Here is a 144,179-nt window from a genome sequence, read left to right as displayed (position 1 = left end):
GTTGCTTGAAAATTGAGCAAGGCAACCAACAAGGAAGAGATGAAGCACAGTGTAAAAATCGCAGGAAACAGATCAAGAAGCTACAGGAAGATAATAGACTCTTGGATTAGACCACCCAGGACTGACCAATAGAGAAAGTTCCAGAGAACAGTGTAAATCATTGGGTCAATGATCAGTAAATTATGTATAGTTTAAAAATATGTGCATGAGTTCTGAGGAGGGACCTCCTGGAATATTTTCAATGAAGATCCTTTGATTGAAAGGCCAGTTAATGGCAGGACTTCCAACTGTCACCAATGGGGCCTTGCAGAGATAACTGAGAAGGCTGTGGAATATTTGGAACTCTAGACCTGCTCCTGTTTGCAGTGTTATCCTATTGCTTATAAAGCTATGGTTTTCATTTGCGTAAAAACATGGAATAAAGTTACTCCGACTTTGTAGAGAAATATCCTAAAACTAATATTTCACATAGAGTGTAAGGATAATACACTTGCAATTTGTTCCATCGAAGCTTTTGGGCTGCAGGATCAATCTCTGATAATATTGCAGTTGGCCTGATGCATATGTTAGTTCCATTCATTAAACAAATTGACAATGGCAGGGATGTTTCATGAATAGATTTGAAATCTCACCTCACTGTTTCATTTTTATTTCTCTCCTGTAACAGGATGTCATTGGCTTCAATATGGCTGGACTTCAATTTTTACAAAGGGAAATAGAAGCTAAAGAAGATGTAACCTTTTTTGCTGATGCAACTGAGAGATTCAAAGAGAAGAAAAGGAAAAGAAAGATACGAGAGAGGGCTGTTCTGATGGTTGTCTAGGGTTCATGCAAGGGTCTCCAAATTTAATTTGATATTGCACCATATAATGTCACAATACACTAAGGAAAGCTGGCACAACAGAATTGAGAAAAATGTACATCTGATCCAGAAACATCAAAAAATTGTATTTTCCATTTCACACTATTCATCCAAATTTATACCATGTACAATATAACTGAGCTTTTATGCATTTATTTGGATTCTTCTGTAATACAAACACCAGCTTAGCAGCTCACATGTAAATGTGGTTTAATAAATGCTTAGTTTTTTAAGTATTCTTTCTGTGAAATATAACAAGCTTCCATAAGTTACCCACTTTAAATTTTCTATATGAGGCAGTTACCAGGAATTACTGCAATAATTTCGTTCCTCTTAGCTGCCTTAGTGTTTAAAAATTTAGGGGTCATGAGTTCTTATTTCACCACGTCAACTTAAAAATTTGAGTTTAGTTTTTTAAAATAACAATCTGAAATCAGTAAACTCAACCACACAACTATAAGATACTAAAAAAATCCAGCTAGTTCACTGATATCCATTAAGGAAGGAAACCTGTTTATCGACGTGATCTGATTTATATGACTCCAATTCCACACCTTTGTGGTTGACTCTTAACTGTACTATGAAGTCCTAAATGCCAACTTTATCAGTGACACCCACATTTTAAGAGCTTTCCAACAATTCCTAACCTTATATAAACTACCGTTTTGAGCAGAATGCAGAAGCTGACCACTGGGATGGGGAGTTGGCCCCTTGCTGCCTGAGAGAAGGCTGCCGGCAACACAAAGTCCAGGACAAAGGATGTTGCAAGATTCTTGTGGGTGAAAAGGCAATGGATCATAGATCCACAGAAGCTCAGATTTTCCTTGTGTGGCCTTGAGGAGCACTCCTGCACCTTCTGGTCCCATAAGTATTCTGAATTTACTGATGAAGGCTTTGCTGGATTCATGACTGCATCACCTGGCTTTGATTTTGCATTTATAACTGAGGCTCCTGTCAGAGTCCCAGCAGGACCCTCATCTGCTAGCAGAGGCAGTGACAGTGAAAGGAAGAAATCGGGCTGCTCCATTTTACTGCCTTTACCCACCAATCAGGAAGAGAGAAGTTGTCCTTTGAGTATCAGTGCGCTATTGTATCAGAATGGCCATGATTCCCAAGCCTGGTCCTTTCCTGCAGGGGTCACAGGATGGCGATCAAGAATGGGAAAATGTTGCCTTTTTATAAGATAACGAATGATTGAGGCTATTTATAAACGCTCAGTCTTTGTTTTATTTGATTTCAGGACAAAATAGACCTGCACTTCCTCAAATGAGTGTTGTGCTTGTATTTTTAAATATTCAGTAGATACATTTTACATTTTCTTTTTAAAATGTACAGCGCACAAAGGGCCAATTAAGTTGTCATCCAAGGGGAAAGCTGCTCAGGATAATAGCACCAAATACCTTTGACTGTACTGCAGTTTGACTGCAATGGGCTGACACTAGAGGGGGATCTTGCTCTTATAATGATTATTGATGTATAGCAGAGGCACCTTTACTCTGCTTCTGACAGTGCAGTTCATAAGTGGGAAAGTTAATGATGACAGGAAAGGCTGTTTCCATCCAAATATCATTGCAGTCTGGGCAGGATCAACTAAAATAGTGCAAAAGATCACAGAAAGGAGTTCTGCCCATAACCATTTGCACTTGAATTACCACGACCTTTTATGCTGGTTCAAAAGTCAATTTTCCCCAAGACAATCCCTGTCTACAAAATTGACCATGCTCCCAGGTTGGCATGGCAAGTTTTCACCAATTGTGTCTGTTCGGAGATGTTCAAAATGTTGCACTTAGAATTTTGAGTTCACAAGTATCCAGGGTCGTAATAACCCAATGTTAATGACCTGAAACTGCTGTGACCAACAGCTAAGTGAAATACAGAACTTGAGTACTGCTGAAAAAAATAGACATGCCTAAGCCTTTCATCTTGCACTCATCAGGACACTTGCAAGAATAACAATATAAGGGGGGAAACAACAATTTATATTGTATGCGAAGAGAGTGCTGATTGGTTGGCAAGTGGCGTTGCCATGGAGAATGCACCACTGATGGTGACTGACAATTAACTGCTAAGCATTGTTCGAAATTTAAACCAGGCAGCTTGACCCTGATTGGTCAAGGCATTGCCCTAAGGATTGAGCCAGTGAAAGGCTATCACTTATTTTGTTTAGCTCAAACAGGTGCAACGTATGCACGTGTTCTTTCTGTCCATAAAGAACAGGGCCCTGTGTATTAATATATGTAGCTTCTAGTGCATGCAAATGTGTCACATTGTGAGCCTGACTGACGAGATTGTCAGTCGCAATGTGCTGCAATTGCATGTACTGGAAGCTACATATATTAATACACAGGGCCCTGTACTTTGTAGACAGAAAGAACAAGTGCATACATTGTACCTGTTTCAGCTAAACAAAATAAGTGATAGCCTTTCACTGACTCATTCCTCAGGGCAATGCCTTGACCAATCAGGGTCAAATTGCCTGGTTTAAATTTCAAACAATGCTTGGCAGTTAACTGTCAATTGTCATCAGTGGTGCATTCTCCATGCAATGCCACTTGCCAACCAATCAGCACTCTTCACACAGTATAATTGTTGTTTTCCCCCTTATATTGTTAGTCTTGCAAGTGTCCTGATGAATGCAAGATGAAAAGCTTAGGCATGTCTCTTTTTCAACAATAGTTAAGTGAAGACTCACGCATGTCTGTTTCTGATACTAATTGTACAATTACTTCAAATTCAGCTTAAATGAGTTTAAATTCAGTTAATTGATCTGTCCTTGATATATTAGACACATTACCAGCAATCAAGTGAAACCATTGATTGGCCTGTTTTTTAAGCTGCAGAAATTATTTGAACAAATTTTTAGTTTAAATTAGTTTAATTCAATAATCTTGAAACCCACGTTCCAGTCAATAATTAATTATGCTCGCTAACATTGCTTGATTATGCTGATTCATGGGAGATTTTACATTTGAACATATGGACGTAAGTTTGAGTTGAAACTTGTGTTACACCCTCATCAAAACAGACAATTTCCAGCACAATTTGAATGCATTTCCTGATTATGTCATTAGTGAAAACTCTAGGCCAGTGTGTTTAACCCGCAGATATGACCAGTTCTGTTTTGGTGCCATCTGATATCCTTGGTGCCCCTTCTTTGTTCTTCATACAGAATAAGGGATTGGCCATTTAGGACTGAGACAAGAGATCTCTTCATTCAAGGATTATGAATCTTTGGAAATCTCTACCGCAGAAGGCTGTGGGTGCTGCTGTTGAGCATATTCAAGGCTAAGATCGATAGATTTTTCGATACTAAGGAAATCAAGGGATATAGGGAAAGTGTGGCAAGATGTAGCCGAAGTACAAAATCAGCCATGAGCTTATTAAATGGTGTAATAAACTTGGGTCAAATAACTCATGCTTCTAGTTCTTATGTTCATCCTCCTCCATTAAATACAGGGGAATAGAGAACTGAAACCATTGCTTGCAGCAATGTTGTAGGAAAAGGAAGTGATAGTGTAGTTTTAAGATGCTTAATACTTAATGGTCCTTTAATACCTATTTGAAATGGGAGTAACACATTCATGGTATGAAAAATCACAATTCCCTATGAATGGTTATTTTCACTGGATTTAAGAGTATAAATACAAATGTTTTACATTCTATGACACACGTTCCCTTTATCATCCTACATGTACAGAACTGTTTTTCTGTTACGGCCTGCCCAAGTGGGTGAAAAATTAAGCTGCATCATACATTAAGATATGGGCTTCTGGTTGCCTGTCTCACTTGTAAAGATATCATGTGGCATTGTTCATACTTAAGCTCCCATTTCTATTCTTAAGACAATGAGTTCAGAGACATGCAGATTGGTGCCAGTTATGATTAAGTTTGTGAAAATCATTAATCTGTCCATGGAAAATAATTGAAATATACCAACTGGCACCACTGCTAGTGTTCAGTGAAGACATCAGGCAGATGCATTACTGTAAACTCATATCAAACAAAGCAACACAAAAGCATCTTATCATGGAATCACAGCACAGAAGCAGTACTGAGGGAGTATTGCACTGTCAGAGGTGCTGTCTTTCAGATGAGACATTAGATCAAGACCCCATCTACTCCACTTCTCGATTGATCATAACAGCATTGTATTGTAATTTATAAGAAATTCAGTGTCCATACTTAACCATTTACATGCTGATTGCAAAGAACTCACCTCAACAAGCTTTCTTGAGTTTAAACACAAAGGGGTTAGTTTTATTGAGCTAAAAACCCATGCAGATAAAGATATAAAGCAATTTAAAAAGGTAAACCCACGTGCCAAACTTCACAACACAGACAAGCATGTAAAATTACAAGTTAAACAGTAGGTTATTTTCTGGCCAAATTTAAAATTGAATGATAAAAAGTGAAAAAAAGTGTTCACTGTATGAGTCTTTTGCTGGTTATCGTAACTGAGGCAGATTTTTTCCATGGGTGGTCTTGAATTTCTAGTGGGGCTGAGGCCAATGTAAACTGAAATTTTGAGAGAGAGTCTTTTTTTAAATGCAATCATCTTTTTCAAAAGTCAAAAGTGTGATGGATTCCAAACTGTAATAAAGATAAGACTCCGAACTTGCAAACAGGGGGGAGAGAGAGAGGGATGATATTGCTGCTCCATTGGCAGGTTTCTTCTAGACTGGTTATAGCAGCTTGGGTGTGTAGTAATAGACATTTCAAAATGGTTATTCTGGTCACATGACCTCTCCCTGTAGTGAGTATTCCACAGAAGATTAGTTCATGTTTGGACAGACCCTTTCAAGTATTTCTCCAATTCACTTTTGAAAGTTATTGAACCTATTTCCACACTCTTTTAACCAATGCATTCCAGATCATAACAATTCATTGTGTACATTCTTGTTAATCTTCACTTCTGGTTCTTTTGCCAATTATCTTAAATATATGTCCTCCAGTTACTGCCCCTTCTGCCACGGAAACAGTTTCTCCTTATTTACTCTATCAAAACCCTTAATACTTTTGGACATCTTTATAAAATCTTGCCTTACTCTTCTCTGCCCAAAAGAAAACAAGCTTGGTTTCTCTCGTCTTTTTACATTCTGAAGTCTTTGATATCCTTGGCAAAGTGTGCACAGAATTGAAACACACTGATTTATAAATGTTCAGAATAATTCCTTGCTTTTGTACACTGTGCTTCTGTTTATAAAGCCAGGGGTCCTGTTTGCCTTTTTTAACAGCCTTCTCAACCTGCCACCTTCAAAGAATTGTGCAAGTGCATGCCCAGGTCTCTCTGTTAACACACCACATTGAAAACTCTGCCATTTTGTTTATATGACCACTTTCAATCAGAATTGATCACTTCTCTTCATTAAATTTCACCTGCCATGTGTTTTCCCATTTCAACAGTCTTGTCTATGGCTTCCTGAAATCTGTAACTGTCCCCATCACAGCTGCATTTCTGAGTTTTGTATCATCTGTAAACTTTGAAATTATGCCCAGCATTCCCAATTCCAAGCCATTAATAAATAACAAAAATAACGGTGTTCCCATACCAATCACTAGTGGACACCATTGCAGAATTCCCTCCAATCTGAAACACATCCATTTTCCACTACTGTGTGCTTTCTGTTCTTAAGTCAATTTACTATCCACAGAGCCATGGGTTTCAATTTTGGTATCAGGTTGTAGATATGGTACTTCATCAAACATTTTTTGAAAGTCCATATTCACAAAATCTACCCTTATCTCCTCTCTTCATCAAAACACGCAATCAAATTAGTCAAACATGATTTACCTTTAACAAATTAGTGCTGGTTGTCATTTATTGACCATACTTTTCCAAATGATATTTAATTTTGTCTTATTATCTCTAAAAGATCTTAAAATTAATTTGTTCATGACAAATTGCTGATTGAAGAATGCATTGAGTGCTCAGTACATAAGAACAAAATAAATAGGAGCAGGAGTAGACCATTTGGTCCCTTGAGCCGTCCCCACTATTCAATAAGACCATGGCTGATCTACCTCAACTGCTCTTTCCTGCCCCATTTCCATATCCTTTGATTTCCTTAGTGTTCAAAAATCTATTGATCCCAGCCTTGAATATACTCAATGACTAGAATATCCATAACTCTCTGAGGTAGAAAATCCCAAAGACTCACAACCCTGAGTGAAGAAATTTCTACAAATTTAAGTCCTAAATGGCTTACTTCTTATGCTGAGACTATGAACTCTCCAGACAGGGGAAGCAGACTCTCAGCAACTAGCCTGTCAAGCCCTCCAAGAGTTTTATGCTTTCTTCCACCACATAAGGAAGCTGAAAATGTCACCCCACGAGACCAGCCTATGCAGATTTGCTTGCATAGAAATAGATTTACTTGCAGATAAAATAATACACAGAAGCAGAAACATAAACAAAATGCTTAACAGCATAATGCTTGTGCTGAGGTCTGGAGTAAGCTAAAAAAGCTTAATATACTCTTCTAAAGTTGTCTTTTGTGGACTCTTAGGGCATAACTTATTTAAACAAAGCAGACGAGCTTCATACTCCAATCAAGTATTCAATTAGTCAACTTTAAGGAGGCAATGCCGTACATGGCATATGTGAGTCACACATTCAAAGAACCTAAATTCTTTTATTTTAAAGAGAATTGAAAACTATGTGGGGGTCATTTTGATGTGAAGCATACAACAAAGAGTTGGTGGACACAGTATTCCCAGTGCATACTAAAAGCAGCTTGCAAGAGACTTGAACCATTTTCATAGTCCGGTCTCATTTAAAAAATGCAGCAAGCTGCCAGTGCAAACAAACATTGATAGCTCACTGATTGGGAAGGGCCAGGAAATTCAACAGGCCTTCTATGGAGGCAAGTGAAATCATTAAAAGGGAGAGCTAGAGCAATTGAGGGAAGAGCTAAGGAAGACAATGCAATAATTATGAGGATATTTGTGGGAGCTTAGGAAGTGTAATCATGCTCCTCTTGCTCCAAAAGGCAGCCTACAAAGCGTTTGCTCCCCTTTTCTGAGCCTCTAGTGATCCCTTTAAGTGGCTGCTTGTTATTATTGGTCAGTGAGAGGGGGATGCACGGAGCAACCATCACAGTTTCATACAAAAATCATTGAATTCCTATGTCATTGGACCTGATCAGCAAATATTAATAAAATTTCCTGCCTGTTTCCAATTTTCTTCCATCTGAAGGCCCACTTAAAAATGACAATGTGTGTACTTTTTGGGCAGGACAATGGCAGAGGATCATGATTCGGAGTCTTGTTATTGCTTTTATTCTGCTATAAGGAGATGAAAAACATTCCTTTATAGTTTATGCTTGTTTTCTTTTTGAAACTCAAGTAAATTCATTGACTTAGTTTGATTACATTACTCATTTACCCAGTAATGGTGACTTTACATGTGACAATGATTCCAATCCTAAACCACAATTATAATTGCTTTATAACTATGTGATCGAAGGGCTGTTTGCATCTAGCAGTTAATTTGCAGGCATTAGAGCATCCAAACCTTGCTAACACCATTGGCACATTGGTGAAAAACAGCGATCTAATTGAAAAGCCAATCCTTAACTCTGGGTCAAAATTTATGGATGTCAGAAGCAGTCAAATTGTCTCCAAGCAGCCATTGTAGCTTCTCAGTAGAGTGCTTGGGATACATCCTAGTTTAAAATGATACACAAGGAGACGAACACATCTCGCAGCACAAAATGCTATTTTTGTCACATATCAAGGAATTATTATTTGAATAAAGTGCGTGTAATTCTCTTTGACATTTTGTTATCTAATTGGAATAGAGACAGCAAGCTGTAGAATTATATATGGCAAATACACCAAATACAGATGATGTCCATTCACTCAAACGTTTCTTCAGACATTAACTACAACAGTACCAACTGCTGTCAGAAATAGCTTGAAAGCAAACAAATTACATGCACATGAATTGCAATCAGCAATTTGGATTATGGTAAATACATTTTTAACAATTGCACCTTGGATTGATTGGCCAACATGATATCGAACTGGAAGTTTGCTTCATGTTAAGGTAATGAGTTTACAAGTCAGCTCTGCATTAAAACATTTCACTGATTCAGGTTGTATTTTTCACTTGCTCTTGCAATTTTTTCTTCCTTTTCTCATAACGATACTAATTGCCTTGTTGGTTTATGATTCCACAGACACCTGTCATCTTTCCAAATATAGTCTTGTTGCACTTGTTGATTTCTCCCCCACATGCATACAAATTCCCTCATTGTCAAAGGCTTCTTTTATTTTTTCCATAAGACAGAAATCTACAATTACCCTGCCATTATCCAACTTCCAAAATCTCCATTCCTCTGATTCTGGCCTCCTCTGCATCCATGCTCCCAATGTCCCGCCAGTGTTGACTATGCCGTCAGCTGCCTCGACCCCACACTCTTGAAGTCTCTCTTTAAAACCCCTGCCACTCCGTCTCCCTCCTCTGACCCTCCTTAAAGCCACCTTTTTGACAAAACTTTTGGTCACCCCTATAATATCTCCATGTTTGGCCAGTGTGCATTTTTCCTTATGATTATGTGAAGAAGCAATTTGGAACCTTACTCATGTTAAATGTGCTTTATAAGTAAAAGTTGTGATTCCTACCAGATATATTTATTTTAACAAATCTGTTACTAAGAGTGCTCAGAAAATTAACACTGCAGAACAGTGTCTTCCTAACTGCCTCCTCCTTTTCTTTCCCCAGTATTCTTCTTGCCCATTCAGTATTAACAATCAATGTTAGTGTCAAACTGTCAAATTCATCCACATTGGGTTAGACAGCAATAAGTCTGCAGCTAATCATTTTGACATGGTGACAGTTTACCTTGTACGTAAATCGCTGTCTCTATTTGTTTGTGTTAGATGTATTGTCAGTCATTAATTTGTCCATTTCCAAAACTGAAACAGCCTATTGTTAGTTAGCATTTTCTTTTTCAGGTCCAAATTGTAGAATATCAGTAAAATAACTTAGTTCTTTTGGCCAAATCTACACTTTCTCATTATTTGATTGAAATACACATATATAATATATAGCGTGCTTCAATAACTGTATACAGCTCTGTATATTTAAATGCATTTAGATACGCTTTGCTGTAGTTTAGTTTTCATTCTGTCCTCATTGGAATTCTTGCTATTTCATCTTATTTGATTCTTGGTCCTTTGTAAATCAGCAACGACAGCCCAAAATAATTTTAGTTTGTCCCGTCTCAACCTCATTTCTAGCAAACACAGAAATTGAAGGGTGGGATCCCGGTGGCGGATTGTCAGTTGACATCCATTATCCCTGAGCACACCATTGTTTAGTGGGGGGCTCAGAATCACAGAATCTTTACTGTGTAGAAGGAGGCCATTTGGCCCATCATTTCTGCATGGGCCCTCTGAACATTTTAACTTAGTGCCAATCTCCTGCCTTTTCCCTATAACCTTGCACATTGTTTCTATTTACATAACCATCCAATGCCCTCTGGAATAAATCAATTGAACCTACCTCCACCGCACTTCCAGGCAATGCATTCCAAACTCGATCTACTCTCTGTGTGAAGTTTCTGCTCACCTCGCATTTTTGCAAAACACTTGAAAACTGTGCCCTCTGGTTTTCAATCCATTTATGAGCAGGAACAATTTCTATCTACTCTGTCCAGATCCCTCATGATTTTGAAAACTTCTCTCAAGTCTCCTCTTAGCTTTCTCCTCTTCACGGAACAGTCCTAATTTCTCCAATCTTTCCTGATAACTGAAGTAACTCATCCATGGAACCATTCTCGTAAACCTCTTCTGTACTCTCTCCAGTGCGTTAAACATCCTTCCTATAGGATGGCGCTCAGAACTGTACACAATACTCCAGCTGAGATCTAACCAGTGTCTTATATATGTTCATCATAACCTCCCTGCTCTTGTACTCTATGCCCCTATTAATGAAGCCCAGAACACTGTACCATTTAGAAACAGCTCTCTCTACCTATTCTGCCACCTTTAATGATTTATGTACAAATAAACCTAGGCCTCTGTGCTCCTTTAGAATAGTATCCTTTATTTTATACTGTCTCTCCATGTTCTTTGTAGCAAAGTGTATCACCTCATACTTCTCCGCATTGAACTTCATCTGCCCACTCCATCAATGTGCCAATGTCCTTTTGAAGTTCTACACTGTCCCCCTCACAGTTTATAATTCTCCCACATTTTGTCTCATCCGCAAACTTTGAAATTGTCCCCTGCACACCAAGATCTAGATCATTTACATACATCAGGAAGAGAAAGGTTCCCAATACCAACCCCTGGGGAACTCCACTACAAACCTTCTTCCAGCATGAAAAATACCCATTAACCATTACTTTCTGTTTCCTATCCCTCAGCCAGTTTTGTATCCACATTGCTACTGTCCCTTTTACTCCATGGCCTATAATTTTCCTCACAAGTCTGTTGTGTGCCACTGTATCGAATGTCTTTTGGAAGGCCATATACACCACACCAATGGCCTTGCCCTCATCAACTATCTCTGTTACCTCTTCAAAACACTCCAGCAAATTAGTTAGACATGATTTTCCTTTAACATCCATGCTGACTCTTCTGAATCAATCCACATTTTTCCATGTGACTATTAATTCTATCCCAAATAATTGTTTCTCGAAGTTTCCCCACCACTGAAGTTAAACTGACTGATCTGCAATTGCAGGGCAGATCTTTACAACGTATTTTGAACAAAGACGTAATGTTTGCAATTCTCCAGTCCTCCAGTATCTCCGCCAAATCCAGGGAACATTGAAAGATTATTGCAAGAGCCTCTGCAATTTCCATTCTCACTTCCTTCAATATTCTTGGATGCATCTCATCTGGTCCCGGTGCCTTATCAACTTTTAAGTACTGACAACTTATCTAATGCCTCCTCCTGATCAATTTTAAACCCTTCTAGTGACTGAGTTTCCTCCTCTGTCACCATGGCCTGGGCAGCATCTGCCTCATAGGTAAAGGCAGATGTAAAGTATTCATCTAACACCTCAGTCATGCCTCTTGCCTCCACGTGTAAATCCCCTTTTTGTCCCTAATCGGCCCTACTCCTCCTTTTACCACCTTTTTACTATTGTTGTGCTTCAGTGGTGGGATTTTCTTTTATGTTAGTTGTCATTCTTTTTCATAATTCCTCTTTGCTTTTTGTATTTGCTTTTTGAGTACCCTTCTGAACCTTCTGTATTCAGCTTGTATTTGCTACCTGACACCTGTCATAAGCATACTTTTTCTTCTTTAACTTAATTTCTATCTCGTTTGCTATCCGGGAGCTCTGTTTGTCCTATCCTCCCCTTTTGAGGGAACATACCTTGACTGTGCCCAAGACATCGCCTCTTTGAAGGTAACCTATTGTTCAGCTACTGTTTTTCCCACCAACCTTTGGTTCCATTCTATCTGGTCCAGCTCCATTCTTGCCCCACTGAAGTCCCCTCTCTGCCAGTTGATTATTTTTACTCTGAATTGATCAATCTCATTTTTCACCATCATCCTAAACCTTATAATACAATGATCACTGTTCCCTAAATGTTCTCCCACTGTCACTTGATCTACTTGGCCCATCTTATTCCCAAGAACCAGCTCTAACAGTGTCTCCTTTCTTGTTTGACTGGACACATACTTTTGTAGGAAATTCTCCTGAACACAACCTAGGAATGCTTGTCCCTCACTGCCTCTTACACTAACACTATCTCAGTCTATATACTGGTAATTAAAGTCCCCCATTATAACTAATTTTTGATGTTTACACCTCTCTGTAATTTCCTTGCAGATTTATTCCTCTATATCCTTCCTACTAGCTGGTGGTCTTAATATTACACCGATCAATGTAATTGCACCCTTCTTATTCCTTAGCTCTAGCCAAATCGATCCTGTCCTTGAATCCTCTGACACATCCTCTTTCTCCAGTACTGCAATACCGTCCTTGACCAAACACACCACCCTTCCCCCTTTATTCCCTTTCCCATCTTTTCTGAACACCTTGTAACCAGGAATAGTTAACACCCAGATCTGCCCTTCCTTAAGTCAGGTCTCCATTATCAGGGACTAAATGGAAGCCACACAGCTTCTTTGCACCCTCAGTAGGCCACAAAGCAAACTCCTGCTGGGTTTGTCATTACCTGCGGTTGGGCAGTTGGTCTCTCACTATCAGACACACTGTGCCTGATCGAGGGACTCGGCATCATGCAGAAGGATAGCCTTAACTCGGACCTCAGACCCCCCCTTCCCACGATCCCTACCCCATAATCACCATCCCACCATTGCTTGCTTTTGGTCTGGGATCCTACGATGACCCTAGGCCTCGGGTGGGTGCATTGCTGCCAGCTACCACACTCCCATTGGTGCTGGCAGTACATGAAGCTGCTGGCCCCTGATTGAGCAGCTAGTTTCAATGGGTGGGACTTCTGCCACCAGGGACCTCAATCACAGGAAAGGCCCAACAGTGCCTGAAAGGCACTTGATTCCATTAGGCCTTCCCCATGAGATCCCTGCAGTTCTCGACTGGTGGGTGAGGCCTACTTGGGCCCAACAGAATCCCAGCCTGGGACTTCAGTCCAAAATTCAAGGCTGATCGCCCAGGGCAGTACTGATCGGTTGCACCACAGTCAGAGGATGCTATGTTAAAACAAGACTCCATTTTCCCTCTAAACTGAATGTAAAAGATCCCATGACAGTATTTCCAGGAAGAGCAGGGGAATTATCCTCAGTCCTGTCTAATATTTATTCATTCCTCAATCAACATCACAAATACAGGTGATCTAGTCATTCCCACATTGTTGTTTGAGGGGGCTTGCTATGCACAAATTGTCTGCTGTGTTACTTGTGTTACCACAGTGACTATGCTTTAAAAGTACTTCACTGGCTTTTGTGTGGTCATGAACGACACTGTAGAAATGCAAAGCTTTATTTTAACTGAAATGGCCCATTGATAAATTACCTCTATCAGTTTGATTTTTTAAAGGTAGGAAACATGAGTAGTGTATTGTTACAAAAATGAAAATTCAAGTTTTACCATTACGAAGTGCTCCACAAATCTTCCAATGATAGGCTATAATAGGCTAACACAAAACTCCTGAAAAGGCTGTGTAATAATACTCGGACCTATTTTTATCAGACCTTAATGATAAGAAATAAAGCTCATTTTACTGGCAAACAGCTCATCAATATCAAACTCCTTTCTCACATCTTGTTTGGGTTCTTATGGATTCCAACCACTCCCCTACAAAATGATGAAATTATTTCGGACAGAAGAGTGCTGAGGGGCAACAAGAGCTGCGACATGTGGAAATGAGTAACTCCTGGTGTTATCCAGCGCATCAGTACAGATTAACCCAGGGCAGTATTCTTTGATCTATTTCATTAATGGTCTGAATTCTTACAAACAGTAGCCCAAGGCCATACTTAGAAGGGGCTTGTTTTAATGTCAGCATTAAAACAATTGTTTTGTTCCAGTTTACACATTCAGGATTTATCACAGTGTCCTTGAAATTTTGCATTTTTCTGCAATCCTTCACTACTATTTTAGCTGAGGCATTAGGTTATTTACTTAAAATGTGTTAATGTCTCTAGATAATAGCAGAAAGGGGAATTTCAGACAAACATGTGAAAAATATATTCTTCAGTATCCACAGTGTAATTTCAGATCCTGTGTTTTTTCAACTCTGCGATCTTGGTTTAAAATTGACCTGGACTCTCTTGGTTGAAAAGCAGGATCCAAATTGGAAGCACAGTAATGGCTTCCTACATTACTCCAGTGACCACCCTGCAACAGTCCTTTATTGGATGTAAAGTGCTTTGGGATGTCCTGAAGACATGAAAGGTTGTGAAAGCCACTATATTATTGCAAACACAAACTCAAAAATTATGCAGTTGAAGTGTACAATATATAGTAATTTGGGTTATTTAGATGTTTCAATGATGAGATCTTGAGACTTGTATATTTAAACATGAACCATTTATTTTTAACCTTTAACTATTTCCAGATTCAAGGTATATATGGAGCTGTTACCGCCGTGCAGGCAGGTTCCAGAGTGTTACCTCTAGACTGTTCTCTCAGTCTATTACCATGTGACTCAATACATCATTCCATGGATGGTACTATTCTCCAGTCCCATAGTAACTATTGTTCTGCCAAGCACCTTTACATTACAGTGGCATGCAGGCACATACAATATCATACAACATCGCCCTTTCTTCGCCAAAGAAAATTTTCCCTTCTAACGGATTATAACTATTTGTAATACAATCTTTACTTGCTATCCTTGCTCCCCATCTCAAGTCTCTGACTTTATAAATTAAGACAATCTTGAGGCTTGACAGTTGTTCCATATCTCAGTCTGTCACGTTTGGAGGAATGGTAGTACTCTGTGTTTCAGGTATTTGGCTACTGCATTTGATTCGCTTTTTGCATTCTTTCGAGTTGTGTTTCACTTATCTGTTTTTTTCCGACACTGTGAGTTTGTGCCATTCCTTCCGCGGGGAATGTGCATTCCATTCATTCCTAGAGTGGACTCAAATTTTCTTTTTCCATGGTGTCCACCATGTTATTGCTGGACCTTGACATTTCGCTAATTGAATCTTCATTTCCGGTTGTTTCACAATTTCTGTTAAACATCTTGTTTGCTGTTTTATTTGCAAATTGTTTTGCAAGTTTATGAATCTTTTCATTCAGTTCAGCTTTTCCTTCTTCTGGTGCCTTGTGCTTCAGTGTCAGAGTTACATTTTCCAATCTTAATTCTGTCTTATCTTTCTTTGTCTGCAGTATAACCTTGTCCTGTCCTTCATTTTGGTTTCACTGTTGGCCAGGTCTGTCTCCAGCAAAGTCTTAACTTGTTTCAGTTCTGTAATTGTGCAATTTATGGTTTCATTATTCGCTTTTCCTTTCAATGTTTCCTCTTTTCCATTCAACAGCTTCTTCAGCTCTTCAGTCTGTTTCTTGCAGCTTTTGGCATTCTCCTGGAACATGGAACATTGCTGAGTCTTCTCTTCCAAATGGTTCTTCAGTTTGTTCGGAGTGATATTACCTTAATTTTCCTTCGTAATTTTCCAGAGGAATAAACTTCATCCTAAGGACTTATTGTAGCATATGGAGGTCTGTCAACAGGTTTTCCTTTACTTTGTGAAGCTCACTTGTTTCATCTTGATCTTTCCTATAATACAATCATGTTTCTTTGTGTTTCTTCTGCTGTGTTTCCATTCTGCTATTGAAGACAGTCTTCATTTTTTCATATTGTTGAATGGTTATACATTCCTTTTGCATTTGATCTTGAAGGACAATCGGATGTTCTTTCAACTGTTTATTTTCTTTTTAGCCTCTTGTTAACTCATTCTGGGCTTCAGTGCATTGTTTTGTTGTTACTGATAATTCCAACGCAGCTTTTTCTGAAGTAATATTCAATATTCTCTTTAGCTCCTCATGACTGTCCATGGTTACATGTTGATTCTGCAAGGAGTCTTTCACAGTTGCAACTTCTTTGCATGCCTTTTCTTCCCACTATTTTGTCTAGTTGTGCATCTAGTTGAGTTTTCCCAACTCCTGCTTTGATTTGCCAACTGTGGAGTTGAGTTATTATTTCCTCCCGGTACCTTTGTGTCATCACTGAAATTTGTTTGTTCAGACCTCAAACTGCTTGGTTCATTGAAGACTTCAGTTTATCGTATGTTTTCAAAAGTATATACTCAGCCTGAATCTTATGCTTTAAATCTTCCAGTTCAGCTCTGATGTGAACATTTTCCTGCAGAAACAGCTTCATTTACCTTTTGCACATTTTGCTTCTTTTGTGTACATCAAATAGCTTTCCTTCATTTGTAGCCATCTGTTCACTCTGCACTGCTATCTGTCACCCTCACTCTGGAGTCTCTTGTTGCCCTCACTCTGGAGTCTCTTGTTGTTGCCCTTGCTCTGGGGCATTTTGCTGCCCTTAGCACTTTATTGGTGGTTGTCCTCTCTCAGGGGTCTCCTGTTGCCCATGGCAGAGCTGCCCTCTCTCTTTGGGGTCTCTTGTTGCATTCAGGGGAGTTTCGCCCTTGGTGGAGTTTCCCCCTCTCTCTGGGGTCTTTTGTTTCCCTCAATGCAGTTACCCTCTCTTTGGGGTCTCTTCCAATTTTCTGTCCATGGCTGTTTTCTTTTCTTGTAGGTACAACTTTAAATGTTGCTATCTCTTTAAGATCTGTCAGTGCAGTAACCATTTTTACCCAGACAGTGTCTGCTGCTTGTTCACTTTCTTTGTTGTGAGCTTCCCATGCTTTTATGTTTTTGACAAGCTTTCTTGAGATCATGGACCTTCTTTGCCTTAAACATATTAAACTTTCAAGATAGGAGAATTTCTTTTCTGGATGGTTCTTTCATTTTTTCTCCTACCTCTGCAGGTCATGTTTTATGATTTCTGCACTTTGGGAGACTGCTCAGTTGGTCAGTGATCAGCTTTTTTTAAGAAACTTAAAGCTACTGCATTTTTCTCCACTGCACTGCCTGCCCTTTGAGTTCTTTTTGGTAAATTTTTTTTTTTTAGCAGCTTCTTCTTTACTAGATAGTTTCTCTTCTGAAACTTCTGACTCTGCCAAACAATGTATGCAGGTTTCTTTTTCTTCCAAACCTTTGTTTTTTACTGGCAGCTTGCGTTCAACTGTCCGCAGGATGTTGAGCCCTTGGAATGGCCGCCAATTTGAAAATGTAAGTACAGCTACTTTTTTTGTATTTATGCTCCCCACCTTATGGACTGTGTAACTCAGGGCCTTGCAATTGTCTGTAATGGATTTCCACTCACTCTGGTGGGTTCCTCACTTCCAAGTCTTGAGTGAAAGCATCTTCAACTTTTCCTTCAAGTTTTCTTCTTAGGTGCACATCTCTCTAGTTTTGCTTCAGCAGCTTCTAGTTTTTAATACGTAGGGATGCTGTTCTGGGTTCATGCATTTAGCTGCCATCTTTCATATAGCCACAGGTCAACATGTTAGATTATGGTACAATCTCTGATATGATGTCTTTTAGGTGCTCCTATCACTGCCAACCACGTTATACTATGCTGATAGCACTGATATCCCATCGCTGCCACCGTGTTGTAATATGGCTTCCTTAGATGTCTCAATGGTGAGATCTTGAGACTTGTAAACTTAAACATGAACTGTTTATTGTTAATTCTTAACTATTTACAGATCCAAGGTATGGTCATGCATGAAGCTTTTACCTCCATGCAGGCTGGTTCCAGAGTGTTCTCTCTAGGCTGTTCTCTCAGTCTATTACCATGTGACCCTATAAATCATACCGTGGGCAGTGTTATTCTCCAGTCCTACATTAACCCTTGCTCTGCCGAGCACCTTTACATTACAGTGGCATGCAGGCACATACAATGTGATACAATAAAATATGCTACAAAATAGTAATGAAAACCTAACAATCCCTTACACACATTATCCCAAGGGATAATGCTGGCAGGATTATGGCTAATCAAGAAGATCAGCCCTTCTTGCACTCTAATCCTATGGCAAAATTAACAAACTGATTCATGGAAATAAAGAGGGATTTCTAGTTTTTGGGATAATAATTTATGTTCTGCTTTGTAGCTACAAGCAGAAATGTGATAATGGCCAGATCATCTGTATTTGTGATGTTCATTGAAGAATAAATATTGGCCGAGACAACAAGGGATAACTCCCCTGCTGTTCTTCAAAATCCCCTCTAAGACATGCAATTACATATCCACTAGGTGATGCACAACTTCTTTCAGCACTGTGGAATGAGCCTGTTGGCTAGGACCAGCATGTTCAGTATTAGTTGGCCATTATATTTAGGAATCCTTTCAAACTGGTGGAAACTGGCCTGCTGTTCACCTCTCTCTCTTAACCAACAACCACCAAAACAGATTAACTGGGGATTCAACTCACTTCTGTTGGCAGGATTTTGCATTACACAAATTGTCGACTGCACTCGCCCAGTGAACAGTAATGATTACACTGCACTACATTCATTGGTTATAAAATGTTTTGACTCATCCTGAAGATTTTAAAAATGCCTTAGTAATGCAAGTTCTTTCTTTGTTTTTGTTTCTTCATGATGGAAATGAGAAAAACTGGCCGAGTTATCATTATTAACGGCTATTTATTTGGAACAAATTGGAAAAGTCACTGCAAATTAAATTAATTCACCAAGGAGGTTGTGGGCTGAGACATTTCAGAATATTCTGAACTGTCAGAAGCCATCCCCGTTCTGCTGCATTTTCAGAGTGTCAACTGAGAAGTTCAGTGCAATTGTTTTCTACAGTTAATTGACAATATCGGGTTGATAACATGGACTCTGGCCTTCTGTTGGATTTGGTAATAATTACATAATATAATATAATGAAGCAATAATTTAAGGGATTGCATGGAAGTTAACTAATGTGAATTATATCTGTGTATTATACAGATCCACCTAGTCGTTCAAGTCAAGAGCAAGCACCAAAATGTTCTTTTAGAATTTTAAAATTTCAACAAATGCTCTTGGCCACAATGACGTAAGGCTAGAGTTCCATCTGAGAAATTACCTGTTCCTCTGGCACCTTTGGCTCCTCTGGCTTCTTTCCACTTTGTTAAGTTCACACAAATAACTGAGTGGGTAAGTGCACTACATGATGCAATAATAGGCCATGCAGATCAGGAAAATCCTTTATCGGACCTGAGATACTGATCTCAGCAGTGAAGGTAGTGGGGTGCTATAATTTGAGACCTGTAAAATCCATGTAAAAGCAAAGAGTTAGTCAGGATTATTTTTACATTTCCCCATGCCCATCAGATGAGTAGACGGTTGGAGCGGCTGTGATCCCTATATCTGGCCAACATTCAGTCATGTTGCCTTCACCCCTTAGATGAAGTTCCAGAGAGCTGCCAGAGTTTTAGGAGCAGAAAATGGGAAAGGAAAAGAAAAACATTTGAGTTCTTCCATTTGTTGGACAGCTGCAAACATTGAGCCTGCCCACAAGAAGGAATCAAAGTCAGATCCCAGTAACAAGAGAACAGTTTCCCTGCATTCATTAACATAATGAATGAGAGGTAGCTGTAACGTTTCAGTCACAGACTATTGCTGTCTGGTGATCAACTTGGCTTCAGACAAAACCTGTAACATGGTTAACAACACAACAGAAAGACAAAAAACAACCAGAACATTTCAGGCATATATAAACAGAATTCCAAAAATGGGACTGAGTTAACTTCAGGAGCTAAAAGTTAATAGCTCTGTCAAGAAAGATTAACCATGAATATTCATCTACCTCAGTCTGCTCTTTAAGGGTTGCAAGCTCATTCCAGTTACAAAATATTAACTGCTTGGCTTGGCAGTCACATATTACACAAATAGGTGTTGAAGGTAACTGGCAAACTTGGTAGAAAAGTGACAATTCGAAGGAAGCATGGGCATATTTGCTATTAATGGTTATTTCAAAATTATGCTGATGGAATATGCTGCACCTGTTTTGTCGACTGCAGAGAAAACACCTGCTTCTTCACTCAGCACAGTCAAAGCAGGAAACAAATTTGATGAGTGGTTGTTTGCACTCTAGGTCCGCCATCTATAACATTGAAGAGATATAGCTAGATCATCACTGCACCATAACGTTGTGACTGGAACAGCCCCAGGACAGCTGTTAACATTGGAGCCAAAGCTCTATGTTCATGTTACTTTGCAATATATTATATCAATCCATAAGAGCAACAGAGAATACTCATGGCACCACCAAAAATATTAATCCACCACTTTCGTTATTGGCCTTAATGGAGACAACGTTTCGATGTTTTAGGAAACTGGATGATAATCAAGAGTTCTAAAATGTTGACCTTAACAGTTGTTCCTTGCTATGCCACATGCTCTGAAACTAGGTCAGTGGCAGGTAGGCAATTAGACCAATTAAAGAGCCAATTGGGGGTACTTTTCTCACACTGTCTGGATTTCCCAGGTGACAGACAGACATATGTGGCCGGACCCTATAGATTGAATAGTGTTGCCTCCGGATGACAGACCAGGGGAGCTTAAGGCCAGAGACAGATCCTGCAAAGCAGCCCAGCCTGGGTCTGCTGGGCTGTGAGGAGCACAGGTGCGATTGAATGCCAACCTGTGGACATGTTTCCCTCTCCATTATAATGGCCACTGGATACTTGGTATCATTTACAAATCTTCAGAAGGTGTCTCTGTCATGAGGGGCTGCAGGCCATCATGCACCTTTGTTCACCCAGCTGCAGAGCCTGCTCATCATTCCTAATTGGACAGATTCCCAGAAATGGCCCCTTAGTTACAAAATTTCTCCTAGGTCCTCACCATGGCTACTTTCAGGTTCCCAATCCAGAATTCAGCCTGGCGCCAGGATCCGGATCGAGGAACTAAAATATAGCCCGATGTCTCTCACAAGACTGTTTCCTGAAAAATCCTGCCTTATAATTGGAATGTCCAAGAATGGAAATTATGTGGATAATGGATGGTGATAGTGCATATATGAGACTATGCTAGGAAATTTCCCCATTGTAATCATCATCTCTCCCTGTGGATGCAGCAACTGCCAAGAATAATGTATGAAAGAAAGTACTTGTAATTATATAACACTTTTAACTTCTTCAGGATGTGTGAAAGTGCTTCACACCTAATGAATTGCTTTTAACGGGCAGTCACACTTGTAGGAAGAGCCTCGGTTTAACATTCTATCTGAAAGATTGCACTTCTGAAAGGGCAGCAGTCCTTCAGCGTCAGCCTGAATTTTATGCTCATGTTGGAATTGTCCTATATTTGCACTAAGCATGATAGTGAGCGGGGAAAAGGACATTTTACCGGCTTGTTGCAATGACGGGTTTTAGCACCATATCATCCCAATCCCACGTCATTAATCATGTATTCCTGGGAAACACACTGTTTCACTGATGGGCAGCCTCCGATTTGCCTGCCATGCCGTCACCTCGCTGCTTCCTCACGCCAGGTGCCATATTTAAAATGTAACCTCGTGCACTCCTCTCAGTGTTTCCAACCAGGGACTCATGCACAGAAGACATGGTCCCGAAAGGCAAGAAGGCTGCAGCCCCCCAATTCAGTGACACATCCCTGGGACATCTTCTGGACAAAGTTGGAGCCCACTGCGATGTCCTCTACCCCCACTCTGGCTCCAGTCCAGCTTGGGAGGCGGTGACAGAAGTTGTCAATGCCAATGCTGCACAGAAGAGGTTAGCCACCCAGTGCAGAAAGAGAATGAATGACCTCATCCATGCCGTCAGGGTGAGGCAACCATCTCATCACTTTAAACACACATGCTCAAGCCCATCACACATTCACTGGCATCTCACTATCAGCTCAAGGGACATCACCACTCACTCTCACACACACCTTCACACCTCCATCTGCCCTCACCTCCTCTGGAGGCTGCCTCCTCTGCCTTCACCCTCTAGGGGCCACTTGCACAGATCAACATGTGTACCTACACAAACCCTGGGATACCCCCCTTCCACATTAATGACCTAGCCTGCAGCTTCTCCCCTTGCCTGAGGCTACTTCTGCCCCTTCCCCAAGCAAGCCCTAGCCCTACAGCCATTTAAATCCTTTCAGCTGGTCTCATAAATAGAGACTTGTCCATGAGCTCCCCCTAAAAGTGATGTGCTGTTGCCAGCGAAGCCTGGCGCTGAGGACACGAGTGCTGCCTGAAGCAAGGTCGACAAACAAGCCTCAAAGTCCCGAGTGATGTGGGACCTAGCAAACTGCCAGGTGAACATCGCGCGTGAAACATATCGGCATGATCCCGAATTATCCACCCTGGCGGGGTGGTCCCAGTGAGCTGGACTTAAAATGATATGCAGATGAAGATGTGGAAATGAAGTTCCCGATATCCGGTGGCAGGAAAGGCCATTGAGGGGTGTTGTGGACGATCACAAACTGGTTCCACAACATCATGGAATCGAATTTTGCCCTCCCGCCATATTGTCCGCTTATGCTCACAATGACGCCCGACGCCAACAGGCAAGGAAAATTCCGCCCTTTGAAGTTGGGCTCTAATCCACAACCTTCTGACTCATAGACAAGCATCATCAAGCCCTGGCATTATTATGCTTTTCTAATTTGTCACTTATCCAGGGCACTCCTTACAGCTCCTTATGAGCAATGCTCGTGCATTTAGTAGGACATAGAGAAATGAAATGCGAATATTTCAAATTAAGTTTTTGACAAGAACTCAAAGCCTAGCAACTAAATGGCAATATTTGAAAAGTTATAACATTCAAGATAGCTTTTTGATTTCAAATGGTTATTGTCTTTCTGCAGAGCTGATGGCACTTGGCAAGTCTGATACAACATTTTGAGATCTCATATTAAATGCGTTATGAAAGTATAACAATTTTCATAATATTATTCTGGTTTATTGTAAAGTAGGCTTATGGGTGTGAGTGTGGATTGTTCGGTCTGTGTGATTTAATTACCTTGGAGTCAGGTAGACTGCAAGCTTGAAATTATCAGAAAAAGTTAGGTGTGGAAAGGTACTTGAAATGTTAATGAGTAAACATGGATGGGGTCTTAGCATGTAAGATGTGAAGGAAATTTGCATTTTTAGCTAAGGGAAGGAGTTGGTTGGATTTCAAAGGGATGTTAGGATATTTACAACTAACCAGGCAACCAAGCCCAAGCAATGTGTTTATTTTTTCCCAACTGTTACTGACAATATTGGCAACATGAAAGTTTTTATGTTATGGAAAAGGTATATTTCCAAAGACATATGGAACAATGGAATTTACAGATTAAATAGAGAGAAACATATATAAAGGAGAATTAAAGGCTATGTTAGGGGGATCATGTAAGATCTAACAGGAGTGTGTGAAACAATCTTCGGGAAGCCTCCAACCACTTGTGCATAAGTCTGCTGTGTCCAGTAACTAAAGTTGGAGACATGCTTTTGGAATTCCACTGTCAAGTAGGTACTGTGGCTTGCTTTTTACATTTAAAATCTATTTTGGACTGTTGCCTGTAATTGGGAGTCAGGTTAATTAGGAATTTTAGGATTTGTTATAGTATTAAGTAATCGTAGACTTATGTATGTGCTTGAAATCTTTCCTTTTGTTAATAAATATTTTAATTTAATTTTCAAAATCTGGAAAGGTCTTAGTAGACTCATTGCTTCTGAATTCAGTGCACATATCTTCTTATAATAAATACAAATTGCAAAACTGTTGTGATAGTGTGGCAACTTTCCCTTGTGGATTTGGTCCATCTGGCACACATCATCTGCCATGTCATAACAAATTATGATAAACCCACTGTGCCATAGTCTAGCTTAACCACTATGTTAAAATCTGTGGCTTGCAAAGCTCCCAATATATATTCATTTGCTGGATGATGATGTAGAGTTCATTTTTCTTTATGATATTCTAGATTCATGATTCCTTGTTATCACAATTTCTGCACCAACAGTCTTGTCAGGAAGAAGTACTTTGGAATATTTCAGGGTTTAAAAAATATATATCACTTTTACTAGGATAATTGTTGAATTCTCATTTAGATCTTTTCTTCCATACAAAGGGATTTGGGGATGCCAGCACAATGTGATATTAGTGAGATTAGGATATAAATTTGAAAAGGAGAAAGAGCCAGGATTCTTTACTAGGGGTAAGGGAGACAGAATTGTTCAGGTTTGAAGCCATGATAGCTTCGAATTACAATTTGGAATTCATCAGTCAAAGGAATCAATTTTTAGTGTTGTTCAAATATTTTTAAATGGCAGTACATGGCCAAATAATTCTCTATATGGTGAGGCTGCAGAAAAAAAAAATCACAAGTGAACATATTGTGGTAATTTCAGATATTATAGGTGTAATAACATTTGCATGGTTTACAGCAATGATTGGGGCACCTTGGGGAATCAATGCATTTAGAACACAATTTCATTAGCATTGTAAAGGAAGGGAAGATGATGCATGACAAATCGTCACTGGAGCAATCTGAGCTGTCTCAAAACACTGGTTTAAAACAACCAGACATTTTCTTATGACATCAGTTCTAATTTGACCTGCTTGGTGATTTGTTTGTGTTTGTTAATTGTATGTTTCAATGTCCCCCATGAACTATGAAGACTGTAAATGCCACCATTGCTTAGTATGTCAGTGTCTCACCCAAAGTCCAAATTCCTAGTATTTAAGTCATCATGTAATATGAATGCGAAAAAGTTAATTTAAAAGTTTTTTTATTGTTTAGAAATTGCTTTTCTATTCAGTATGCTTGGAGAATGAGTGATGCCAGTTAATCAGAAACACCGGTTCCACATTTTCAACCAATCAGAAAGCTCTTGGTTGATCTTGTGGTGTTGCGGCTGTTGAGGTCTCGTGACAGGGAGTGGAGGGCAGAAATCTAGTGAATGGCATCGAAAGAGTGTGGTGCTACAGAACAGTAGGAGGCTGAGACCAGAACAAGGGCAAGCCACGGATGTCAACTACCTTGGGGCACCGGTGAGTAATTCATTTTCGAAAGTTAATTGTGTGTGCGTATGTATGTGTGTGTGTGTCTGTGTGTGTGTGTGTCTGTGTGTAGTGGGGGCAGGGGTTGGGTGCAGCAGGCTGAAAGTTTGCCTGGAGCAGCAAATATCCCTGCGCTACCCTGGTCAGGCCTGGTCGAGAGGGTAGTTGGGTGATCGGTAAGGTAGTCGGGTCAAGTTCAGTCAGGTCGGGGTGTTGAAGTTGCTTGGTCTGGGAGGGTAGTCGGGTCAGGTCGAGTCAGGAGGGCAATCAGGTCAAGTCGGTGGGGGTGGGGGGGGGGGTAGCTGAGATGTCATAGGGGTAGTTGGGTCGGTTTGAGAGTTAATCGAGTCGGGTCGGGGAGAATAGTCAGTTGGTTGGTATGTAGTCAAGTTAGATCAGAGGTTAGTTGGGTGGTCATGGGGTAGTCAGGCAAGGGATAGGTTGTCAGGTGACGATAGTCAAGCGGGGAGTGGTTGGGGGTTTATTGGGCAGGGCTAGTTGGTTCGGTGCTAAAACAGAAAACGCCGGAAAAACTTATCTGTGGAGAGAAAAACAGAGTTAATGTTTCGAGTCCGTATGACTCTTCTTCAGAAATGCTGTTAGACCTGCTGAGTTTTTCCAGCGTTTTCTGTTTTTGTTTCAGATTTCCAGCATCCACAGTATTTTGCTTTTAGCTAGTTGATTTGGGTCGGGTCAGAGGTTAATCGGGTGGTCTGGGGCTTTTTGGGTGTTTGAGGGGTAGTCTGTCAGGGAGTAGATGCGTCAGGCCAGAGGTTATTCAGGTGGTATTCAGGTGGAGAGGGTTGACTGTGGAGTCAGTTGTGTAGTTACCCAGGTGTTTGACTCGGTTTTAATCTGTCTAACATTTCCTCACCCAGGAAATGTGATAACTACCCAGGTAAGTACCATGGAACTGGCTAAAGTCTTCTGCTCTAGCTCAGAGTTGGAAACATTTACACAGGGTCCCAGGGAGCAGGGAATTGCCCATCGGGAGTTTCATCCTCCTGAGCAATTACCACGTATGTCAGGTCTTCCACAGGGTCCTGACGTGCATCTTCAGCTATATGTCCAATCTCAGACAATCCAGAGTCCAGAAGATCTAAAAATAAAAACAAAAAAACTGCGGATGCTGGAAATCCAAAACAAAAACAGAATTACCTGGAAAAACTCAGCAGGTCTGGCAGCATCGGCGGAGAAGTAAAGAGTTGACGTTTCGAGTCCTCATGACCCTTTGACAGAACTTGAGTTCGAGTCCAGGAAAGAGCTGAAATATAAGCTGGTTTAAGGTGTGTGTGTGGGGGGCGGAGAGATAGAGAGACAGAGAGGTGGGGGGGGTGGTGTGGTTGTAGGGACAAACAAGCAGTGATAGAAGCAGATCATCAAAAGATGTCAACGACAATAGTACAATAGAACACATAGGTGTTAAAGTTAAAGTTGGTGATATCACCAACTTTAACTTTAACACCTATGTGTTCTATTGTACTATTGTCGTTGACATCTTTTGATGATCTGCTTCTATCACTGCTTGTTTGTCCCTACAACCACACCACCCCCCCCACCTCTCTGTCTCTCTATCTCTCCGCCCCCCCCACACACACACCTTAAACCAGCTTATATTTCAGCTCTTTCCTGGACTCGAACTCAAGTTCTGTCGAAGGGTCATGAGGACTCAAAACGTCAACTCTTTTCTTCTCCGCCGATGCTGCCAGACCTGCTGAGTTTTTCCAGGTAATTCCAGAAGATCTAATCCAATCATTCAGAATATCATGCAAAACTTCATGCATCAGCTTCTAATTTTGTTTTGCATTTAATTAGTATCAGTGTAATAAGAATTATCCTTGAAGTATATATGCAATGTAATCAGATTATAATGAATGATGAACATATAATCTGCTACTAGTTATATAACACAAATAGTTAATAAATGATAATGAACTACCATGTCAGAGAGTATAGTATTTGTATAAGTGATCAGAAATGGAAGAACGCACCATTATTTATCTGCATTAACTATGTGCAGATAAGTTGTTTATTAAATAATTAATATGAAGAGAAAATTTAAATGAAGAGAAACTAAAAGAAATGGATGTACTAGCTTTTTATTTTATTAGTAACAATATAAACTCATTTTTACTTCTGAATTATTGATTGTGCAACAAGGGAAGGATTGACTGGCCGGGTCTATTATCTCATGAGAAAAGCACTCTGAGGGGCGAGGTCATTAAAATGATAAAAGGTTTTGATAGAGTGGATGTAGAGAGAATATTTACTCTTGTGAGGAACAGCATAACTCAAGGCCATCAATATAAGATAGTCCCCAAGAAATTCAATTGGGAATTCAGAAGAAATATCTTTAGCTAGAGTGGTAAGAAGGTGGAACCCACTACTACAGGGGATGGTTGAAGTGATTTGTATAGATGCATTTAAGGGGAAGATAGACAAGCATTTGAAGTAGAAGGGAATGGTTGGCTACGATGGTAGATTAAGATGAGAAAAGATGGGAAAAGGCTCGAGTGGAACATATACACCAGCATGGACTGGTTGAGCTGAACAGCTTGTTTTTGTGCTGTATATACTTATCTTTTGGGTACAGCTGTGTAATTGTCATTGTACTAGACTAGCAACCAGAGATTGCAAGTTTAAATCCTGTTCCCCCAAAAATACAACACTACCATTTTCTACCAAAAGCATTATGAAATATAACTATCAGAAAGTTCTGCACTTCATCATTTATCTTTGAAAATAAAACTTATCACATAACATGTAAAAAAACTCACATCAAACTGTTAAATGGGCCTCCACTAATTCCAACTTTTCCTAGAAACTGTAGAACACACCCTTCAAGATGCTTGACACCCTGGATTTTAGGGACACCTTTCACTCCCATACTTCAAAATCCCAATGTGACCAGCTGATTCTCACATTCAAAGGCCTAATGCAATACTCCCATTGTATGGAGATAAAGAGCTGAATATTTTTGGAGGAGCTGGAAGACCTGCCACTGGTACGGAGGCAGGAGGTGACTCTACTCCAGCAGGAAGGGGAACCCTGGGGCTGCCATCCAATTGAGGGTGGTGACCCACACCTCTCCCCCCACCAGGAGCTGCCAGCCCAGTCAGAGGGTCAAAAGGGCCAACATCTCAGCTGTCTTGGAAGCACCACCTCAATACAGAAGAGAGGTGAGATTTTCTGGGGAAGCTGGAGCCAGGTAGGCAGGCTTCAGCAATCAGTGGTGGCTGTTTCAACAACACCACCTTCAGCACTGCTCAGCCATTGCTTCCAGAGGTCACTCCATGGGCCATGGAGCTCCCATCAATGAAGCACCTCCCCTTAGGGAACCTACTAGGAGGCCTGCGGGCATGGGGGGTGGCCCTTAAATGGGTAATTAATTACCTCAATTGGCTACCTGGTGGGTGGCCTTGCTGCTAAGGTTCCTGCCATTGGTAATATGCCATGTTGGCAAGAAGATGCAGGCTTCCCTCCTAACTCCTTCCCTTGCCATATTGCCAGCCCTTAAGTTTCCCAGGCCATCTCCAAAAGGCAGGGAAAACTCAGTCCAAAATATCCATTCTTCATTAAGTAAACAGCCGGTTTAAAAGGTAAAAATTACCTGTTGAGAGAGATGCTAAGTTATGGTTGAAATTAATAAACCCAATATATGAAAACAGTTACACTTATGCTTCCCTATTTATGATGCCCTGCTTACCTTCATAAGAATCATATTTTGCAAACACTAATAGCAGAACCAAGGTTTACTTATGTTTAAAGCAAAAGCCTGGCATTAATAGCACACTAATGACAGATTGCTAATCCAGCATTGTTATGTTCTGTAACCCTTTCACAGTTACACACCGTCACCTGATTTTAATTGGGGACAAATGCAGCTGGCTTGGACCAGCATGAGGGCAGAGCTATTTTAACTCAGGCGCATCAATGAAATAAATTAAGCTCAAATCCCACCTGAACCCGACATTAATGATGTGATGTTAAACAGCATGAGCAAGGAGCAGAGGAGAGAAAGAGAATTTTCTAAACCAGTTTGTTTCCAGTCCAATGATGCACAGCTGGACCTTGTCCTTGGGAATGATGTGGGCTAAGTAGACCAAGTGTCAGTAGAGGACCTTTTAGAGGACAGGGATCATTGTATCATTGTTGGCTATGGAAAAGGACAAGGAGCAATCCAGAGTAAGAATAATTAACTAGGGGAAAATCAAATTCGATTGGGTTAGAATGAACCTGGCTCAGATAAATTGGAATCAACGATTAACAGGAAAAACTAACGGAACAATGTGTTGCCTTTGAAAAATAGGTAGCTCAAGTACAGTCAAGCTATATTCCCACAAAGGAGAAAGGTAGGGTAAACAAATCCAGAGCTCCTGGATGACGAAAGATATAGAGATTAAGATGGAGCAGAAAGAGTTGGTTATGAAAGATGTCAAGTGGATAATACAATGAAGCACCAGGCTGAATATAGAAGGTTCAGAGGGAAACTGATCAAGCAAATAAGAGAAGCAAAGGTAGAGTATGAGAAGACACTGGCAGCTAACAAAAAGGAATCCAAAAGTTTTCTATCTGCATATAAATAGTAAAAGGGTGGTAAAAGGAGGGGTGGGGCAGATTAGGGATCAAAATGAGCATTTACTCATGGAGGCAGGAGGCATTGCTGAGATATTAAATGAATACTTTGCATCTGTTTTTACTAAGGAAGAAGATGTTGCCCAGGTCATGGTGAAAAAAGGGGCAGTTCATACACTTAAAAGGTTTAAAATTGATAAAGGCGAGATATCGGATAGGCTGTCTGGAAAGTGTAGAATTTCAAAAGCATATAGATAGGTTGGTGAAATGAGCAGATAAGTAGCAGGCGCAATTTAATACATATACATGTGAACTGATTCATTTAGGTATGAAGTTGGCAGAAAGCAATATAATATAAAGGGTACAATTCTAAAGGAGGTGCAGGAGCAGAGGGGCCTGGGTGTATATGTGCATATATCATTGAAGGTGACAGGACAGGTTGAGCGAGTGCTTAATAAAGCATATGGCTTCCTGGGCTTTATCAATAGGGGCATAGTGTACAAAAGCAAGAAAGTTATGGTATAAATTTATAAAACACTGGTTCGGCCTGAACTGGAGTATTACATCCAGTTTTGGGAACCACATTTTAGGAAGGATGTGAAGGCATTAGAGTGGGTGCAGAAAGGCTTAATGAGAATGGCTCCAGGCATGAGGAACTTCAGTTAAGCAGCAAGATTGGAGAAGTTGGGACTGCTCTCCTTGGAGAAAAGAAGGCTGAGAGGAGACTTGGTAGAGATATTCAAAATCATGAGGGATCTGGTCAGAATGGGCAGGAATAAATTGTTCCCATTGGTGGAAGGATTGAGAACCAGAGGGCACAGTTTTAAGGTAATTGGCAAAAGAACTGGTAGTGTTCGACGGTTTGTTTCATCTGTGTTTGATCATGCTAGCCTGGTAACTGATCCTTATATACTTGCTTGATTGCTTAAGCCTGTGGAGCTAGAGAGTTAAGAAATCTGAGAAAGCTCCAGAAAGGGTCTGGGGCTTCTTACAGAGACTGTGGCCAGGATTTTACCGTCATTGGGCAGGCTTGGTGGGGGTGGGTGGGAAGCCGACCGCTGCCCGGTATCAAGGCCAGACCGCGATTTCACACTGGCAGGTCAATTAAGGTGGGGAACTTCACACATGTGCACAAGTGCACGCAGGAATAGCTCCCTGATGCACAGAGCTGCCTTAGGGGCTGATGATATAAAAAAATCAAAAATAAAGATTTTAAAAATGTTACAAAACATGTTCCCTCATGTGACTCTGTCACATGAGCTGGGACATGTTATTAATGAAAAGTTAAAATTTTTATTTAATTTTTAATTGCTGTTGGAAACCTCATCCCACCTGTGAATGAGGTTTCCTAAAAAATGCAAAGGCCGCTTGGCCATTTCACCTGCCCGCCAAGCATAAGGTTGGATGAGCAGTGAAAAATTACATTTAATTGGTACTTTAATGGCCTTAATAGGCCTGTTAATTATCAGTGGGCACGCTACTGACTCCCGTCCACCCCCGATGACCGAAATATGGCACAAGTGCGTGATGATGTCGGGGTGCTCACCTGACATCATCGCGAGTCATTTTATGCACTTTTAGGTTGGGCATGTGCCCGCCCTATGAGGTTAAAATTCTGGCCCATGTGTCTTGAAAATACCTGTAACCTCCGAGATGTTTTGCAGTTCTGTAAATAAACTGTTTGGATTTAGAACTAGAGTCATCTCTCCATTGCTCTGAGATAAATAAGATAAATAGCAAATTGGCAAATACAGAATGCATGCAGCAAATGATTAGGATCTGGAATACACTGCCTGTGAGTGTGGTGAAGGCAGGGTCAGTTGAGGCTATCTAAAGGGAATTGGATTAGATGCTCAGTAGATTTATATATCTTACAGTTGCTTGGAATGGTTTGTAAATATTAAAACCGATCTTCCTATTAGGACAAATTAGAATGACAGGAATCCAATGCTACAGGCATATGAGGGTTCTGGAAACTTGGCACATGTGAGGTCCCACAAATCATGATGATGAAAGGTGAAGGTGCCTTGTCTATTTGAAGGAAATGTCTTGGAGACTAGTAGTAGCCTTTGTGGTCAGTATGATGAGTTGAGGGAGTGGTTTTGAGTAAAGAATGTGCTTAGGTGTTTACTCTTTGCAGGTGAGTTTCCCTGACTCCCAAAACTGCCAGAGAAAGAGTACAATAGTTAAGGAGATGTTTACAAAATCTTGAGAGATCTGGACAGAGCAGATAGGGAGAAACTGTACCTATTAATGGAAGGATCGAGAACCAGAGGGTAGAGACTTGTGGTAATTGGCAAACGAAGCAATGGCAACATGAGGAAAAACATTTTCACGCGGTGCAGGGTTAGGCTCTGGAATGCGCTACCTGAGAGTGTGGTGGAGGCAGGTTCACTTGAGGCATTCAAGAGGGAATTGGATTATTATCTGGGGAAAGAGAACATGCAGGGCTGCAAGGAGTGTCACAAGATGAACTCCTCCTTCAGAAAGCTAACACAGACATGATGGACCTAATGGCCTCTTTCTATGCTGTAACCATTGTGTGTGTCTGTGAGGTGAATAAAGCTGTAAGAGTGGTAAAGGATATGCGATGTCAATCAAGACTTCACTTAACTGGACTATCCTTGTGAGGTCATTGAACCTCTTTCTGTACTGTTTGCCACTTCTAAGGCTGGTGTAGGGTGTTTCTGTCATTCCTTTACAGTCAGCCTGCACTACCTTCATAAGAACCTTCAGTGTCTCTCAACCAGTCTCTTCTGGTTTCATTTCTGCCAACAGCACTTGCACTAATGTATTATGTTCCTTCCAGGGGCTTACATCCCCAAGGCTGCTGTTTCTTCTGCTATTATGTAGGGAGATGATGCTGCCCTTTACTGCAGCCTGGAACAAATTTAAACAGCAATTTGTCAATAGTCTATGCCAGCTCCACCTTACCTACGCCAATTTTATCCCACCACAGGACCTCTAGCTTTAACTCTGGACTCCCTCCTCTTGTCTCCTCTCTATTCATTGTTTGCTAACTAATAATTGCTTTGTAATCAAGCTATGTAACTTGAGCTTGCCTGTGTCCATTCATGTTTGGCTACTGTTCCAGACCCATGCCCATCACCTCTACTTCCACATTTTTGTCTACCTCTTTTTTACTTCTTTTCTCTTTACCCTTCCTAGACCCCCCATTCAACCCCCTTTCGATTCTCCCCTCTTGGGTACTCTGCCCTCCCAAATCACTTCCTGAACCCTACAGCACTATTCAACATTCCTACTCTCCTGCTGCTTTTACAGGCTTGATTCCTTCTTGACTAAGCTTACAGGTGCCCTCTGTGCCTCTCTTGGTATCCTCCAACCAGCAATCAAGATGCTCATCACTGTCACCGTACAAGCAGCAACCCCAACTTCTCCATCCTAATCTCTTGCCAACCTATCCATCCAGCAAGCCTGCTGGGGCTAATCTTGCCAATCTCCTCAGCCATATTCACAGCCACACCCTTGACCTTGCTATCTCATGTTGTTTTGCTATTCTCATTGCCTGAATCATAGAAAAGGCTATCTCTGATCACTACCTGTTCACAATCCCAGGATCATCCTGAAATGGAAAAATATGGGCTTCTTTTGTCAGTGGCAAACATTGCTTTAAACCTCTTTCCCTTGTCTTTACCAGCCACCTCTTCAACGGCAAGTGCGAGGAGCTCATAGATTTCTTTACACTAAGATTGAGACCATTGAATCAGCTGTCTCTGCCTTCCCTCCCTTGCCCTAAATCCATTGGGCCAACATTTACTTAGGTTCCCCACACCCTAGTCCTGAACTCATATCTTTCTTTAGTTTTACTCCTATCACCCTTCATGTCTCTCCAAACTTATCTTACCGATGAGACCCTATTCTCACCACACTGCTGACCACCTAACTTCCTTTTCTAGCTAACATGTTAGTTGATATTGTTATCAGTTTTTCTCTCCTCAGATGCTCTCCCCCATTCCTTCAAATCTGCCTTCATCACCCGTTTCCTCAAAAGGCAACCCTTGGCACTGCCATCCCTATGCTCCATCTCTAACCTCTCTTTCCTCTCTAAATTCCTTGAATGTGTTGTCACCTCCCAAATCCATGCCCATCTTTCTCAGAACTCAATGTTTGAATCTCTCCAGTTAGGTTTCTCATCCTGCCACAGTACTGATATGGCTCTTATCAAAGTCACCCATGTGGCTGTGACAAAGATAAAATATCCCTCTTTATTCATCTTGACCTGTCTGCAGCCTTTGACATGGTTGATCATACCATCCTTTTCCAATGAGTCTTAACAGCCATGGGTAGGACTTTCCTCTCCTGATTCCATTCTTATCTATTTAATCAGAACCAGAGAGTCATATGCAATGGTTGATCTCCTTGCTTCCGGACCTTTACCTCCACAGAGCTTTCCTTGACTCCCTCCAATTTCTCATCTACAGCTTTCTCTTGCAACATCGTGCGAAAACGGAGCATCAAGTTTCCACATGTACACTGGCAACACTCAGCTCTATGCCGCAACCACCTCTCTCTACCCCACTATTGTCTCTAAGTTTTCAGACTGTTTGTCTGACATCCAGTACTGAATGAGCAGAAATTTCTTCCAACTAAACATTGGGAAGATCAAAGCCATTGTCTTTGGTTCCTGCCACAAATTCCATTCCTTAGCCATTGACTCTATCCCTCTCCCTGGCAACTGTCTGAGGTTGAAGTAATCAATTGCATCTCTACATCTTCAATTAGCTCTCTCGTACTGGTGGGCTTCAACTCAACACTTTCATCTGTATCATAAGTTTGCAGATGAAACTAAGCAGTTTAAAGTTTTTTTTTGGTAAAATATACAGGTTTGACTAATAAATAAATTACTTTTATAACATATTATCTTGGTATTGATGGCTTGTAGTAATATATCTGAGGCCTCTTATTTTGTACTTAATAACTACCATTCAAAACTATCTAAAGTCATAAAATTCTGGAACAAGTTAAGCACAAAATGAATTACAATCATTCTCACAAAAGATCTACATCCAAAGCATTAATTTGTCTTTTCTCTTTATGGACACTGGTGCATTTTCTGTGTATTCTGCCATTTCATGTTTTTATTTCATAGATTGGGCATGGCATATGCATCAACAGATATCACAAATGTGTGAGAAATAAAGGTTTTCACATGCAATTGTAGTTGAAACATTATCCATACCTTAAGGTGTCCCAGTGATTTCTCATAATGTGTTCTTATGCAGGAACCATGTTGTGTGGGTGGTTCAGAGACAGAGAAGCATCTCTTTATTTAATGAAAATGAATGCAGATTATTTTTAAAATCAGCAATGTGAACCATCAAATCATCAGCATGGTAGGAGGCTAGCAGATGCTTGTCTTTACAGTTTAATCCCTTATTAATGGTGAACGAACATTAAGATAACACAAGAACATTGATAATCCTTATGGCAAATAAGCTTAAAATCAGATTTGATTTTAATATTTTTGAACATTTTTAATACTTTTAAACTGGAGGGAAATGCAATTTTATAAAGTCTGTATGTAATCATTACTTCTTCTATATTTTCAGTAAAATATATAATTACATCATGCGTACTAGATTGTGAGGCAAAAAGAACCCTTTCATTTGATAAAACTTTACATATTAGTGTTGTCAATGTCATGTGCATTTGCCAGCTACATTTTAAACCTAACAAGTGCAGTTTAACAGAAATGACATAATATCATTACAATTTTGCAAGCACCAGAATGGATATTTGCTCTGGTACAACAATGTAGTCAATGTCACCAGGGTAAATAGACCCTGTTGGCCAGTTTGTGGTGTAATTTCCATGTAGAAATGCATCACACCAAGTTTGGATATGTTCAACACTGTGCACATGCACAAATGAAATTCTGATAAATCAGGTTCATTTTACAAGTTCAGAAATCTGCCTCATTTTCAAATAAACTTGGCTTTAACCCTCAGCTCAGGCAGGGTATCAGGCAAAAAGAGACAGTTGATAAATCCACTACCCAATTAGTCAATGTATAAAAGAGGCATATGGACCAGAAGGATTCCATGTTAGATCCCCAGTCCCAGCTGAGTTAACTGAATGCCACCAGGGATTAATAATCCTACAGTCTCACCTCAGTATTTCTGGATCAGGGAAAGGGAAAAAAAGCATAATCTTTTTCCTGATGGCTATCAGCTATATCAGCTAAAAGGACCATGTGAATGTACATCTAGATAGGACACTATTTGATTGGCCCTGATGTCCTCCATGGTTGAATAAGATGCTTAAATAGATTGTCTAAGATCACAGACGAAATAGGGGTCTGTTCCCCAATGGCAGGGATCTCTCTATGAGGGGGATCTGATGTAAGAGAGCTTTCAGGGTGGGGGGTCGGGGGGGAGGTGGCAGCAGGGGAAAGCACACTGGCCCACAAGGAGTGCTGCAAAGGTGCTTACCTTCATCCCAAATTTGTCCTTGCCTTGTTTGAGCTTCCAGGTCTTCTGATGCCAGGGATACCCGGGAGACCACAAAAGAACCAGCAAAACAGGTAAATCAGAAGCTGCCAGCCTCATTAAAGTACAGTACTTAAATTGTCAGCCCATTTCCTGGGTTGTCCACCCCATATCCCACCTTCGTTAAACCTGGAAGTTAGCAGTTTTAACCTCTGACCTGACCCTAATTCACCCATTTTTAGCTGTTAAAATTCAACCCAACATTTCATAATTGGAAACAAAAACACATAATGAAAGTGGCCAACTAGAAATAATGAATTTTTCCCCTCACTGGGCCCAACATCATGGGAACCATTGTATCTTGTGGCATATCATCTCACTTCATTTATCTCATAACTTCCAACTAAATATTTATCCAGTTTCTTCTTGAAGGAATTAATCAATTCAGCCCCAACTATATTGACTGATAAATTATCCCTTGTGTTACTACAATTCGCCTTCACTGTTTTAGGGCTGTTTCTTTTATAAAAAAAACGCACTTTGGTTCCTAACTCATGTATTTATAATTCTTACTGCACTGAAAGCTAGGAAATATGTTTTCATAATCTGCCAACTATTTGGTTCCCGAGCAGACTGCATTATGATATATTTACTCTAGTCAAGCTTTTGGAGGACTTTACCAATTAACTCTTTCAGTACGCTGCAGGCTAATAATTAAGAGATGCATTGAGAGTGGGGATGGGGGTCCAATATCATGCACGAAGCCAGGTATTGATTTGTGATGCAGCCGTTTGCTGCTCCCCCTCTCTTTCCAGCTTCCTTTGCTCCAATATTTGTGGTTTCTTTCAGCCTTCCTCTGAAGGTCTGTTTTCCACAGCACCATCTTGGCATCACCCTACTGTTTTCAAAAGATTCCTAAAGGTCCTTACCCACCTTTACCAACCTCCACTTTCCCCATTCCAACTCCCCATTGTTTCTTCTTGACATCAGCCTGGCATCCATGGTCTTACTCTCTGAGTGATCACTTTGTTATAACAATGCAAGCTAGTAAGATAGTTAAGGAATTAATAAAAAGGCCAAGGTCTACTCTTACTACCTTTTCACAGAAGTAGGCTTCTGCCTAACTGGTGAGCTGCCTCTGGAACCGCAAATAGTGCTCAGAGCTCACTGTCCTATGAGATTTTCCGTGCCAGCCTTATAGCCCATGTGTGCAGAAGCATTTCATTGTGAATGATATCCCTTTTTCCCCCTCCACCCACCATCTATCTCAATGTTCACGCTCATAACTCAGGAGGTGCTCTATTTGGGGACAATAGATCAGTTGTTTGAAAACGACTTGCTGATGTAAAATAGCATATTTCAAAAATACATATGATTCCACACAACATTCTGAAACATAAACATTGGAACCAAATATTTTATTTATAATAAGGTCCACACAGTGCTGAAGTCCTGGAGAAAAAATTCCTAAGGAATTCTGAAGGCTCAAATGAAATACAAAAGAATTGGAGAGCACATCACTAACTAACATTTGTTCAGATTTAATGTGACAGCATACTCTGATGTGGGGGCAGAGCTGTGTTGCCTTGCTTTAACAATAAATAATTCAAGCCTCTCATAAAATAGGTATCAATTTCTCATTCACGAGATGGAGGTCAACAGAGAAATTACCATTCTCATCAATTACAGACACTGTTTTCTCTGATAATCAAGACCAGATCAATATCCGTAGATAAATGAAAGTAAGGCTGTGTCTCTAATGAATATAGTCAGCAGAAGGGCAATAGCTTTATTGAATGCACCCCTGGTCTGGCATTCCACTTATATTGCACTGGATCATCCAATTCTTCAAAAATCCACCAAATGTTTTAGTATCTGAGATAAAACTTTTATGTTCCTTTTTTTGCTTCTAAAGAGCATGTTGAAGAATGGTCTACCTGTTATGGAGAACAGGTTAGTCACAAGGGACACAATCAAGTTTTAGGGGTGGTACAGACAAGAGGTTAATCCTAGTGCCAGGGTTTTGAATTATGAGAAATGACCAGAGAAATTCATGGTTTGAAAGAAGTTGACTCAGAGATATGTAAGATATCATCATTACTTCACATCTCCACACTCTTCTCTTTGGAAAATAATTTGAAACCGTGGAAGGATTCACTGGCTGATTAACAATCTGAGAGGACATTCCATGGATGTAATCATCTTTATACCAGCCGATTGATTAGTCCAATACAACATGAAGGATTTATGAACTCACGTGGGCTTTATGATGATGGGGGTGGGGCACCCACATCCACTAGTGAATATCTCACTTGGAGCTGAATTTTCATTCCTGGATCGAGAGTGCAGAATCTGATCAATTCCTGGCTCCACAAACCTGAGCCAGGAGAAAGTACCCCAGAAGTTTGGATTTCCATTCCGAGGGTGGGGTAGGGGTCGACTACAAGCAGTCCCACCAGTCTAATTGATGGAGCCAGAATGGACCTAAGTCTGGGGGAGGGTCTCACTACAAAGATGAAAAGGAGGCCAGGGCGTTGGGGTGGCGGGTCTTGATGGAAAGGCCTGGTGTTGTGGGTGTTGTGGGGGGGGGGGGGGTGGGTGGCGGTGGAAGGTCTTGAGATGGTGTGCCTGATGTGGAAAGGGGGCCAGTGAGGGAGGAGCCTACCCCTTCCTGCCCAATGGCTGAGCAGGGTAACTGCCAAGTGACTACTTAAATGCCTCATTTGGGACAAGGGTGCGCAAGTGCTTTAGGCGTCACCCACACAACCCATCCCCATCCTCTTACCCCCACCTCCACCCGTCTCACCTACTAAAGCTAAGGAATGGATGGGCAGAAAGATCACCTGGAAAGGTGGGAGGGCTTAAATTTGTGGACCACTCTTGGGCAGGGAAACAGATGGGTGAACCTGTAAATTAGGGTATCATGCTCTAAGTGGCCTGCCCACTTGCACCTCATATCCTGCCATGATTTGTGGGCAGAGGGGAAAGCATGGGTGGGCCGCCCGCCTGCCCGTGGCCCAATCAAGGCCCTTAAGTGGGCAATTAATGCCCAATTAAAGGCCTCATCTTGCCGCCACTCCGATGTAAAGTGCAGAGTGAGAGGCCTGTGCCCGATGGGTAATCTGGCAATTTTAACCCTGCAGGCCACCAGTCAGCTGGTCAGTGAAGAGGTGGGGGGGTTTCCTCCTTTCTGGATTCCCTGTGCTAATCGGAGGACCTTCCCCCACAGTTTTGTCTCCCGCATCCACTCTCCCTGTCCTGCCCAACATGCAGAGCCTGACAACCTGGCCCCAGCAATATCCTGATTTACCCAGGTGTGGGGGCATCCATGGTTCCTCTTCCTCCTGGGCCTCCTGCAACACTGGCAGTGGCCACCAATCCTGGTGTGGCACAGAGCTGCAGGCCTCCGATTGACTGGCAACTCTATGAGGCAGGACTTCCTCCTGGAGATGAATGAAAGTTCTGCCTAATACTAATTAAAGGGCCATCACTCAAAAAAATTGAAGGGCCAATGCCTGAAAAATTAAAGCAGCGCAAGCAACCAAGCAGAGGCAGACTTTCCTCTGAAATTTATGTTGGGAGCCTACCCTCAGTGTAGAATCCAGCCCAGGGAATTTTCCAACCACCTCCCACCCCTGCCCCCCTCCCACCCACCCCCACCCCCACCTACCTGCAAACCCACCAGCATGGGCCTGTAAATTCTGTCCAATATGTTTGGAACCGCATGAGAGCTATTAACATTTGTCCAAAAAACTGATCCTGTTTGTTCCAGTGATTGAGTATGACTGACCAGTATGTTTTCAGCACACACCATTTTCGTTCAGATTTCCAGCATATGCAGTTTTGTAATGTTATTTTTACACAGAATTTAAACACATTAATGCTAGAGACTTCAAGCTGGATTTTGCTTGGTGCTCTGATACACTAACATTGCAACCAAATGGGAATTCTGAGCCCGTACTTGCCACAGCAAGACTGGCTCAGGAATCTAGAGGCATCCTCCTAACTGGTCACCTCTGTGTTTGTCATCTTATTAAGGACAGCAGATGGGTGGGCTCCTGATACTGCTGCCCCACTGGGAGAGGTGGGCCCTGCCCCTCTGGGAGAAATGGGTGCTGCTCCATCAGGAGAGTTGGGTGCTGTTGAGCCAGGTCAGTGACAGTGTAGGTGCCTCAACAGGAAGCCACCTTTGGAAACATGGGGAGCTAAAATAAAATCAATGAAGGGTCTTGCCTTTAAGCCTTTTGGAGAGGAGGGGGACCTTCTTCAGATGTATCATTTGGGCTGCAGGTACACCCTCTCCTACCCTCAGCCCCCTCTCTGGGACATGGAACTTCTAGCTCTGATGACCCTCCAGCCTTCTGCATGGAGGCTGCTTTAGTTGAACAGATGGCCTCTGCAGTGGATGGGTGTGTTTGCTCAGCTGACAGCAAAATGCCAGCAAGCTTGCAAAACCATTACCCCTGCTTGGGGCCTTAAACAATTGCCCTCCCAGCCCACTCCTCGGCAAATTCCCCAAAGGTGGAATTGCGTCAGGGAACTGTCCTGACTTGTCTCCCCTCTATTTTCATGGACCCCACCTCCAAGGCTGCCACCACTGGGTTAGGAAAATTCAGCCTTTCCTTTCACAGACAGTCACATGTGTCAATGAGACAGTGAATAATTGGTTGAAAACCTGTTGAGAAAAGAAAATCTTCTGAAGAAGCGTAAGAGATCAATAACTCATTGTTTAACTACTTTATATTTACTTACTCTTTAAAATGTGATGTTTTGAAAATATCATCATCAAATAAACTATACTGGAATGAAATAAAGTCCTTGGGCTACATTGAAAAAAAATCTATGTACAATGACCAGTTCTCATTGGTGCCCCATTTGTGTTTTTGTAGAAAGCTAGGCAGTCTTGATAGTTCCTAGGCATCCAAATGAAGGAAGAGATCAAAGAAGTTGGCAAGTCGGAAAGATGTTTGAGAGTAGCAAATGTTAGCAAAGGGACAATAATTACGTCTGTAATTTAAATTACTAGGTAGTACAAATATGACATGCAGAGACTAAGAAATGTTTACATTTTTCATTTCACCATGAAGTGAATGATAGAGATTATATTAAAGTTTGAACAATTTTCATGAATTTACAGTATATGGTTATCTGTGAATCAGTTAGCCCTAGATTTCACATATGGCATCAATGCCTTTTACAAACAAAGGTGTTGTAGACTATTTGACTTGATTAAGTTAAGTAGAGCTTGTTGAAAGAATACAATGAATAGATGGCACAGTAAGGAGGAATCCACAGTAGTCATTGGTTAAGATTCAAATCACTAAGTATCATGTGGTGCCACAAGTGGCGATTCTCGAGGTGGTGATTCCAATTCATCCTCTGGCATATGAACTGTCAGGGTACATGCCCGAATACCACCTAGTGGTTCAGGCACATCAAAAACTTTCTGCCACTCATTCTTTTCTGGGTCGTACTTCTGGACAATTTCTACCATGCAACGATTGTTCCACGAATAGCCCCCAATGACATATATGTTGTTGTTAAACACTGCTACACCAACGTCACTCTGTCCACGTAGCATTGGAGCAATGTGACTCCACTGATCTGCATTCGGGCAATAGTACTCGCAACACAGTACGTCATCATAGTCATTTGTGCCCCGGAAATGGTTCCCTCCAATAACATAAAGCCGATCTCCAACCGAGCACATACAATGTAACCCACGAACTGTAGACATGTCTGATTTTCGGGACCAACTGTTAGTTTCTGGATTATAGCACTGCAGTTCTTTCTGAAATGTATCATGAGTAATTCCACCTATAAATATATATAAGTAATTATAATTAGAAAGACAAAGTGTTAGTGTGACAACATCAGATATTATATTTGCAGACCCATTAATTTTGCTGTTCTTCCTGAAAATCTGATTCTTCCAGTTGACTAACCTATGCTTTAGTCTTAGGTGATTTGCTTACTGGTTGAGCTATTTGGATTACCGTTGTCATATAACAATAGAGAATAGTTACCATAGGGTTTATCCTGTGGCTATTTTAGATTCATTTATCTTGGATGTCAGAACCATACTTTACAAAGAGAAATGCACAAACAGAAAATGAGCAATTTATTTAATGAAAAAGGTCTGACACCTTATGAGAATCGTACTAAGAAAGAAAGACTTGCATTTATAAAATGCCTTTCATGACCACAGAATGTCCCAAATCATTACAGCCAATTAAGTACTTTTGTGTAGTCACTCTTGGAGGAAATGCAGCAGCTAATTTGCACACAGTAACCTCCCACAAACAGCAGTGTCATAATGATCAGATAAACTGTTTGTTTTGTGATGTTGATTGAGGGGATAAATATTGGCCAGGTCACCAGGCATATCTCCCCTGTTCTTTTTTCAAAATAGTGCCATGGGATCTTTTACATTCACCCAAACAGGCAGATGGGGTCTCAATTTAAAGTCTCATCCAAACAGATGGCACTTCCAACAGCACAGCACTCCCTCAGTACAGCATTGGAGTGTTAACTTTGATTTTTATGCTCAAACCCTGAAATGGGACTTAAACTTGGATTGTTGCAGCTCAGAGGTGAGAATGCTACCAACTGAGCCATGGTTAACTTTCAAGTCCTTCCAATTCTGTGTAAGCAGTGATATACAATTATTCACTTTGATGTTATAACATAAGAGAACAATTATATCCTCATAAGTAAAATAATGTTGCTGCAATTAAGTTGTAATGCTGCCAAACATTACCCAGTCCTCTTAGTTTTTATCTACCTGATATGTACATGTATCCCCCATGAACTGTTCCAGCATGTCCATAGTGAGGCTCATTCATTCGAGTGGCAAAAGTCCATTCGTTGGTTGTCGGATTGTAGCGTTCAACCGTGGCTGTTAAAGTACCAGAACAATACAGCAGATGTGCTTTAAAATTTCTTTTCATCAAGATTAGTATCTTAATTGGTGAACATAAATAAATAGTCTCACTCTTTGTTAAGTAGTAATTATTCATAACAAAACATTGCATTGGCAACAGTTTCACAGTTGGGTAGTCAGCATCTCCATCTGCCTACTGGTGGCTTCATGTGCTATGGCAGCGTCAATAATCTGTGATATTGTGAGCTTGACCTTTTCAATCAGAACGTTTTCTACATCAGGGTGAGCCCCAAGTGAGCTAATCGACCAGCCTTTCATCATTTCTTTGAATTTACCGTTGCTGACTACCTTTCTCAATCATTAAGAAATCGACATATTCACAGTCCTTCAGACTCATCTCCAATAGAATAGCTGGGACTAAGCAAATAGCAACTGTGATTTCAGAATTAACCATATAACCACCCCTGAACTAATTAAACTGGCTGCCACTATGGTTGAAGCTAAGAATTGCATTATTGTTTTGGGTAGGATTTTCCGTTCATTGGCGAGCGCAGTGGACGGGCCCAGGAGCGGCCAAGAAACGGCCCGCTGTCCACGATCGGTCCCCGTCTGCAATTTCACGCTGGCTGGCCAATTAACGGCCAGCCAACGTGAGAGACGTGCTGAGGAGCTCAGTGCTGCCGGGATGGGGGCGGGAGGAGTGCGAGCGCAAAAGCCTGCGCATGCGCGGGGAGCGCATACTGAAAGCTTCCTGAAGACAGAGCTGCCTCTGTGCTCTGTGCCTCTGCCAGAGCTGAAGAATTGTGGATTCAAAAATAAACATTTTAAAAATGAGAGAAACATGTCCCCACATGTGACTCAGTTATATGAACAGGACATATTAAAAATGATGTTTAAAAATTTTAATTTTTTTTAAAGTTACTGTTGGAAACCTCATCCCACCCGTGGATGAGGTTTCCTAAAAAATGCAAAGGCCGTCTGGCCATTTTGCCTACCCGCCAACTGAACGCTTGAACGGGCAGTGGAAAATAGGTTTACCTTAATTGATTAAGGGCCTTAATAGGCCTTTTAATTGTTGGCAGGCGCGCTGCCGACTCTTGTACACACCCGCCAACCGAAGTATTGTTAGAGTGCAGGATGGCGTCAGGACGCTCGCCCGATGTCATCGCGCGTGATGTTACACCCGATTGGGTAGGGCGTGTGCCCACCTCCGGGATATAAAATCCTGCCCATAGTGCCCACACTTGTTTACTAACCTTCAAAACCTGTTATATTGTTATATTATTTGATGTACAGGTATATCTAGTATGCCACATCACTCACTACTGCACTACAATCCGTGTACCAAAACAACAAAATATCGGTCCGCAGTACAGGGTGAGATTGGAGAAATACATTCGATGTCAGCTCCTGTATTGGTGTAAAATGGTGTGATTATTTTGAACTTCTGAGAACCACAAAGTATATCATGCTGGTAGTAGGTGCCTGTGAGTGGAACCCAAACATTTTAAACACATCTAATGGTGATATAGATTGAGAAAAATCAATCTGAATTAGTGTCAGAGAGAGGAAAAAAATGAGTGAATTGTGTGAATACAAAATGGCCACCACCACAGCGATGAATGTGCAGCTTCAGCCCGTAATAAATTGGGAGGCCGATGATGTCATGAAAGCATTTGAGAAGTTTAAACAAAAGTGCAGATTGGCATTGGCAAAGAGGAAAGGGTCAACTATTTCCTTACATGTGCAGGCAATAAATGTTTAGATCTTTTTCAAATCTGGGAGATAAGTGAGGGCAATAGTAAAAATTCAGACACCATTTTTGAGAAATTCAGCACGCATCTCCAGCCAACATCAAACCATTGGATCCACCAACATGAATTTCAGAGCTTGAGGCAGGAACCAAGTGAGCCTGTTGACAATTTCTTAGTGATTAAGAAACATATGGAGAACTGATATTTGACAGCTAGGAACGGCCCAAATCAGAGGGACAAACAAAGGAAAAGATGTTAACTACTGGCCCTGCTATCCTGGGGTTGAGCAGTTGTGAAGAGCTGTAGCTGATCTCAGTAAACCATGAGGTGAAGGAGGTATCACTGAGGATTGAAGATAGTACACCCATTAAAAAGTGCCCTCCGATCAGAAGCAAGGAAGATCTGGTCCAAATACATCTTAAGGGTGGAATCATCCCAGATTTGCAATAAATGCCGTAGTGGGCAGGAGAAAGGATGTTTTAACTGCTGGCTGCAATGGCAGCTTTACATGCTGTATTGTCCCAATCCCACCTCATAATTATGCATTCCCAGGAAAAATGCCATATTGATGGTGGCAGGCCTGCCACGCCATCATCTCGCTGCTTCATCATGCCAGGTGTCATATTTAAAGTGCAGCCACACCTCTCAGTGCTTCCAGCCCAGGACTGCTGCAAAGAAGACATGGCCTCGAAAGGCAAGAAGACTGCAGCACTCTGGTTTAATGACACATCCCTTGAGCCCTTTTTGGATGCAGTGGAGGCCTGCTGTTATGTCGTCTACCCCCGCTCTATCTGCAGGATGGGCGGCAACATCACTAATCCAACATGGGAGGTGATGGCAGTGGTGGTCATTGCTAATGCCCTATAAAAGAGGACAGCCGCCCAGTGCCGAGTGTGAGTCACTCTTCTCATCATTCACAACTCACACACTCACAAACCCATCACACATTCACAAGGATCTCACACCTCAAGGGACAACACCACTAACTCTCACATATACCCTCACATCTCTATCAGGCTCATATCCCCTTGAGCTTGCGTCCTCATCCAGTCCATGGCTCCACTCACCGCTCAAACATTCCACGCAGTGCCATGTGTCCTGCTCACACTCTCTCCATCTGTTTTCATGCAGGAGAAGCATGCTGATAACAGCAGGGAGAGGTCCCAGACCAGGGTGGGGCCAGGGGAGGGGGGTGGGGGGGTGGTGGAGTGGCCAAAATTAGGCCCCTCACTCACTTTGAGGAGTGTGCCATTGCACTGACCGGTGAGGACGTGGACCGTGCCTGTGGTGACGGTGAGATCGGTGGTGAACACCCATGTGAGGATCCTGCACCACATCATCTGTCTCTCAACACAACTGTGACTGCTCTCTCTCCTGCTTTTGACTCTGCTGCTATGCACTAATATCTCTAATTTGGTTCACAGGGAGCTCTGCGAAGCAACCGACACCCTCAGCTAGCCAGTCCCTCACCTTCATCCACGTCCTCACCTCCAACCAAGAGGATTCCTCCTCAATTGAAAAGCTGGAAATAAGCAGCCTGGAAGACCCGTCACAGCGCTTACCCACACCCTCCACCAGCACGGAGATACACATCTCAGAGGGACCTAGATCTAAAGAAGGCTTGGGTTCACAATTTGGTGTCACCACATGGACACGCATCTGCAGCAGGAAGAGGCAGGTTCAGTCGAACTCCTGGCACTCAGAGGACTGTTGGAGAAGAGGCAGCTGTGAGGTCCGAGTCAGATGATGAGCCTCTGGATTTGTTCTTCCAGCTCATCCAGGAGAATCAGCAGAAGGCGTGGGAAGCCCTCAACAGAGTGACATGCGAGTCAGACGAGTGCGCCTGCCTGTTCTCTGATGAAGTGGTGCCCACATGTGCGCTCATGGAGATCTCCATGGGAAGGATGGCAGACGCTATGGAGACCCTGGCCCAGCAGAATGCAGAGATGTGTACAGACTTGCACTCCATCGCAGTAGCCATGGGTGAATTCCTGAAGTGGCAATGCGAGAGGGAAACGGAGCACCTCAATATCTCCCCCGATGCTTCTTCCCCTCAAGGAGTCAGGTCAGGGCCCTTGGGCACCCGAAGGGGGGGGAGTGGCAGTTGGACACTTCTGGGTCATCTACTCAGGAATCTCAAAGGCTGTCCTCTTGCTCCGAGTCCCCTTTGCCTGTGACCCCCTCAATCTCATCCTCTTAACCACAGAGGAAGTAGTTGGCCCACAGGAAGACAGCCAAAGCAAGTTGGGGCCCCCACGCCTTGGCTCTCCAGAAGACTCCTTCCCGCCCCGGACTCCCTTTCCCTTGTTACTCCTTCTCCCAATCCGGATTCCCCCCACCTTAGTCCTTCCCCTCTCCAGACTCCTTCCTCTAGCCTTACTCCTAACCCTTCCTGACTCCTCCCTCCCCCTGGGTACCTTCCTCCCCCCCAGACTCCTTCCCCTTTCTGGAGTCCTTGCCCTCTCCGGATTCCTTCACATCTCCAAACCCCTTCTCTTACACGTTCCTCTCCCACTTACACCTACTTCCCCAATTGCCATCCTCTCCCCACTTACCCTCTCCTCCCATGTACTCCCTCCCCGGCCCAACCTTACCCTCCAACACCTTTGTTCGCTCCCTCCCAACCTCAGCCCCACTGACTCACCTTCCTCTCCCAGTCGATTCTAGACCTTCCTCTCCCCCTCCCCGGTACATCTTCCTCTCCCAAACAGAGCTGGACCTTCCTCTCCACCCCCTCCACCATCATCCATTGTGAACAGACTCTCAATGGTGACTTTCCATTTTCGGCGAGCTGCTTTTCAGCAGAGCCATATCCATGAGAATCTGCCCAGCATGCCATGGAAGTTCCTCTAGGGTCCTATTGCTGTCAGGCTCCTGGATCTTCTGCGCCTCGGATGTCCACGATGTGATCAAGGTCCTGGCATTAAGTCCCGACTTCTGCGCATCACACATGTCAAGGTGTGTGCTGCACCGACGTGGGGGGCTGATTTCGGTGGGCTGGTCTTATAATGATATGCAGACGTATTACAACGAGGTTCCTGACATCTGATAGCGAGAAACACAGCCCGCCATCGACGGGCTGAATGGATGTTCGCAAACTGGTTCCATTGCATCATTAAACCGATTTTTGGCCTTCTCGCCATATTGTCCACCACGCCGCCAAAAACGCCCCGACACCAGCAGGCACAGAAAATTCTGTCCTAAGTGTTTTGATAAGATTGTTGGATGCTTTGAAGATTTTGAGTATCACACCATCATTGATCCAAGGAAGAAACTAGTGATCCATCTACAATGCAAACTACCAATCCTCCTGTTCATCCTTTGAGACAAAGGTGACCATGTTCATCATCTGGGGTATTTGGTAGTGTTCTAGTGGGTACACGTGACTGCACCAGGAAGGTTCCGCCGTAAATCAGACAGGATACCGCTGACGATTGAGTTTTTGATGAGTTGCTAACATGGGATTTGCTCTCCTTGTGTTTTTTCTTTGGTTGTGCCAGGTACAGTGAGCTTCCCCCATGACTCAAAGTAAATATCAAAGCTCCTAAGTGAAATCTTCAGCCTGTCCTTGTAGTGCTTCCTTTGAATGCCATGAGAGCGCACTCTACATTCAAGTTTTCCACAGAAGATCTGATTTGCTAAGCCAGTGTCAGGCATTTTGGCTTCATGACCAGCCCAGTTCATGGTGAGGATATTTGGCTTGCCAGTTCAGGTGAGCACCTCAGTATCTGGCATTTTGTCCTGCTATCTGATTGTCAGAAGCTTCCAAAGGTAGCTCAAAAGAAAGTGGTTGAACTTCTTGGCATGACAATGGTACACAGCCCAGGTCTCGCATGTGTAGAATAGAGTGGACAGGACAATTGCTCAATAGGCTTTCAGTTTGGTAGGCAGACATACACTCCTTTGTTCCCAGGCTGATGTTCAAAACCTGCTGAAGGCCACACTTGCTTTGGTAATTCTTGCACATGTCTTGTCAATATAGACAGCTTGAGAGAGCGTGCTGTTGAATTAAGTAAACTTATCCACTGCTGACAGGATCTGGTCATAGATTAAAACATTGGGCCTGAGATAGGGCTTTCCTGGAACAGGTTGGTATATTATTTGAGTTTCTTTTGTGCTGATTGTAAGGTTGAAGTTGTCACATGCATTAAAGAACAAATCCATACTACATTACATGTCCAACTTTGAACAGGCAGCTAGTGCACAGTCATCAGCAAACAGGAAATCACAAAGTATGTTCTTGGAGATCTTAGTCTTTATCTGGAGTTGTCTCAGATTGAGCAGCTTGCCATCCATGCGATATCTGATTTTGATGCCAGCATCACTATCATGGAAAGCATCAGAGAGCATTGTGGAGAAAACAGGCTGGAGAGGGTTGGCGCTACCACACAGCCCTAGTTAACTCCATTAATGACCAGGAATCAGTCAGAAGACTCACCATCAACCAGGACATGGGTGAGCATAGCGTCATGGAACTGTTGAGCCATTGTGATGAATTTCTCAGGGCAGCTATACTTCCCCCTTACCTTCTAAAAGCTCTCATGATCGAAGGCCTTCGAGGTTAATAAACCTGGAGTAGGAGTCTATGTTCTGTTCTTGGCATTTCCCCTGGGGCTGTCTAACTGCAAACACCATATTAGTGGTTCCTGAACCTTTTCTGAAACTTCACTGACTCTCTGACAGCAGATTCTGGTCGAGATGTTGCACTAAGTGGTTCAGAAGGATTCTGGCAAAGATTTTGCTGGCGATGGAGAGGAGTAAGATTCCTCTTTGATTGCCACAAGATTGGCGGGTTCCTTTACACTTGTAGAGGTGAACAATGCGGGCATCCATGTCTTCTTGTGGTATGGTTTCTTGCTCCCACATAGACTGAAAGAGTTCAGTGAGCTTTTTGACCTGCCATTGTGACATTGTGGACCTCAGGTAGCTTAGCATCAGCTTCTGGAGCTTTGCTGTTGAACAGGAATTTGATTGTGTTTGTTGCTCGTAACATGGTGGGAAGGTCATCAAGAGAGCAGGCTGGCAATCTTTGGCAGCCTGTTGATTCATTGATGGATGAAGGCTGATAGGGGATGTGATTAATGTCCCATTTTTTTGAATTTGGGCATTTTCTGTGAGCAGTGTTGACCCATCGGCATTGAGATCTGTGATGAACCAGTAGACTGGGGCTCGTAGACAAATTTCAGAGCATTTTAGTATCTCTTCCTGTGTTTGTGGTCTGCATTGACTGAAGTTCCCCAGTTTTCTGATTCATCCAAGTGTCCCACATCTCTTTGATCTTGCATTGGACAGTCCTGTGGATGTTTCAGTAGGCATCATGCTTAGGTAGTGATGGCTTATCATTGAGATAAGCCCTGTAGATGTGATGTTTCCCCTCCAGTAGTTTCTGGATCACCAAAATACCAAAGAACTAAAAGAAAAGTTTGAAAGAGCTCCAAGAAACGGAAGAAAAGAAAACGATTGCTAGAGTCACAGTTTACAAATCGGATAAATTCGATCATTGTGAGAAATAACATGCAAAGTCAAATGAATGTGTTGCAGTCGGATTTGGAAATTCTCAAGGCCAATATCAAAAGGCATGGAGAGCTCTTGACAGAAAAAGAAAGACAGCCAAAGAACAAAGAAAAGTACAGCACAGGAACAGGCCCTTTGGCCCTCCAAGCCTGCGTCAATCATATTCCCTGTCAACTCTTTTTTTTAGGCAAAACAGGGCGTTCTGGCAGCTAAACAGGAAGATATCCATGACAAAAAGTTAGAACTAGAGAATAAACCTGGGAAAACTGAAGGCTGAGCAGGACATAACATGGAAAGCTGAGAAGGAGCATATAGAAGAGAAACTGCATGTGCAGTTAGCAGAGGAAGCATCAAATATGGAGATCCTAAGCCTCAGGTCAAAACTTCATCAGCACGGATTTCAAATAGAAGAACTTGAAAAAGAAGAGAATGACAGTGCTGAGCTCAGACAGTAAATTAGTGAACCTCAGCTGCAGTTTAACTATCACAGTCAGTGAATAATTTACTGGAGGCCAATAACAAGCCGTGAGAAATGCTGGAGCATTTAAAAGAGGAAATACAAACTGCAAGAAGCCCAGCAGAAGAGGCACAGCAGGAAATTGAAAAAATTGATGGAAGACAGGAGGGTTGAGTGGTTGGAAGAGAAGGAGAAGCTGCAGAATCGTAACGCAGATGTTGAAAACTAAGTACTGCCATATTATTATCCAGGGTACCCAATGAAATGTCACAATGCATTTACGTTGGTATTCAAAAAGTGATTCTACTTTGGGCACAATCAGCAAAATAGGTGAAATTTACATGTAAAATTGTGCTGCTTTTGAGAAGTGTTTTTCCTTGAATTTCCACCTTATCATCAAACGCACAATCTGCCAATGCCCCAGGCCAATTGGGCAGCTTTTTAAGACATAATTTCACTCCTAAAATATATTTTGGTTCAACAAATATTCCTTGATAAATTTGATGGGTAACTGGGTACACTTTGGTTAACACAGCTAAAAATTTATCACAGGAAAACATGTTTAATAACTATGTCAAACCACCACCATTTTTAATTCTTTCATAGGATGTGAACATTGCTGGAAATGCCAGAATTTCTTGCCCATCCCTAATTGCCCTTGAGAAGGCAGTGGTGAGCCAGTGAGTAAACCAACTTAAAAAAAATATACAGAGCTTTTTCTTAGTTGTATTGAGGTAGATTGAGGGTTTCTTAGGAAATTGTGAAAAACTTATATTCAAAAGCTTTTGACTTGTCCTTGTGCCCAAAATAACCAGCTTAATTTTAGAACTCCTCAAAGGTCTGCAAATGAGCACAATTAGCAGAAACTCCCGATGGTGTTTAACCATTCTGGGAGTGGGCCAGTTTTAAGAAGGAGCCTGGCTTCTAGTGTGATGTTTTTCATACCAGTGCAAAAGAACGCAGAAGCTTCACTGAACACAATTTGTATGTAAAATTCTGTGGTTTGATTTGCATCAAAATGCTAGTGTAATCAAGCGGAAATTCCAAACCAGGGTATTGGGTGAGTTTTCTGGGCTCATGTCTGTTAGGAAAGTAAAGATTAATCTTTGAGCATTGTGATTGCTGCTCAACTGTAAAGAAAGGTCTTTTGTTTATTTTTAACACCAGATTGAACGCAAGGGCTGGAGTTACCTGTAATTTTCAATTTCTGCTGGGAAGCTCCATTGCACTTGTAACAATACCCCGTGCTTTGTAAAGGGGAAGTGTTTGCTATTTTCTCAGTTTTAAGCAAACAGGATTTCTCAAAGTATTTAAGTTATTACTGGGATTTATTATTGAATACAGTCAACATAAATTAAAAACATTTTTTCAAATTCATTTATGGGATGTGGGCATCACTGGTTGGGCCAGCATTTACTGCTCATCCCTAACTGCCCTTGAGAGTGCGGTGGTGAGCTGCCTTCTTGAACAACCACAGTCCATGTGGTGTAGATACACCCACAGTGCTGTTAGGGAGAGAGTTCCAGGATTTTGACCCAGCGACAGTGAAGAAACGGTGATTTATTTCCAAGTCAGGATGGTGAGTGACATGGAGGGGAACTTCCAGGTGGTGGTGTTCCCATGTATCTGCTGCCCTTGTCCTCCTAGATAATAATGGTTGTGGTTTTGGAAGGTGCTGCCTAAGGAGACTTGGAGTGTCTCTGCAGTGCATCTTGTAGATGGTACGCACAGCTGATACTCTGATGGAAGGAGTGAATGTTTGTAGATGGGGTGCCAATCAAGCGGGCTGCTTTGTCCTGGATGGTGTCAAATTTCTTGAGTGTTGTTGGAGCTGCACTCATCCAGGCAAGAAGAGAGTATTCCATCACACTCCTGATTTGTGACTTGTAGATGGTAGACAGGCTTTGGGGAATCAGGAGGTGAGTTACCCGTCGCACGATACCTAGCGTCTGACCTGCTATTGTAGCCACAATATTTATATGGCTATTCCAGTTCACTTTCTGGGCAATTGTAATCCCCAGGATGTTGATATTGGGGGATTCAGCGATGGGAATGCCATTGAATGTCAAGGGGTGATGGTTAGATTCTCTCTTGTTGGAGATGGTCACTGCCTGGCACTTGTGTGGCACAAATGTTAGTTGCCACTTGTCAGCCCAAGCCTGGATATTGTCCAGGTCTTGCTGCATTTGGACATGGACTGCTTCTGTATCTGAGGAGTCGCGAATGATGCTGAACATTGTGCAATCATCAGCGAACATCCCCACTTCTGACCTTATGTTAGAAGGAAGGTCATTGATGAAGCAGCTGAAGATGAAGGCACAACCCCGAGAAACTCCTGCAGTGATGTCCTGGAGCTGAGATGATTGATCTCCAACAACCACAACCATTTAGAAGGTGAGTGAATGAAGATATGACTGCTGCATTGGAAAGAAACTGATCTAATAAATTGTTATAATTATTCTTTAAAAGAGAATAGAATTGTTGGCTTTTCCCCTGTGAGGTGTGGCAATATTGAGATAAAGAAGAAACAATAACTTTAAAAGTAAATTTTTGGAGAAGTATCCCAAGATCAGTCTCACCCAAGGGAAGGTATATTCTTGATATTGCACAGTTCCAATTTACAACCTACAGTATAAAGATTAGCTATACATTGCAGTTCTGAGATGGGATTTATATTCATAATCTGTACTAAAAGTCAAAATTCGACTAACCGGTTTGCCTGAACAATAAGAGGATGTAGATAAATCACAGTTTACCTAATTCTCCAGCAACATTCCGGCCTCCTACTGCATACAGATTTCCTTTAAGAGCACTTAAATGGAAGAAAGTTCTCTTTTCATTTAGGGAGCCCATCTGTTTCCACTTGTTGTAGCGGGGGTCATATCTATATGTTGTATCAACAGCTGTTTTCCCTTTTGTGTCATAGTTGCTCTGCCCACCAACTACAAAGAGGAAATTTCCAATCACAGCTACACCATGCTGGTAACGTGGCACATCCATGGCAGCCAACGACTTCCACATTTGAGTGTTCTCATCAAACAAACGCAACTCCTTGCTCACCAGAAGCTGCTGGCGGAGAACACCCCCCAGGGTGACCAGGTGTGTCGAATTGGAACGGATCCTAGTCCTTTCTGACTGCATGATTGGTTGCATGTAAGGCAACATCTGGTAGTTGCTAGCTTCAAGTAGAAGGTTAACACAAGTGGTATCAGTTCGCATGAACTCAACTTTCTGAACATGTTCAAGAAGCTCCTGTGGTGACATCAGTGGGAAACGAATGTGCTTCATCAGTTTTGCAGCAAACTGCATTCGACATTCCTCGTGCTGCAGCCACTGACAGGCAGCTTTAAATAACTGAAGCTCAGAGCAGTTTTTCAGGCTATCATTGCCAAGTGCAAAGGCAAGTTGGTCGTATGACAACTTAATAAATTCCCCATTGTTTAATAGTGTTAACAAGTTCTTCAGAATACAGTCTTTGATGTAATCATCTACTTTGGTCAAGTGGTATGCATTAGCAATACGACCAATTTCGACACAGTTTTCGAGAGAAACCTGCAAAATGAATTCAAGGAAGGTTATTTAATAAGCACAAACTACCATCAGTAGTTCAGGTTTGGCATAACTCTACACTAGCTCAATGCCATGAGCCATGCAGGATCTTATTTCAATGTGAGATCTTATGAGGATGGGAAGTTCCTACATCAAAGTACTGAAGATCAGTTGATGATCCCATACTTCTACCAATTCATTATTACCCCTTAATACCTTGTCTATTAGTATAGCAATTAATCAGTCTGTTGATTTATAAAGCAAATAGCTAATATATTTTGGTTGCTCACACAATTATTGGGAAGGGGGCAGGGTGAACAGAGAGCTACTTAAGAGTTCTGTGCATTAATACTCCAGCATACAAAGTAATTCCTAAAGTGGCAAATTTACCATCTGCATAGAAGACAGTGACAATAATTTCATTTTCGCCTCAACTTCAAAAGTGCATAAAACATGCTGTAGAGTTTTGTTTTGTTTCGCTGTGTTAATACATGTGAGAGAATCTTCTATTTGAAATGCTAATGTACTAAGGGTTACATTTACCCTTTGATAGTGCACTGGAACCTTAGATATGTCATTCAGGGCCCTTAGGCAGAACTGCACTTATTTTATTCAAAATGCAAAGTGCCATTTCACACAGGTAAATTCATGAGGCAATTTAAATTAATCACCTGTATCAAATTTGTTGGGGCAGAAGTAATCTCATACTGAACAGCATTTTCTCAAACCTCATGTTACTTTCTCCCTGGCATAAACAACAATTTTGTTTAGGACTGAGCAATGCTGAACAAGTGAACAGATGAAAAAGATTTCTAAGTTTTGCAATGGAACAAATCAGAAACAATTGACTGAAACAGAGATATCAGGATCCCACACATTCTATCCAACATGTCTAAAAATTGGAAACATTTACAACTTGACATTCTGCTAGTTAGCTGTATGGGTCTACTTGCCTGATTAACTGAGGAACAATTCCAGGGTGCAAAGATGCATAGGTACATTTTGCAAATGCATCTTTGGTGGAATAATATTTGTATTCCAAAACTTTTAGAGCAATGATATTTTGTGCATTTAATAAACAGTTCAACAGTGGGTTAATACACACGGAAGAATTTTTCTCTTTCGAGGACTGTGGTCTACATCCTAGCCTCCAATGGCGAGGTTCACCGATTCCTGATTTAATTAACAAAATACCTTGGAGCGATCAAGCTCCCTAAGGAGGAGATTGGCAAAAACAAATGTAAGCAATCTGAAATTGAGTAGCATCCCAAATCCTGACCCAGATTGTAGTGGATCATGGAAAATAATAGCATGAAGCCAAAGCAAAGCAAAGCAAAGCTGAAGGTGAAACATAGAAACATATTTCCAACACATATCCTAATATGACAAATAAAAATGAAGCAAATATTTTATTTGGGCTTCAAAGGGATACTGAGACAAACCTGAGAAATTAGAAGCTCTTTGCAGAACTCAAGGATAGGCATTATCTGAAGGAAGCTGGCTGCCTCTAGTATGTCCTGGAGGTTGTCCATATTGAGAGACAGTTTGGATGTATAGATGAACTCTATAATATTTTTCAGTCCTGTTTTGCTTATTCCATGTAGTTTGATAGACATCAGTTCCTGTTCTTTCATACCACCTAAGAGTAATTGAACTCAAGATTAGATATACGATGGTTCCAAATGCTAGAGCATACATTTACTACATTTTCTAAAGTTCCATAAATTCTACCTGTAAGCACTCATTAGGAACAGCTTTGAAAAATAAAGAAATTCCAGTTATTTGATTCCTTAAAGAGGAAGCAGAAAAATTTATAATGGCTGATAAAACAAAAAAACGTTGGAAATGCACTGGTTATTATTTTAGGATAATTGACCTTTCCTTAGAACTCAAGAAGGAAAATGGATGAGCATCTTTATAAAATGGAAATAAACAAAGAGATGAAAAGAAAACAGAGAGATAAAGGTCACAATCTTGATATTCTTTAGCAGTAGCAATTGGAATCAAAGATTATTTGAAATAGACAAGTTGCAAGAAAATGTTTTGGATTGGGGGAGAGTGGATTTTAGTAAAATAAGGCAGGGTCTGGCCAAGGTAGACTGGGAACAGCTACTTGTGGGGAAATCTACAGAGGAGCAGTGGAGAGCATTCAAAAAGGAAATGGGGAGGGTACAGGCTCAACATGTTCCCTTTAGGATGATAGGAAGGAGTAACAAGCCTAGAGAACCATGGATGACCAGAGATTTTCAGGTTACAATGAGAAGGAAAAGAGAGGCTTTTAGCAGGTACAAGGGGAGCAAATCAGCAGAGGCATTAGTGGAGTACAGAAAGTGCAGGGTGGAGCTTAAGAAAGCAGTTATGAGAGCAAAGAGGGAATATGAGAAAGCTCTGGCTGGTAAAAGTAAGGAAAATCCCAAGATATTCTATAAGTATATCAATGGGAAGAGGATAACTAGGGAAAGAGTAAGGCCCATAAGGGACCAAGGAGACGATCAATGGGTGGAGCCAGAGACATCGCTAGAGGGCTGAATAAATACTTCACATCTGACTTCACCCAAGAGAATGAGGATGAAGGTATCGAACTCAGGGAGAGAGACTGCAAGGTTCTTAAGCAAATTGACATAGGGAGTGACAAGATATTGGAGGTGTTGGCAGGCTTAAAAGTGGACAAATCTCCAGGTCCAGATTATTTGTGTCCCAGACTGCTGAGGGAGGCAAGGGAGGAGATCGCAGGGGCTCTGACCCAAATTTTTAATTCCTCTGGCCACGGGGGAGGTGCCAGTAGACTGGTTCCACTATTTAAGAAGGGTTGTAGAGATAAGCCAGGGAACTACAGGCCAGTGAGTCTCACTTCTGTGGGGTGGAGGGGGGGGGGGGGTGGAACTACTGGAGAAAATTCTGATGGAGAGAATCTATCTCCACTTGGGCAAGGTTTGATCAGGGGTGGCCGGCATGGCTTTGTCAGAGGGAGGTCAAGCCTAACAAATTTGATTGAATTTTTTGAGGAGGTGACCAGGTGTGTAGATGAGGGTAGTGCAGTTGATGTAATATATAGGGGTTTCAGCAAAGCCTTTGACAAGGTCCCAAATGGGAGACTTATAAAGAAGGCAAATGCATATGGGATACAGGGTAATTTGATAAGGTGGATTCAAATTTGGCTTAGTTGTAGGAGACAGAGGGTGATGGCAGAAGGATGCTTTAGTGATTGGAAGCCAGTGTCCAGTGGCGTACCACAGGGATCTGTGCTGTGTCCCCTATTATTCGTCATTTATATTAACGACATAGATGACTATGCGGGGGGTAGGATTAGTAAGTTTGCGGATGACACAAAGATTGCCCGGGTGGTTAACAGTGAGGCTGAGTGTCTTGGGTTACAGGAAGATATAGATGGGATGGTCAAGTAGGCAGATAAGTGGCAGATGGAATTTAACCTTGAAAAGTGTGAGGTGATGCACTTTGGAAGGAGTAATTTGACAAGGAAGTATTCAATGTATGGCGTGACACTAGGAAGTTCTGAGGAACAAAGGGACCTTGGCATGTGTGTCCATAGATCTCTGAAGGCAGAGGGTCATGTTAGTGGGTTGGTAAAAAAGGCATATGGGACACTTGCCTTTATCAATTGAGGCATAGATTATAAAAGTAGGGAGGTCATGTTGGAGTTGTATAGAACCTTGGTGAGGCCACAGCTGGAATACTGTGTGCAGTTCTGGTTGCCTCATTATAGGAAGGATGTGATTGCACTGGAGGGAGAGCAGAGAGATTCACCAGGATGTTGCCTGGGATGAAACATTTAAGTTATGAAGAGAGGTTGGATAGACTTGGGTTGTTTTCGTTGGAGCAGAGAAGACTGAGGGGTGACCTGATTGAGGTATACAAGATTATGAGGGGCATGGACAGGGTGGATAGGGAGCAGCTGTTTCCCTTAGTTGAAGGGTCAGTCACGAGGGGACATAAGTTCAAGGTGAGGGGCAGGAGGGTTAGGGGGGATGTGAAGAAAAGCTTTTTTACCCAGAGGGTGGTGACAGTCTGGAATGCGCTGCCTGGGAGGGTGGTGGAGGCGGGTTGCCTCACATCCTTTTAAAAGTACCTGGATGAGCACTTGGCACATCATAACATTCAAGGCTATGGGCCAAGTGCTGGTAAATGGGATAAGGTGAGTAGGTCAGGTGTTTCTCACGCGTTGGTGCAGACTCGATGGGCTGAAGGGCCTCTTCTGCACTGTGATTTTCTGTGATTCTATGATTACAGTGTCCTCCAGTGCTGCGGTTTTCAGGGTGACGGGTGAGCATATAATTTACAAGGAAGAGCTGGACAAGGACACCACTGTGAGCATGTATACCACTACCAATCCATCTTCGCATGTCTCCTGGAAACTCTGGTGCCTATCTGGGGAGGAGTGGGCAGTCAGCACCACCAGGGAATGACCATTAATCCTTGAGGAGGTAGATCTGCAAAAATAATTCTGGATGTCCCCAGAGGGATTTGGATGATCTCCTGTCAGAATTACAGCATGACACTGCTGTAACCCCGAAAGTGATGTCAGGCATTTTTCATTAAATAAAGGCTAGAATTTTCTGGCCCTGTTGCCAATGGGACAATCATGGAAGCTGGGAAGGAGGGGGCTGGGTGGAGGGGTGGGGGGACGACAACAATGTAGTGAGAAGGCCAAAAATTGGTTTTATGCCATCGTGAAACCAGTTTCTGATTGTCCGTTCCATCCATCAATGGCAGGCCGCGTTTCCTGCTGCCGCACATCTGGAACCTAATTTCAATACTTTAGCATCTCATTATCAGCCCTGTTCGCCGGAATCATCTCCCCACGTCATTTTTCTGCCCAGTTCACTGTGACTTCAGAACAGCGTGCTTCATGACTGCCTTTAAAAGACGTGCACCTGGTGACCTGAATTTCGAGGGGAACTCGGAGGTGAGCACACACAACCTTGCAGAGTGCTCACGAACATCACCTGTAGGACACCACATTTGCGGAAGGCACAGGCAAGTCGCTTTTCCCCAACTGGCTTTCAGTGTGGTGCCGGGGCACAGGCTCCAGTGTGGGTCAGGCCAGAGGTTGGGGGTTGGGGGGCAAACACATGCCGAGGAGGGTGGGGGAAGTGAGCATTCAGCTGCAGCTCCATTGACATGCTTGGAGTTGGGCCTCTGAAGATGCAAAAGCATAAAAGTGCCACCAAATGCTCCAGAATTTCTCACCCCTCAGGGGCAGACAGCAAATTAATGCGCATTTTAGGGGGCAGCAAAACAATTGGCCGACTGGGCAAGTTGTAGAATCCACTTGCGAAATGTGGCCATGGCGTAATCACTGGTGGAGGTGCTCACAACCCCTTGCAATGTCTTTACTAAAGTTTGGACCAGTATCCATTATGGTTCAAGCTAATAGCACAGCCTTACAGTGCAGGTTAGGAGAATGCCTGCGCTTGATCTGATAGCACAGCGTGCAGTCCAGTGGCTGAAGCTGCTGCCAATCGGTCAAGTTGAGTGGAGAGGAAGTAGGTGGGGTTTCAGACAGCCAATGAGTGCACTGCACACTGGCCATCCAAGTGGTGGCCAACACTCTCCTGCATGTGTGAAGAGGCTTTCAGACTTAACCAAGAGAGGCTGTTAGTACACCTGTGCTAACCCATGCATCTCTCTTGTTGATCCTCTAGGAGAAGAACATCAGGACATCAGGATCATGGAGCCTGGTGATTGCAGTATGCCTCAAGGCAAACTGGGAGCAGAGATGAAGGAGAAGAGAGCAGCAGAGGTGCCTGGTTTGGCAAAGGGTGGAGCACTTCCCTCAAGGTGAAGGAGCGGGAGGGCCTACTGTGCACGCACCTCAAGATCTACAGCGAGCCATCACTTTAGGTGCCTCACCAGACCCTGGATCTATGGACGTTGCCTGTCACTCCTGCAGATGACTGAGAATCAGTGTCGCTGAAGACAGCACATGTCTAGGAACTGGTCGGTCTCGTATGCCACCTGCTGCAGGATTTGGCACCACAGGAACATGGAGGGCATCCACCGCCTATCATGTTTCTTGGGAATGCATTATTAATGAGGCGAGGCATGGCAGGAATGGGACAATATAGTGCAAAAACCCGTCATTCCGACCGGCAGGTAAAATGACTTTTTTCATGCCCGCTACTGCATTTAGTTCAAATCTGGGACGATTCTGCCATAGTAATTATTAGTACAAAGTGGCATCCAATGGGAGTTTATTAGATTGTGAACTGATTTTTCTTCCAAGATAAGGAAGGAGATGAAAAGTGTATGGATGATATGCGTTGTCCAGCTTAGCCTGTGCAGTTATTGGAAGCACAAAAGTGAGTAAAGTAGCTGAAAAATGAAACTGAGGTTGAAGGAGAAACAGGTAAGGTGTGCGCCTGTATCTGGCATTCCAGAATGGAAGACTGTAGAATGCGTACGAGGAAGGTGTGATAATGTTCTTGAAGAGTGGCATATCCGCCCGGCACCTTCACTATTGCAAGGTCAGTTGTTTGCTTGGCAACGATGGTAACCGGATACACCATGGGCTCATCTAGAAAATTCCCATCGAAAATTTGTCTGACAGGCACTATCTATAGACGCAGGGTCTAGCGAGGCATGTACAAGCGACAGCTCGCTGTAGATCCTCAGCTGCGTTCGCAGCAGGCCCTGCTGCCCCTTTATCTTGAATGAGGCCTTCCTCATATTGCTTTCTTATAACTCAGGCGTAATTTTTTCGCAAGGGTTCTCTTGATATCTTGAGGCGGATCATTCCGTCAATTCATTGTTTATGTTCTTGCTAATCTTGTTTTACGGCAAAATAATGAAACCAGGTTGTAGATTACCTAATTGATAATTGACAAAAATCCTAATTACCTGTGAACATGGCCTTAAAATAGTCACTCGCTGATGCCATAATGGCTCTATGCACAGGAAATCTTTCATCTCCATCTTCTGGCACTAAAGTAACATCGCAGAGTAAACCATTATTTCTCAGGTTGTTAAACCCCTGAAAAAGGGACAAAATAAGAGCACAGATATTAGAATTTAATGAATGGAAAACATCATGACAAGGGTGAACCACGGTAGAGGTAAACACAAAAGAGCCAAAGGTATCTAAAGATTAACGAACTATTATATAAAGATCAACAAGTCACAAATTTTAACTCTCAAAGATTGTTAACATGATAACATCAACGAGTGCTTCATGTTAGTACTGAAAAGAAACAAAACAAAACATGCAAAAAAAATTGATATTATAATACTCTCTCAATATAAAACAAGTGCACAAAGAGAGAATATAGAGCAGTTTAACAACAAAAACTTGATCGCTAGCATCTCTCTGCTCAGTAGTAAAGAAAGCTTGATGAGCAAGAGCAAATTAACTCCCAAACTCCACTGGTATTACTTTACCTGAAAAATGATTTATTTTACTCACAGATGCAAGGCAACTGCATGTAGGGCATTAATAAAAAGGTTTTGGATTTACCTGCAGCACAGCTGAGCTATGTGTCTCACTGTTGAAGGCTTGAGAGCTTGTAAGAGAAGCAGAAGGCTGGCAATTTTTTGACACTCCCATCCTACTGCAGGCCAAAGACACTTTCAGAGGAAAAGTGTCCTCTTCTAGCAGCGAACTGAAACATAAGGCAATATAGACAGATATTTAGTTAGGTAATAAAGTATAGTCATCATTCTGCAATAGGTGAAACCTATTTTTCCAAGAAACCCTTGGAAAAAATATTACGTCTGATGGGCTTTTAATTAGAACATGTAATTGCAAATGTGTCACTAAACATTGTACTAATACATTATACAAATACACTATACATTACACTAAACATTATATCCCAGTAATCAGTAATTAGGATTACTGAAGTTCTGAAGAAGTCATATTAGACTCGAAACATTAACACTGTTTTTCTCTCCACAGGTGTTGCCAGGCCTGCTGAGTATTTCCAGCACTTTCCGTTTTTATTTCAGATTTCCAGCATCTGCAATATTTTGCTTTTATTACATATAGAAAAAAATAGATCATTACAAATCCACATTCACCTCTCGTCCTGCTTGCCTCTCCACCCTTCCAAGGCATCATAGAATTATAGAAATTTACTTGTATAAGGCACCTCAAGTACTTTGCAAATGCTCTGAAGGTTTATGAATTCAAGACCCCCACCGCCACTGGTGAAAAACTTCCTCCTCAACTTCAGTTTAATCCTTCCATCAATTACTTTAAATTTATAACCTCTGGTTATTGACTCCTCTGTTAAGGGAAATTGCCTCCTATCCATTCCAGAACCCTCATAATTTTATGCACCCCAATTAAGTCTCCCCTCAGTTTCTCCTGTTCCAAAGAAAATAGCTCCACTATATCCATTTTTTCCTCATAGCTAAAATTCTCCACTCCTGGCAACATCTTTGTAAGGCTACAGAGCGGGTGCTGGAAGGTGGGATTAGAACGGGAAGCTAGTTTTTTATTTTTTCTGTTTCAGCTGGCACAGGCATGATGGACTGAATGGCCTCTTTCTGTGCTGTAACTTTTCTACAGTTCTATGGTTCTATCTTCTCTGTATGTTCTCTATTGTGAGCACATCCTTCCTGTAATGCGATGACCAGAACTGTACACAGTACTCTAGCTGGAGTCTAACTAGTGTTTTATACAGTTCTAACCTAATTGTCCTGCTCCATGTTCTTTGCTATACATATGCCTACTTCACCATGTTATCTTCCTGTCCTGCTACCTTTGGGGATCTGTCAACATGCACTCAAGGTCCTCTGTTTCTCTATGACTCCTCAGTTTCCTACCAATAAATTGCATATTTTCTTGTCTTGTTTGTCCTTCTCAAGTACATTACCTCACACTTCTCCATCTGCTATTATTTTGCTCACCTGACCAATCCATTGATATCTTCAGTTTTCTTCCCCGCTATCAACCACATGGTTAATTGCTACGTCACCTGCAAACTTCTTACTTGTGTCCTTGATATTTACATCTAAATCATTGATATCTCTCTGATTGTCCTTTGGAGTGGGGAGGATGCTTGTCATAGAGTACATCCCGTGGCAAGAACCTGTGCGTGGAGTCTTTTAATGCAGGGGTACTGTTGCGTTGCAGCTACCACATGGCTATGGCTTATAGAATCTCCCACTCTTACCTCCTACCATAGGCAAACTGGATAGATTTAGAGGTTGATAATCAACCTGTTTGGAAACGTAATGAATGCACCTTCCATGGCCATCAAGTTCTAGAATGGGGCTGGAACAAAATCATTGATATGTACCATGAAAATCAAGGGATCTAATACTGAGCCTTGTGGAATCCACTGGAAACAGCTTTCCAGACATGAAAATACCTGTCAACCATTCCCTTTATTCCCTACTACTTTCTTTTGGATCCCTTGAACTTTTAATTTTCTGACCAATCAGCCATGTGAGACCAATTGTCAAAAGCCTTGTTAAAACCCCTGTTGACCATATTAAACATGCTACCCTCATTGACCCTCATTATTTCCTCAAAATAATCAGGATTAAATGACAATTGACACTACCTCAGAAATTTTTCTGTAATTTGCCACTACTGGGGTCAGGCCTGTAATTATTCAGTCTATCACTTTCTCTCTTTTAAAACAACAGTGCAACATTAGCAGTGTTCCAGTCCTTTATTACACCTGTAGCCAGAGAATTTTGGAAAATTATGGTCAGAGCCTCCACTATTTCCTTTTAACAGCCTGGGATACATTTCATCTGGGCCTGGGGATTTATCTACTTTCAAAGTTGCTAATATTTTCTCTGTCTCCTAGCTGGTGCAAGAACAGGATGATTTTCTTTCTGGGTCAGTTTGTCTACTTAGTGCCGGCAGTTTGCAGTGTTTTATTAATGACGTCTGAGAACCAAGATTGGATGCACTTGAACCTGCCACTTCTTGCACAAGGATCGTTGCGACTATTTCACCCTTATTTGGGTGCCAATAAATTTAGGCCCCTTAAACTAGTGTCTAAAAGTTTGACTCATGGAAAATCGCAAACATTTCTTTATTATCCCATGTTTCTCTTCTTTTCTCCCCTCTACCTCCAGACCAGATTGGTCTTCCAGGGTACACTCAGGATCAGGGTAGTGCATTTCACCAGCCATTATTCATGAGCAGAATTTTGCCCTTGGCAGTGGGCTCGGTGGGGATGGGCGGGGGCAGTCAGGAAGCTGACCGCTGCCCGCGATTGGGACCAGACCATGATTTAATGCTGGTGGGCCAATTAAGGCGAGCGGCAGTGCTGAGCGCTGCCTGTGCAGAGGGGGGAGGAGAGCGAGCGCATGCACGTGAGTGAGCGCTTCATAATCTCCCTGAGACACAGAGCTGCCTCAGGGAGATGAAGCGGTGTTAAAAAAAGAAAATGAAGAAACAAAAAATGTAATAAATCAAGTTCCCTCGTGTGACTCTGTCACTTTAATTCAATTTTAAAGCTTGGCCTTTTCACCTGCCAGCCAACCGTTAGGTTGGACGGACAGCGAGAGATTTAAGTTAATTGATTACTTAATGGCCTTAACAGGCTCCAGCGCATTGACGTCAGCATGCTCAGCCGACGTCAACGCGCATCATTTCAGCCTTGAGCGGGTCAGGCACGTGCCCGCCTGCTGAGTGCAAATTTCTGCCCCATGTGTAAGCCCATATGTGGCATGTTAGCAGCTATTCATTTGAAGGGAGTGCTGCAGCCGAGTCTCATTGTGTCCTTATCTAAAGTCCACATAACATTTTGCAACAGAGAGAATAGTAATTAGAAGCTGGAGCCTTGACTGATTTCCCCATTACCAGCCCAATTGTAACAATGCAACCATTGCCCTGCCTGACATAAGCAGACTCTGCATCTCTACTAATTTAATCTTGGATCTTCCTGATTTGTATGACTTAGCATACTTAGACTTATCATGACTCAGTTCAACTGCTGCCTAATGCTCACTGAGATGTTGGTGTAGCTACAGTAAATCATTTTTTGTCAAAATAACCATGATCAGATGACAAATATGGACACTGGGCCCAAAGTTTCAGGTACAATTGGAGCAAATCTCTGGTCAAGGAACCAGAAGATTGGATAGAAACAGGTTGTGCTTGGATTCTGCCATTTTTTACCTCCAGACCTTTTCCGTATGAGTAGCCATGAACAGTTCTGCTGCCCTCTATCCTGGAGACCTGTTCAGAGAGTTTCCTGATTTCTTAGGAGTTCTATCCTTTATATCTTTGAAAGGCCTCATCAAAACTCACTCCTGTTCAGCGGTAGTGTGAGTCCTTTAGAGTCTTTGCGAAAGACACTAAACCTAGACTATGGCAATTGATCCCATTTTGAGCCAAAGGGGGAAATCATCCCAGATTTGTGCTAAGTGTGGTAGCGGGTGGGTAAAAGGATGTTTTACCGCCGGCTACAATAGCAGCTTTTCATGTTATATCATCCCAATCATCTATTGCAGACAGGGGATGAATGATCTCATCCGTGCCGGCAACCATCTAATCACTCTAAATCACACACTCACAAGCCCACTACACATTCACTGGCATCTCACTCACTGCCAGCTCAAGAGACATCACCACTCACTCTCTCACACACACCCTCACACCTCCATCTGGCCTGATCTCCTCTGGAGACTGCCTCCTCAGCCCTCAGCATCTTGAGGCCACTTGCACAGATCAATTTGTGCCCCCACACATACCCTGGGATACCCCACTTCCTAGTGCAGCCCTCACCCTGTAGCCTTTGCTGGAGGCAAAGACTGGTGAAATCTATACTTATCTTCACCCAAGAAAGAGTTAGGGACACATCAGGTGGATTAGCTTTTAGGCAACCCTGAGATGTCCCTGCAGGTTTCGGCATTAGGACCTGAGTTAGTGGCCAATCATTAGGACCATGGGGATTCTGTTCCATCACTTTTCCATTTGTGCATCACAGCCCATGGATTTTTAATCCCATTTCAAAGTGAGTGCAATCTTTACTAAAATCTCAAATAGTAAATTTACTTTAGAAATAATTTGCTTCATTTCCAGCTCCAGCTGGATCAGTCCTATTGAAACATTAATTAACTGACAAACAGTTATTGTATAATTTATATTTATAGAACTGAAGAACAGAACAAGACTAATGATTGAAATGCAATATCAAAAATTCCAAGGAAGAGACATATTGGACTCAAAACTTTAGCTCTATTTCTCCCTCCTGTTTTGGCACAGCCAATGGTAAATGCTGAGCTGCTCAAATTCCAAAGGGAAACTTGAAACAACTGTCACAACTGTTTTGCAATTTATATAAATTTTGAGAAGCTGCCTTGAATTCAGAATAAGACCACCACCTTGAATAAGACCACCAAAACTTACAGGTTTCTTACAAAACTAAATTAAATCTTTATTAATAGAAGAAATTATTTTAAGTACACACATAGATTTACAATTTACTACTACAATAATTTCTAAATCCCCTAGCTAATCTAACTCCCAGTTACACTTTCGTTAAGGCAACAGTAAGACACAGCTTTTAAAAGACCCAGGCAAAGCAACACACTATACCATGAAAAATTCAAAGTGAGTTTTCTTAACTTCAGTTCTTTGTAGACAGCAGCTTGAGGATTTGATGCTGAAGGCTTTTCATGCTTGTTACACCTTAGAGTGCCTTCAGCTGCCCACAGCCTTCTCTTCGTTATCCATATATTCCCCTTTGAATGCAAATTTCCATTGCTTCTCAAAGTCTTTGGACTTTACCTCTCTAATACTAAAAATCTCCCATAGTACTAATTTGGCAGGTCCTTTAATTGTTTAAATGGTCCTGTCAATGGCCTCAATTGGCTATTGACAGGTCGGCGGGCCCGCAGCTGATTTTGCTGGGTCCCTGCCTTCCTGAAAATTTAAATGGGGCTTGGTGACATCGACGGTCCCGCCCGACATCATTCCGCATCATTTTAGGCATCAGCGAGCCGGCCCCGCCCCCAGCTCGCCGACGGCAAAATCCTGTCCATAGACATAGACCCCACTATTACTCTACTTTACAATAAATTCCAAAAACATTATAGAAATTATTGTATCTTCCTGACATTCCACAATTGCTGCCAGACCTGTTGAGTTTTTCCAGCACTTTCTGTTTTTATTATGCAATATCAAATGTTGTTTGAAATTCTGGTTTGAAAAGTTAATTAAAATATTTACAAAACAAACATCAGTTATCAATGACTCAGTTGTGTTTTCAATTAACGTTATGTGATAGCTCCATTTATTTTTATCATGTGGTAGATTACCATTGTCTTAGCCCTGTCTTTATATACTAATGAACCTCACCTACCAACAGCATGGACCAGGAAATTACAGGAGTGCTATTCACAATTTTCCTCCTGTAATGGACTGAAACTCATGGGTCTGTGACTGATCCATATGTGCGGCTGTTAGTCGAGCCGTTCTGCTAGAAACTTCACTCTGAAAATTACCCCACATTTCTACACTTCCTGCACTTCATCCTCTCCAATTTTATACACAATGCACATTGTAAATTCTTCCCCCAAACCTGCAAGCACAGCACATTGTATTTTGTCCCCAAATTTATACACACAGCACATCCCTCCCCCAAACCTACACACACAGCACAATATAATCTCTCCTCTAAACTACACACACACAACACATTGTAATCTCTCCTCAAACCTATACACACACACAGCTCATTGTAATCCCATATTGCAGCAGTGACCACACTTCAAATGTATTTCACTGCCTGTTAAGTGCTATGGGACATCCTGAGGTTCTGAAAACCTTAAAAAGATGCGAGTTTTTCTGATGTATTTAATAAATGCTATTTTTGGTCATTTGTTGATAATGAGATTGGTGTTCTGGGTCCTTGAAGGATTTTATTGGTTATTCATGCACATAACATTGTGTTAATTATGCCAGTCATTAAATCCTGCTCTTGCAAGATGTTAAAGAGTGCAATAGAATTGAAAGATTGCACTGTTAACTCAGAGAGACATCGCTTTAACAAACGTTATAAAATCTCACTTTTATGTACAAATGAAGAAGAAAATCATCAAAATTAGTTCTCTATGTGATACATTAATCTGCCATTGTCAGCTGTCAGGTTTGCTGCATTGACCATCTTTAAAATAATGAACTGGTGAATACAGGAAAGACGCTGAGGTGCAGCATCTAAAGCTTTGTTAGACTCATTTAAAGATTACTGTTGGTCGCTCCAGCCTGACTACCAACCAGCTCACTTGAGCAACAAAAGGTAAATTGTGTTATTTAATTCTGCTGGCATGGAAACAATGAGATAGATTTTAACTCCACTGGGTGGAAAACTGGCAGTTGTAGATCAACCACCATTACATGTCTGGATCAGTGCCCATTACAAAACTGGATCAGATCAATTACATACCCAGATCAGTTGCCCATTATATACCTGGATAGATAGCTCTGTTACATATGCAGATCAGTGCCAGCTACATACCTGGATCAGTGCCCATAACATACCTGGATCAGCTTTGTTACGTACCCAGATCAGTGTCCACTACATACACGGATTTGTGCCTGTTACATACCCAGATCAGAACCCATTGCATACTCGGATCAGTGCCTGTTACATACCTGGATCAGCTCCATTATATATGTGGATCAGTGCCAACTATACACCCAAAGTAGCAACCCATTGTTGTGTACAGCTTAGCTGCTGTGATTCCTAAATTACAGCAGTGTGTACAATTCAGAAGTACTTCACTAGCTGTGAATCATTTTGGGACCTCCTGAGGTTGCAAAAAGTGCTCTATAAATGCGAGTCCTTTCTTTCTCCTTCTAATCTGAGCTTTATAGCTATGCTTTCCAGGAAGGAGTGATCTTATTAGGCTGGTCTACAACGCTTATAAAAGCTGGATCAAATGGTGTTGGTGGAGGTCTCTCAACCACCTGCCCTATTGGTCACTGTGCATACTTGGAGATTATTGTGGTAGAGGAGGATGTAAAAAAACAATTCAAAACAAAGCGGTTTGTGCCCTCATAACAATAAAAGGACCAAGCCTAATAGTTGTGTGGAATTAGCTCCAATTAAAAAGTGTATTGTTATCAAGATATTAATCTCTGGAGAGGGAGATTGTGGTGCGCACATGTTAAAACCATTTCACTAGCAGTTATGCCTAAGACATAATAGCAGTTATTTCTGCATCTCTGAATTATACCTAAGCCACTTAATCCAAATAAGTTTATTTATTGATTTAACCGGCTGAAGAAAGAGCAAGTGAGACCCTTTTTCCCTAAAAATTCCCATGATGTAATATCAACAACAAATGTGTGTGAGAGACACTGGACAGGATTTTCAGGTTATTGGGTGGGCGCAGTGGGCAGGCCTGGGAGCGCCAGGAAACGGGCCACCGCCTACAATCGGCCTCCACTGCAATTTAACACTGGCTGGCCAATTAACGGCCAGCCTGCGTGAAACACGCTGAAATGCCTAGCGCTGCCGCGGTGAGGGCGGGAGGAGAGCAAGCGCGGAAGTCAGCGCGGGCACAGTGGAGCATGTAATGAAAGCTCCCTGAAGGCAGCAAGCTGCCTTAGGGAGCTGAAGAATTTTAAAGCCAAAAATAAACGTTATGAAATTCTGAAAAAAATTTCCACCCATAAGAATCACTCACCTAAACATATTGATGATAAAAAGTCTGCCCAAACATTTTTAAAAAATTAATATCGGAAGCCTCATCCTGCCCTTGAATGAGCCTTCCTCAAAAATCCAAATCCACCTGGCCGATTCGCCCACCTACCAACCATAAGGTCAGACATGCAGCAAAAATTCCAGGACAGTTGCTACATTAATGGCCTTAATAGGCCTTTTAATTGTTGGCAGATGTGCTGACGACTCTCGCGCGCACCTACCAACCGACATCACCTGACATCATCGCGCGCTATTTTATGCCTAATCAGGTCGGGCGCATGCTCGCCCGTTGGATGTAAAATTCTGTCCGCTGGCTTCAACTAAAATTGAAGACAAGGTATACCTGTTACTGTGACCATTATTTTAGCTGTTGTTTTACAATTTGCTGATCATCTAGCTCTTGCTAAATTAAGATATGCATTGCTTTCAATAGTAGAATTCCTTTAATAGATACATATGTAATAGATACATTGTGCCACAGAAGTGCCCAGAAATCACCATCTCCATAAAGAGAGAATCCAACCTTGTCCCCTGACATTCCATGGCATTACCATCACTGAATTCCCCAAACATCCTGGGATTTACCAATGATCAGAAACTGAATTGGACCAGCCACATAAATACTGTGGCGACAAAAGCAGCTTAGAGGCTTGGAATTCTGCAGCAAGTAACTCACCACTTGACTGCCCAAAACCTGTCCACCATCCACAAGGCACAGATCAGGAGCATGATGGAATACTCTCCACCTGCCTGGATGAATGCAGTTCCAACAACACTCAAGAAGCATGACACCATCCAGGACAAAGCAGTCCGCTTGATTGACAACCCACCCACCACCTTAAACATTTAGTCCCTCCACCACTGATGCATGGTGGCAGCAGTATGTGTCATCTCTACAAGATGCACTGTAGCAACTCACCAAGGCTCCTTTGATAGCACCTTCCAAATCTGCAACCTCTAACACCTATAAGGCAAGGGCAGCAGAATTACTGGGAACACCACCACCTGCAAGTTCTCCTCCAAGCCACACAATATCCTGACTTGGAACTGTATCACTGTTCCTTTCCTGCTGCTGGGTCAAAATCCTGGAAATCCCTATTAGCTCTATGGGTGTACCTATACCACATGGATATATCCCATGAATGAATTTTTAAAAAGCAGATTTACAATCTTGTTATGTCAGCTGCACAAAGGAAAGCTCTCTCCCAATAATATATTTTCTAGTTACATTTTTTTTTATTATTTATTCTTTCATGGCATGTGGACATCACTGGCTAGCCCGCCATTTATTGCCCATCCCTAATTGCCCTTGAGAATGTGGTGGTGAGCCACCTTCTTCAGCTACACTCCCTGTGGTGTAGGTACACTCACAGTGCTGTTAGAAGGGGAGCTCCAGATTTTGACCCAATAACAGTGAAGGAACCGTGATATAAATCTACACCATCAGTAATTTGTAATTATAAATTTTTACTCTACACAGTGCAAAATTGTTTTTTAGTTTATTCGTTGGCAGGATGTGGGCTTCGCTAGCTGGCCCAGCATTTATTGCCCATCCCCAATTACCCTTGAGAAGGTAATGGTGAGCTACCTTCTTGAACTGATGCAGTCCATGTGGTGATGTGGTATAAGTAAACACACAGTGCTGTTAGGAAGGGAGTTCCAGGATTTTGACCCACTGACAGTGAAGGAACGATGATATATTTCCAAGTCAGGATGGGGAATGACTTGGAGGGGAACTTCCAGGTGGTGGTGAACATTGTGCAATCATCAGTGAACATCCCCACTTCTAACCTTATGATGGAAGGAAGGTCATTGATCAAGCAGCTGAAGATGATTGGGCCGAGGACACTGCCCTGAGGAACTCTTGCAGTCATGTCCTGGAGCTGAGACAACTGACCTCCAACAACCACAACCATCTTCCTTTGTGCTAGGTATGACTCCAGCCAGCGGAGAGTTTTCCCCCTGATTCCCATTGAGTTTTGCTATGGCTCCTTGATGCCACACTCCATCAAATGCTGCCTTGATGTCAAGGGCAGTCACTCTCACCTCACCTCGGGAGTTCAGCTCTTTTGTCCATGTTTGAACCAAGACTGTAATGAAGTCGGGTGCTGAGTGGCCCTGGCAGAACTCAAACTGGGTGTCAGTGAGCAGGTTATTGCTAAGCAAGTGCTACTTGATAGCTCTGTTGATGACCCTTTCCATTACTTTACAGATGGTGGAGAGCAGTCTCATGGGGCAGTAATTGGCTGGGTTGGATTTGTCCCACTTTTTGTGTACAGGACATATCTGGGCAATTTTCCACACTGTTGGGTAGATGCCAGTGTTGCAGCTGTACTGGAACAGCTTGGCTAGGGGCACGGCATGTTCTGGAGCACAAGTCTTCAGTACTATTGCCAGAATGTTGTCAGCATCCATAGTCTTTGCAGTATCCAATGCCTTCAGCTGTTTCTTGATATCACATGGAGTGAATTGAATTAGCTGAAGACTAACATCTGTGGTGCTGAAAACCTCTGGAGGAGGCTGAGATGGATCATCCACTTGGCACTTCTGGGTGAAGATTGTAGCAAATGCTTCAGCCTTAACTTTTGCCTTGATGTGCTGGGCTCCTCCATCATTGAGGATGGGGATATTTGTGGAGCCTCCTCCTCCAGTGAGTTGTTTAATTGCCAACCACCATTCACGGCTGGATATGGCAGGACTGCAGAGCTTAGATCTGATCCATTGGTATTGGGATCACTTAGCTCTGTTGCTTATGCTGTTTGGCATAAGTAGTCCTGTGTTAGAGCTTCACCAGGTTGACACCTCATTTTTAAGAATCCATGGTGCTGCTACTGGCATGCCCTCCTGCACTCTTTATTTTATTAGTGGGTTTACAATTTTAGTCGTGCACAGAGGCAACCTATCTCTTTATGCAGTGAACCAGTCACTTTTAAGCTGTTGTTTAAAAGGGGAGCAAACATCAGGTTTTCTTTCAGCTAATTTTACCTTGACCTTGGGTCTCAACATGCCACCCACCAAACCTGGCTGAAAGGGCGAGGAAAAAAAAAACAGCATCCAAACCCCAATCAAAACAGTCTTGAAATGATCAATTTCAGAACTATGCAAAGAGCAGCTTAGAGAATTGTCCTTCTAACTCTTCCTGCCTCTGCTTCGTAAGGCATCTGGCCTCAACCTGTCACACAACACACAGCTGAGATTGCTGATTTCTGGTATAAATGTGCACCATGAAGCTCCATACAGTGTGTTCTGAGGCTCTGATCTACTAAGGCATCACACACCTCTTTCAACCCAACTGGAATCTTAGATTATGGAATGCCAGAACATGCCTGATCAGCAGTTTTGAGTTCAAATTGGGCTGTATGAGATTAATAACAGACTCGCTAATAATTCTCATAAAATTCCTATTACAAATTAACCCATTTCAAACAAGGAAGCACAATCCTTTCATTAAAGTAGTTTTTTATAAATACACTTTGTACAAATCTGTAAGGTATTTATTACCAATACCGCACAGGACAATGTTAACTCTTTAGAAATATCAGTAACAACCCTGTGGTCTGGAATTTCTCAGAGATTTAGAATTGCTTTTTGAAATGTAAAGAGTGACACAGGGTTAATATTTCAAACCTCCAGTAATTTGGTAGATAAGTGAAATAGCCAAAGTAATGATATATGTTACACAGAATGTGACTAGCATGACTTGCAGACTGAATAAAATGTGCAATCTGAGCTAATATACATTTATTTATATTGGAATTAATATATCGGGTGCAGATAGAAAAGAATCTATTAATTTTAGTTATCTGACTGTCACTAACATAGAATGCAATTACAGGTATTTCCATACCAGCAATTTATATTAGAATGTGAATGCTATGGACTCCAGTGGGTGATCGTATCTGCTATGCAAGAATTCAAATTAAGACATCAGAACCCAAGATATGTCGAACGGTCACTGCCAATATTTAAACCTGTCATGAATCACAGGCAGTTTTCTGGGGTGGCAGATCATGCTGCAAGCAGATCTATACACTCGGGAACATCATAGACCAGAGCCTAGAATATCAGAAGCCACTTGTTACCAACTGCATTGATTTCAGGGAGGCTTCCCATTACATCCATTGACCATCAGTCTGGGGGTACATCACAAGACAGTGCAGCACCCAGTCATGGTATAGTAACATCTTCAATGTCTTATACCACAAATCCAACTGCTGTGTCAAGATCAGCATGGGCACCACGGCCTCCTTCAACATCATCACAGGAATATGGCAAGGTTGCATATTCTCCCTATTTGTTTTCTTCTTGGTTATTGATTTCATCATGAGGAAGGTGCAGACTTCGTCAACACCACCAGTTAACGGAGCTGGATTTTGCAGATGATATCGCCTTGTTAGCTGAAGAATTGAATACACGCAAAGACATGACCAGCATTCTTGAGAGTAGCAATGCCAAGGTTGGTCTCCACATCAGCTGTGAAAAGACCAAGACATTGATGACTGGATGGTAATAAGGTCCTACCATCATCTTCGGGCAACATAACATCGAGGGCATTGACCACTTCCCCTACCTAGGAAGCAACACCTCCAGGGAGGGCAATGTAGAGATCAGTGTCCACAAAAGAATCGGCAAAGCAGCATCAATCTTCCAGTGCTCCACATAGTCTGGGCATTCAACACCATCAGTATGGCATGAAGCTGCGACTCATGTCTATATTAGTACCAACCTATGCCAGTGAGACATGGAGGAGAACAGCAAAGGTATCATATAAGTTGAATGTCTTTCCCCCGCATTGCCTACCTAAGATCCTGAGCATCACATGAAGGGACAACGTCACTAATAAAGAAATGCTACAGAGAAATGGTCAGATGCCACTGCAGAACAACTTGACGGAGAGTCAACCGATACTGGCAGGACATGTATTTCACCTTCCAGAGTGGTCGTAAAATGGACACCACCAGATGAAAAAAGGAGACGGGGCCAGCCAAAGAAGACCCGGCAAAATACGTTTAAAGAGTGAGACACCACCTGGACTGGAGTGAAAGACTCCAGCCTAGGGTCGGTGGCAGTGTGTTGCTGCCCATTGTCCTGCAAGGGACCGGAGGAACTAAGTCTAAACCTAAGACTCAGCTTGATGCTGAACCAGCCACATATTTCCGTTATTTAACTTTTTTTATGTAACACATTTCAACATGTTGTCTAGGGAATAAAGTGTTTGCTAAAATATTTTAATCACCTAGCATATTAAATTCATTATTGTTATTAATTCCTGTCCAGCTGGTCATCTTTAAAACTATTTATTTAAAACTCGCCACTGCCCTCCAAGTGTATAATTGTACAAACAGTTCTTACATTCACTGAAAAAGCAACCTCCACACATTCCTGTCCAACTAATTAGTTAAAAAGCTTGGCTTGGTGCCAAACTGTAGCCGGCATGTTTGTGGTTGCAAAAATGCATTTTATTGTTGCTAAAAATATTCTCCTACCTATGCTGTTCCATGGTGTTGATCAAACATGGCCCAATTACATCCTAGTACTGAACTGCTTTATGATCTGGAATGACGACAGATTCTACTCATTTTTGGTACAGAACATTTATTTAACAATAACTTCCCAAAAAAATGCTTGGTGCTGGGGCCAGAAATTATACCTGGATATTGTGAATGGGGAACATTAGATAATTTAGAATGAATTGGCAGTAATAAGCTAATTTATTCATTTTTTAAAAAATTGTAGTAGAGTTTTGAAATATTATAGGCAAACCTTGCTGCATTTGATCCTTTTCCTAAGACCCAGCTTCTGTCACGAAATATAACTAACTTTGCATTTATACAGTCATTCAGCTTTATTTTACAGTGCACAGTGGGGACAGAAAAATATTTTTTTAAATTGTACTGGAGAACTCTTTCTGCAGCTGTAAATACCAGCTGTGAAACTATCATTCTCTATTAATAAACTGATATACTTGTAATAGCGTCTTGGTTTAATTTTGATTTGATTGCTTTAATTGCATTGTAGCTAATGCATATTCAATGCAGACATAAAAGTTTTGTAGCACTATCTGTGCCAACTCTATATACATTCTTTTCATTAGCCTTAAGCTGTATTTTTGTGTCTAGATATTATATAGCAGAGCACAAGAAAAACTGTTGTGTCAGAACACAGCTCTCTTACTCACTATGCACAAAATCAGCCAGCTCATCTTTTCGTTAGCTATCTTTAGATTTGATATTAACCATTCCTGCGCAGTGGGAATTCAATGAAAATGGAAAATTAAGTGGGAAGTAAAACAAGGGGATCTTGCCACTGCCACCTGCTACTCTGACGTGATGAAACTGTAATTGTCCTGTGTTGGTCTGAGCCACAGTGGTCGGTATTTATAAATACCATTCTTAAAATATAATTGTTTTAAACTGTGAGCGAATTGTATCATTTTGAAGCAGGGTCCTTAAATCATGCACTGACTCTTTTTGTATATGCAGAACTACAGAACTGCAGGAGTAGAGGAATGGTTAAAATCAAACGCATAAATAGATGAATTATCAACAGTTAAGAAGAAGCTAAATAAACACGATGAAAAAAAAAGATTATGTTGATAGGGTTAGAAAACAGGTGTGTGAAGCTTAAGCATAGCGTGAACCAGTTGAGCCACATGCCTTGTTCCTGTGCTGTAAATTTTATATAGAATAGCTAAATACATAATTATATACAGAAAATGCTGGAGAAACTCAGCAGGTTTGACAGCATCTGTGGAGAGAGAAAAAAACAAAGTTAACACTTTGAGTCTGTATGGCCCTTCTTCAGAGCTGAAGAGAAGTGGAAATGTGATGAAATTTATACTGTTAAAGGGGGGTGGGACAGGTGGAGCTGGATAAAAGGATAGGTGGGAGCAAAGGAGGGATTGACAAAGATGTCATGAACAAGAGGACAGAGGGATTGTTAATGCTAGTGGTTAGTGCTAAAAAAGGCTAATAGTGGTGTAAAGGTAAGAAAGCAAAATGTGATAACAGGAGAACAAGGGTAGCATTGAGTGAAAGAACAACATGGAACAAGAGACAGATGGCCCTGTAGGGGATGGGGTGGGTGGAGAGGCAGTGGTGGGGGGAAAAGGATAGAAAATGGGATAATAGGGGATAAAACTACAGATAACTAATAAAAATAAAAATAAAACAAACATTCGACATTCAGGTCTCAGGGAGATCGGCTCCGTTTTGAAACTTTAAGTAAAGGAGTTTAAAAATTTTCCCTGCCTTGTCCCCTGATATGACACTGTCACATGAGTTGGGACATATCCATAACTTTCACTGCAACCTTTCATTAAAATTTTAAAACCCTCATGAAGCCTCATCCCACCAGTGGATGAGATTTCATATTTTTTCACAAGCCCGCCTGGCCTCCCAGCCTGCCCGTCAATGGATGGGCAAGTCCATTAAGGAACTGAATTGGTTTCTTAATGGCCTTAATAGGCCATTGAGAGGTCGGCAGGGGCCTGAAAATGTAAACGATGCAGGGTGACATCGGGAGTTGTCCCGCACACTGACGGAAAAATTCTGCCCACTTGCATTAACAATCCCTTTGTCCTCTTGATCATGACATCTTTGTCAATCCCTCCTTTGTCCCCACCTATTGCTGCCCTTCTATCCAGCTTCACCTGCCCCACCCCCTTAAACAGTATACATTTCGTCATATTTCCACTTCTCTTCAGATCTGAAGAAGGATCATACAGACTCAAAGTTAACTTTGTTTTTCTCTCTACAAATGCTGTCAAACTGGCTGTTTTTCCAGCATTTTTGTTTTTGTTTCAGATTTCCAGCATCCGTAATATTTTGCTTTTATATAATTATACACTTAATGTAACTTAATGCAAAACAAATCACATGACTGAGTGGTGGAAAATGTAATTTTCCCCCTCCTCTTCTCAATTTACTGTCTAATGCTGGGGTATTATTCCATGGCCTCCATGGTACTTTGTCCAAGTAGCTTGGATAATGAATGTTTACAGGCTGCATAACTGCGAGGCGTATCAGAAGTAAACCAAATCTTATTTTCACCTCACATCCTTAGATGTGCAATTGCAGCAGGATTAAATGGACAGTGATCAGGAGTTGAAATCCTGGCTGATTTCTTCCTCTTTTGAACTTATGGTATTGTGGCTAATTGGTGCACCTCCCTTACCACCTGTAGCTGTGATCAGCAAACTCTGTAAAGTCTACGATAATCAATCTCGGTCTGTGAAGCTCAGCTCCACTTGGAGTAGTGCATTTATTTGCTGAGCCATTTGATAAAGTCAAGCACCAGCACTCTGGGTGGGGTCTTCAATGTCCATCACCAAGAGTGGCTTGGTATCACCGCTAATAACCGAGCTGGCTGAGTCCTGAATGGGTCTGCAGCAGGTGGTGAGGGAATCAACAAGAGGGAAAAACATACTTGACCTCATCCTCACGAACCTGCCTGCTGCAGCCCCATTCATCCATGACAGTATTGATAAAAGTGACCACCACACAATCATTGTGGAGACGAAGTCCCACCTTCACACTGAGGATACCTTCCATAATGTTGTGTGGCACTACTACCCTGCTAAATGGGATGGATTTCAAACAGAAATAGCAACTCAAGATTGGGCGTCCATGAGGCGCTGTGGACCAACAGCAGCAGCAGAATTGTACTTGAACACGATCTGTAACCTCATGGCCCAGCATATCCCCCACTCCACCATTGCCATCAAGCCAGGGGTTCAATCCTGGTTTGATGAAGAGTGCAGGAGGGCATACCAGGAGCAGCACCAGGCATTCATAAAAATTAGGTGTCAACCTGATGAAGCTACAACACAGGACTACTTGATAGAAAGAGCTAAGCGATCCCACAACCAATGGATCAAATCCAAGCTTTGCTGTTCTGCCACATCCAATCGCGAATGGTGGACAATTTAACAACTCACTGGAGGAGGAGGCTCCACAGATATCCCCATCTTCAGTAATGGAGGAGCCCAGCACATCAATGCAAAAGATAAAGCTGAAGCATTTGGCTACAATCTTCATCCAGAAGTGCCGAGTGGATGATCCATCTCAGCCTCCTACAGAGGTCGCCAGCATCACAGATCTATTCGATTAACTCCATGTGATATCAAAAAATGGCTGGAGGCACTGGATACTGAAAATCTATGGGCCCTGCAATATTTTAGAAATAATACTGAAGATCCATGCTCCAGAACTTGCCACATCCCAGCCAAGCTGTTCCAGCACAGCTACAACACTGGCATCTACCCAGCTATGTGGAAAATTGCCCAGGTATGTTCTGTACACAAAAAGCAGGACTAATCCAACCAGGCCAATTACTGCCCAATCAGTCTACTCTCAATCATCAGTAAAATAATGGAAGGGGTCATCAACATTGCTATCAAGTGGCACTTGCTTAACAATAACCTGCCCATTGATGCCCAGTTAGACCCCGCCAGGGCCACTCAGCTCCTGAACTCATTACAGCCTTGGTTCAAACATGGACAAAAGAGCTGAACTCCCGAGGTGAGGTGAGAGTGACTGCCCTTGACATCAAGGCAGCATTTGACTGTGTGGGGCACCAAGAACCCTAGCAAAAACTGGAGTCAATGGGAATCATGCGGAAAACTGTCCACTGGTTGGAGTCATACCTAGCACAAAGGAAGATGGTTGTGGTTGTTGGAGGTCAGTCATCTCAGCTCCAGGACATCTCTGCAGGAGTTCCTCAGGGTAGTGTCCTTAGCCCAACCATCTTCAGCTGCTTCATCAATGACCTTCCTTCCATCGTAAGGTCAGAAGTGGGGATGTTCGCTGATGATTGCACAATGTTCAGCACCAATCGCAACTCCTCAGATACAGAAGCAGCCCATGTCCAAATGCAGCAAGACTTGGGTGATATCCAGGCTTGAGCTGACAAGTGGCAAGTAACTTTCATGCCACACAAGTGCCAGGCAATGACCATCTCCAACAAAAGAGAATCCAACCTTGATGTTCAATGGCACTGCCATCAATGAATCCCCCACTATCAACATTATGGGAGTTACCATTGACCAGAAATTGAACTCTTGTAGCCATATAAATATTGTGGCTACAAGAACAGGTCAGACGCTAGGAATCATGCGACGAGTAACTCGGCTTCTGATACCCTAAAGCCTGTCCATCATCTACAAGGCACGTCATGAGTGTGATGAAATACTCTCCACTTGCCTGGATGAGTGCAGCTCCCACAACACTCAAGAGGCTTGATAACATCCAGGACAAGCACCCCGCTTGATTGGCACCACATTCACAAACATTCACTCACTCCACCACAGGCGCACAGCAGCAGCAGTGTGTACCAGCTACAAGATGCACTGTAGGAATTCACCAAGGCTCCTTCAACAGCTCCTTTCAAACCCATGACCACTACCATCTAGAAGGGCAAGAGCAGCAGATAGATGGAACACCACCACGTGGTACTTCCTCCCAAGTCAATCTCCATCCTGACTTGGAAATATATCACTGTTCCCTCACTGTCACTGGATAAAAATCCTGGAACTCCCTTCCTAACAGCACTGTGGGCATACCTACACCACATGGACTGCAGCAGTTCAAGAAGGCAGTTCACCACCATCCTCTCAAGGGCAACTAGGGATGTGTAATAAATGCCAGCCCAGCCAGTGAAGCCCACATCCCATGAATTAATTTAAAAAAACAGCTCTTATCTGGCACATTGAGGGAAACATAGAAGCCAAAGGAGAGAGAGAAAAATATCCAGTGATTCCAGAAATTTTGACAAAGTTCTTTGTCTCCAATTATGTAGCACCATCTGGGATACCATTGATATCGCCGTTCCTTGGGTCAAAATCCTGGAGCACTTCCTAGCAGCACTGTGGGTGTTCCTGCAATACATGGACTGCAGCGGTTCAAGAAAGCAGCTCACCACCTTATCTTGGGCAGTTAGGGATAGCAATAAATGCCCCATGAACAAATAAAAAAAAAATTGTACACAAAGTGTAGGAGAGCAGGATAACAAAGCTAAAAGGGAGTATAATTTGATACTGCCACTCTATATATATATATATATAAAAAGCCAAACATACCTTTTGCAACTATTAATGGATATCCTGTGAGTGGGTATGTGTGTTAAAAAGAGATTTAGCTAAATAAAAACCACTGGATAAACACAAATGGTTTACTCATTATTGTAATGCTGCCATTAAAAGACCTCCACAATATTTTCCCCAAAATATAAATCCTGTAGTTCTGCACATAAAAGAGTCAGCGCTCGATTTAAGGAGCCTGCTTCAAAATGATACAATTCACTCACAGTTTAAAATAATTACATCTTAAGAACTGTATTTATAAATACCGACCACAGTGGCTCAGACCAACACAGGACAATTACAGTCTCATCACGTCAAAGTAGCAGGGTGATAGCTTCTGATCAACGTTAATCAGAATCATGTCAGCTTTTTAGAATGACAACTCTCATTTGTACCACAATTTCATTAGAAGTCAGTAAGAGTCTTGCTATCAAAATAATTCCATACTATTTTTGCTTGCTCAAATACTCCTCATTACGTTCTTACTTACACCTTTTCTGAGATAGTTTATGCAGCTTTCTGATCAGTAACTTATTCTGTAACTATTCTGATAATCTTATCACAAAAGCATGCTGATGAAGACAAATAAAATTCCACTTACATGTATGCTGGAGAGGCTGTAGTTGTCCTGGATGCCTTGAGAACAGAAACCAAGAATCTTCTGTCACTGGGGCTATTACAGAGTTTCCATTTCAATGGCATGGTGAGTTAGGTAAGACAGCAAACAATGCCATGCATTTTTATTTACAGCAGAATCTTTCCTCTCACTCCCTCAGATTAGTCCTTCTCCCCTCTAGGTAACTTAATTCTGGAGGCATATTCTAAAAATAGCAGGACATGATCTAGTTAACGCCATCAGCTTCTAAACCTGGCAGATTGGGGAACATAAGCTTGCTATAGTCAGAAGCTTTTCTCACTGGCTCCCTCTCTCTTCCCTATTCTGGGCTATTGACTAACTGTTTACTGTGGATTCTATCTAAGTGGACATATGATAGCTGTTTCAATAAAACCACAGGCAGCAGCATTTCCTAACTTTCCCCAGCTTTCACACTTTTTCAGGACAGAGATGGGGGCCTTGAAGAAGGTTAGCATTAGTAAGCAGCATACATATGAAATCCAGAGAATATTTGACAAAACCTATAGGAATTTGTCTTTTAAACAATCATGGGAAAGAAAACCTGGAACCATTTCCAGCAACATCCACTGTGTTCATTCTCACTAAATGGACAGTTTCAACAGACTGGGTACTTTGTACAAAATATCTCTCACAGGTGAAAAGATTCAAACAAGAAAATTTAAAAAAAAATATGACTTGCTATGTGGTAATAAACCAATATCCTTAAGTGAAAAAAAAAGCACAATTGAAATGTCAATACGGTATTTCCGAGATGATAGATATTAAAACACTTACCCGCTTGGCCAGGTTTTTCTTTAAATGCCCCATATGTTGCAAAAGGAGAACTCAGTTAAACAAAAAGGTTCAGAGTTTCTGCTAAACTTTGGGGCCAACCTTTGACTTTCAGTCTGCTAAAAAAATACTTGTGCTTGTGAGTGTATGCCTGCTACCTTGTACAGCACACCACCAAAAATATATATTCTGATTGCAAATTTCCACATCCTCCAGCAGCCTGTAACCTCAGCTGTCATTGCTGGTTATGAAAATATTAAGAGGTTCTAGAATCATCTGTCTAGCATTTTATTATGAACATGGTGATAATTGACAACTTGGACACTAGTCCCATTGTTTTCACTGGAGATTTCAGCATTTGTGAAAAAATCAACTTGGATGGCACGGGGCTGTGATTAGATTAACAAATCTGCATTACACAGAATATATTACAAGTAATGTAATTAGGGGCAAAGAAAATGGATTTAATTAGTTGCAAAGGCAGAAGTGATCCAGAATATGTTTTAAGTGTCAATTTGATTCAATTAGAAGCGCTCTCAGTTTTGAGTCAGAAGGATATGTGTTTAAGTTTCACTCCAGGACTTTAGTGTATTATCAAGGAGATGCTGCATTATGGAAGGTCTATGCTGAATGAGGCCTATCGTCCTGTTCTGAGGGTTCCGACTGATATCAATCTGAACTATTTGAAGAAGAGCAGAGCGTTCTCCCAATCTCTTGGCCAGTATTTTTCCTCAGCCAAAACCATCAAAAATTAAACAAAGCTGGTCATGCAGAGAGAAACAGAATAAACTGTAACGCAGTCATTCAGGTCAATGATCCTTCATCAGATGTTCTGATAGAGGATCATCGACATGAAACATTAACTCTGTTTCTCTCCACAGATGCTGCCTGGCCTGCTGAGTATTTTCAGCGTTTACTGTTTTTAGTTCAGATTTCCAGCACCTTCGGTATTTCGCTTTTGAAAAAATAAACAAGTCTATCATTAAATGATTGTTGAATTTTGATGTGTTTGACTGCTACATTTGTCTCAACAACAATAGTGACTGCATTTCAAAATGATTTATTGTGTGTGAAATAATTTGGGATTTTTCTTATAGACATGATGAAGCACAGTTAAAATTTAAGTTCTTTCTTAAAATTGCAACACCTTTCCCTCCCCTTCCTCACACACAAATATTCAACCAATGGAGCAGCCAGAATTGGTTTACATTTACGATACTGATCTGAAACAAATTTCTTTAGAGCAGTTGATGAATAGAGATTTTTTTTAAGTGCAAATGTGGAAAGTCTGAAGTAAAAATGATGGAGAGGCACAACAATCTGAAAGACAACAAAAGGTTATATTGTAGGTCTGGCTTTTTATGAGAACTGCACCTTTATATATCACCTGTCATTGCATTCCAAGTGGAATTCATTGTGTGAAGCACGTTCAGACTTTACAACCTGACATGATGGCATAAAAAAACAAACATTATGAAAGCCTATAGTCAAGACATTAACCTTTCCTTTTCTATATCCTGTAGCACATTTCTAGCATTTTTTTGTACTTATTTCAATTTATATTGTATTTATGGTTTGAATTGAAAGAATCAGAAAGCTCAGCACAGCAGCTGTTAATGTTGCTTTCATTTAAACAGCCGATGGGTTTCAGTCCCAGAGCTGAGTGCTACTCAGACATGACTTCCTTGGAGAAGCCTTTGTCCAAGATGATTTCATCCTCCTGATTGGGACACAGCTTCGCAGCCTGTGGCACTGTTGAGAAGCTGAGAGGGAGAGGGGAAGAATCGACATGATAATAAGTCAGCAGAGATTCAATTCTGGACCAAGATGTCCTGTAAAATTTCTGCTTTTGCTCATTGGATTAAACAGGTGCTGACCAGTCAATATATTTCTAATACATTAAGGCTGTGTGTTGATTAAGTAGCCACCTACTGTGGTGGTATTCGTTACAGATTCACCATGAACATGGTTGCCAATGAAAGGAGGTTCTGCAAGGATAATTAGCTCCTTTAAATCACCATTTGGATTTAAAATAACCATCAAAAATACACATCCCAGAATCTAATTGTCACCTGTGGTGAGGCTTATGGTTTAGATCTGGAAACAACCTGATTGTGAGTTTAAAAAATTATCAATCCAATTTTCAGAGGAGTCTATCTGTTAAATTTCAACAATTGTCACCACTCATTTCACAAAATTAAATGCTGTAATTGCAGTTTTCCTGATCTTATAACAAAATAATGAAGGAGGAAGCAGAAATCTTGCTTTCAGTCATCAGATTCCTGTTCAGATCAAGATCAGATCAGAAATGGAAATGTAAAGGGTAATGTAGTCATTCATAAAATCTAGTAAACATTTACATTTGTTTGCAAAAAGATGATATAACGGCACAAACTGCATTTAAGCACCTCCCCGGCCTCTTTTCCGACTGAATAAAATCGATAGTGCTCCTTAAAGCCAAGTGCTGCTGCTCTTTGATATAATAAAGATGATTTTGGACAGCTTCAAATGTGCACATTTGATATCAAATCTTCTATCTGTGGATCGCTTCAAAAATACAATGTCTTATGGAAGGGAAAGATTTCTTCTGTTTTCTATTTGCAATGAAAATATGAACATTTCTATAAATGTCTAGTTTACAAATTTCCCACAAGTAGTGAACAGGGGGATCTTGATCATAAAACTTTTAATGCAAAAACTATGGCAATTCCTTGGAATAAACACTAATTAGGATTATGGACTGTTCCAAGCTTTTATCAACATTGACTCACCCCCTACCCTCTCTGCTGTACCAATTATGCCTTTAATTGTTGTCAGTTCTGAATCTGCACTAATTGAGCCCCTGCTGCCATTAGTGATGCACTATGAGGCCAGTGTACTTCTGCCATTTATTATTTGGTCACTAAGTATAGCTGTCAGAACAAGTTTGATCATATTTCTTTTTCTCAGGGTCAGTGTCACAGTTTTCTTAGAGATTCCCAATGGCCATAGCTGATTTATAATCTTGGACTGTCATGTTAGAAAATGCATTGTTGCATGCCACAGCTTTATAGAGAAATCAAACACAAGCGTTTCTACTTACTAACACATCACTTTCAGTCATGCTCCAAGCAAAAGCAACATTAAGTGTAAAATTGCTGAATTTATATAAACTGGATTTAATTTTTTGTGGCATAGACCAAAAAATACACATCCCATAGAAAGCTTAAACTCTGTGTAGATCACTTATTGCTCTTCTAGCTTAGTTACTCGACCAGAGATTTGGAAGTACCGTTTCTAGTCAGCCTCTAAACAGTCCCATCAATTTATTGTGATTGGGCCTCATTTAATTTGGAGTGGCGAGCTAGTGCTAATCTTGCCACTGGGGAAGGCAGGCAATCCAGCAGGCCTGCTACTCCCTAAAGCCAGTCTGCACTTCATGTGGAAGTGGTTTTTGTTGCTGGTGTGTGGAAAGCACGTTTCTGGAGTAACAGACATAACATTACTCGTCAGGGCACAGCAATTTTCAGACATTGTGCTGCTTTGAGGAAGAGGGTGTGCTTTGGACATGGGGGCGTGGTGTGGAATTACATCAGTGGTCACCCTAGTTGTTTTAGTGAAGCCTGAGGGAGCACTGTTGCTCTTCCCAGTCACAGAAAAATGATGAAAATTTACCATCCAAGCCAGATTGCCAGCGGAAGTTGCACAGAGAATGCTTGACACATTTTTCACCCAGTTGTATCATAAAATGGCAATTAGGGTCCTAATTTATTAGACATTAATTTGCATGTTAAAAAGGCCTATTGCCTAATTCAGGCAGGCACACTGATTACCCAGAGACAGAATCTTAAGACTGAGAATATAGCATTGACCACACTGTTGGTGAGAATAGTGTTGTTATTTTACACCTTGTTTTTACTAGGTGAAAAACATCAAAATCTTCACAATGTGAGGAAAACATTTATAACAAAAAATAACCTGCAGAGAAAACAAGTTGGTGGGCAAGAATTATGTGATTTTTCAGAGTTCAGAATTTCGTACATTGGGTACAAAGTTAGCCAGTTCCCAGAATGAACATGGCATAAGAATTTATAATTGGGAATAAGCTGACACAAACAAGTGACAAAAAGCTGACAACGGGAGGTTAAATGATGCAGATTAAAAGTGCACGAAGCTGCAAAATTTTTAATAAGCTAGCTAGAAATAGATATAAGTAATGTATCACCCAGGTCTGCTCTTTAAAATTGAACCAAATGACTATTTTATGTTCAACCAGCCTTAGCCTATTTAGTCTTCAGGTCATATACAGATGGTGTCCACTTATGTACTAGAGATGATGGAAAGTGGTTTAGCCTTGCTCACCTGAGATCCAAAGACAAAGGTGCACCAAGTCCTAATCAGAGAGCTACTCTATGCTGACGATGCCGCACTAGCTTTCCAGACTGAGGAACACCTTCAGCAGCAAATGGACAGACTCTCTCATGTCTGTACAGAGTTTGGTTTGGCCTTCAGCATCAGGAAGACAAATATCATGGTCCAGGATGTTGCCACATTGCCATCTATCAGCATTGACAATGTGACACTGGAGGTTGTTGATAGCTTCACATATCTAGACTTCATAATCACCTGCAATGTGTCACTTGATGCTGAAATCAAAACAGGCATCACAAAAGCTGCAGTTGTTATGTCCAAGCTGAGTAAGGGAATGTGGAACAACAGCAATCTGACTGAGAAAACCAGACTGCAAGTCTACCAAGCCTGATCTCAGTGCACTCCTCTACAGAGGTGTGACCTGGACAATGTATTCTAGGCAGGAGAAAAGGCTGAAGAATTTCCACCTTCACTGTCTCAGGAGTATCCTTGGCATCTCTTGGAAGGACAAGGTCACCAACTCAAAAGTCCTGGAGCATGCTAATTCCAACAGTATACACTCATTGCTAAACCAACGATTTCTGTGCTGGCTTGGTCACATTCATCAGATGGATGATCACAGTATATCCAAAAATTTTCTGTACAGTGAACTGACCGCTGGATCGCAACCTCCTGGGCGGCCGCACTTCCACTACAAGGGATCCGAGGACCTGACAAGCAACTAAGCTTCTGCTTAACCAATTGGATTGGAGGAACAAGGGAATAAAAAATCACTCCCGAGTTTTAGAAGAAATTGTATTGAATGACTTCAATGTCAAGTCAGGTATAGAAAGAGAAACAAAGGACAGAATTTTCCCAAATTTGCACTAAGTGTGGCAGCAGGCGGGTAAAATGACGTTTTACCTGCCAGCCTCAATGGTGGGTTTTCACGCAATATAGTCCCAAACCTGTCTCATTATTTAGGCATTCCCAGGAACACATCCTTTCCATGGCTGGTGGGGTCATTTTCACCCTCCCCCAATCATGCCGGGTGCCATGTTTAAAATCCAGCTGCAAGTACAGCGCTCATTGCTACCAACTTACCACTGCAGCCTGGAATATGTGGCCCTGGAACTGAAGAAGACTGAAGCTTCCCCCCACCAGTTCAATGACAGGTCTCTCGAGTGACTTTTGGATGCCATGAAGGCCCGTTGGGATGTCCTGCACCCCTGTTCTGGCCACAGGATGGGCAGCAATGTGAACAATTCAGCTTGGGAGGCGGTGACAGTGGTGGTCAGTGCCAATGTCCTTCAGAAGAGAACACCCATCCAGTGTCACAAGAGGTTAAATGATCTCCTCCATTCTGCCAGGATAAGTCACTCTTTTCATCACTCCCAACTCATACACTCACAAACCCATCACCCACCCCCAGGGCCCAGCTCAAGGGACATTCACCATTCACTCTTTCACACACACCGTCATTATCCTCATCCCATCCACGGAATCACTCACCACCCACACAGGCCAGGCACATTTATCAACTCGTCTGGCAGGTGTCCTGCTTACACTTTCTCCATCTCTATTCATGCAGGACAAGCTGGCACACAACAAGAGGGAGATGTCGCAAACCTCACGGACTTTGAAAACAGCCTTCCAGCTGGCTGGCAAGGATCTGGACCAGTCCTGTGCTGATAGTGAGGTTGGCACTGCCCTACCAAGGAAGGGTCCAGCACTGCAACATCCATCAGACAACCATGCTGTGAGTGATGTGTCCTATTTCACAGGCGCTAATTATCTCCCCTTGCTTTCATAGGCACATCTGCCAAACAGCTGACAGCGTCCATGACCCAGCAGCAAGCCCCAAAGAAACCTCTGAAGAGGAATCTGAAGGCACCCTCCTTGAAGTCCCATCACAGCGCTCACCCACACCCTCCACCAGTGCAGAGACACACACCTCAGTGGGACCTAGCTTTAGAGTAGCCTCAGGATCACAATCTAATCAGCACATTGCACTGCCTGATCCACAGCAGGCGGCAGCAAGGACTTCCCAGGTCCCTGGCACTCAGAGGACTGATGGAGGCCAGAACATTGTTCAGCCCAAGCCAGATGATTATCCTCTGGACTCAGTCATGTCACACTTGCTGGAGCTGCAAAGACAAGCTAAGGAACAGATTGCAAGGCACAATGGAGGACTCTGTCCGCCTTCAGGCTGAAGTGATAGCACCGGCATGCCAACGCATTGAGGTTGACAGTGGTAGGACTTCGCTCCTGCACTGATGCGCGGGCTCAACTCCATCGCTGATACTATAGTTGGCCTCCAACGGTGTGTACTCGAGAGGGGTGCTGGGCAGCTCGATCACACTCCAGCTTCCCCTTCTGCTCACAGAGTCAGCCTGGGGCCCCTCAGGCAACCATAGGGAAGAGGATCAACAGGTGCACACCCTGGGACCATCCATCTAGGTGACCCCAAGAGTGTCCAGTCCATTCGACTCCCCTCTTCCTGTGACCTCAGCAGTTCCAGCTTCACAGGCTGAGGAGGATGTCACTGCCACACAGCGGGACCCCGAAAACAGGCTGGGGTCCTCCAGGTCTCGGCCTCTGAGAGGACGTTGTCCAGGTCATCACAGACAGTGCATCGCAGTCAGCAGGCTGCCTCCACCTCTGCTGTGGATGTCTGGGGAGATATAGCGGCAGGGTTAGGAAAGTTAGGACAAATTAGTTGCACAGCCTGGGCATAGGTGTTAACCACTTGTACATACTGTTCACTATTGTCAATAAATTTCCAAAATTCTCTCCCTGCTTATGGCTCCTTGTTCTGATGAGCAGTGTTCATGTCACTAAGATGTGAAACCTTTCTGCACAAGATAAGGCAGGTGTCTCAGTCCAGAGCCTCTTCCCTGTGCTTTGTGCAGCCTTCAGACCAAAGTGATGGTCCAGCCTCACACTCCCTGGAAACATTACTGATGCCTGCACCTCGGCTGTGCTGGTCATTGCTGCCAGAATGTAATGGGCAGGCGCCACTGAATTTTCTCATAATCTCTGTGCACTCTTAGAACATTTTAAAGAGGGGCTGGCCCCCATCCCTTCAACATCTGTAACCACTGATGCTGTTCTCTAGCTCCTGAAGAGCTCAGGTGCTGAAGGCAGTCAAAGCATCAGATGCCTCTAAAGTTTCATGGCTGCGTCTCTATGATATGATCCTGAGCATGGAGCACAAGCGAGCTGCTCTCAGCCAGACAGGAGTCAGACATGCTCAGAGGCTGTGTGAAGATTTATGGAGTATCCACATTGCATGTCATCATCCTCCTCCTGCAAACGAGTGACTATAAGGGCCTCCACCACACCTCCACGACAGGAGCATTCTCACAGAGGGTATTTGCACTGCCATAAGCCAGACTGGAGTCAAACGTTCAGAAATGCAATGTGAGAAAATATAGGGTCACCTCACTGCATGTCATCATCATCCTTCGCAAATCTAGCAGCTATGAGGGCCTCCTGAGTGCGCCTGCCTTGTATAGCCAACGTGAGGGCCTCATCCCCATCATCTTCAACTCCGAGCACCTCCTCAGCCTCATCCCCAATGGTGTCCTCCCCTTCGAAGGAGACGTGCAGCTCCTCTATCTCTTCCTTAGCCAGCTCGTCTACCCATTGGAGCGCCAGGTTGTAAAGGGTGCATGACACCCTCCATGGACTATATTGCTGGCCTCCACCAGACCAGTCCAGGCGCCAGAACCTCATTTTCAGCATCCCAATGTTTTGCTCCACCAATTTGCGAGCTTTTGCATGAGCCTCATTATAGTGTCGCTCTGCTGCAGTCTGAGGCTGTCACACGCATGTCACCAGCCAAGGCCCCCCTTGTCCTCGAGGAGCCAACCCTGCAGCTTCTGATGACCCTGGAAGACTCCAGGGATCTGTGACTGACTGAGGATGTAGGCGTCGTGCATATTCCTGCAGGATGCGTTTCTCGTGGCCACACATCAGCTGCACATTCAGCAAATGGAAGCCCTTGTGGTCAGCATAGTCCACCGTGTGTAGCGATGGAGATCTGAGCACCATGTGAGAGTAATCAACTGCACCCTGAACCTGTGGCAAACCCATGATCTGGGCAAATCCAATCGCCCTTGCATCCTGGCTTTCCCGGCCCTGGGCAAAATGCACAAAGTTGTGTGCCCTCGCAAAGATGGCATCTGTGACCCCATGGCTGCATTTGTGGGTGGAGGCTTAAAAGATCCCACAGGGGTCACCTGTGGAGCACTGAAAGGAGCCACTGGTACAGAAATTGAGCCCCGCGGTCACTTTCATAGCCACTGGCAGTGGAAGCCCTCCATGTCCCCTTGGCGCCAAGTCCTGCAGTAAGTGGCAGATGCGACTGACCAATTCCCTAAGCATTTGTGGTCTTCGGCAACATTGGCTCTCGGTCATCTGCAGGAATGAAAGGCATCATCTACAGACCCTGGGTGTCACAAGGTGCCAGTCTGCGATGGCTCACTGTGGCTCTTGGGTGACATGTGCGGGAGCCCCAGCTGCTCCTTCTTCCTGAAGTTGCTGCTCCTGCCTCTGCACAGCCAGGAGCCTCAGTCGCTCTCGCCTCCATTTTCTTTGTGCTCTGTAGGCCATCAGGCATACAGCAAGCTCACCAGTCTCCATGATCCTGATGTACTTCTCCTGCAGGATAAGAGAGAGGGACATGTGGTTAGCATGGATGTACTAAAAATCTGAAACAAAAACAGAATTAACTGGAAAAACTCAGCAGGTCTGGCAGCATTGGCGAAGAAGAAAAGAGTTGACGTTTCGAGTCCTCATGACCCTTCAACAGAACCTGTTGGTTCTGTTGAAGGGTCATGAGGACTCGAAACGTCAACTCTTTTCTTCTCTGCAGATGCTGCCAGACCTGCTGAGATTTTCCAGATAATTCTGTTTTTGTTTTGGATTTCCAGCATCCGCAGTTTTTTGTTTTTAGTACTAAAAATCTGTCCTGGTTAAGTGTGATGGCCCTTTAACGCTTCCCAGAGAGTGCTGGCTGCCACTTGGATGGCCATGGATTAGTGGGCTGCATGGCTGCCCTATTAGTTTGGACTGTGGGGGAGACTGGTCCAAACTGGGATGCTGACATTGCAAGGGGCTGTAAGCACCTCCAGCAGTGACTGCTCCATGTCCAACTTTAGTGAGGCAATTGTACAACGTATGCAGTCCAACTGCTCAGCAGTCCACCAAAGTGCTCATGAATGTGCACTCTATGCTGGGGTGACTGCGGGGTGGAGGTGGGGTTGGCAGGGGGGGGGTGGTGGTTGTGGGTGGAGGGGTGTAGGGCATGGGGGAGCTCTGGAGAACTTGGTGGTACTTTGATGCCTCTGCATTGTTGAGTGAGCGGATAAGCTAGGAGCCCAACCCCAGTCCTATCAATGTGACTGCGCCTGAACTGTCTCAATTGCAGAGGAATGGTCACTTTGTACAAGTTTGCCGAATGCGTGGCCACTTCCCTTGCTCACTCTACCCCCCCAACCCCAAATGCTTGTGCGCTATATTCAACAGCAGAGCTGTCCTTGCCCCCCGCGCCCATGCCACCAGTTGCCTCAGAGGTAGGGCTGCTCTTAACCACCCACCCCTTCACAAGTCACCTCAATGACAAGGCTGCACTTGCTCCCCCTCACAAGCCACCTCAATGGCGAGGTTGCACTTGCCCCCTGCTTCCCCTCACCTTCAAAAGTCGACTCTGGGGCAGGGCAGCACTTAAACCCAACCCCCCGGCACCCCTGAAACCTGCAAAGCAACAGGTGACACTGGCGAGCTCTGCAGAATGTTGCTGTGCACTCACTTCCAGTTCACCTAAAGTGCAAGCCGCCAAGTGCACATCGCCCCTGTGCTGTTGTGAAACATGTCAGCCTGCTTTCCTGCCAAGGTGGATGGAGGATCCGGTGGGGGTGGGGGGTGTGCAATAACCTGGCGGGATGGCATGATAATGATATGCTGATGTATTACAATGAGGTTCCTGATGATTGATTGTGGAAAATGCCACTATATTCAACAGGAGAGCTGTCCTTGCCCCCCGCGCCCACACCACGGTCGCCTTAGAGTTAGGGCTGAGCGGACAATCGTGACCTGCCTTCTCGTCGACGTGAAACCGGTCATGCCATATTGTCCGCTCACACCAGCAATCACACCCACCGCCAGCAGACATGGAAAATTCCACCCAAAGAGTGGGAAAGAAAGGTTGGGTTAAGAGAGATAAAAAAAAAGACAAAAATAAAAAGCCAAACAAAAGTTGTCTTTTTAAAATCCCCAACAACAATTACAACCTGAAGGAGTGAAACTCCACATTTGTGATAGTAAATTTTCAATGCTAGAAAGATTGCCTGGCCGTAATTAACACTTATCAAGCTGCTAAAATATACTTATTTAACTTCTTGTAGTAAATTTAGTTTGTATGTACAAAGTAAATGCAGCAATTTCACACTGCTCGAAGTATTTGAATGAAGGATCAGAGAGTGGAAAACTGCTTTTATGGAGCTAACAGAGGATAGTTGCAGTTCTGACAGCAATTTTTGGATTTCCATGTTTAATTGTGCATCTGCCCTTGCCTGAAGGTGTCATGGCATGTGCACTTAAATAATGGTGAATGCTAATAGCCTCACCATGATTTTGACAGATCATTATCATAGTTAATTAGTAAAGTACTTCAGTGCCTGTAATGTAGGAATCGTATTTTAATATAACTTTAATTCAATGTTCCCTTCCTTAATATCCTATCCACCACTTCCCTATTTGCTTGTCTATTTCTGTTATTACATGATTGCCACATGATTCTATTTTTTAACCCTGATTGCTTAACCTGTTTATGAATATTATGAATTTTTTGATGTTAAGTTACACTGCAATTCGGCCCTTAGGGCTGTGAACATATTTCTTGAATAGTAACCAATCACCATTAATCAAGGTAGGGTGGTTGTTAAGTTATTGGCTCATAATCCAGAAAACATGAGTTCAAATCAAATAGCTTCATAGATCACCAAAAAGCATACAACAAACATTTTGTGCACTGAAGTTTTTGAAAAACAGAATGTGGGATTAGTAGGTCCCTAGTTTTATCTATGTTGCTGAATTTTTTTGTAAAACCTGCAGAGAGATTTCAGCTCTCCCCAATCTTCAGCAAGAAGTGCATGGACATTTAAAATGGAGCGGCTCCATTTCCCATTCTACTCCACTGATTTTTAAAAATGTATACATTAATGGGATACGGGCATCATTGGCAAGGCCAGCATTTATTTCAAATCCCTGAATATCCTTGAGAAGGCAAGGCTGAACCACCTTCTTGAATTGTTGCAGTCCATGTGGTGATAGTATCCCCACAGTGCTACAGCTAAATAGGGAGTTCCATGATTTTGACCCGGCAACGATGAAAAATCAGTGATATATTTCCAAGTCAGAATCATGTCCCATTTGGTGGGAAACTTGGTGGTGGCAGTGTTTCCCTGTGCCTATCACCTTTGGCCTTCTAAATTGCAGAGGTTCGGGTTTGAGAGCTGTTGTTGAAGAGGTCCTGACAATTTGCTGCAGTGTACCTTGGGGAATGGTACACATCGGAGTCCAGTGAGGGAGGGACCCAGAACAAAAGAACAGTAAAAACTGGGAAATAAGGACACTGGTCCGAACTGGTCTTGTGCACCTTAAAATGAACACCAGTAAAATCTGGGAAATAAGAGTACTGGTGTGAACTGTTTTTTCCTATCATAGAATGAATGTGTTGGTGGATGGGTGGCCAATCCGTGGGTTGCTGTGACCAGGGTGAGCTTTTTGAGTGTTTTTGCAGCAGCACTCATCCAGGAAAGTGGAAAGAAAGGCTTTGGGGGGTCTTGACGTGAGTCATTCACCCCAAAATACCCAGCCTCTGACTTGCTTTTGTAGCCATAGTATTTATGTGGCTTGTCCAGTTAAGTTTGCTGCTGGGTGTTGATGGTGGTGGAATTCAGCGATGGTAAGGCCATTGAATGTCAAAGGAGGCTGTTAGGCTTTCTCTTATTGGAGATGGCCGTTACTGGCACTTACGTGGTGTGTATGTTACTTCGCATTTATCAGTCCAAACCTGGATGTTGTCCAGGTCTTGCTGTGATTTCAGTTTTGCTGGTTTTCTGTGACTCTGGTGGAAATCTTATTAATAATGCAAGTCATGGTCCCATCTTTTGCATGGGACAGTGATATCACTTTAACCAGCTCCTGGGTGAAGTCTTGACTTAAGTTCAAACTGTCAGCCAGCACATTTTGCATTTCCAGGTGTATGGTCAGCTGTTTGCTTCAGTAGTCTAGGTCCATGAAGTCAGCACCTGGGCCACTGATTGCAGGGCTTGGATTCAATCTCACCATCTGATGAGCTGGCTACTCTGCTGTCCTGTTCCCAACCCTTGCTCCTGCACACTTCTGTTCAATATTTCTTCATGCGAAGACCTCTTCATCTTATCCTGTAAACTACACAAAATTCAGGGAAATAAAAAACAACTTTGGCTATTTTGTCCTGAGATCCCCTAAGTATCCTTAAACCATCAGGTCACTTTGATTTTGCAATCTTTACTCATCATTACTACTACTACTTGAAGAACAGCCTCTACTAACGGCTCTGTGCTAACTTCTGGTAGTATCCTGATATCCACTGTGTCTGTAAAAATTGAGGCAAATTATTATTCCTAGTTCTCTACATCAAGCCTACTTTTCTTATTTTGTTGCAACTTCAAACATATTGGGCAGAATGTTTTCTTTGGCGAGCTGGGTGTGGGGCCCACTCGCCGACTTAAAAATGACGCGGGATGATGTCGGGAGGAATCCCCGATGTCATCCCACCCCATTTAAATATCCAGGAAGGCGGGTGGACAGCGCGATTAGCTGTCCACCCACTGACCTGTCAATGGCCAACTGAGGCCTTGACGGGGTAATTAATGTAATTAAAAGCCCTGCCCGTCCAACCTTAAGGCTGGCGGGCAGGCCAGGAGCCCCAGTGGGCTTCTAAAAAAACATGAAACTTCATCCACTGGCGGGATGAGATTTTGTGTCTGTTTTTAAAAAGTTCAATAAAGTTTTAGTGATATTTATTAACATGTCCCATCTCGTGTGACATTGCCATATGTGGGGGACATGTTAATAAGTTTTTATTATTCTATTTTTGAAGTTTGAAACACTGTCAGTGATCTCCCTGAGACAGCACTTAGTCTCAGGGAGATGTGTGCTCTTTTGCGTACATGCACGTCAGAGCACATGCTGGCAGTTGGGGAATCCCCTCCACCCTGCACAGGAAGCACATAGCACTTCGTGTCGGGCAGCCCGCTGGCTGGGCCTTAATTGGCCCGCCCACTTAAAATGGCAGTGGGGCCCGTTTCGGCGGCTGTGATCGGCTGCCTGCCCGCCATATAGGATGGGGCCCGGCTGCCTGCCCGCCGTATAGGATGGGGCCCGCCCACACATCAAGGGCAAAATTCTGCCCAATATCTTTAATATAAAAGAATTACCCTGCATGTAATAACTGCTCAGACCTTGAGCTACCAACCCAATTCAATTAATTTATAGTATTCTCTAAATTCATAGGCTGTTAGGCTGTAAACCTATTGTATCTCACTTTTTTGGTGACAAGTCACTTTTTTATTTTATAAAATGACTGGTTTTGCTGCATATTTCACTGCAATTATTTCAGCAGGTTTCTAATTGGTTGTTGCCTTTTCTGAGAAATTCATTTGCTATAGCTTGACCTGGGGCTGACCATATTGAGTCATACAGCGTGTGCCAGATACTGGAGTGCTGTTTCAATTATGATTATAATAAAGCTGCCAAATATATGCATAAAATATGCAGAAAAGTAAAATCCAAACAGTAAAGTAATAATAAACATTTATTTGTCACCAAGCTGAGTAATATATTTGTTTAATAATGTCAGCTACACTGAGACACTGATAAATGAGCTTCTGTAAAGGTTACCCACTATCTTGGCATTGCTATAAGGCACCTCAAGCTTCTAATTAACTTCAATTAACTTTTGATAAGAATGTCTTGACAATAAAATCAAATTAAATGAATTTTCCAGAATTAATTAGGGCCATCAAATTCTATATTTACTAAAGATTGATTTGTGGGTTTTTCCTTTGAAATGTGGAAGCTATTAATAAATAAAGCAAGACTGTATAAAGAAATAAAATGCTACATGTAGTAGTTTAACTTATTTGCTGAAGTTATAATAAGGGGCATATGTGGGATAGTACTTGCCAAGGAGGAAGTTGATAGAGATCTCAGGGTATTGGTTGCTTCATCACACACTGAGAGTAATTTTGACTCTGGCTGTGAGTGTAAAACAAGTGATATCGATTCAGTAGCCCATTCTGTATCTCTTCCAATTTTAATTTCTATTTGCCTCAAATACTGTGAGGTGGCAATAAACAGAGCGGCTGAGAGAATGGATCATATTCATGAATTTAGGACAGATGTCAGGAAATAGCACTTTACACAGAGAGTGACCAACTGTAGGAATAGGTTGTTGGTAAGTGGGATAAGATCAGGAGACTGAACCTGTTTAAGAAACCTTCACCTCAGAAAAACTGTAAAAGTACAGAGAACAATCTGGTTATAATAAAAGTTTATTTGCATTCAGTTCAATGTTTAAGCTAGGAGATGCTCCCGCATCAAAACAATAATGAATTGGCAGACGATTTTACTGTTTGCCTGATTTTCTTTCCCTTTGACCTCAATGAAAGAAAAAATTCAATGGAGTGCGAAATGTGTGGACAAATCACTACAGCTCAGCTAGCACTACTGGCCGAGTCAATTTAACCCCTACTTAGTTCAGAGTTGACAGAAGTGTCGATAATGGAAAATCAGGTAATACCGTGGATGTTGTTGGCAGATAGGATGTGGAGTTTGTAGTTCAGTTATAATCATGATGTCAAGGTTTTGCATGATCTGAATATGAAATCGTAGCAGGAAAGCAGCATATATGATGGGATTCAAAAATGATGGCCGAGAACTTTGATTGCACCCTGACCCCAGCGCAGTCTTTAATAAACCAGCGATATGATCATGGGAATTGGTCTGCCAGCCGCAATAGTTTAGCTATTGGTGCCATTCGTGGCCTCAGAGAGACTGGTGATGTGGCAGTGGGCAGCAGTGGCTGGCAGCTTCTGGTTCACTGGCAGCAGCAATCATGAAGGAAAATTGTCAGACTCACCAAAGCTAGGAAGGCCCACTAAAATCTATGAAATCAGTTGTGCAACTTAAGGGTTAAATTGTTTATGCTAGTGATGTCCTCCCACACAGTGTTATCCGTAATCATTATCATATGCATTTCTGAGATAAGATCTTCAAGAACCGTGTTGTTCAAACCACCAGCCTTATTCAGTTTCCTGTGTTAACCTGCTGCAGCCAGAAGTAGGTTATACATTTCTTGGTAATGTTTGTGCTTTTCATTTTCCTCATTAGAATGTTCTCACGTTGCATGTCTCAAAAAATCGGGCGTAGTGAGGGCCAATTCCTACCTCAAAGTGTTTACCATTCAAGAGGCTTTAGTTCAGCAGCAGTCAGATTGATACTCAAAATAACACAGCAGATATAATCAGTTTCAGAGAATAGCAATATCAACATGATTCAATCCTGGATCTTTACAAATCAAGGAAACTATTTAAAGTCAGATTCAATCAGGAAATCAGATTGGTCCCATTCTTAATTCAATACAATGGGTATTCTATAGTCAAGTAATCAGGTAATTTAAGGAGTGGAAGTAGAAAACAGATAGGAACAAGGGTAGGCCATTTACCCTCCATGACCCTAATTTGTGTTCAGTCAGATCATGATTGAACTCTAACTAAGCTGAATTTACCTGACTTTGTTCCATATATATTTGATATTCTTACCTAACAAAAATCCACCGATCTCGGCCTTGAAATAATCAGTTGACTCAGTTCAATTCTTTTGTAATGCAATTCTGTCAAGTTTATTCACCACAATAAAATAATAGAAGCATTATTGTGAAAAGGTCGTGTGGTTTGCAGATTGCAAATAGAAATTGGACATTGTGCTCATTTTACAGGATATAAAAGAGGTGCAACAAGGCCCAGTTTTAGTGATCAACATCCTGCAACCCAAAGTGCCTGAAAAATGTCTGATGCAGGGCATTTTGCAAGTGTCCTTGCCTGTCACTTAAAACATCATTAGGTTTATTAGATAAGTAAGTAAGGCCAGTTTTAAGTCCTCTTGCAGAAATTGAGCAGGGATGCGTGCTAAGCCTGTCCTAATGGGATTCCGGTTGCAATTTCCAACTAAAAGTAAGTTTATTTAACGTACATTTTTACAAAAACCTTCCTCTGGAGACTTAACTAGCAGAAGTGCTCCCTGGATTCCATCGCCCAACTCCAACACCTCTCCTGGGAAGCAAAAAATTCAAGCTTGTGTTATTTGGGGTATTCTATAGGCCTTCATTAGTGAGAGAAAGTCAGAGATTGAGGAACAAATTTGCAAGGAGCGGGACGAATTTCTGAAACTTTTTCAGGAGAACTTCCTCGTTCAGTATGTCCTCAGCCCAACTATAAAGGAGGCATTGGAGGCATTTCTGGATCGGTGCTGGGAAATGAGATGGGCCAAGTAGACCAAGTGTCTGTGGGGGAACATCTGGGTAAGAGTGATCATTGTATCATAAGATTTAGATCAGCAATGGGATAAAGCAAGGAACAATCTAGCACAGAACTTCTAAATTGCAAGACGGCTAATTTCAAAGTGATGAGAAGGGATCTAGCCAGGGACTGAAAAATGGATCTTTAAGGAACAGATGCTTCAGGTCAGGCTAGGTACATTCCAACAAGGGTGAAATGTAACGGAGTCAAAATCAGGGCTCCTTGGATGATGGGGCAGTTGGAGGATGGAATTTCCTGTGCCAACTGACAGCGGGCGTGATAGGTGGTGTGCACAGACAATATGGCGCCATCTGTTTCATGACGACAGGAAGTCAGGTCATGATTGTCAGCTCAGCCGGCCAATGGCGGGCCACCTCTCCTGCCAGCAGTTATCCGGGAGCTCATTGTAATACATCAGCATATCATTAAAAGGCCATCCCACCAGGCTCTTGGGCCCCCACCAGATTGTCCATCCACGACGATGGGAAAGCACGTTGACGTGTTTCACAACAGCACACAGTGACGTGCACTTGGCGGCCATCACTGTGGGGTAACTGGAGGTGAGTGGACGGCATCATTCTGTAGAGCTCGCCAGGGTCGCCTGTTGCTTGGCAGGCTTCAGGGGCATCGGGGGGGCTGGCGTGAAATGCCGCCCTGCCACAGAGGTGACTGTTGTCGGAGTTGGGGGGAGGGGGATGGGGGCAACTGCTGCCCTGGCGTTGGATCCCGTGCACAAGATATCGAGGTGGGGGCAGGGTAGGCGAGGGAAATGGCCACGCAGTAGGGACACCTGTATAAACTGACCATTCCTCTGCAACTGAGACAGTTCAGGCACAACCACAATGATATAATTGGGATTGAGCTCCCAGACTGCCTGCCCACGCAAGCAATGCAGAGGCATCAGAGTGCCACCAAGCGCTCCAGACCTTACCCCCCCACCACGCACCCCAGCACAGGCTGCGAGTCCGCAACCAATTTATTGGACCATGGAGCACTTGGACTGCACACATTGTGCACTCAGGTCTCCATCGCTACACACAGTGGACTACATCAACCATAAGGGATTCCACTCACCGAATGTGCAGCTGGTGTGCGGCCACCAGAAACGCATCCTGCAGGTGTGCACACAGTTTCCAGGGGGTGTATACAGGTGTCCCTACTGCGTGGCCATTTCCCTCGCCTACATTCTCAGTTTCTTGCAGATCGTTGGGGTCTTCTAAGGTCCACAGAGGCTGCAGGACTGGCTCCTCAGGGACAAGCACTACCCACAGAAGCCATGGCTGCTGACACTTGTGCAGCGGCCTCAGACTGCAGCAGAGTGATGGTGTAATGAGGCTCATGCTACAGCTCACAACTTGGTGGAGCAGACCATCAGAATGCTGAAGATGAGGTTCTGGTGCCTAGACCGGTCAGGTGGATCCCTGCAATATAGTCCACAGAAGGTCATCATCTGCACCCTTTACAACCTGGAGCTGCAACAGGGTGAGCAGATGGCTGAGGAAGAGATGGAGGAGCTGCATGTCTCCACCGATGGAGAGGGCACCGACGGGGATGAGGCTGAGGAAGTCCTTGGAGGTGACAATGACGGGGATGAGGCCCTTGCACTGCCTAGACGAGGCAGGCACATTCGGGAGGCTATCATAGCTGCTAGATTTGTGGAGGATGACGACATGCAGTGAGGTGACCCCATAATTCCTCACATCACATTTGTGAATGTTTGATTCTAGTCTAGTTTATGGCAGTGTGAGTAGCCTCTGTGAGAATGCTCCTGTCATGGAGATGTAGTGGAGGCCCTAAGAGTTGCTCAATTGTAGGTGGATGATGATGACATGCTGTGAGGACACTCCATAAATCTTCACATAGCCTCTGAGAACGTCTGACTCCTGTCTGGCCGAGGGCAGCTCGCTTGCGCTCCATGATCAGGAGCATATCATGGAGATGCAGCCAAGAAACTTTAGAACCATCTGGGGCTTTGTTCACCTTCAGCACCTGAGCTCTTCAGGAGCTGGTGCACAGCATCAGTGGTCACAGATGTTGAAGAGATGAGGAGCAGTACCTCCTTAAAAGGTGTTGAGAGCACATCGAGTGAATGAGAGAACTCTCTGGACCTGCCCACAATATTCTGGCAGCAATGACGAGCACAGCTGAGGTGCAGGCATCAGTAATGTTTCCAGGTCTGAAGGCTGCACAAAGCACAGGGAAGAGGCCCTACATTTATGTTGTGCAGAAGGGTTGCACATCTGAGTGACAAGAACACCGCTCATCAGAACAAGGAGCCATAGGCAGGGAGACATTCTTGGGAGTTTATTAACAATAATGAACAGTATGTACAAGTGATTAACACCCAAGCCCAGGCTGTGCAACTAATTCTCCTTAACTTTCCTAACCCTGCCACTCCATCTTGTTGCTTCCCACAATGGAGGTGGAGGCAGCCTGCTGACTGCAAAGCCGTGTCTGTGAAGACTTTGGCAGGTGTCCTCTAGAGGGCCTAGACTTGGAGGGCCCCGGCCTGCTTTCGGGGTCCTGCTGTGTGACAGTGGCACTTTCCTTGGCCTATGGAGCTGGAGCTGCTGAGGTTACAGGAAGAGAGGAGTCGGATGTGCTGGACATTCTTGGAGTCACCTAGATAGATGGGCTTGGAGTGTGCACCTGCTGATCCTCCTCCCTATAGGTGCCCAGGAGCCCCAGGCTGACTCCTTGAGGAGCAGGGGTAGCTGGAGTGAGTTCGAGCTGTTGGCGGCCAACTATGGCATCAACAATGGAGTTGAGACCACGCAGCAGTACAGAAGCGAAGTCTTAGACCAAGGTTTCCATGGCAGCCATCACCTTACCAGTATTGACCTCAGTGCTTGGCATGCCGGCGCTGTCACCTTAGAGTGAAGGCAGGCAGACTCCTCCACTGTATCTTGCAATCTGAGGAGTGCAGCGGACATCCCTTCCTGATGTTCCCTACTTGCCTTTGCAGCTCCAGCAACTGAGACATGGCTGAGTCCAGAGGCTCGTCATCTGACTCGGACTCAGCAATGTTCTGATCTCCAGTAGTCCTCTAAGTATCGGGGACCTGGGAAGTCCCTGCCTCCGCCTGCTGTGGATCACAGAGTGCAATGTGTTCACCAGATTGTGATCCCAGGCTACTCTAAAGCAAGTTCCCACTGAGGTGTGTGTCCCTGCTGGTGGAGGGCATGGGTGAGCGCTGTAACGGGACTTCAGGGAGGGTGCCTTCAGATTCCTCTTCAGCGGTTTCTTCAGGGTTGATTGGAGACGCTGGGTCATGGATGCTGTCAGCTGTTTGGCAGATGTGCCTATGAAAGCAAGGGGAGATAATTAGTACATGGCAGTGGCCATGAAAGCGGACACATCACTCACAGCATGGTTGTCTGATGGATGTTGCACTGCTGAATCCTCACTTGGTAGAGCAGCGCCAACTCACCGTCAGCACAGGATCAGTCCAGATTGTAGCTGGCCAGCTGGATGGGTCTGTTTCAAAGTCTAAGGACCTTGATTTTGGGCATTCTGCCACCGGCCTGTGACCTCTCCCTCTTGTTGTGAGCCAGCTTGTCCTGTATGATTAGAGATGGGGAGAGTGTATCAGGATGCTTGCTGGGCCAGATGATAAGTATGCCTGGCCTGCGTGGGTGGTGAGTTGTCCCATGGATGGGATGAGGACTATGACGGTGAGTGTGAGAGAGTGAATGGTGATGTCCCTTGAACTGGCAGTGAATGAGGGTCCTGTGGATGTGTGATGGGTTTGTGAATGTGAGAGTGATGAGAAGAGTGACTTACCCTGGTGGAACAGAGGAGATCATTCATCCTCTTGGGGTGTCTGTCCTCTTCTGAAGAGCATTGGCACTGACCACCACTGCCAACGCCTTCCAAGCTGGATTGGTCACATTGCTGCTCATCCTGCAGCCAGAGTGGGGGTACAGGACATCCAGATGTGCCTCCACGGCATCCAGCAGTTGCCCGAGGGACCCGGGGGGGCTGCAGTCTTTTTGCCTTTGCTGGCCATGTCTCCCGGGCAGTGTTGGTGAGCTGGTGGCAATGAGCACTTAGTTAGCAGCTGCCTTTTAAACATGGCGGTCAGCTTGATGCAACGGCGGGGTGATGGCAGGCGGGTGAATGAGAGCCCGCCCGCCCACCATGGAAACGGCGTGTTTCCCGGGAATGCATAACTAATGTGGTAGGCTCGGGACAATACAGCGTGAAAATCTGCCATTGCCATCGGCAGGTGGAACACCATTTTGCCTGCCCGCTACCACACTTACTACAAGTTTGGGGAAATTCCGCCCAGAGTTTATGATCAAAAAGAGTGTATGATGTTTGTCAGGTGAATTCGTCAAGTGAGAACCAGGTCAAATACAGTAGGGTAAAGAGGCAAATAAGACAGGGAGCCCAAAAAATCTTCCACCAGCAGTAAATAGTAAACAGTAAGAGGCAGAGTGGGTTCAATTAAGGACAAAGAGGGTGATATATATTTAGAGAGTTAGGGGAAGGTTGGAATACTTATGAGTTCTTTGTATTGATGTTTACTTACCGAGTGTGTGAGCAGGTGAATAGGCGTTGGGTGGTGGGGTAATTTTGGGTGGAAGGGTAGTTGGGTTGGGTCAGGTCAGCGGGGGGTGCCAAGGTGGGGGTGTAGTGATCAGGTGGAGAGGGTAATCAAGTGTGGGGGTCATCAGGTTTTGTCGGGGAGGTAGTTAGGTGGGGGAGTAGTCAGATCTGGTTGGGATGTTTCCACGGATTAGTTGCAATTTATCTCCTTTCAAGTGCAGGTTGTGCCCTCTGTTCAGCTGTTTTGGGCAAGATGAAAAGCAGCTTGTCATGTTTACTTCTGGGTGATTCCGGAACCATCAAAAGCATAAGTAATGCTATATAATCTATTACCCCTTTTATTGTCAAGTTTCATTGCACTTATGCTCTTACCTGTGTCTAAACCTGTTCCTGCTGTATTTCCCAGTTCACACTGTCTGCTCTTTTGACTCTAATGTGCACTCACGCATCCTCACTTTCACTCTTGGTGGTAGGGCCTACAGCCACCTCATACCCACACACTGGACTTGTTCGATTAAACCTTTCCTTGTACATCTCTCTCAATCTACGAAAAGTTATTTAATCTTATCTTTCAGTCACCTTCCTCCCAATTCCTTTCTGATGGAGTGGCGTGGGATGTTTCACTATTGCTGTAACTTTTTCCTCTGATAGGGGCACAAAACAAGCAAAATTGAACTAGTCATCTTTTATACACCCCACCTGAAAGTTCATAAAATTTATACCCTCTGTTCCAGGTGCTATTTTAGTGAAAGTTGTTAATGTTTGAAGGTCATGCTGACAGATGTTTCACTTTTGCACTCAGCACAATTATCTCTAATTTATTTCAACATATTATTAACCAAGTCCTCCAATGCCTTGCTGCTTTATCAAATCCCTGGTCTACCAGATCTTTCTCTGTCCATGCTTACATAAACCCAATTCTAGGCTGATGCGAAGGAGTTACCTCAATAGCAGCTGCCCCAGCCCTGTAATGTGTCTGCTAGTTCCTGGGTGCACGATAGGGGATTTCCAGATAGTATTTCTATCTAACTTAAATTTAAACCAGCTTAATTGTGGTAAACGGGGTTTCCACTGCACTTCCGACAAAACAATGCAGTGTAATTGGAGCAGATCCAAAGAATTTCCTGGCCCTGATCTCATAACAAAGAAGAGCTGAAGTTACAAATTAATCACGTCGACCTGGCTGTGAGTGAATTAGTTAACATAAGCTGCAGGAGAACTATTTTTCCATTCTTTCACACAATGTAGTGGTCACAGCCAAGGCCAGCATTTGTTGCCCATCTTTAATTGCCCTGAGATACAACTGAATGGTTTGCTAGGCAATTTCAGAGAACAGGTCTAGCATCACAAATAGGCCAGACTAGATAAGGACAGTAGATTCCCTTCCCTCAAAGAGCATTAGTGAATCAGATGGGTTTTTATAACAATTGGGTAGACTCATGGTCACCATCACTAACTAATTTATTTAAGATTTATTTAATTGACTGGATTTAATTTTCCCAACTGCCATGATGGGATCTGAACTCATGTGCCTGCTTCATTGAGTCAGAATTACTAATCCAGTGACATATCACTATGTTACTTGTGTTCTATTTAGCCCTCTGTGGCTTGCCACCTTGACATGTTGGAGAGGTTTGTATACTTCAATGATCCCTTGAGAGATGCTGTTGGGAGCTTCTTGCTCTTGATAGGGCCATCCATGGCAGCAAGATTGTGGGGAGGTGCCAGGTGAAGTGCAGTCCAAAATCTCCTCAATGTCAGAACAGGCGAGGACAGGAAGGCTGTGCATCTCACCAGCTGTGAAGGTGGAAGAAGCCTCCAGTGGCAAAGTGGTCCTGGTCATCATGGTTCAACATGTCACCAGAATCTGATCACTAATCCATCAAGGCCATGTGAACAATAACCATTCTCAATGTCCCCAGGTTAAACAAAGTCACATGCACACTTCTACCAGGGTTCATTTCAGTTGCCAAGCCCTATGGCGATGGAGAATTAGTGATGGGCATAGGGTTGTGGACCTAGGAGTCACTTGTCAAGAATCTGCACACAGGCAACAGATGCATGAAGACCTTTGGACACCTGTGTTAGGACAGAGATGTGTTTAGGCAGCAGCATCAGTGACTGAGCTGTCCTTTTCAGGATACCTTCTGCTCACCCTAAATGAGGAGGGGGCTGGAAAAGGCAGCCTAAGAATAGATTGTCCCACTTTCTTCTGGTTGGGGAACCATACTGCTCAGGATCACCATCTTCATGGACAAAGAAAGAAAACTTTAAATTTTGTAACTTGGAATGTTAGAACAATCATGGATAATCTCTAGAGTTACTGTCTGGAAAGCAGAACTGCAATCATATCACATGAACTAACAAGACTCTAAATTGATAACACCACCCTCAGGGAGATCCACCTTCCTGGACAGGGGTGGCTGAAGGAACAAGGACTGACTGCAACACTTGCATCTACAGAGTTGGTTTTGTCATACAGAATCGAATCCTGGATGGACAGACAGAACTCCCCAGTTGGAAAATGAAAGGCTCATGGCACTTCATTTACAGTTCAGCCATAATCAACATGCCACCATCATCAGCACTTATGCCCTGACCCTTGACTCCAATGAAAATGTTAAGGAAGAGTTCTATCCTAACCTTTCACTGCCATCCCAAAAAAGAAAAGATCATTCTTCTGTGAGAGTTCACTACCAGGGTTGTCAGTAGCTCCGATGTCTGGATAGTGACTGCCCTTGACATCAAGATAGCATTTGACTGAGTGTGGCATCAAGGAGCCCTAGCAAAACTGGAGTCAATGGGAATCGGGGAAAATTCTCTGCTATTTGTAGTCATACCCAGCATAAAGGAAGATGGCTGTGGTTGTTGGAGGTCAGTCATCTCAGCTCCAGAATATCACTGCAGGAGTTCCTCAGGGTAGTGTCCTCGGCCCAACCAACTTCAGCTGCTTCATCAATGACCTTCCTTCCATCATAAAATCAGAAGTGGGGATGTTTGCACAATGTTCAACATTCGGGACTCCTCAGATACTGAAACAGTCTATGTCCAAATGCGGCAAGACCTGGACAATAACCAGGCTCGGGTTTACAAGTAGCAAGTAAGAGTCATGCCACACAAGTGCCAGGCAATTACCATCTCCAATAAGAGAGAATCTAATCATTAATCCTTGACATTCAATGGCATTACCATCACTGAATCTCCCAGTATCAATATCCTGGGGGTTACCATTGACCAGAAACTGAACTGGACTGGTCACATAAATACTGTGCCTACAAGAGCACGTCAGAGGCTAGGAATTCTGCAGCGAGTAACTCACCTCCTGACACCATCCACAAGGCACAAGTCAGGAGTATGTTGGAATACTCTCCACTTGCCTGGATGAGTATAGCTCCATCAATACTCAAGAAGTTCGACACCATCCAGGACAAAGCAGCCCACTTGATTGGTACCCCATAAAACAAACATTCACTCCCTCCACCACCGATGAACAGCGGCTGCATGTGTTCCATCTATAAGATGCACTGCAGCAACTTACCAAGGCTCCTTAGGCAGCACCTTCTAAATCTACGACTGCTACCATCTAGAAGGACAAGAGCAGGAGATGTATGGGAGCACCACCACCTAGAAATTCCATTTCAAGTCACTCACCATCTTGACTTAGAAATACATCACCATTCCTTCACTTTTGCTGGGTTAAAATTCTGGAACTCCCTGCATAACAGCACTGTGGCTTTACCTACGCAGGATGTGCAATAAATGCTGGGCTAGCCAGTGATGCCCACATCCTGTAAATGAATTTTAAAAAAGGGTTGGGAAAAGCCAATGCAAATGATGTCCTCCTGCTGGAAAAGTGTGGTCAGCATGGCCTCGTTATAATAAACACCCTCTCCTACCAGAAGGCCAAATACAAAATCACATCGAGGCAATGTAGATCAAAGCACTGACACCTCCTGGATTATATAATTGAGTCGAAGCTCTAAGTGATGTCTGTATCACTCGATGCATGCAGGGGACCAACGCCTGCTGGACAGATCATTGACTTGTTTGATTGGTGATGAATATCCACCCAGCACCAAGACATCGCAAGACCTAAAAGTCCAAGAGGAAGAAAGTGAATATCTCAGCTCTAAAGCAGCCCCACTGAAGAGAGAAATTTGAAGTGCAGTTCATAAATAATCTGGAAAATCTGCACACATCAACTCAATTCAGAACAGTGAGATCAAATAAAGTCAGCTGTACTCCTGTGTCAAGACCTTCGTCACCAGGACTGATTCAATGAAAATTATGCTGAAATATGTGACTTCTAGGAACAAAAACGAGCAACCTTCATTGCCTGGTAAAACAACCAAAGGTTGCAAGTTAAGAAGACAGCATTCAAACAGCTCAAGACTGATAACCAAAGATAAATCTGAAAGATAAAGGACAAGTGGGAGGAAGAGAAAGTCTGAGAGATCCAACAATATGCTGACCATCATGACATGTAAAGGTTTTTTGAAGCCAATAGGGCCATCTAAAGACCAAAGCAAAATGGACAAAATTCCCTTCACTTACAGGCTAGTGCTTCTCTTCTTAAAGATTACAATGCCATTCACCAACACCTGAAAGAACATTTACAACAACTCCTTAACAGCGAATCCACAGTTGCAGCTGATACTCTCCAGGCTAGCCCCAGTGTTCTGTGGTAGAATTCATGGGTGAACCACCATCGATGGGAGAGCTGCAACAAACAATCAAACAGACAAGAATCAATAGAACCTGTGGCCCTGTTGGTATTCCAGCTGAAGTCTTCAAAGCTGGTGGACTTTTGCTCACATCAAAACTGCATGCACTCATCCTACGGAGTTGGGAGGAAAAATAACTCCCCCACACCCTAGTCCGACTTCAGGAATGTGAATTGTAGCTATCTTCAAGAAGGGAGATAAAGTATGCTGTGGAAATTATAGAGATATTTCTCTTGTCAGCAGCAGGGAAAATCCTGACAAGCATTCTCCTGAATCACCTTCTTCCTGTGGCTGAGGGAATCCTCCCAGAGACGTAATGTGGCTTTAGACCTTCCAGAGGAACCTCTGAAATGGTTTGTGTTGCCAAACAAATCCAAGAAAAATGCTGAGAACAACACCAGGAACTCTGCAGACCTGGACAAAGCATTTGACCCAGTAAAGCATGAGGCTCTGTAGATTGTGCTCCAAATATTTGGATGTCCAAGAAACTTTGTCATAATCCTGCAACTGCTTCATGATGATGTGACTTAAGTGGGAGATCTGAAACAGATACCTGGACCAGAGTCAGCAAAACTGTTTGATAGTTGATACTATTTACAATCTACCTGACAATGGCTATTCATCTCATCAAAGGTCAACTTTCCTCAGATGTAGGTATTAAATACTGCTAAGATGGAAAACTCTTAACCTCAGTCGCTCCCATGCCAAAATTAAACTGATCACCATACATACATGATCTACAGTTTGTGGATGACTACTGTGTTATTGCCCACTCTGCACCAGATTTTCCAGCCATTCTCGATTTCTTTGATTCTGCTTACAAGATGCTCGACCTGCCCTTGAATGTTTCCATATCTTGGCAGTCACCTCCTTCAAAAAGCCACCATTGACGAGGAGATCCAACGCTGGATCAGCTGTGCCAGCTCAGCCTTCTACAAACTATGGTAGTGAGTGTTTGATAACAAAGTGAGTCAACAAATATCCTAATGTACAGAGCAGTTGTCATCACCACACTCCTGTACTGCCATACTGGACTGCGTATCAGTGACACATGAGAGTGCTAGAGAAATTCCACCAATATTACCTCCACTGCATCCTCCAGGTTCATTAGGAGGACTATCAAACAAATGCTTGGGTCCTTCTTGAAGCGAGCTCTACAAACATTCAGGAAAACCTCCTGCAAAAATCAACTATTTTAAAAATTCTTTAATGAGATGTGGGCATCACTGGCAAGGCCAGCATTTATTGCCCATCCATAATTGCCCTTGAACTGAGTGGCTTGCTAAGCCATTTCAGAGTCAACCATGTTGCTGTGGATTTGGAGTCACATGTAGGCCAGACCAGTTAAGGATTTCCTTCCCTAAGGAACATTAGTGAGCCAGATAAGTTTTTAAGGTAATCAACAATGGTTTCTTGGTTGCCATTACTGAGACTAGTTTTCAATTCCAGATTTATTAATTGAATTAAAAGTCCCCATCAGGTACCATCATGGGAATTGAACCCAAGCCTCCAGAGCATTTGCCTGGGCCCTGGATTACTAGTCCAATGACATTACCACTATGCCACCGTCACCTCACAAAGATGATGGACTGTGTCCAGATGACGGAAAACCGTCTCCCCTGCCAGATCCTATTTCCTCAACTCTCAAATGGCCAGTATTCCAGAGGAGGACAAAGAAAATACTTCATTGACACTCTTAAGCTCCTCAAAAGCGCAGCAACATTGACATTAATGACTGGGATGAATTTGCTCTCAATCGTTCAAAATGGTGACAACTTGCCCACTGCATCACACTCTGATTCACAACATCTTAATGATGAGGCAGAACAGCAGCAGAGAAGGAAAGAAAAGGAAGCAAATTCTGCACTCCAGATCCCACTGCCTCATGGGACATCTTGCCTCATGTGCCCAAAGATCTGTGAGTTAAGAATTGGCCTGTTCAGTCACATGAAGATCCATGGCAGAAATTCATGACCCTGAGTAGACGTCATCCTTGAATCAAGGGACACCAACCAAGACTATTTAGGTTGTTTAAGTACTGACAATACCACTTAGGCTCATTCATTTCAGTTTGTGGATTTAGTTACTTCTGTTTCATTAATTTTTATTTGGTTGCCCCTTTTTCTGAAGGAATGAGGTTCCAGACAATGATAAGTGCTGCAGACAGATGTGAGCTGTTGCTTGTTTGAGAACTCAATGGTTGGGATTTTCCGGTCCTGCCAGCAATGGGCATCATCATAGGTGGGATAGGAAGAGGAAGCTCTCCAAATTTTCCCATCTCACCCATGATGATGCCCGCTGCTGGTGGGACCGGAAAATCCCGCCCAATGTTAGATAAAAATCATAGAAACAGAGCACAGCTAATTTGCAAACCTCTGCGCATTTAGTGCATATTATTCAATGATTTTGGGTCCAGTTTTGCAATGGTTTAACACTCAGTATCCTGGATTGGTGCCAGCACGTTGAAGCAAATATTTTACAATTCTCTCTACAATGCTGCTCTTTTTTGTCAATTCTCCTAGTGTTAATTGCTCAGATCTTCTCTTCTCCAGAGGGTCATACTGGGGGACCCCCCTGAAGGCCCCATGCATGGACTGCATGGGAATTGCTCAGAAAGGTTGAACTTCCATTGAGTGATTATCCTGCATCTGGAACACTCTGAAACTCTGATTTAAAGCTGGAGACCTTGGATCGTTCTGATTTACTTAGCAGAGTAGTTACTCAGGAAAAGGTAGAAACATTAAAACCAGTTCTAACTTCTGAGTAGCTTTACTACTGACAGCACCTCCCCACCTCATGCTGAATCCCATGACTACCCCTCCCAACCCCTCTACTACTCCCTCACCCCGACCAAACCCTGACCCCCAAGTACCCTACCCATCTCTCACCACTTAACTAAACCCCGCCTCCAACTAACGCCTCACCCCTCCACCCCCACAACTACCCTCTGAACTCCCTAACCACCTGACTATCCCATGACTAATCCCCCACCCCTCAACCACCCAACTGCCCCTCGCCTCCTTATTGAATGGCAGAATAGGCTCGAGGGGCCAAATGGTCTACTCCTGTTCCTATTTCTTATGTTCCTACCCAATCAAACACCCCCATCCATGACCACCTGACCCTCCCCAATCACCCGGCCCTCCCCAACTACCCAACACCACACGATCACTTGATGCCTTGCCTGATCACCTGACACCCCTATGACCCATTCTACCCCCTTACCCTCTTACTTACACACTTACCTTACCTTGTGGTTTGTCAAAGTGGTTGGTATATTTAAACTTACCGGTTTACAGCAGCTCGTGCTGTAAAAATGGGGCATAGCTTCATTTCTTCCAACGCTCCCACACTGCACTGAATGACTCCAGGAGCAATTACACTCCACATTTCTCAGCAAGCCCAGATGTCAAGCCTGGGCGAGAAATGTGGAGCTCCAGTCCAAGATAGGAAAATAGGAGCGGAGCTGAATCTGACGGTGATTGCTACTTGGCTCAATGTTACTATATTATCCAATCCTAAGGAGTAAAAGTTTGCTATCTCCAGTGCTGTTTTCCTTAACAGAATGCTCTGTGATTACTTTGACACTACATTTTGTGTCTAATTTCCTGCATTACTTCTGTCATAAAAAACACCAGTTCTCTCAAAGCCACCATTAAAAAGAATGAAGAAAACAGATAGGAGCTGAATAAGAAAAAGTCACAATCATTAATTCCTCTGAAAAATCAGTTACAAAGAGTTATGATTACAATCCTTTGAGAACTCTGCACTCCCCTAACTCTGGCCTTTTATGCATTCTCCACTCCTTTTGCTCCAAGCACTGGCAGCCATGCCTTCAGCTGTCATGGCCTTACACTCTGCAATTACTCCCTAAACCTCCACCTCTCCAGCTCTTTCTTAAAACCACTTCTTAGCTGAAGCATCTAGTCACCACTCCTAATATTATATTCTTTGGCTCAGCATTAATTTTTTTCTAATTGTGTTCCTAAAGTGCCTTGGGATACTTTTCTACATTAAAGGGACTGTTAAGCTCTTTTTATTATTGTGTCATATCTTCTCCCTCTCCTGCCGGCCCCTCCTCTCTCTCTCTATACTTCTACTGATTTTTTAAAAAATACTTTGTTGGTGGAATATTATTGTCATGACAGGGTGATGCTATTTCAGAGAAAGCATGCCTCACTGTGTGGTAAAACAGTATAAATGACAATGATGCCTGAACTAGGCTATGAACTATATCTAGGCTAATGTTCAATCTGTTCCTTACTCATCCCTCCTCAGTGACTAGGGGCGTAGAAATACAATGACACTACAGGCAGAAAATGGGTGACAAAGCATATAATATGCTGAGTGGCATGTTCTCGCACATTCTGTGCTAGAAATGGTATTGGCACAGATATCAAAAGAGGTGTCCGGGGCCAAGGGTTGAAATAAATATTTGGCCTTTTGCATTATAAGCGGCCTGGCACTAGCTTGATCCCCACCTTTATGAAATTGGTTTGTTCTGTGTTGAGCAAAACCAAGTCTACATGTGGATTAATCACTGCAGGCTGCCATCAAATAAAGTTAAGCTTTTAAGATGGTTTTAACTTAATGGCCATACTTGAATAAATAATATTAGTGGTTGCTCAGAGATTACAGGAATGATGTCAAGGCCAATGGACAGGAATAGGAATTGAGGCCAATGCTAGCTGTCAGAGCCTAATTGAATGGGCCTTGGCATAAGTGCTGGGAGCAGCTTCCCAAAAAAATATCAATTTGAGGAGGGAGAGGAAGAGGGAGGGACAGGAGAGGAGAAACCTGAGGGTGTCCTCCTGCTCCTCCTGGCTCCCAAAGATTATGACCCGTTGCTTTGGCACTGGCTGGCTGCTCTCAAGAAAACCAAGCTGGCTATGCTTCAAGCCTCATCAGGCACAGGGATTGTTCCCTGCACCCCTGCCTGCCCAAAGATTTCTGTGTGTTCACACTTCTAGGCTTTTCCTCGACTAGTAGCGCATTTTTCAGGTGAGAAACAAACAGCCTGGAGTTGAAAATCCCCACCCCAAAACTGTCAATCACTCCATTCTGTGTAAACTCTTGCCCATTAGGGTCCATTTATGCTGCTGGGTTAAATGACCATTCCAGATAAAGAATACCACAAACCATTTATTCACTCAGTGTCAAATGGACTTATATTTAATGCTGGACTTAGAGATTCAAAAGGAATTAATTCCAGGTTTTCTTTATGCGATGCTGGGCCCTCATCTTTACTTTGACTATAATTTCATTTTGTTTTGTCTTGTATAGCAGCACTAAAAGATAATAAGTTAGAAATTGATATATGATTCATATGGTCCTGTGCCTGAACTGAACCAGTGACATGACTACTACTTTGTGGACCCACGTTGCTTTTAGGCATCCTTGGCAAGTGATCTTTTCTTTAAATTTTTTTCACAGGATGTGGGCATCACTGACTAGCCCGACATATATTGCTCATCCCTAATTGCCCTTGAGGAGGTGGTGAGATCCCTTCTTCAACTGCTGCAGTCCATGTGGTGTAGGTACACCTACAGTGTTAGGGAGGGAGTTCCAGGATTTTGACCCAGCTACAGTGAAGGTAGAGCAATATAGTTCCAAGTCAGGATGGTGTGTGACTTGGAGAGGAACTTGCAGGTGGTGGTGTTCCCATGTGCCTGCTGCCCTTGTCCTTCTAGATGGTAGAGGTCGTGGATTTGGAAGGCGCTGTCTAAGGAGGCCTGGTGAATTGCTGCAAAGCATCTTGTAGATGGTACACACTGCTGCTACTGTTTGCCAGTGGTAGAGGGAGTGAATGTTGAAAATGGTGGATGGGGTGTCAATTGGTTGGGTGAGTTGCTTTGTCCTGGATGGTGTCGAACCTCTTGAATGTTGTTGGAGCTGCAGTCATCCAGGCAAGTGGAGAGTATTCCATCATACACCTGACTTGTGCTTTGTAGTTGGTGGACAGTCTTTGGGAAGGCAGGAAGTGAGTTACTGTCTGCAGTATTACCAGCCTCTGAACTACTCTTGTAGCCACAGTATTTATATGGCTGGACCAGTTCAATTTCTGAACAATCGTAACCCGCAGGATGTTGACAGTGGGTGTTCAGCAATGGTAACGCCACTGAATGTCAAGAGGAGATGGTTGGGTTCTCCCTTTTTGAAGATGGTCATTGCCTGGTGCTTGTGTGGCACAAATGTTACTTGCCGCTTTTCAACCCAAGTCTGAATATTGTCCAGGTCTTGCTGCATGAGCTTCAGTCTGAGATGTCGTAAATGGTGCTGAACATTGTGCAATCATTAGTGAACATCCCCACTTCTGACCTTATGAGGGAAGGAGGGTCACTGATGAACAAGTTGAAGATGGTTGGGCCCAGGACACTATCCTGAGGAACTTCTGCAGCGATGTCCCGGAACTGAGATAATTTATCTCCAACAAACAGAATGATCTTCCTTTGTGCTAGGTATGACTTCAACTAACAGAGAGTTTCCCCCCAACTCCCATTGACTCCAGTTTTGCCAGGGCTCCTTGATGCCACACAAAAACAGAATTACCTGGAAAAACTCAGCAGGTCTGGCAGCACTGGCGGAGAAGAAAAGAGTTGACGTTTCAAGTCCTCATGACCCTTCAACAGAACTAGGGTCATGAGGACTCGAAACATCAACTCTTTTCTTCTCCGCCGATGCTGCCAGACCTGCTGAGTTTTTCCAGGTAATTCTGTTTTTGTTTTGGATTTCCAGCGTCTGCAGTTTTTTGTTTTTGTTTTTATCTTTTTTGTTTTTATCTCCTTGATGCCACACTCAGTCAAATGCTGCCTTGATGTCAAGGGCAGTCATTCTCACCTCACCTTTTGAGTTCAGTTCTTCTGTCCATGTTTGGACTAAGGCTGCACTGAGGTCAGGAGCTGAGTTTGATCTGGATTGATTTAGACTGAAAAAAATGATCCATATACAGATCAAGACTATTCAGCCAAATTTGTGAAAAACTAGAAAGGAATATATGCCATGAAAGTCCTGATTAGATTTCCTATCTTTAAAGGGGCTGCTGGAGACCGCCAAAGAAATGGTCAGGTATATTGTTTGTACTTTCCTTCCTGAGGAGTCAAGAAAAGCCACAGTGCTCCTTCCATTTCCACAGTGGACCACTACATCCCTGCATTTTGCTTCTACTCCCTCAGCACCTTTTCCTCTGTTACCTCTTCCAAAACTTACAGAGGGACACTTCTGGTGAGGCAGAAGGTCCAAATTCACTCGCTAGCATTGCCAAGTCAGCTTTTGGAGGCTCAACAGAGTCTGGCAGCTCACCCTTATTGATAAAATGAGGTCTAAGGCTCAGTTTTTGGATGGCTACCATATGAACAGCAAGCTACAGCCAAAGTACTTTATTGCTGGAGTGTACCTAAATGTCTTCAAGTCCATGAAAAACTTTTGATTGTGTTCATATTATGCCTCTTTATACAGCACCTTCCAAACCCACGACCACTGCCATCTAGAAGGACAAGGGCAGCAGACACATGGGAACGCTCCCACCTGGAAGTTCCCCTCCAAGCCACTCACCATCCTGACTTGGAAATATATCACCGTTCCTCCCCTGTCACTGGGTCAAAATCCCAGAACTCCCTTCCTAACAGCATTGTGGGTGTACCTACACCACATGGACTGCTGTGTTTCAAGAAGGCAGCTCACCACCACCTTTTCAAGGGCAATTAGGGATGGGCAATAAATGCAGGCCTAGCCTGCGATGCTCTCATCCCATGAACGAAAAATATGTCATCAAGGTTAGTTTTTCAATCTGAATGCTCTCAGTCTGCAGTAAGTTACTTTTGGTAAGTATGAAGTATGAAGAAACAAGAGGATGTGGTTTAGTGCGGTCACTATGTTCTGGGCTCCTTGCTGAACAATCTTTTCCATCTTCACATAATGCACATCTGTTGCTGTATAATCTACAGCTGACAACAACAGTTTAAGAATACTTTGTCTTCTAATAATTAATTAAAAAAGACAAAGAAACATTGCAAGTGCAAATAGATAATATTCTAGGGGAGAATTTTCTCCCTGTTTGGGGGGGGGGGGTGGGGGGGGGGTGGGAGCGGGTGCGGGCGGGTGCCCGCAATTGGCTGCGCGCTGCTATTTTATGTGGGCAGGTCAATTAAGGCCTGCCCAGCATACTTCACAATTCTCGTGCATAGTGGGAGCGGGTGGACCACGGCGGGCGTGCTTAGCCCGCTGGGTCCAGTGGTGACCCGGAGGCCTGTATAAAGGAAGGCCTGGCAGCTTTGGAAAGGTTGCTCACAATGGCTGGGCAAAGGGTTGTGCAGAGAGGCAATGTTGGCGATGCAAGTCTGGAGGGTAAGACATCGGGGCAGGCCAGGCTGGAGGGTAGGACATCGGGCAGGCCAGGCCACAGGGTAGGCCAATGGGACAGTGTGCCCCTCGTTTTTCAGATGAGTGCCTAGCTGCCCTCCTGGAGGAGTTGGCAGCGCAGCGGGAGGTCCTTCCTCTGAGGGAAGGGAGGCAGAGGCCTCTGCAACTGGCCAAACATGCGTGGGAAGAGGTGGCCGAGAGTGTGAGCTCCCGTGATGTGGCGCGGCACACATGGCTCCAGTGCCGTAAAAGATTGAATGACCTCCTGCACTCGGGAAGGGTGAGTACCATGTTGTCTCAAGTCACTTAATGCAGCCATCACCCTTTGCCCCAAACCCGCCCCCCTCCCCACACCCCTGTCAACTCTGAGTACAGTAACATCACTGAATCCCTGACAGCATGTATCCCTCACTGGGTGTGACAGCAGAGATTTCCCATGCCCAGTTCAGCCTGAGAGGGTTGAGATAGGACGTGTTCTGCATCTGCAGCATGTGTGACACTGACACCCAGAGTATAGAATGGGGGTGAAAGTCAAGGCAGAGTGCTGGAACTGGGAAGCATGTCAAAGTCAGGGTACTAACATGCTGGGAGGGGAACTTCCAGTTGGCGGGGCACCAATCCATCTGCTGGTCTTTGCGCTCCACATGCTTGTGCCTCCTTGCTTAGCAAAGCGACACCTTCTGGTGCCACACATGAAGGAGGCAGCATTTGGGCAATGGGGCCGGGGGGGGGGGGTCAGCCCTGGCTTGTTTGTGTGAGCGTGTGGCAGCTGCAGGGTGATGAAGAATTGGAGTTCTGCAATGTCCCACTCTGGCTGGGTTGGGAGTGATGTGATGGGAATACAGGTACAAGCTGGACTAATCAATGCTCTTCTCTCCTATTCAGGAGAAGATTGCACACAATGCATCAGAATGAATGCATACTGGCAGAGGGTAGGCCCAATTGAGCATCCTAACAGCTTACGAGCAGCAGACCATTGACCGTGAGAGGCGCCATGCCCCCAGGTCCACCGATGGCGGTGAGGCTGGGGTGCCAAGGGAAGTATGTTTGGCGAGCACTCAGGTCACCATGTGTATCCCAGAAGCCATGGCACTGTTGAATGCTCCGTGATTGAAGTTAGCAACATGGGTTGACCATTGATTATGGAAGGATGAGCGCATAATGATCTGGGGGAGCGGCATGCAAGTTGACATTGTCTGCACTGTGACTAATTTCTTTCTTTCAGCATCACTGGAGCAAGGCCAGGAGGAAGAGGCAGAGGGGCCCACCTCTCACCCCTGAAGCCCCCAAGAAAATCCACTCACCAGCATCACACCATCTCTGCTAAGCAGGCACCAGCGCAGGTACTAACACCTCGGTGGGAATTAGATTATGGGCTAATGTCCTGGTGCGCGATGGTGAGGGAACTACACACTCGTTTGAGGTGTGGGCAAAGGCAGAGAGTGCCCAGGGCGCTGGCAGTCAGAGGACTGCAGGGGACCAGGTACTTGCTCGGTCAGTGGCTAATGTGTCTCTGGAGTCGTCCGTGAGGCAGCGAATGCTGGAAGTGCAGCAGGATGTGTGGGAGGATCAGGGGGAGATACATGAGGCTATGCATGGCATGGTGCCCATGCTGGAGGAGTCCATGTGGAGCATCACTGATGCAATGAGCCTCATGGCCGAGCATCATGCTTCCTCCATGGAGAGAGTGGCGACTCTCATGGAGAGGCTCCTCCAGGAGAACAATCATTGCTTCTTGGGTTTGCACTCGGACCTGCAAGCCCTCACAACGGCATTGACCTCACCTGGTCATTGCCAGTGTGGGAGATGGTTTGGGCTCCAAGTATCTATGGTAAGCAGGGAGGTCTGAAGTGACCTCATGTCGGCGCAGCAGCTGCCTGTTATCTCTGCTGGCTCCTCTCAGGGTGCTCCGGATGAGGGCAGCAGCTCCTCCACCCCTCTTCCAGTGACCATGGGATCCAATGAGGCTGCTGTGTTACTGCCCGCTCCCTCCCAGGCAGGGCCATCGAATGCTCTACGGACCAGAGGACGTCCACCATGGTCATCAAGGCCAACAGGACAGCACAGTGAACAGGCTGTCTCAGATGACAGCGCCAGTGAGGGGGGAGCACCTAGATGTAGCACCCATAAGCGTAAATTTAAGGCACCTTAGACACACCACAGGCTTCTCACTGGTGCTTTAATGTTGGTCCACAGTACTTATTCGAAGACTTGATGTGATGTCCAACACCGTTTTTGTTTTGCTTTATGAATTTACTTTTGTTTACTCAATAAATTTTGACATGTTGCCATGCCTCAGGGTTATTCCTTACTTCTGCATGTGTACAGGAAGCCATGATGTTATGAGTGAGTTGTTTGACATTGAGCTTGATTGACAAGGACCTTAGTTAATGTTATTATCCAGGCTGATTTAGCACTCAGGTATCGAGTGCGGGGCCTGCAGCCCTAGCGTGTGTTGAAGGTCCATCTGTGGTGTGCTAGCTGAAGGTTCTTTGGATTAAAGCCTCCCGGGTGCCCCTGCCTCCCTGGAGTATGCCCGGGTCAGCGTCTACCCCCTCAGCATTCTCCAATGCGTATTCATCCTCGGACTCACTGCTGGACTCATCGTGTGCAGCCGCAGCCACTGTGTCCACGTCTTCCTTGTCCACTGTGTTGCCCCTTTCCAGCGCCAGATTGTGGAGAGTGCAGCATGCAACCACTATCAGTGACACACGATCTGGGGGAGTATTGCAGTGCACCCCCTGAGCGGTCCAGGCATTGGGAGCGCATCATGAGAAGACCGATGGTTCTCTCCACGACAGCCCGTGTGGAGGCATGGATCCTATTGTACCGCTGCTCAGCCTCTGTTTTTCAATGGCAGAGAGGCATCATGAGCCACCTTCTGAGGGAATAGCCCTTGTCGCCCAGCAGATATCCATCCAGCCAAGCCGGAGCACTGAAGAGCCCCGGCACCTGGGAGTGTCTGAGGATGTTGGCATCATGGGAGCTGCCTGGGTACCTTGCACAGACTTGTAGAATCAGCATCCTGTGATCACACACTAACTGCACGTTCATGGAGTGAAAGCCCTTCCTGTTGACGAAGGCATCAGGCTCACTGGGCGCCTTGATGGCCACGTGTGCGCAGTATATAGCACCCTGGATACGGGGGAAGCCAGCATTGGTCGCAAAGCCTCTGGCTCACTCAGACTGGCATCGTCCCAGCAGTGGTGGATGAAAATCAATGCACACTTGAACAGAGCATTTGTCCCCTGCTTGACACAAGTGTGGACAGCTGATTGGGAGGCTCTGCAGAAGTCACCCACTGAGCCCTGGAAAGAGCCGGAGGCATAGAATTTGAGGGCTGCTGGCATAGGGTTCCCCAAACACAGTTTGGGGAGATCTCAGGGCCTATCATCTGACAGATATAGCTAACTGTCTCCCTTGAGAGATGGAGCCTCCTTCGGCACTGTAGCTTAGACGTATTGAGGTAGCTGCTTCGCTGCCTGTATACCCTGACAGCAAGATATTGGCAACTTCTGCGGCCCCTTCTGCCTTGTACTTCCTGTTGGCCCTGCACCCCTTGTGCCTATGCCTCTCCACCCAAAGGTGGCTTCCCTGGAAGCCTCCTGCTCCCTCTGGCCCTCCATTCCTCCTCAGAGGAGGTGCCTCCACAATCCTATTCCCAGGTTAAGGGAAGGCTTCCTGAAATCTGCAGGCCCCAGAACTGATTTCTAGAGTCCTAACCAAGGCTTTCACTCCTGTCCTAGCAGCTGAGTTTTGAAGTCTTTCTGCTCACTCAGGCAAGTAAAAATTACTTTCACACTTAAATACCTCAAACATCACATTTGCGATCCCACTCACCCCTCTTATCCCACCTGTGGATGAGGTTTATACAAATGTCTCCTACCCCCCCTGCTCATTGCACCCATGCAATGTCCTGAAGTTCGCATGGGCCCCGAAAAATCGAGATCAATTGCTGCCTCAAGGGCCTTAACTGGGCCGTTAATTGATGGCGGGCACGCATCCGAACTTACAGTGCACCCGCCTTCCCAAATATTGCGATGGCGTGTGGTGAGGTCGGGTCGCTTGCCCGACATCACCGCATGTCATTTTACGTATGGGTGTGCGGGTCCCGCCCCCACACACCAACGGGAAAATTCTGGCCGTGCTTTCTTTAAAAGTTTGTGTCAATTTTTACTTTTTTGTTGCTGTTTTCATTTTTGTGATGTGTGCCTATGTTTTAATTTAGCAATTGTCCTTCCTGCCCATCTTCTCCAAATTATCAGATTACTAACTTATTTATTGCATTCACATAGTCCCCGCTCAGAGGTGTGATTGGTAAACATGTCAGAATCTTGCACTAGTATATATCTCCATTGACTTATAAACAGAATGACTGCGTTTGGAAGTATATCACACATTGTCAGTTACAGTGGCTTTGTGACTCCAAAAACACAAGGCAACAACTTTTTTAACTGGGCTATTTGGCGCACGGCTGTTTATAAAAGTACAATTCGATAGGCAAAGTTTACCTAGATCATTGGACAGTTATATAAATATAATGGCTGAGGTTCAAAAAATAATTTTCCCTTCATTTTCTAAAAGTGTTTACAGCAAACTAATTACTTTCAAACTGTGGTCACTACAGTTTTGGAAGCAAATGCCACAGCCAATTTACCCATAGGATGAGATAAATTCCTTTCCCTATTCATGCTATATCAACCCCTACTCCAGTAATAGTGCAAAACCACTCCCAATACTGTATGATCTTCTTTGTTTATACTGTAACTTGATCCTAGAGCACAAGGGGTGATAGGAAAATAGTTTTGCAATTGCCACATCTAAAAATACAATTGCACATTGAATCTGTCAGCTTTAGAAAATAGGCATTAACATGAGGTTTAAATCAGATTAACATTCTGAAAATACTACAACAAAAATATTACCTGTCTTCAGATGCTGACTGAATTAATAAGTATTTTAGCTCTTTCTCTTAATGCTCTGCAATACCTGCTGCGAGCAACATTTCAGCTGTCTGGGTGAAGGGCTGCCTTCCCACTCCTGGACAGAAACCGGCCTTTCTGAATTGAAGTTACTTCTGATCCAGTGCTTTTCTGTTTTGTTGACAATGCATAAGTGTAGCAGCTGGGTTAAACTGGGAGCCCTAGGGATTATGGAACACAGGAATACAGTAATTCCCAGAAGGCTAATTGTGAGTAAAAACTGTCAACAAGATGGCAAATTTTATCCATGTAACAATGACTGCACTGCAAAAACAAAACTGTCATTGCATAGAGAGCATATTATTCGGGTGACCAGGGTCCGGTGATAAGGCAACGATAAATGCAAGTTCATGCTTCCAGTTCCTGGTGACTATAGTCACACTTTGGCTGCAGCTTTAGCCAACTTATTACATAATGTACAGCTACCTGCACTCAAAGCACTGTTTTATAGATCCATTGGTCTTCAAAGAGAAATAGAAAGCCAATGTAATCCCTTGTTAGTGCTGGGTTAATGTTCACAACTCTGTACATTAAGCTGCAGTCTTGTTAAATTGCTTCTACAGCCAGCTGAGGAAGATGAAAGTTTGTTGATATAACTTTGTGAAAAAAGAACAATGCTTTTATAATTTGAAGCAGGTTTATCAGATGAAAATACATTTCTCACTTAGTAAGGAATTTTCAAAGTGCAGCATCAGAGAAATACTGGGAGATTTTTAAATCCCATTGATCATTTGTGCTTTCCCTGCTCCTAGTTGATAAACACCAAATGAAAAAAATGTAGTATCGTTTATTTTATGGGGGAGTTTATCAGAGAATATTAGGAACGTAAAATCTGAATATTCATGAAGTGCAGATAAAGTTCAGTCCCAATGGCTTGGTTACAAGATTCCCGAGGCTGCCAGGAAATTAAACAAAATGGAGGTTAAATTGGATAGGAACCACAAATGGTCGTGGTGATTGTGATGTGCTATTGACCCATGCCTGTTTGTTGAATTGTGCAGGAAGCACAGTAAATGAGAGCTGCCTGCTGATTTGCATGATTGCTGCTTGCATCTGACATTGCTCATGCTTTTCATTAGCCCCTCATATCAGGAGGCAGCTCAATATCCGGAGTGGCTAATGCTACTTAAAGGCAGCCTCTTAGTATGGAGGTACATTGTGGCTGCAGGAAGTGTTGGGAGTAATTTCAGAAATGAATCTCTCCTGTGAAAGAGTGAAAATTTGCTGTAAGAGACCATGACCAAGTTTTTCAAACCCTGCACTCAAGATCTTAGTGGAAAGGAAGAGAGACGTCCTGTGTTTGCAGAGGCCAGGAGGCCGACCTGAACCGGACTCAAGAGGCAGTGGGAGGCTATATTGGTGGAGTCCAATGCCTAGAACCTGGAGGCAATGCAGGAAAAAGTTTAATGACAAGTTGACAAGATAAGTGAGTTTATTTTCAAATGACAAATACTACCAACTATATCACTGGCCTCAATCACTGATTAAGTCACCCCATCACCCGCCCATCATCTATCAGGCCTTGACCCTTTCACTCATATGCTTTACTTCACCCTTATACACTGAAACTTGTTGCAAACCTTGCACATCCAACTCACAGCTTGCATACAATGGCAGCTAGTCAACCATGGTAGCCAACTCATCTAGACAAATTGCAGGACACTCACTGACATATCTCCCTCTCTTTTGCAGGAGAAAGTGGCACATAACAGCAAGCATACTGGGGGGAACAACAGTGCTTGCATGTTTTATCACCCATGGAAGAGACAGTACTGACCATTGTGGGAGGGTGAGTCACTGAGGCTGTGGAATGATCGATGATGTCAAGGTATCTAATGCTCCTTCACTCACCCCACTTCTCCCTCCACCCCTAGCCTCTTTTGAATGGAGCTGTTGATGGTGTAAGCAGTCGATCTCACTTTCTCCTCTGTTCTTACCACAATCCAATCATTGTCTTTCTTATTTCAGATTCCCAAGAACTGGAAATTGATCAGTCAATGGTAGGACAGAAAGAAGACAGTGAAAATGGAAAGATATCGTTACACAATCTTATACAGTTGTAGCCATCATCTCAGATACTGAAACTGCATGAATTTTAGTGGCTAGGATAGAGGAGGGATCTGCACGTGGTGAAACAACAGGCACAAGTGCACTGGAACCAGGGCAAGGAAAAAGATAGCGCAAGTGTCTTTCCTGAGGGGTGAGATCACAAATGAGATCTGCTGTAGAGGACTCGGGTGAGGACTTCAATGGGGCAGGCTACAGAAAAATGCCTGTGTACAGCCAAATGCTTGGTGTATAGGACAAGTTGCCAGAAAGCGTACTCTATAGCAAGGAGTATGGAAGAGACCATGGCACAGGGCTCTGTGCAGAACTTGGAGCAGTTTGGACCAATGCACCCATGGAACCAATTGCATTGTCTGATGAAAAATGTCACATTATGTTCCTTCCATTGCAGCACAAACAGCTTCCATCAAAGGTCTGAATGCTGCAGTTAAAGTTCAAGCAACCGCCTTACAAACCTAAATTGCTATTCTCATGGCTCTGGTTACTAATGTCCAAAGGGGCTCCAAGACTTCACAACAATTCATCAATCTATTCTCCAATGGTTTAGTAAGATTGCTGAGGTGCTGCCCCAGAGAATGGAAGTGGCATTATGGAGCATGAATCCTGTTGTCCTCCCTCAGGATGACAACATTCCAACTCCCACCCCTGCCACTCTACCAGTGCCTTTGCTGTTGCCTGTCAGCCAACCAGCTGCTTCAGCCCAAGCCAGGTTAGGGCAGTCTGAAGCCAGGCTGTCTAGGCCCACAGCTCCTTGGGGTTGCCCACCAAGATCATTTGCAGAATTACCTGGAAAAACAGCAGGTCTGGCAGCATCGGCGATGCTGTTTTTGTTTTGGATTTCCAGCATCCGCAGTTTTTTGTTTTTATATTTTTAAGATCATTTGCAGACCACACAACTAAAGGTCAGCAGCATTCCACCAGCCATACTGCAGCTACTGATAACACATAGGAGCACTAGGCAAAGACACACACTAGGTAGGCACTGAGGGGATGCACAAGAGTGATTAATTTATTTTTATTTGCAGAATGTAATAATTACATTTATAAATGAGGGTTTGAATGTGCAGTTTCTGGTGGTTTTTATTTTTGTGTGCTTTGAAAGAGAACAATTTGATGGTCAGTGACAGAGGAAAGGTACAGACTGTGGAACTGTTGAGACTGGGGAGATGCTGTTGTTGCAGGTATTATTCAGGAATTGTGATCCCTACAACCCAGGTTAGAAAGCATGTGTCCATGTTGTACCCTCCTCTTCTTCCTCCACCTCCTATTGCACATCATCCCCTCCTCCTTTTCTTCCTCATGCTCCTGCTCCTTTGCTTGTTAGCTGGTTAATTTTGGCAAGGGCCAATCCTCATAATAACCAGATTGTGCAGCATATTGCTACAAATCTTGGCTCCCATTCAGCTGAGCTCTTCCAGAGTGGTTCAGCCATTGCTTGAGGCTGCAGATGGTGTGCTCCATAATGCTTCTTATGGCAGTATGTCTCTCAATGTAAGACTGTTGTGCAATTTTAAGCAAGTACAGGAAAGCTCCAAAAATGCATAAAATTGCACCTGTAACCAGAAGAAATAATGCAACAACTAACCTATAAATGGTTCATGGATCTCTTCAAATAACGCTGTTTGGGTCTGGGGGACTTTTCATTCCATTTTAACATTGTGTTCAGCCGTGTGAGGTTAAGATGGGCATAGGCTCAGGATGCAAGCATCACTGCAGTTTGCCTACACATACAGGGAAATGGATGGACATTCTGTCACTGGATCAATATGGATCAAATACTGTCCTCCCCGGGAGGGAGAGATTTGCTCTTGGGTGGAGTTTGAAACAGGTGATGGAGAATCGATGGCCAGTTTATCATTGAGTCTGATTTTCTGTTCCGAGGTATCAGGTTAAAAATAATGGAGACCAAAGAAACCCACCAACATTTGTAATGCAGTTCCAGCTACAGAGAGCTTCTTTCGTTACATAGGAAGTCATGAGCAAAATATTGTATTGTGTCTATATGTGCACAGAAATAGACAAAAGTGAAACATTGGGCGGAAGTTAATGCCCTCTCCCATGTTGAGTTTGATGGGGGTCATGTAATCATGCAGGCACATTGTGCGTAAGGACCTTGCTGTCTTCTCACCACTGCCCTTGGATAGCCTTCCCACCCTATTGTCAATTGAGGCCCTTAAGTGGGTAATTAATGCCCACCTAGGGGCATTATGCAGCTGCTGCTGGTATTCACTCAGTTGTTGGTGGGGTCTTGCCATGCGGGAAGCTCAAAAAAGCAAACCCTGGCATGTTTACTTGCGAGATCCCAGTGTTGGGGTTGGGCTGGGTTGGTGGGGGCGGGTGTCCCGCATTCAAAGGGACTCAGTGCCTTATTTAGGTCCTTGACATCAGTAAAGGCAACTGCCCAGCGCCACCCCCCACTCTTGCTGCTGACCCTCCTCCTCCCATCCCCATGACCCCCCTCTTGCTATCACTCACCTGTGTCTCGGCCCATTGGCAACGCTAGGCCTTTGGCTTGTAGTATCAGCAGCAGCCACTGCCTCCTCTGTGGTTCTGCTGGGCAATGAAGAGTTCCCAGTGGGTGGAACTACTGTCCATGGTGTTATGGGGTTCCAGGAAAGCCTGCCACTGTCCAGTGATAGAACTTCATTTGGTGGACCTTCCCAAAATGAGGCAACATGGAGTTCTTGCCTGCTCTTCAGCCTGAGTGCGAGATCCCATCACCTCCGTTAAATACTGCCCATCATCTTGTTGACACACAGATCTTTTCACCTCTTTTATTTGAACTAGAGTCAAATGTTTCTGCAAAATTTCACATCAATTCAAGTGCTGAACTTGGGGCAAATCCTGTAACTTAATGGGCATGTTTCATTTTTGCTAAGAACTCCAAGACTGGAAGGAACTACCACAAGCATTGGATAAGCCTCAGTTAGAATACTCAGAGGTTGGACTGAAATGCCATCACAAGATCTTCTGGATTAGACTGTCAGCAATAGGACTGATGCACCATCAGGAGGCTACATGCAGTCGCAACTTTGCTAAAGTGATTGCACTGTTGTAGAAGAAATCAGATGCACCATTGCCCCTAAACCTAACGCTGTGTTTCATCCATAGGTGTATAGTCCTTCATGAGTTAGAAAGGGATCCAGTTCACAGCAAATGGGGTATCAGAGTTACAGTGGACAAATCACTGGCAGCTTTTGTTAATAGAACTGTAGTTCCAAATGACAGTCATTTGCTCATTGCAGACCAATACAGCTAAAAATAAAAATGACATAACCCACCACAAAACCATTTAAATGATAGAATAGAATCATAGAATGTTGCAACACAGTAACAAAATCATTCAACTGTTGCATCTGTCAGCTCTCAGAAACAGCTTTCCATTTGGATGTATTGCTCTGCCCTTTCCACATAAATTTTTCAGCTTTTCCTTTTCAAATATTTATCCATTTCCCTTTTAAACACTGTTACCCCAAAGAGCTGTGGATGCTCAGTCAATTCAGAGATCAACAGGTTTTTTTGGACACGATGGGAATCAATGGACATGGGGATCATGCAGGAAGGTGGAGTTGAGGTGGAAGATCAGCCATGATCTGAATGGTGGACAAGGCTTGAAGTACCGGATGACCTGCTCCTGCTCGGATTTCTTAAGTTCATGCATTCATTTGGATTCTGTTTCTACTGCTGTTTTCAGGCCAATACATTTGCTTACAAACCTCCATTTAAAAATTCCCTTCTCCTTGCCTCTCTTTTCATTCTTTTGCTGGTGATCATACATTTATGCTACTAAGTCACAAACTTACTGGTTAGTCCAAGTAGTCTTCGTCATTTATTTAATCGAAATCTCTCATGATTAGATCTTTCAGGTCTCCTCTACACTTCTTTTGTTCAAATGAAATGAGTCCCAGTTTTTAATCTTTATTCATAACTAAAGTAACATGTTGTGGTGCCCTTTATGGTGTCTCCTTAGTGACTCTTTTCTGCAATTTCTCCATGAGGCAGAATTTCATGGCCCTGTCGTGATGTGGACGGAGCTGGAAAATGCAGTGAGCCATTCAAAAAATCCACTGACCTGAAAATCCCGCCGGTGGGAGAGGCCATAAAATTGCAGCCTATGTGCTTAAAATTTTTCTTTAAGCAAGATTTCCAAAATTGAACACACTATTATGAATAAAGTCTAATTAATATTTTTATAGGTTAGCATTACCTCTTTGATTTGAGTCTTGAAGAGAATGTAAAAGCTTCAATACTTGAAGGCTATGATCCCATTTATTCTATATTTCTTCAAAGACCCTCTGGACTAAGAATTATGAGTTGATATAATACATTCCTTTAGTTCCAATTGATAGAAAAACGGTACAATTGTAAGATCAAATGCATTTAAAAAATATTCAAAAAGTAAGAAACAGCATGTAGCAATATCATGGTTAATTACTTTGTATATAATTTCATGCTTAATAATCAAATCTGGAGAACTGCTTACCAGTGATGCCCTGTAGGTACTTTTAAAAGAGAATTTGTATTTCCAGAACAAAACCTTCAATTTTTTTCTAGGCCTCTTTCATTCCAAGATTGAAGCCATGCAACAAATGGGCCGAGAACTAACTAAGTGCAGCAGTTATCAGCACAGCCTGAGTCATATGCTAACGCTGTGGTTTCTGACGTCTGCAAAGAGCATGCTGCTACAGCGGTTGAAAAACCCACAAAATATCAATAGGTTCAGCAGGGTATCTCTTTGCACCTGTGCTCTGAGTATAACAAGGGCCAAATTTGGGGCTGCTATCTTGTTCCCAAAATAAGCCTGATAGTTGTCCAACCCAATGTTGGGTTGGGCTATTTTTCAGGTGTCCTTGCCGGCACCTGTTTAGGTCCCCTTTGCCAAAATTAAATACTGTAGTACCTGTTCTGTTTAGGATTCTTAAACAATCACTGTGACAATCAGTGACAACCAACAAAAGTTAAGCTTTTGCCTTTTAAAAAAATCCAAAAATTGTTCCTATATAGCCAGGAAGTGCAGGAGCGCTCCTCTGATCCCACAATTTCTCCTATCACACCTCCCACTATCTATTTCCAGTTGCCTCTTACATTTGGACTGATCCTAGTGATGTAAGTAGCCTGAAATTGATCCTGTTCAAAAGGGTAAGTTGCTTGTGCGAGAGTGACAAGTGAAAGACACTGGGAGATTCTGTAAATAATATTAATGTTAAGGGGGCTGGCCTCAGGCCATCTGACTGGGGTGCACAATTCACAGTGCAGCATCCATCACAAGCCTGAAGCTGGGCCCAAATGAGTTTCCATCTCAGATTCTTTACATTGTCGGTCACACTAACATAAGCAAAATCCTCAAGGAAAATAACAGAATGATAATACAAAAAATTGGTTGTTATTCTGGCTGTGCTGTTCTAAACTTGCAGTATGATAACAAAATAGAGCTAGAATGATCAGCTGTCATGCTGCTTGTGCCTTTTTCAAGCTGCTGAATTCATTAACATTAGGGAGAAAAAGCAGAACTGTAATTTTGGGTTTTACTAAAGTACAAATGAACCAGAGATTCTAAACAAAACCTGATAATGCATCTGGAGGTATCAAAATGCAATATTGGAATAAGAAAAATATTCAAATAAACAATGGCTAGGAGTTTCCATTCTGGGTCTAAGTCCCGTGGCAGGGCTGGGAACTGGGATTGTTTCTTGCTGCGGAGCCAGGTGGGAATTTCCGCCAAATTGCACAATTTTTGGCTCCTTGATTATGCAGTTGGGCGTTTCCAGACATATAGTGTGGTAGGGCGAGCTGGATGATACACGCTGCACCATCATATCAGGGCGCCATATTTAAAAGTCACCTGGACATCAACTTCTTTGTTACAAACCCACCGTGGAAGGAGGAGATGGCCTGGTGACCCCAGGGAGCTCCGGCCCCCAGGTTTAGCGATGCTTCCCTTAATGTGCTGCCTAATCCAGTGGAGGCCAGGAGGGACGCCCTGTACCCCAAGGATGGAAGGAGGAGGCTGAGGCTTGTGACCAACCCTGCAAGGCAGGTAATGGCGTAGTGGTATTGTCACTGGACTGATGATCCAGAGATCTAGGAGAATGCTCTGGGGACCCGGGTGCGAATCCCGCCAAGGCAGATGGTGGAATTCAATAAAAATCTGCAATGAAAAGTCTAATGTTGGCCATGAAACCATTGTTGATTGTCGGAATATCCCATCTGGTTCACTAATGTCCTTTAGGAAAGGAAATCTGCCATCCTTACCTGGTCTGGCCTACATGTAACTCTTAAATGCTCTCTGAAATGGCCTAGCAAATCACTCAGTTGCATCAAACTGCTACAAAGCCAATAAAGAGGAATGAAACCAGACGGACCACCCAGCATTGACCTAGACACTGGAAACAACAATGGAAAACCAGCCCTCTCACCAACTTTTGAAGGCTTGTGCCAAAATTGGGAGTGCAGTCTCACAGACTAGCCTGACATGGTCATAATCACGGAATCATACCTTACAGATCATGTCCCAGATACCACCATTGACAATCCTTGTCAGTGGAACAGGACATATCCAGCAGAGGTGACACCGCAGTGGTATACAGTCGGGAGGGAGTTGCCCTGGGAGTCCTCAACATCAGCTTCAGTCCTCATGAAGTTTCATGGCATCAGGTCAAACAAGGGCAGGAAACCTCCTGCTGATTACCACATAGCACCTGCCCCCAACCCCTCAGGAGCTGATTAACCAGTAGTCCTCCATGTTGAACATCACTTGGAAGGAGCACTGAGGGTGGCAAGGGCCCAGAATGTACTCTGGGTGGGGGACTTCAATGTTCATCACCAAGAGTGGCTCAATAGCACCACTACTATCTGTGCTGAATGAGTCCTAAAGGACATAGGTGCTAGACTGGGTCTGTGGCAGGTAGTGAGGGAATCAACAAGGGGGAAAAGTATACTTGATCTCATCCTCACCAATCTGCCTGCCGCAGACGATTCTGTCCATGGCAGTATTGGTAGGAGTAACCACTGTACAGTCCTTGTGAAGACAAAGTCCCATCTTCACATTGAGGAGACCCTCCATCGTGTTGTGTGGCACTACCACCATGCTAAATGGAATAGATTTCGAACAGATCTAGCAACTCGAGGCTGGAAACCATTAGGCACAGTGGGCCAACAGCAGCTGCAGAATTGTACTGAACCACAATCTGTAACCTCACGGCCCGGCATATCCCCTACTTTACCATTACCACCAAGTCAGGAGATCAAGCCTTCAATGGAGGTTCAAATGGTTCAATGAAGAGTGCAAGAGGGCATGCCAGGAGCAGCACCAGGCATACCTAAAAATGAGGTATCAGCCTGGTGAAGCTACAACACAGGACTTGTAGTAATTATGGTTTTATTTAATATGTAATGTACCTTTAAGAATGATACTAGTTAGGGAAGATCACATGATCTGTAGTAACCAATAGAAGAGTATTGCGGGCTACCTCAACAGTCAGTGTTGAGATAGAGTTAGAGTTGAAAGCACATGTGTAGTTGCTGCTGAGTATATTGTAAATAAACTTAATGGTTCCACCTAAGAGTGTCTGCAGATCAACTTTACCATTAATAGTAACAACTCACCCTTACAACAAACTGACGATGAGGATAAAACATGATTGAACAGAAGAAATCAAGTTAGAAAGAAATCAGCACTGTACCTCGCCCAGTGATTGCCAGTAGCAAGCTCCATTAGAATCGAAGAAGTTATCCCCTCTCAAAATGCCACAGTTTGGGAGAACCAACCACTGATGATTGGTCTCATTACATAGAATGCCTCACGTTCTTTTTTCAAACAAACAACAGTACGAGGGAAGAAAAGAGGTGAGCAGTCCTCTTGAGCACTTATGAGAGCAAAACCCACAGTCAGATTCGAAGCTTGATGGCCCCCAGTGCCCTAAGTTTGAAAAAATTATGATGAATTAGTGGACCTTGTGAAGGGACATTTTCAACCAAAGCCCTCAGTCACGATGCAGAGATTCAGGTTTAATTACCGAATTAGAGCCCCGGGTGAGACAATCGCATGCTATGTGGCAAATTTGAAGCAGCTAACGGAACATTGTGAGTTCGGTACGTCCCTAAACAACATGCTCAGAGATCATTTAGTGTGTGGTGTGAATGAGGACAATATTCAGAAGAGATTATTGTTCAAAGTGGATTCGGATTTCAAGAAGGCGCTCAAGATAGCGCTGGCCATGGAAAACGAAGTAAGAGATTCAAAAGCAATACAGGGTTCGCAAAATGGCGCCGTCCTTCATATTGGACAGGAAACCCCAGCCGAAAAGGGCACGAAAAAGCAAGGCTCTGCTGAGAAGTGGGAAACAGCCCCTGCTAGTTGAAGAATAAATAAAAATAACTTAGCAGTGAAATCAAAGAATAATTTTAACAGAGGTGGAAACAATCAGTCTTTTGGCGTTTGGCAGTTTAAAAAAATTGAAGGCGAACATTGTCATAAAAATGGATATATAATGAGACAGTGTAAGAAAAGATTCAAGCAGGCTTGTAAACAAAAAAAGAAGCCCAATGAAATCTACAAGGTAGAAGAACCTGAAACAACAAAGTCAGACATTTACTCATTGCTTAAGCTGAAAGTTGGAAAGGCAGAACCAATATTTGTCACAGTGAAAGTAAATGGCAAACTTGTTAGAATGGAATTGGACATGGGAGCTTGCACTACAGTAATTGGGGAACATACCTTCAGATATCTGAATAATGGTGAACATCAATTTAGAAGAAACAGCTGCCAAGCTAAAAACATATATGGGTGAGGGCATTCAAGTAAAAGGGCTAAGCAGGTAACTGTCCATTATGGAAGCCAAACGGCAAAGCTGTTGTTATTGAGAGGCAGAGGACCAAGCCTTCGAGGGCAAAATTGGCTTAGGGAAATCAACCATGATTAGCCACAGAGATTCCAAAAGGAAGCTGGAAGCGTTCCTGCTTTGAAAAAGGAGTGTGCAAGGACTCAGAAACCTGAAGAAATGCAGGCTATCTTAAGCCAAAACCTGGAAGAACAGCAGAAAGAACTCGAAGAGACCTTGCTTGATGACAGAGTTCGAGACAAGGTGAGCAACATTCACAGGGAAAAAGAAAACTTGTTGAAAGACCTTCATATACTACAAGATGCCCTCAAGTCAGAGTTTGTACCTCTGGAAAAGTATGAAGAGAAACAGAAAGAATTCAGGACTTCTCTGAACAAACTGAAGAATGAGTTGGCTGAGAAGACACAACAATGTTCAATTTTCCAGGATGCAGCCAACAAATACAAGAAAGAGATGGAAGGGTTGAAGAATCAGCTAAATCAAGCCAAAAAGGCTTTGGGAAGCAAAGGCTGCAGAATTTTGCAAGAAGCAGACAGATAATGAAATTTTGAAAGACAACTTGGCTACCCTTACAACAGGACCACTTGCATGCCAAACAACGTAAGCGGCAAGTAATAGACAGAGTTAAACAATTCCGCAACCAATGTTCAGATCTAAGCTCTGCGGTCCTGCCACATCCAGTCGTGAATGGTGTTTGACAATAAAGCAACTCAACAGAGGGAGAAGCTTCATAAATATCCCCATCCTCAATGATAGAGGAGCCCAACACGTCAATGCAAAAGATAAGGCTGAAGCATTCATAACGATCTTCAGCAAGGTGCCGAGTGAATGATCCATCTCAGCCTATTCTGGAGGTCCCCAGCATCACAGATGCCAGTATTCAGCCAATTCAGTTCACTCCACGTGATAGTAAGAAATGGCTGAAGGAACTGCATGCTGCAAAGGCTATGGGCTTGGAAAACATTCCAGCAAAAGTACTGAAGACTTGTGCTCCAGAACTTGCCGCACCCCTATCCTGTTCCAGTACATCTACAACACTGTCGTCTACCCGGCAATGTGGAAAATTGCCCAGCTATGCCCTCCACGAAAAGCAGGACAAATCCAAACTGGCCAGTTATCACCCCATCAGTCTACTCTTGATCACCAGTAAAGTGGTGGAAGGGGTCATCAACAGTGCTATTAAGCGGCACTTACTTAGCAATAACCCGCTACCTGACATTCAGTCTGGATTCTGTCAGGGTCACTCAGCTTCTGACATCATTACAGCCTTGGTTCAAACATGGACAAAAGAAATGAACTCCCGAGGTGAGGTGAAAGTGACTGCCCTTGACATCAAGGCAGCATTTGACTGAATGTGGCATCAAGGAGCCCTAGCAAAACTGGAGCCAAAAGAGTCAATCAGGGGAAAACTCTCCACTGATTGGAGTCATACCTAGCACAAAGGAAGATAGTTGTGGATGTTATACGTCAATCCTCTTAGTTCTAGGACATCACTGCAGGAGTTCCTCAGGGTAGTGTTCTCAGCCCAACTATCTTCAGCTGCTTCATCAATGACCCTTCTTCCATCATAAGGTCAGAAGTGGGGATGTTCACTGATGATTGCATGATGTTCAGAACCATTCGCGACTCCTCAGATACAGAAGTAGTCCATGTCCAAATGCAGCAAGACCTGGACAATATCCAGGCTTGGGCTGACAAGTGGCAAGTAACATCCGCGCCACACAAGTGCCAGGCAATGATCTCTCCAATAAGAGAGAATTTAACCATTGTCCCTTGACATTCAATGGCATTACCATCGCTGAATTCCCCCAATATCAACATCCTGAGGGTTACCATTGACCAGAACTTGAACTGGACTAGCCATATAAATGCTGTGGCTAAAAGAGCAGGTCAGAGCCTAGGAGCTCTGTGGCGAGTAACTCATCTCCTGACTCCCCAAAGCCTGTCCACCACCAACGAGGCACAAGTCAGGAGTGTGATGGAATAATCTCCACTTGCTTGGATGAGTGCAGCTCCCACAACACTCAAGAAGCTTGACACCATCCAGGACAAAGCAGCCCGCTTGACTGGCAATCCTTCCACAAACATTCACTCCCTCCATCACTGATGAATAGTGGCAGCAGTGTGTACCATCTACAAGATGCACTGAAGGAATTCACCAAAGCTCTTTAGGGAGCAACTTCCAAACCCACGACCACTACCATCAGAAAAAGTTACAGCACAACAGGAGAGAGAAAAGGAAAGTGAGAGGGGGCCCCTCTGAACTGAGGAACCTTACAGAGCCAGACTCAAAAGGGAGAAACCGGACCAAGTCTATGTAGTTGGCGGGCAGTGTCTATCCAGTAAGGATCCATGCATAATGTCGTCACATAGTAACCTAAGGGTCATGCGTTCCTCCATGTTGGAGGCAACTCATGCAGTCACTCACTCTCTCTTCCCTCATTTACAGGTGCCGGCAGGAAGAGGGGAAGACCAGAAGAAGCCTTGCCCAGCAGTACCTCCAGCCCTCAGAGGACCAAGGACATTGGGGAGGAGAAAGAAAGTGCACCTGCAGAGTCATCACAGTAGTCACCTAACCAGTCATCTCCACCAGCCCAGAGACACATATCTTGGTGTGTACTAGATCTAATTCAGTCAGGGTCTCACATTCTGGTGGTCACCAAACAGACACGTGCCCTTAGCAGGAGGAGGCATGGTCAGCCAAGCTCACCGTACTCGGAGGACAGCTGGGACATGATGAGTCTCGGGTATCGGCTCTGCACGAGATGCTGGAGATGCAGCAAGAGGAGGGGGAACATCAGGCAGAGGTATCAGAGACCCACAGCAGAGCAGCATATGAGGCAGAGGAATGCCTCCACCTCCTCTCTGATGAAGTGGATCTGCCCTATGGTTGCATGGAGGACTCCATGGGGAGGATGGCGAATGCCATGAAGACTCTGGTCCAGCAGAATGCTAAGTTTCTGTCAGAGATGCACACAGTCCCACACACCATCACTGTAGCCATGGGTGAGATCTTGCTGTGACTACACGAGAGGGGGACAGGGCACCTCAACTTCCCTCCAGGTGCTCCCTCTCAAGGTGTCAAGCAGGGGCCTTCAGGCACCCAAAGAGAGGAGAAGCACCTGTTGGACACCTCAGGACCTCCACTCAGGACTGTCTGAGGATGTCTGGCCCTTTGGAATCCCCCTTGCCTGTGACCCCTTAAGATTCATCCTCTGTGACCACAGTGGGAGCAGCTGCCCCACAAAGTAAGTTTGGACCCTCCAGGCCTCGGGTCTCCAGAGGACACCCTCCAAGGCCATCCAAGACAACAGTGCAAGCTGGTCAGTAGGCTGCCTCTACCCCTGCTGCACATGTCGGGGGAGAACCTAGAAGAAGTGGTAGAGTATGAAAGCTAAAGAACTTATGATTTCACATGTGGTTGAACAGGTGCACTGTAGTTGTTGATGTTCTTACAGTTTTGTAAATAGACTACATTTGCACTTTAATGAGGTCTGGTATGGTTTAATTGCAATTCATAGTAGTTAAGAATGTGTTCACCCACCGCCCCCCACACCCCAAACCCCATCTTCAGGGGGAAGCCCCAGGCTGAGTCTATTTCTCCCAGAATCATGTATGTGCAGGGAGGCAAGAACATTTGCCGGGGCCCATGTGAGCTCCTTCGTACACTGAACCTTTGCCCTTCACGTGCTCATCTGTTGAAATGCCTTAGCGTTGTCAGTGCTACATGCTGGGGATTCCCCTTCAGTTGTACAGTTGAGCTGAACTGCTGCTCTGCCCAACCCCAATGACCCAACTCCCATGCAGCATCTCGAGATCGTCACCTCAAGGCTCTGGATAGTTGCAAGTGGCCGTGGTCCATGTGACTTTTCAAGTAAAGTCCAACAACTTCCAACCTTGCCCCATGACCCAGGCCCTCACCCCCACCAATAACCATTGACCCACCTAATGTGGCCTTTGATCTCCCCACAGTCATCCTACAACCGCCCCCCCCATCACCTTGCATCCCATGCAGGTGAGTGTTCACATGCTCTACCTTCCTGAGGAGGCCACCGCCATGGGAATAGACATGCCCCCCTCCCCCTCAGCCTGCCAACCTCAGAATCCAGTTCTATTTGCATGTTCCCTCCAACAACCTTCAGCGTCCCTTCGTCTATCATTGCAGGAGCCTCACCCTCCCACCCTAACGGCTCCCACTGCCCTCTTTAACCCTCACCATCCCTTTCTATTAACAATTCCCTCATTTTTCCCCACAGGACTCATCATTAGATATCACGGACCCCTCCCTCTGAATCCATTTCCCCCTCTTCCCCCAGCCCATGCCCCTTCAAACCTGCACAGCCCCCCCATGCCCACTCACACCTGCAAACCCCATCCCCCCACCCACACTCCACCACAGTCCTTCCCAGACTCCCACTCCATAAACCATCTCACCCACTCCATGACTCCCGCATAATTTCTCTATTTCCCCTATCAACCCCATACCCCTCCATCCCCACAAGACTTCCATACTCATTCTATGTCTTCATCCCTCTTCTCCCTGTCTAATGTGCCCCTAGCACAAACCATCACCGCCCAACAGTACTTCATGCAGCTAATCACCTGAAGCTCAAAGAACTATGTCCTAGAAGTTCCTGCAGTGTGAAGATCCACATCCTGGAAATTCCTGCAGTGTGAAGATCCACATCCTGGAAATTCCTGCAGTGTGAAGATCCACATCCTGGAAATTCCTGCAGTGTGAAGATCCACATCCTGGAAATTCCTGCAGTGTGAAGATCCACATCTCCTGGAAGCTCCTTTAGTGTTAAGATCCACGTGGTAGATGCTCCACCCACACACTGCTGCACGTGGTGTTCCAAGGTCCACGGGATCACTGGAGGCCTCCATTTTCCACTCTCTTGTAAGTTACCTAGGCCTTCTTCCAGGTACGTCCTGACATGTCCAGGCCACGTTGGCCTGGACATGTTCCAGGCTGGAGGGATATCCCGCTGGTGGCCCGGATAATTGGACAGATAATTTACACCAATTCCACATCAGCAAAAGAGTGTGCCCATTGCTGTCTCCAGCAACTGAGGCTGCAAATCACCGTGCACCAAGTTGGCTCCACAAACCTGCATAAAAAATGAATTGTCTGGGCTATAGATAAAAATATATCAATCCCAAATACAGAACACAATATCATTAACCTGTCTGAGCTATAACTAGAATTTCCAGACCCAACAGCACAGGAGGTGACATAAAGAATCAGTGAAGGAAGGAAATGACAGTGGGTGAATATTGCAAAATGCTTTGATCAGAAGGAGCTGAATTTATATTTTGCACATTGAACACATTTGGCTGAGTTGGAGGAATGAGAAGTGAAAGAGGCCAAGGAAAAGGGAAGAAAAAGGCCTCCCATCAGAGTGTTAGGATCGAGAACTCATGTGAAAAGGAGGATATTCATGGAAACTTATACCTGCCGGCAAGACCATGAAGTCAGTCTCCAAGGACTATTTCTGGAAAAGGCAATTGGGCAAATTTTAAAACAGACTGCTGTTTACGATCACCCATTTTCTACCCAGTGATAAAAGTTAAAATTGCCCTACATTGTCATTCATGGTAACTATTTTGAATGTAGCTTGTTCACAGTTCTGTTACAAAGTGAGACGGTGCTGTTTATTGCAACAATACATCGACATTAATTTACGGTTCTCGAGTTACGAGTTGATTAAAAATATAAATATGACCATAAAGAAAGGAGAAAATATATCAAGAAATAAATAAAGAAAAATCTGCTCCAAAAAATAAGAAAAATAATGTAATATTTAAAGAAGTGACAAAAATGCAAATGGATGGGGTTTTTAATCAAATGGAAATGTCCTGGCATGGATTTAAAAGCAGAAAACAAAATGGGCTAAATCTTCCAGTTTCTGGATCGTCAGAGATCAGACATATGACGGAAGATGCGCATTAGGACCCAGTGGAAGTCCTCTTGTGCTGACCTATGTGTTGTTTCAACTTCCATAAGATCATAAGCTGTAGGAGCAAAAGTAGGCCATTCAGCCCATCAAGTCTGCTCCGCCATTCAATAAGATCATGGTTGATCTGATAACCCTCAACTCCACTTTCCTACCTTTCCCCATAACCTTTGATTCCCTTACTGATTAAAAATCTGTCTATCTCTGCCTTGAATATACTTAACGACCCAGCCTCTACAGCCCTCTGTGGTAAAGAATTCCACAGATTCACTACCCTCTGAGAAGAAATTCCTCCTCATCTGTTTTAAATGACTCTGAGATTATGCCCTCTGGTCCTAGACTTTCCCACAAGGGGAAACAACCTCTCAGCATCCACACTGTCAAGCCCCCCTGAGAATCTTATATGTTTCAATAAGGTCGCCTCTCATTCTTCTAAACTCCCATGAGCACAGACCCAGCCTACTCAACCTCTCCTCGTAAGAAAAACCTTCTGTACTCAGGATCAACCTAACGAATGTTCTCTGGACTGCCTCCAATGCCAGTATACCTCTCCTTAGATAAGGGGGCCAAAACTGTTCACAGTATTCTAGGTGTGGTCTAACTAGTGCCTTGTATAGTTTTAGCAAGACTTCCCTATTTTTATATCCCATTCCCTTTGAAATAAAGTCCAACATTCCATTTGCCTTCCCTATTACCTGTTGAACTGGTATGTTAGCTTTTATGGATTCATGCACAAGGACTCCCAAATCCTTCTGTGCTGCAGCCTTCTGCAGTCTTTCCCCATTTAAATAATATTCAGTTCCTCTATTCTTCCTGCCAAAGTGCATAACCTCACATTTTCCCACATTATATTCCATTTGCCAAGATTTTGCCAACTCACTTATCTGTCTATGTCTCTCTGTAAGCTCTTTCTGTCATCCTCACCATTTGCCTTCCCACCTATTTTTGTATCACCTGCAAATTTGGCAATAGTACATTCACTTCCCTCATCTAAGCCATCAATATATATTGTATAAGCACTATTGTATCAGCACTGATCCCTGTGGCACTCCTGAAAATAGGTTGCCATCCTGAAAATTACCCCCTTTTTTCAACTCTCTGCCTTCTGTTAGTTAGCCAATCCTCTAACCATGCTAATATACTATCCCCAACACCATGGGCTCTTATCTTATTAAGTACCTTATTGAATGCCTTTTGGAAATCCAACTATATTACATCTACTGGTTTTCCTTCATCTATCCTTGTTATCCCCTCAAAGAATTTTAATATATTTGTCAGGCATGATTTCCCCTTCATGAAGCCATGCTGACTCTGCTTGTTTAGATTATGTGATTATAAATGCTCTACTACAACATTCTTTACAATAGACTCTAACATTTTCCCAATGACGGATGTTAAGCTAACTGGCTTATAGTTACCTGTTTTTTGTCTCCCTCCCTTTTTGAGCAAGGGTGTTACATTGGTGGCTTTCCAATCTTCAGGGATTTTCCCAAAATTTAAGGATTTTTGGAAGATTACTACCAGTGCATCAGCTACCTCTGTAGCTACTATCTTTAACAGCCTAGGATGCAACCCGTCAAGTCCAGGGGGCTTATTGGCCTTTAGCCCCATTAGTTTCCTTAGTACTTTTACTCTAGTGATTGTTATTGTATCTATTTCCTCTCCCTCTTTTGCCCCTTGATTATGTAGTATTTTTGGTACGCCATTAGCTTCTTCTACCGTGAAGACTGAAGCAAAGTATTTATTCAACTCCTCTGCCATTTCCTGGTTCCCCATTATTATTTCCCCAGCCTCGTTCTCTAAGGGACTTATATTCACTTTGGTCTCTCTCTTCCTTTTTGTATATTTAAAGAAGCTCTTACTGTCCATTTTTGCATTACTTGCTAGTTTACCCTCAAAGTTTATTTTCTCCCTCTTTATTATTTTTTGGTCATCTTCTGTTGGTTTTTAAAGCTTTCCCAATCATCTGGCTTACCACAAATATTTGCCACATTGTATGTCTTTTCTTTAAGTTTGATACTATCCTTAACTTCCTTGGTTAACCATGGTTAGTTTATCCCCTTCCTTGAATCCTTCTTCCTCACTGGGATATATCTTGTTGTGAGTCATGAACTATTTTTTTAAATGTCTGCCATTGACTGCCAACCGTTTTTTCTGCTAAACTACTTTCCCTGTCCACTCCAGCCAACTCTGCCCTCATTCCTTTGTAATTACCCTTATTTAAGTTTAGCACAGTTGTTTCTGATACAGGTTTCTCACTCTCAAACTGAATGCTAAATTCTACTGTATTATGGTGGTCACTGTTTCCTAGGGTAACTTTTACTCGGAGATTATTTATTAAACCTGCCTCATTACACATTACACATTCTGACAGGCAATTCTCCTGTTCCCCAGGACCCTCCACAAATTTCTCAACTCTGAGTTAGTACTAGAGGATTTGAATAATTCTGCGGTACCTGAAAAGTTATCCAGGAAATGGTACACAGATTAAAACCTAGTCTAATGCCTAGATAACTCCACAAATTACCCAACCTCCCCATCACCCCCTGACACCCTAACTACCCCACTGACCTGACTTGACTACCCCCGACATGATACAACCCTATCCGACTACCATCCCAACCACCCAACCACTGCCCCAAACTTTCTACTCCACCAACCAGCTGACTACCTCCCCAATCAGGCCTGACTGCACCCCCAACCTAATTACCCCTTCCACCAACCAACTAAAACCTCACCCAACCTCTGATGTGCTGACCCACCTACCACTTCACCCACCTCATCCATCTCACCCACTTAGTCACTTACACACCACACCCATCTACTACCTCAGACACCTACCACCCCTGCCCACAACACACCTACATAACTCACCCACCTACCCACCTATTTAACCAGTTCACCCACCTACCTATTTCCCATCTACCCACCCTACCCACTTACCAACCTCACCTACCTACCCATCTACCTACTTAATCCATCAATCGGCTCACCCACCAATCTACTTACCTACATATATACCCAACCACATATCACCTTCCTACTTCACCTCCTACAACCTCACCCAACTATCACCTCACCCACCTACTCACCTACTCACTTACCCACCTACCCACTTCACCTATCTACTCACCTCACCCACTTACCCACCTTACCCATCTACCTACCCACTTACCCACCTCACCCACCTACCCACTTACCCACCCCACCCCCTTACCTACCCACTTACCCACTTCACCCACCTACCCACCTCACCCACCCACTTCACCCACCTAGCCACTTACCCAACTCACCCACTTACTGTGGTAAAGTGAGGTACCCTGTCCCTTTAAAAGAATGTAAGTGTAATGATCATGTGACAGCACTGATCAATCACTGTACAGCATGGGCAACTGGGAACTGTAAGTTTAGTTTTGGAGGTTTCTGAGTGAGCACGTATGATCTGGTGCTCTGCCCTATGTCTCAATAAACCATCACTGTTTATTCTTACATCAGTTTCTCCCCGTTATTGATTACAAGCAGCAATTGATAAGAACATAGGAAGGCGTGCAGTTAGAGTTCGGTTGGCCAGTGAAATAATTTACCCAACACATAAAAGTGGTGATGAGAATAATGAAAAAAAGAAAATAAATTTCAAACCAGTTGAGCAAAGCATTGGAAAGAGCTTTTATACTTACCTTATAAAATAGGTGACAGCCAGCAATCAGAGCAGAAAGCAGTTTAAAATGTTTTAAAAACCCTGCAGAATTGCGATCACGGGGATCTCATCAAAACTCAAGAAGATCGCAAAATCCAACAGGGAAAAGCCAACAGCTGCAGAGACAGAGATAAAAAAAAGGTGATTGCTCTTAATGCAGCAATGCATTTAAACTGGTAAATACAAGAAAAATGGCTATGGGCAGAAAATAATAAGAGACCCCAGAGAGAGGGTGACTCCACGGTAAGCCAAACACTTAAATTCGTCATTGACTGGAAAGCCTATTGGAAGTGCAACCCCCTTGCAGTCATTCACGATGCCGCATTTCAGGCGTCTCAATCCATTTGACCCCATTTCAGATGACTGGTCTCAGTATGTCAAACACCTGGTGTTCTTTTCTACTGCTAATGAAATCACAGGGAGGAGAAGAAGAGGACAAATCTTTTGTCTTCACGAGGGAGCAAAACGTATGGGCTGATCCGCAGCCTTACATCACCCAGCAGCCCAGACTCAAAGACTTTTGATGAGCTAATAAAAGTTATACAGAGCCACCTAAGATCAAAGCCCTCAGTTACTGTGCAGCGCTTCAAGTTCAATTCAAGGAACAGGCTTCTGGAGGAGACAATAACTGACTATGTAGGCTTTTTAAAAGCATTAACTGAGCATTGCAAATTTGGAACATCTATTAGTGATATGTTGAGAGACCGGCTGATATGCGGGATTGGAGATGATACTATCCAAAGGCATTTGTTAGCCGAACCTAGTCTAGATTTCATAAAGCATTAGAATTAGCTACTACAATGGAGAGTGCTGTTAGAAATTCCAAAGTTATAAAAGATACATAAAATGGGTGCCGTCCACCTGATCCAGCGAGACAATCCAGTAACAGAATGCATGAAAACTTCGGACTCCACAGAAAGGTGGGAAATGCTCTCTAGCTCCAGGCCATTGAAAAACAATAGTACTGAGTGAAACCCACAAAACGAATGAGAGAAATACATTCAGGCCTCCAGTGAGTGAACGACAACTCAAACAAGTTGAGCGCTTTTTTTGCCACTGCTTTGGCACATAAGGTGGCACTGCAGTGAAAGACTAAAACAACACTCAAAAGGCAGAAGGAAAAATTATGAAATATACCTCATGGAAGAGCCAGAAGAAATAGAATCAGACACCCATTCATTATATACTGTCAAAGTGGGTAGAACTGAGCCAATCCAAGTAGTCATTACAGTTGACGGATAACCCATTAAGATGGAAGTTGATATGGGAGCGTCAATATCTGTCATTGGAGAGCATACATTTAGATGGTGCTACCATTTTGCATGGGTGGGTTATTTAAGGCCTGCCCAGCGTGATGTGCACCTTTGAAGTTAGAAGTTTTGAACACAAAGTTGAGGACATGCACGGGCAAAGAAAT

General features: G+C 43.4%; 2 protein-coding genes across 7 annotated transcripts in view; one reads left to right on the top strand and one right to left on the bottom strand.

Moving 5' to 3' along the window:
* Positions 1–1,095, top strand: part of wdr3 (WD repeat domain 3) — a 192,398-nt gene extending 191,303 nt beyond the window's left edge. For all 4 annotated transcript variants that reach the window (XM_041211858.1, XM_041211855.1, XM_041211857.1 and 1 more), the window contains one exon: positions 668–1,095. In XM_041211858.1, coding sequence (XP_041067792.1) covers positions 668–823 — 156 coding nt within the window. In that variant the 3' untranslated portion in view covers positions 824–1,095. The remainder of the gene's footprint in view (positions 1–667) is intronic.
* Positions 1,096–41,067: 39,972 nt separating this feature from the next.
* si:rp71-68n21.9 (kelch-like protein 13) lies at positions 41,068–128,900 on the bottom strand. Of its 3 annotated transcripts, none has more exons than XM_041210589.1 (7): positions 128,752–128,900; positions 61,974–62,118; positions 61,361–61,493; positions 55,945–56,141; positions 53,710–54,505; positions 43,130–43,243; positions 41,068–42,162 (listed from the first exon to the last, which is right to left on the bottom strand). In XM_041210589.1, exons 2-7 carry the CDS (start codon positions 62,061–62,063, stop codon positions 41,666–41,668), a joined length of 1,827 nt encoding a protein of 608 aa, XP_041066523.1. In that variant the 5' UTR covers positions 62,064–62,118; positions 128,752–128,900; the 3' UTR covers positions 41,068–41,665. The 3 variants fall into 3 exon arrangements, with proteins under 3 accessions (XP_041066523.1, XP_041066524.1, XP_041066522.1); XM_041210590.1 differs by lacking the exon at positions 128,752–128,900 and adding an exon at positions 122,145–122,228; XM_041210588.1 differs by lacking the exon at positions 128,752–128,900 and adding an exon at positions 81,819–81,971.
* Between the last annotated feature and the right edge of the window lie 15,279 nt (positions 128,901–144,179).

Source organism: Carcharodon carcharias, chromosome 18 (genome assembly GCF_017639515.1).
Source record: "Carcharodon carcharias isolate sCarCar2 chromosome 18, sCarCar2.pri, whole genome shotgun sequence".
Lineage (NCBI taxonomy): Eukaryota > Metazoa > Chordata > Chondrichthyes > Lamniformes > Lamnidae > Carcharodon > Carcharodon carcharias.
Note: the sequence above shows the minus strand (reverse complement) of the source record. Positions and strands in the feature narration are given on the sequence as shown.

Coding starts and splice junctions, on each gene's coding strand:
- si:rp71-68n21.9 (XM_041210588.1), bottom strand. CDS start 81,919: ATGCCATTGAAATGGAAACTCTGTAATAGCCCCAGTGACAGAAGATTC. Junction 56,142..61,360: donor TTTTAAGGCCATGTTCACAG/GTAATTAGGATT, acceptor AATTACTCTTAG/GTGGTATGAAAGAACAGGAA. Junction 43,244..53,709: donor GAATGTTGCTGGAGAATTAG/GTAAACTGTGAT, acceptor GTACTTTAACAG/CCACGGTTGAACGCTACAAT.